This window comes from Symphodus melops (assembly GCF_947650265.1).
Source record: "Symphodus melops genome assembly, chromosome: 7".
In the NCBI taxonomy this organism is placed as follows: Eukaryota; Metazoa; Chordata; class Actinopteri; order Labriformes; family Labridae; genus Symphodus; species Symphodus melops.
Genome location: NC_136697.1, coordinates 23,075,631 through 23,197,526, shown reverse-complemented (window position 1 = coordinate 23,197,526; position 121,896 = coordinate 23,075,631). Strand labels below are relative to the sequence as shown.

The following is a 121,896-nucleotide window of genomic DNA, read 5'->3' as shown; positions in this document are numbered from 1 at the left end:
CATGGCTTAATTGTCTGACAGGTGGTGTGCTGCAGCTGTTTACAAGGAAGCTCAATGCACTCTACAAAGCTTTTCTCTGTTACCTCTTTGTCTGTTTCTAGACTGAAAGTTAGGAAGACTAACCATTATTCCTGTGTTTAAAAAAATGGCTCTTTAGAAACCAATGAGTGACTTCACTGAGACGAGGTGTTTAGTACAGTAATTGTTTCCCAATTTATTTCTTTTTGAGTTTTGTTTCTGTCTTCTATCACTGAATTTTGGAGAGAACGTCTGACAATTTTCCGTCTTAGTAAACAGCCTACTAACAAGCTCCTTTGCTTGTTTATTGTCGAGTGAGTTTATATTTTTATTTTATTAATTTATTGTTATTTTACACGGGTGGTAAATATACCAGAGTTAGCCAAAAGGCTCATTTACATCTGTTGTCCCTGGCCAGATTTTATGAAAGGCTCCCTGGAAAATCAAAACAAATACAAACGTTGCTAAAAGCGACAAATAGCAGTAATTAAGCGGACAGATACGTGGTCACAAGTGAAAATACATGCAGGCCAAAAAATAATTTATCAATTTAAATCTGAGTAATAGTGTTTTACTTAATTTGGATATACTGTACATTATATACAATCAATTATCTCTATCAGCATGTAAATTACGTCATATTTATCAGTATGATATAGAATAGAGTCACATGTATTGGTATGAAAGGAAATATATTATCCTCTTTAACAGCTTGATATTCTCCAAATGCATATTTCAAACCACTGGATGATGAACAACTGACCCAATTAGCCTCTCTCCCAGGAGCCCTTACGGTCAATCCATCTTTTCTGCAAATATGTCCCTACGATTGAAACTGTAATTAACCAAAAACAGGTCCATTTGTTAACTATGTGCATGCTTTCTTTAGTCTCTCTACTGTACAATTTCATCAATGCAGTCCTTGGCGACTTCTGTTGCACAGATATGCTTTTTACGACCCATTGCATAAAAAATAATGTTATCTGTCTTTTGCAACCGTAGATAATCTTTTACACATTCTACAGGTGCGTTATTTATGTTTTCCCAGTCAGAGGTGCTGATAACCCAGGGACCAGCACAAACCCCACATCTATCGCAGCATGTGCAAAAATTGAGGATAAGTCATTTTCTTCCAAGCTCCGGGAACTCTAAGACAGACTGTGAATGGTATCTTTTATTTATGGATGGCGTCGCTGTGATACATAAATAATTTCTTCAACAGGGTGTTGGGGGCTTGTGGTGCCAATCCCAGCCGGGGCTGATTTGCACTTTAGGTGTGGCACTGAAAGCCAGAAGTGCTGGATTTGGCATTGAGAAAAAAAGAGACAAGAGCTATGATCGTGTGTGACACTAAATTGGATTACCATCTGTAGCTGAAGAGCCGATTGCTGCCTTGGATTGTATCAAAATGAGATGACATCAGATTGGTTTGTGGACGTGACAAGAAAGCAGATTTTTTTATTTGTGTTTCTTTTGCAGAGGACCAGAACCAACCCTTATTTAAGTTTCATCGATTCAAAACATTAAGTCAATATTTTCTTCTCATAATTATGGTATTCCACAAAGACATCAAATCCAACCCACACATGCAGGTTAGCTTTTGATTTCAACAGTAATATTTTTAAAATCTTTCCGGCACTAATGGACAGGAGCAGAGTGGAATTATTGCTACCCGTTTAGTCACCTTCAAGAATTCTGAGCATGCAGTAGGGGGAAAGGTATTTCCATTATGCTCCAGTGGAGGTAGCTTAACTTCCTCTTTGTTCAGTCTATTGATTCCAGTGTACTCTTGCTCTGTGCACCAAGCCAGCAAACCACCCACCAGCTGTCCTTGCGATGTCAGGGATGTGAATAGGAGTTTGATCAGGCCACAGATGGCATGCTGTTCCCACCCCTCTGTAAGTGCCATTACTGATGTGTCGCCACATAATCGGAGTCGATAGAATATCTACTTGCTGGAGCTGAAAAATTGATCCGGATGGAGAGAGGGAAAGGTCCTATAGATGTTAGTTAGTCAGTGTGCCTGGCTGCATGTACAGTATGTATTGCACACATATGGGATGCACTTCTACATGGGTGTGATTTTCTTTCCTGACGTTTTGTCTCTTTTTACTGCCCCTGACACATTGGACGTAAAAGGAATAGTTAGTTAACACAAAGAATAATCATTGCCATTAATGTACTTCCATGTCTGGTTGAATTTTCATTGAACAAAAGGCCTTAATTAGCAATGAACGTAAGTCAAACATTAAAGGTCATTAAAAGTGATTACTTCTTCAATAAGGGGAATCCTATCCTGTATCACTCATTCCCCTGAGATGAGTTTCAAAGCTCTTTGAATATTTGCTTGCTGTACCTCAGAAGGGAAGGATTCAAAAACTGATTCAATCACACACAAGTCGCTGACTGAGGCTGAATATTTACAGCATTACTTTGCCATTTAAAAGGACAGGAATAAACAGAGCAGCATAAAGATCAGAGTATAGAGATGCCCAGAGAGTGTCAGTTTTATTGGCCATGAAGACAAAAGCCTGATGACTTACCTCTTGCTCTGCCTCCTTTTAAATGGCATATGTAATACATATAAGCTTGGGAAAGTATAAATTAAGTCTATTCTCTGTGTTAATACTTTATATCACTTTGTCCGAAAACGATCTAGGAATTAAAAAGGTATGTTTATTGCTCAGTTTATTGTTGCTTGTCTTGGAGTTCTTCGAGGCATCAGCATAAAATCCAGGCTGTCATGATTACTTCAAAACTCCTCAAAGCATTATGAAAAAGAACAAGAAGAAAAAAAGAATCAGCTCAACATTTGAACATCAGTTGTGCACTCGCTCTCCAGCTGTTATACTTGCATGCTGTGCAGTAATTAGTTTACATTTGGTGCTTACAGTTGTTTGTTTTTCAAGACTATATGTGCAACTTTTATGATGCCTCTGACAGATAAACTTTCCGAACAACCAAACAAGCTGACAAGCAAATAAATAAATAAAGCAACTTACATTGTGAGGCAGCAGGCGGCTGTTCGCTCTATGAGAATAGTGCTGCTTGCTCAAAGGAAGAGAAGGTCTTTGTGGAAAATGCAACTCTCCATATAGAGCCACACTCTGAGTTTCATTGCTTTTGTTAAAGTGACTGTTGAGGCGGCAGCTGAAGCGTGCTCATTTTCAGGTCAAGGACGACTTATTGTTACAAACACACTGATACTGGTGCAAAGTATACAGACTTGCAACCTCTCTACCATATATTCTGAGCTGTATATATCACTGTATACATTCTCAACAGACCTGACAATTATAAGAAATAAATGAAGCTGTTCTTTCTTTTTAACTTTTGATTTGAAAACAGCCAGAGAATGTCATTTACACAAAGCTCAGCATCTACAATAAAACTCATGACTGGAGATGAGGGCCTGCTGGAAGTCCTTTTTTCTATACAAATTCAATGTAGTTTAGCATTTTCAGGGGTACAAACAAGGTTTCCGAGGATACAATTTGCAGGTGTTGTTTATAACCAGACATGTTTCCTTTCCATTGTTTTTACATTTTCTTTGTAAAATGTACTTAAATGAAATTAAAATATAGGGATGGGAGACATTGTTTTGTTACCAGGCAACAGTAAGCCCCAGTGAGAATAATTTTAGAATAATTTCTAAATTAGGTTGTAAGCACTGTCAGAGCGAAAACAACATTCACATGTTGTTAGTGGACACAGGCCCTCAGAAGGTTTAGCTGAGAACTCTATACTGCTTTTTATCATGTATGCATATAGCTATGTCAAACAAATAGGCTAGTTCCAACCAAGTGACCTGATTGGATAAGATATACTCATTGAGTGCTGGTGTTTAGTGTAACATCATCTCATCCAGTTCTGAATAAAGATAATTAACATGACAACAAGATGGGCATTGTCTTGAGTCATCAACCTGCTACCTCAGAAATGCTGAGAAGAAGTCCAAGTGTTGTCAAAGAAATGTCACTCAAGTCGTTGACGCTGTGGCCTCATGCCTACAAGTGAAATGTCCATTGCGCTGATAGTTACTCCCTCTTGTGTGATATAGCTCACTTATACCATGGTCCAGATAAATACTCTTATGATTGGCTACAGTGTGACAATAACAATACCTTATACTTTTTTTTTTTTTTGGAAACTCTATTTATCCCCATTTGAGAGACGACGACTCTACCCACTGATCCACAGCCACCCTGTGGCCAAAAATAACCCAGACTCATCATTTGTTGTCATAAAAGGATGAAAGTAATTTTGGGACAATGGTGTGGCTGCTTAGCTAGCTAGCTAGTCTCTATGTTAATAATACACCCTGAACCTTGATACAGTTTTAATGTTTAATCTTGCTAACAGTGAGTCTTAATAACAAGCAAGTGTCAGATAACACATAGCATCATGCATTTGCATCTGACGCTTACTGTTTACACTGCTTCAACAGTATAGAGCATTTATTTTGAAGGCAGAGAACCGTTAGTGTGATGCTTTGCATTTACGAGCTTTTGACGGCAGTTAATTAAGAGCAAACAACATTTCAGTCAAGGATGTGGATATTATTGTTGCACTGCCATCTCAACTTTGCAAAACAAGTTGAAAAACCCTGTTGAGTGAGGAAAGTGAAAGAAAATCACTGTCAGTGCCTCATCAGACTTTCTTGTTCTTTGTTTACCATCCAGGTTTACACAAGCAACAGAAAGTCAATTATTATTCAATTATTCCGTTTACTGGCCTGTAAATCTCTTACCCAATCGTTTTGTAATTTATTTTTTGTTGTTTTGTAAACCCAGGTGTCTTGTAAGTTTTTTTGTTTGTTTTTTTTTCAGAAAAATTTAAGATTTTTAATGCAAAAAAAGCTGGTCTAATTTCTTTGCAATCTTTGGCAAAAACCCATGATATGAGCCGTTATAGGTGTCCCTAAACTTGTAATAATGGACACCTTTCAGGCATTATGCCTTACATATTCACTTTGTTCACTAGCAAACATGTAAAACGTTCTGTCCCTGAATTAAAAGCACCAATCAGTGGTAAGAGGAGATTTCAAAGCTTGTATTGCTGAACCGAATATTGGTATTGTATTGCTTAAAAGATTAGTGCTCCTGTCATGCTGCTGAGCCTCTTCTTTCCTCGATACCGAATACCTCTTGTCTTATGTTATGCAACTCTGTGTTGGTGCCACCAGTGCTGACAGTGGCAGAACACAAGGACTGCTTGTGTCTAAAAATGTCCTCCTAATACCCCCTCCTGAGTCTTAGAAGTGAAAGCAGGAAGGACAAGGCGTTGCTGTGACACGGTCTAGTTGGGAACATAAAGTGAACAAAAAGCTTTGGTCTGTTCTTTGTGCTTTAAGTTGTTGATACCTTAAAAAATAGCCTGTTACTGCTGCAGCTCAAAATGGAAGCAAATAGTCATTATCACAAGATGCTTGGTTGCTGCTATTTAAATAAATGTCAGCATTTTGCAAATGTATTGTGTATATTTTTTATTTTATCTGAGTTCAATAGCACACTAATTTTTTGTCTTTAAGAAAAGTAGAAGTTGCTTTAAATATTGCTATGCCCATTCTCCGCCGTTAACATGGCTTTGAAGAGGAAGTATGAGGCTCATTTTCCCTCTATGACTGACGTTGGCTGTGTGTCTTTAGTTTTGAGGCAGAACTATAGTCTCTCTTCCAGTTGTTCATCAGCTTCTTGTGTCATATTCTGCAAGTGCAAGAGACTTGGATTTAACCTTAAAACTTTGTGCTAATAGCAGCCTAAAGCCAGGAGCTAGTATCATAAAACACTGGTTTTATTGCACTAACATGTTATAAAGGTAATTGTCTATCCCACACACACACACACACACACACACACACACTGCGGCCTTTAAACTCCAAAGCTTTTTTGCTTTAAACTGTCAACACAAACGGTCCCAGATGTGCCATTTCAGATTCTGCAGCGCCAGTTCAGAGAGAAGAACCTTGAACAAAAGTATTAAATCACAAACAGCGGTACAGTTGCTGCAATGATGCTATTGTAGTTTTGGTTAAGAATTATTTTCAGGTTTAAATCATACTAACAAGCTTGGAAAAGCCATCAACCTTTCTCTTAGGTCTACATCCCTTCATTTATGTTTGCAGTCTCTGTAACCTTGTGTTCCGACTGGCACATATGTTTTCACAAAATAAAATCTCATTGGCAACTTGACCAGAAGTATTTGTTTATAGATAGCTGGTATACCTCTTTGGCTAACAATCTTTTGAAAGCTGTAACGAAAACGGTTGTGTTCCCTGTGGCTGGCTCGCTATACAAGCTAAAGTTAGCTAATGACTCGGTTGAAAACTAACTTTAGCTAATCGTTTTCTACTGACTTCTTTTGATTGGAGTTCCTTTAAAAAAATAAGGAAAGGAAAAGTATGATAAGTAGGCCCTATCTATTGCCCACAGAGGCTCTGTAATTTTAAGTAGGAAGACAAGCAAAAGCTACATGCGAGCTAAAAGTCAGTATTATTATACAAGCCCTCGCTGACAACATGAAAATCAAGAGCCTATTCTAGTACTTTGATAGGAATAAGAGAAGTTCATTATATCCGCAATAACTTACATGCTTTGACAATGAAACAAGCATTGAATGCATTATTATACAGTTTTGCCTTTACACTGATCACATTTTAGGAACCCCTTCAGTTATTGGGAAAACACTCTTTAAATGTACTATTGTAAACACTACTTTTTATATTGTCTTGTTAAAGTAACGTGTAACACACTATAAATCCCTTTCTAGACCTACTTCTAGGTTTGATAAATGTTGTGAGCTAGTTGGCCCCACCTGCTCACATTTTAAACTTATTGTAGCAAAAGCAGTAATTACAACATTCCCTGGACTTTCTGCCCTTTTGGTTTTATATTGAAAAGTCTCCACATAACTGCTATGAGTGTAGTCCAATGTGAATTATTTCAAGTAGCAAAGCCCAACGCTTGACAGACCAGCTGTGTTAGATACCCAGCCTATATGTAACTATGACAAGAGGCCCTAAAAAAGCACTATTGTTGTGATACGTTTGGCAAGTTGTCCATTTTATAGGATTGTTTCTGTTTTCATGTCATTTGAAACTAATGGACAAACAGAGTTGCTTCTTGTTTTTCAAAGCAGACCATGACTGGTTGTTAAAAAAAGGTGGTCCTCGAAATCAAAACATCCTTTCCTCCCCAAGTATATAACACCGTGAATTAAGCTATTTTAGATAGCTCATTTTAGTTTCCAAAAGTTGTTTCCCAGGCGTCAGTCTGTCAAAAAAGGCATTTGCTTCTCTTTTCATTAACAGTGTCATTTAATGAGAGGCACTTACAGTAGACTCTAACACAATTAGGTATTTCATGACAACCTTGGGAGGAATATTAATCTCTCAAATGAAATTGGTCTCAGTGCTCAATATGTCACCCAGTGGGATGCGACTTCATTTCTATTCATTGACCCTCCATGAATTACAGCTCATTTCCAGAACGCGTCGCTTCTCAGAGGCTTCCGCAGCAGGATGCAGGCTTTCAACCTTACCAGCTCGAAAAACCTTCCCCTCTTCCCATTAGATTCAAGGATTAGATCTGATTAAAGATTTGAGCCGGACAACCTCTGCAACAGCCATGCAATCTCCTTTTTTTAAACCAAGTCTTCTTGTTAAATTTACATAAAGCTGATGGGATTTCAGCTTGAGATTTGTCTGATTCTCTCACATTTCAGGAGGAGGAGGATGAGTTACAGCACACTGGAAAACACACCCTTTCTAGTCGTAGAATTGAGAAATCAGTAATTGACTGATATATTGTTCCATGCAAGTTTTGCTTCAGTGAATGGATCATCGATTAGCAAAGATTGCTTTGAAAAAAATCAATAAAATGACATTCACCTATTGTCATTGGCTTACGCCTATCTACAAACATCTGTACACATCTGGCCTCATATGTCTTGTTAATACTTGCTCATATCTCTAATGTTCAACAATAAGACAAAGACGTGTTTCTTTTTCCCTTTGGTGGAAGTGTATTGTGTAAGTGTGTATGTAAACAGTTTTGACAACAGCTCTCAAATGAAGAGAACCATGTGCCACACAAGCAAAGGAAATAATACAACCAAACTCCTTACGCACTCATATAGTCCACATCAAGGACAGATCTGCAGCAATAGAAAACAAGTAATACATCCTTTTGTTTTGCGTAGTCATGAAAATATCTGTTTTATACAAAAATTAAATACAGTTACAGTATGTTACAACTTTTTTTTGTTTTAATCCCATACAGGTGAGCTCAAGCATGACTACAAAGCCTCCGGAAAAAAGAAAACGAAAAAGATTGGTACTCATCTAGGGGCTCGTTAACATTACATGTGCAGCATTTGGCAGAAACAACAGACACCCTTCAGCAAAGTAAAAATCACCAGAGTCACCAAAGCACAGGGAGGAGCAGTGAGGACAGAGTGAGGGGGAGGAGAGAAGAAGAAGGGAACAAGGAAGGAAGGAAGCGGTGAGGCGAGATGTTCTAAAATGTCCCCGTCCACATTATTATTTTTTAATTACTTCAGATGATACTTAGAAATCATGTGTCTAGTTTTGTACAGTTTGCTCTCAGAAGGTGGGTAGCTCTACCCGAGTCTCCAGTCTGCCTTTTTAATGAAGCATCAGCCAATGACATAACCAAAAAGCCAGCGCTCCAACCGTGTCCTCTGTGACATTATAAGACTGCAGCGACTTCACCAACACTTTCATAAATCCATCTAGTATTCAGTAAAACAGATCCTGTTGCACTAGTTACACTTTCACCCACACCTGTGGCCTTGGATATACAAAAGAGTTGCTTATATTGTATGCCGAGCACATTGTCCACACGTCCTTTGTCCTTTACGTCCTTCACGTCCTTCAAGTTGAGAGTTCAGTCTCAACATATGTGGTCTTAGGGTTTTGGTTAAGGATGTGAGGCCACAGTGGTCTCTCAGCAAAGGGGTACAATCAATAGCAGGAGCACTACGAGGGGGGTATAAGCGATGGGTGGGTTATGGAAGGCGGCCCGTCCAGACAATTGGTCCTCGCACTCCCCAGGGCCCTGGCAGCGAGCTCTCTCGCACAGGACGCCCGTGAAGCCAGGGGGACAGTGGCAGCGCTGATGGTGGTGGCACGTGCCGCCGTTCTGACAGCGCAGCATGGCGTTGTCACACACGCGAGCTGCAGAGACAAAGCAAAAAAAAGGGCAGGGGAGACAGGAAGGGGTGATTAATAGATCACTCAGCGACGGAGCAGCAGAGAACGTCAACAGGCAGGTTCACAGGGCACAAGCTGCCTCTTCGTGTCCTGTCTGCAGCGCTCTGTGTCCTGAGCACAGCTGACACATTAGGAAGGGTGAAACCAAGGACTTTTGAGTAAAGTGGGCAGACAGAGAGTAGACACACAAAAAGCAGGACATTGTAGTGCATGAATACTAGAAAAGCCTATAAATGAAGGACTCTTTATGAAAACACAGACATAATACTGATATTTTTATGTGCACAAATGGGAATGTAGGGAAAATAATCCTGGCAAAACAAAAGAGCAAACAAACCATGGCAGCGATCAGGTGAAATCAGTGATTAGTGAATCAAAGGAGGCCAGAGTATTGTGAAACAGCCCCCCTGTGCTGGACCGGAGAATTAAATTTGGTTTCCCTCTGGCACAGTGACACTCAAAGAACAGAAATGGGAGAAGAGGGGATGGATGCCTGGCTCCAGCTATACTCCCTCTGCCTTTGATATGCAAATAAAGGACTTCCAGGTAATTCACCAATTGCTGTTATTTTCTTCCGAGGTTAACCTTACAACAAACCTTACAACTCTGTTAGAGGAAAAGGACATAATATCCACAAACAGATTGTTGTCGTGGCCTCCAAACACGTCTTTGTTTTGATATAGAATGATAAGAACGACATAAGCCGATATCCACATTTCCAGACAAAAACTCACGACTCAATTATCCCAGGAAGCCCCGCTGCTGGCAGAGGTGAAATCCTGGTAGAGGTAATATTTGCCAAGAGATTTCAGTGTAATTGGATATCACTCCCTGCATAAATAGTAATCTCATTTTTTTGGTTTTCAGTAATATGGCTTATGCATGAGAATAAACTTGACAAATAATATTTTTTCCTTGCAAAACTAATTAAAAAGGCATTGGTATTGCATTTTATTTGAAAACACTCCTTTCTACTTTAACACAACTGAAGTTATGTGCTTTAATGAAGTTTCTGTCGTACTGTAAAGAAGTCATGTAAAAACCTCTTTCAATTAATCCAATTTCCTTGCCTCATTTTGCCGTTTTTACGTTTAAAAAAAACAAAAAAAACTCTGAGATTTGATGTGACAGCTGGTTGCATCCAGCTACTTTTTACGTAGTTAAAGAAAGCAGTCAAACTCAATAGGTGATAGAGTTCTCTGTTTATGACTTTTGGACACTGGATGTAAAGTAATGAGTCGAGAGACTGACCTCTTCTCTTTGATTCAGGACCACAATCTAATGTGCAAAAATTGTTTGAGATAGATGTAAAATAAAATAGGCCACGCAAGTTATTATAATCAGTGCTGGAAATATGACTTTACATTGTTAGAATTTAAAAAAAATATATATAAAAAATCACAACAGAACCTGATCTGCATACCACATCGTGAATAAGCTGTTTGCTTACATTAATTCCCCCTAAAGGGCAAATCATTGCTGAGCAAAAGGAAGACTTATGGCGCAGATGCAGTTGAGCATGCTGAACACATGTGATAATATTTGTAATTGGAGGCTGTAAGTAGTGCAGCTGTTCAGGGAGTGTAGTAGAGGCTGACATAGCCAATTGCGGATATAATGAACTCCTCTTATTCCTTTAAAAACGTTGTTCTCCTTTCTCTGACTCGATCCTGTTCAGCAGCTCTTACGAAATAAAGTTAATTCTAGTTATTTCTGTATACTGTATCTTTTGAAAATGCCTGAAGTTCAAAGCAGGGGGTAGCAAGACATGTTTTAGTGGTTGTAGTCAATATTTTAACAATAAAAATGCTCTAGCTTGCTCCTTGTTTAGTAATGAAAAGTCTCTCTCAGCTCTTCAGACATTTATAACTCCTGAGAAAAACTTTTTTGGTTTGTGTAAATTTTGACTCCCGCTGTGTTACCTGTTATTTCTTTGCTATATTGAAGTTGTGTTTTTAGACAAACTAAAAAAAGCCCTCATGGTGTTCTTTCAACAACCAAATGTACTGTTACATCATTGTGAATCTTTGACATGGAAAATGAAAAAAAGATTCTGTTTCCGTAATGAGCTGTTCATCACAGCGTTTGTTCTAAATAAAGGCATCAGTATTAAATTCAGTGTATTTCACAACCAGTTGAAACTCCTCACAGGAGCCTCTTTTAGCTCACTGTTTCGGTTCTATTTCACACAATGATGCTGTCATTTAAATTTGTCCAATGAAACACAAGCTTAGGCCGAGCCCAAATATGTTCAGACCAAGCTCTGGCAGGATAAAGACCTCGAGACACTCCCCACATGTCAAACAATATGAACATCGTTGGAGCAACTTTGCATGCCTGAAAAAGGACTCCTGACTCCCAGACTGCTTCTGCTGTTCCCTGAGTGGATTGAGACATTAATGGCCTCCTGGCTACGCCCCAAACCTGTATGTCAAAGCAGCTTTCTCATTTTACTGCTAATGGAAAACACCTGCTTTATGTGTGTTGCTAAAAATGTCCATGGGATCAGCTGGGTCTCCATTGTATAGTCTGGACATTAACTTTGTTGCTTGTGGTCAAAGAATAATCTGCGTGTCCTCCAGCAGACCCTAAGGAACGCTGTCTTTCTAAAAGCATCTGTAGCCCAATTAGTTAGCTTATCCAGAGGATTAAGCCTGCGGTGTCTTTGTGCAGCCACAGGGCCTGGCTGTCCTGACAAAACACGTCGTGAAATAAGTCAATTATACCGTGTCTCTTGGAAATCTCTAAAAGGGACTTGGTATGTGAGAATAATATAGTATGTAAGTTGGCTTCAGTTCCTATCAATTATAGATAGCAGGAGATTGTCAGTACGATGCTTTCACACATAGAAATCCTCAATACAACTACTTTAAAGAGCGAGTTTATTACATCCCATTTAGAAAGAAATCTGAAAGTTTTAATTACATCATACAAAGTTGATATGGCAACAGTTTAAAGGATCACTTCAGTGATTAAGTATTGCACTTCTTTAAAATTGGTATGTGGATTTAAAAAGTTAAAGGGTTCTCCGGACGCAGGAAAAGTGTAAAATGTAAATGTCATCAAACTGCACCCACTCACTCGCAGTGATATTCCTTAATATTTTCTGCAGTATAAATAAATCTATATTTTCAACCCAGTCTCACAGTTTGCGTACAAATAACTCGACATTGAAATGTCGTTCAATGCATACGCCAAATTGCAATTTTGCGTGCATATTATACGCCAATCCCTCAGGAGGAGTCAAGGGTTGACCCATAGACGGCTATTCTAACCTCTCCCAATCCCTTTTCCTATAACCATAACCAGTCATTATGTGTTGCAAGGCGTATCATATGCATCAGATGAATAACGCGACATTTCAATGTGTTATTTGTACGCAGATTTACGAGACCGGGTTGGATATTTTTCAAGGGGCGGTTTGGTAAAATCAGGGTGAAAAACTTGGCCATTTAACATAAGCAGCTTACGCCCCCCTAAAAAACTGAAGAAATGATGCAAGTTGTCTTTTAATAATAGATGATAAAACACACTATAAAGTTTTTACATTTATTTTAATGTAGAGCTTCATGTTGTCATATTCGTAGTCTACAGTTTTGCCTAATATGACATCACTCACTTACTCCCTCTCTCTCTCTCCCTCGCTCGCTCGCTCGCAGACTTGTGCTGGCAGCTGGTGAGAACACAGCAATTCGAACTCTGGCAGTCGAGCACTCGTGTACCCTCTCTGGGACATATGTGCACCTCACACCTCTGTCAGATGTGTGACATTTTAGCTGTATAACTGTTGTGACACATCCATCATTGTGTCTCAGTGTTGCACGAAGCTGGAGAAAATTCAGCACAGCAACAGTGATGGATAGGAAAGAAAAAAAGCTGAAAATAATCTCAAACTGCTGCTTGTGTAAATAAAAAAATAATGCACATGCACTTTATTTAAATGTTGACTGTAATCTTCTCTTCAACTACCACACTGTACTTTATTACACAGTGTGCACGTTTTAGGATGGATAATGATACCCTTTATCATTTAGGAAATTTCTTTGTGTATTTTCACAGATTCTTTTTTTTTTTACATAATGTGGAAATACAGAAAAACAAAAGACCTGCTTACGTTTTTTGACCAAACGTCTGACATTTCATTAACATCTATATTTCTGTAATGGAAATCTGTAAGTTCTTTTGTGTGTGAGAATAACCCATTTTTTGCAGTGTAGAAAACACACGACTACGACACTAAAATGTTGGACAAACAAATCCCTACTTTGGTACGGATATATATATATATATATTTTTTTTTTAGAAGATTTGCTGGTGTGTTTATGTACTAAACCTACTCAGGCAGTTCTCTAATCTCTCATCTCAGAGAAAATTCAACTCTTGACGTCCTCAGACTCTCTTTGACAGACTGCTGTGAGATACACAAATCACTGCATGATGCAAGTTAAACAGTCAGAACTGAATGCAGATCATGTCACAACTTTTTGGGGGGGTTGAGGATTTGAAAAACAAACAAAAAAAAGATTTGTTCTTGTCTGCAGATCTCTACATGAATCAAACTCGTCATGTGGAGCCTTAAAGGGAAAGAGTCCCTGGAGAATAGTTGGCACCCCCGTTTAATTACATACAGAGAATTAAAAAAAATATATATAGTAATTTATTAAAGCGTTTTTAAAGACTTTTACACTTATAGATCCTCCTGTGCAATTAAATATAACTGGAGACAGTTTCCAGATACAGGATCTGCTAATTATAAGCACTGAGATAGAAGAGTGTTTCTTCAATTACACTGGATCAATATCTTTTCCATGATGTCAGGGTAAGCTGAAACCTGTTATCATATTAACATGGAGGCTTCATCATTAGTCATGACTCCAGGCTCACAAGTTCAATATAAACTGCCAGCTGAATACTTAGCACTTGGTTGTGGCAGGGCTATAAGTCTGCATGGAATTACGGAAGGGGCCTACTTTTGCTCAAAAACGTGTCCAACGAGGGAAAGTAAACGGCTGTCAAATTGGAGAATTAGAAAATCTGATTTAGTGTATCCGTCAACGTTTTTAGAAGACGTCCTCTGTTGCTGATAATTAGGAGGTTCGTTAACACGGCACACCTTCAGTACCATCAAATGATACAGTGGGTTGGATTGGCTTAGGCAGCTCTGATTGACTTATTCTCTTCCATTGCAGTAACTGGTTTCCTTTCACCTCTGACAGCAGCAAACACTGGAGTGTTTCCATACAGGAGGCGCATCTGGTTCTCAGCTTTGCAAGTCACGAAAAATAGAAGGAAAACAATCCCTTCCCTTAATCGTAGAAATCCCAAAAGTCCTTTTTAATTTTTTCCCCTCCTGTCTGTGAAAGCAGTGGTGCAGATGCAACTTAACACTCACTACACAGGATATCTGGGCCTGAGGATTAGCTGCAGATAGCTGGAGATCAATCTACATAAACCCCCCTGGAGCCTCTTCTCTCCTTCCCTCTCCTTCTCCTCCTTACTCCACCCCCACGCCTTCTGATCGCTGCAGAAAGGGTGCCTCTCCAGAGAGCATTCTGGGTGTTTAAAAAGCAGGATATGATCAAATGGGTTAGGAGGCTGTGGACTCTGTGATCCTGAGGCATGAGGTCCATTCCCTTCAGTTTTCCCACAACAAAAGGTCCGTCTTGTAAGGACCTGTGTTTGTTTGTGTGCATGCGGCATGAAAGCATCTGGGCTTTGGGAAAACAACCTTTTGCAGTCTTCTTTTAGCATATTCTACATTACACCCTCCTTTTCTTTTGCGTTTCCAATCAATAAGCAATCAATTCTCTCTATGTTTTGTTCAAGTCATGCTGAAGTTACAAAGCCTATAAGCCTACCTTGGTTACGATTTGCAACACCAAGAGATGAAGCATTTGCTCGATCTGTGTGGAAATGGGAAAGGTTATAAATTACACTGGGTTGTCAGATGATTCATGCTGTTATTTACTTAAAGAACAGGGCCAGCATGCATCAATTCTTACTTTTTACATCTCTTTTATATCTGGGCCTCAGAATTACAGGAAAATGTCTGCCACATGTCTGGAGCAGCAGATCGACTAATGTAAATGGTGTGCATGCAACTAAAATGGGTGAATCTTCCACAAGACAAAGGCAGAGACATGGACATATGGTAGCTGCTGTGTTATCCAGTATGAGGAGTCACCTTCAGGCATCAACATGCGTAGGGGTGCATGGGGGGGAACCAGGTATTCATAATAAGAAAAAAAAAAAAAAAAAAAAGCTTTTCTTATGTTTGGCTTTGGGCAGATATCCGTCTGTGGGCTTAGGGCTAATATTCCAGTGTGGAAGAGAGATTTCCTGCTGATATCACTGACTCAAACATGCAGGAGCTCTACGATATTTCATCAACTGCACTCAAACTTAAATTGTACCTGTGTTGCACCTCAACTGTGATTCTGTGGACAATTTTGCAAACCCCGTGTGCAAAATGTAAGTATGTTTGCCTTAAGGCAATGGATGAGTTGGGGATAAAGTAGCTTCCTGACTCCCTTTGTCTATGAGTTCATTTCCATTTATTCAGGAACAATGTGATCAGAGACCAAAAGGCCATCAAAAGGCTCTGCACACTTTGACGTTAAACATGAAAAAAGGTTACAATGCACAATGGATATTAAGTTGTCTGCTAATTTAATTCAATGCTATATGCGGAAAAAATATATATGAACAATGATTGTTAATTGGGATGCAATTGATGTTCAAAATTCTCATTAATTGTGTGCTGTCTTGTCCCTTTCAGCACACCGCATAGTTTAGATACCGCAGCAGCAGTGACGCCGCTGTGCCACTGAAAGGCTCATTCACTTAAAAAACAACAACCAGGCTAACATGAACCTTTCGTCACTCATTTACTAATTTAATGTCTAAACATTTGATCTACCAGAAGTTTCTTATTGTCCTCAGCTTAAGGCTTCACATAATGCAAAATAAAAGTACAACTCAATGCAAAATAATGGAACTTCAAACCTTTTATTTTATTGTGATTATTTGCGATTAACATTTAAGAACTAGAAATTGAATTACCTTTTTAACGGTCTGGTAAGAAAGTATTTTTTTCAATGTATGACAAAGCAAGTGTTTTTATTACAGTCACATAAATGTGCAATATATATATTTTTTCATAATCTGCAAAGTTAAACCTAGAATGAAAAGTAGTCTAATATCAAATTTCATTGTTTATATCAAAATAGTTTCTGGAATAATTGGAATAATAACGTTTTTTCTGTACGGATGAATGCATGGTAAGATGAATTTTTTTCTTTGTGAAAAAGATTCTGTTGAGTTGTAATGGTAATGCACGGTACAATGTGTCACACCAACATAATCAGTCAAACGAGTTAGTCATCACTGAGGGGGGGGAAACCATTAGTCAGCATGCAAAAAAAACAAACGTGTTCACTTACGCACTGGTCCGTGATTACTGGGAATACCTGCAAAAGAGCAAAGAAAAAAACATTTTAGAGAAGCATTAATCATGTCTTAAATGACACTCATTAAAATGCAAAAGCAAACTTGTTATACTTAAGTTGTTTCCCTGAAGCAATTTATGATGACCAACACTTGGTCTCCTCTGTGTGCTCTGATTAACAGCAGCTGTGGCTCTGCACTGAACCTGACCAACACCCGCCTTCTTCTGATGATAATAACAGGTCTGCCAGCGTTAAAATGTCAACACAATCAAAACTGCTCATTCATAACAGGCCTTCTTGCAGCATACTAACTTTTGTCTGAAATATTTTTTGGACAAACATTTAGTTTCCCTTTCAAACAACTAGATCAGAAATATCTGATTTAACTTTTTGTCTTAAAAGTTAAATTTTCTGTGAATAGTCTTTGAGTCGAAAGCTCTCTAATTTAAAGCTCCTGTGAGGAACTTTTGGTTTGATTAGAGTTTGGGCCCCCCAGTGGACCTCTCATCTTTATGCTGATCTTGTCCTGTACACATGCAAGTTGTGTTTTTAATGAAAAGATCTTATCCTGCTCTCTTTTAACAGCCTAAACTATCACTCACTGTAAATCTTTGCTTTGGAAAATGTAAAAGTTTGCCATTTCTTTGTGTGACACAGAAAAATATCCTCTATACAGAAATGCTCATACACAAAATGTCAATTTAGGTTTCAATAGCTCATATAGAGGCATTAGTATTCATTTCAGTCTGCTACACATCTAGAATGAACTCCTCACAGGAGCTGTAAACCAGTTTAATTGAATCTGTAAAAAGTTAGCAAGGTCATCATCAACGTGTCATGTGTTCAGAAGAATTTTCAGTCGATTTCTGAAAAGGTCAATTGAAAAAAACATGTTAATAAAATGAGTTTAAAATATTTATCTAAATAGAAACAATACGACTACCCAGTCAATATTCAGATTAAATGGCCTGCAATTCGGTGCTGACTTTTCCAACCCAGATGCCATTTTTGTCTCCCACATATTCAGTGTTGGTTTGTGTGTTCATCATCATCTTTGGGTTTATTAGTATAATCAGTGGCCATGTTCTATCCTATAATTAGTGCAATTTCTTATACAATTTCCAAGCTTTACTGCTTTGTCCTACTCTAATTATTTTTCAGCTGGGCTTCATATTGTTAGCACCCCATTCATCACTTCATTACCAGTTTGGGGCTGTCACAACAACTGTTGGCATTCACAACAGCATCGCAGTAGCCCAGGAAAAACACAGATTTTAAGCTCCAATTTGCAAGAAAGCAAGCAAGCCGCAATCCCTAACCAACAGTTGTTCTTTGTTCCAATTGGAGGGCAAACATTATTGGCCTTTGAAGCCAAAACCCATTCTACAGTCTGATCAAAGTCTGAGCCGCAGCCCTTCTTAACCTGTGAACCTGCTTTGGAACACCAGATGAGTTGACGCTCCCTCCAAAGTGGACTGTCAACCTAATTCTCCAAGTGATTCCTCTTCTGCTCTGCGGGCAACTCACAGCTTTTCTCCTGCTTCTTTGAGGGAAACCTCGGATTTGAATCGCGATCAGTCACTCCCTGCCGCTGACAGCTATGGCCCATAGCAACAGAGGGCTCCATTTTTGGCCTCTAATTTATTAGATGAAGGGTCACATATGTCCATATATCTGAATACAAGGGGATTTAAATATGTAATAGACTTTGCCCTGTTCGTACCTGTGAGATAAATGACTTCAATGATTAAAGAGGAAGTCTTGATGACAGATGAACGGTATTAAAGCATAATTACATCTTGCACGTTTAGCACATTTGTCTTTATATGAGGCCTGTATGTTTAATATCTTCAAACGAAACATGAGCTTCACATAATGAATACAGGCACGGGCTTTACTTATGAGAGAAATAGGAATAATTTAAGAGAAAAGGGCATTCATTGAACACCTGGGGGACCAATATTATTACGTCACTTCCATGTGCAACATTATTGCATTTTATTCCGCTGCCAAACAAGTGTGCAAATATTGCTTTTGATATGACTAGACCCCTGGTTTCATCAGTTGGGTGCAGATGCGGCCAAGTGTTGGATTTTTTAATAACAGCCTGTCAATCTGGCAGGGAGCAGCACATTGCAGGGAGTCTCATAACACAGAAGAGGTGCAGAGGTAAATCGAGCAATATCTCCACAGAGTTCACAAACTCTTCACAAAAACAAACTCCCACATGCAATCAAATGTGCTGCATGTGTACAGACAGTTGTTTGACGCATACATGTGAAAGAAAATGCGCAATCTTCCTGGACACATGCTCATACAAACGTGCAATCCCTTGATTCTTCATCAAACAAAATGCCCAAAGAACAGATAGCAGAGCAAATGTTCATATGTGCTCAGTAGATCAATAGCAATATCATATATGTACAAATGTAATTGCAGCATCTATGTCTGAGAATCTGAGTCCGACAATCAACCTTAGCATCTGAAAAACCTGCTGTCAATACCTGCAAACTGCTGCCATGTTGAGTTTCTGACTGTAAGGCTGAATCAGTGTGAGCGGAGGACCAGAGGGCTAGATCTTCCACCATCTGGCCCTCGCCTGGCCGTCCACCACCACATCCCTGAGTGGCTGTATTAGATTTATTGAGGCAATGAGCCCCCCGCCTCAGGCACAGGATTTGATAAATGTGACTCAACTCCCGTCCAAGATTATAATGGGGATAATTCAAAAGAGCACCTTCTGCCTTAGAGATACCATGTGAACAGTCAGGGAAATATCCAGCATTAGTTCAGCCTTGTTACGGAGTGGAGGAAGGAATACTAAATCCAATGTTAAATCATTGGACGGAGGGTTGTTTATGTTCACGTGATGTTGAATAAATGAAACATACCAAGATTTATCAATCCCCTAAGGAACCAGAAGGCAAGCCATAAATACATGCAGCAAGTGCTCATTTCAAATGAGTCATTTTGGACCATAATGCATTAGAACAGAGCCCATAGGATTATTCTAAAAATGTCTGCTTTCAGTGCATTCAGAAATGCTTTTCTTTTTATGTTATGTTAAAGCAACCAAAACAACCTTTTTGGGTTGCTGGTTATATTCAGTAACCAGTTAATATTTACACTATCAGGGTGTGGCCCAACTGGGGCTCTGACCTAAACAGGGGTGGTCTAACATGAGATGTGTGCACAAACTCACTCAAATAAATAAATATCCTCTATTCACCCTCTCTAACCTCACCAATCATATAACATTTTGAAACAAGAGATAATGGCAACGTAAGCTTTTTTTTTTTTTTTTACCACACATAAAGATGGGATGTTACAAAGCCACCATTTAAAGTAATTCAAAAAAGTGCATGGACAATGTGTAGCATAGATATAAAGGTAAAAATCAAGGGGCCACATCCATCCATGCATTTCTACATCTTCCTTTTCATGGCATGTCTTTCCCCCTGAGACCTCCACCCCTCCAGTCCGACAGGGATAGTCCACTGCTGTGAGGTGCACATGTGAACAGGCAAACCAGAAGGATTTCTGACCCTAAAATGTTCAGGAGTGAATGTGTGAAAAAGACTTTTGACAAAACTATCTTCACGAAAGGTCCATTTACAATACTTTCGGATGCTTTTAAGTTATATCTTATTGCCCTTTCATAATAAAAAGGTTATGTTAAAACCATCACTGTAATGTTATTAAATCAGCCACAGGTGATCGTAGGTTACTCGATCAGCAAGCACAAGTTGAACTTCAACTGAAACGTTTCCCTGCAGTATTCCGAAACTCGCATCGGATTTTGTTCTCAAGTGTCCTTTACTGTCTTATGAACAGATGGAGTTTGCTCAGTTGTCATGGAGATGGCTTAGTGGTCATCAGTTTGAACTTCATGTGGACCTTGGTCAAGTTGTAACAGGTGTTCCTATATATAAGTGTGAAAGTGTTGACCCTGTGTCTTTTCAAGAATGGGCCTGGCCTTGGATGTGAAGAGATCAAACTGATCAGCGAGGAGCCAGTGGACGCCCAGACAAACATCAAGGGGGCCTCTCACATCCAGCATCAAAGACAGGTGTTACAAAATGTTTCAACCTACTCCCTCGCTGTGTGTTCAGACAGAATGTGAAGCGAATTTTAGAGAGAGCACGATTAGATGAAAAGACGATGGAAACACACAAATTCACCCAGATTTTTGAGTGTGAGCCGCATGTTTTCACTGCTTTGACTACAAATGGGATTCAATAGTCATAATATAACGATATATGTTTTCTTAATTTTCCTCCCTAACTTTTGCCTTATTTCCTGAAACCCAGTCCAGGTGAGCAAGTATGTGAATGCAGCTTGTATTGTTCAGGAAAATTCACTGCAAGTGAGTGGGCCATTTTTCATGACTTTCATATCATGCCACGGATTCAAATCCCGGTGCACGTAAAAAAACCTACTCTATACTTATTCATTGATAGTTTGACATCGTTCACATGCTATAAAAACTGTCATCTTAGCATCAAACACTGTGGCTGTGACCAAAACCAGATACTAACATACTGCCTATTAGAGTATGCATACTCAGACAGTATACACTGCATACTGCCTACTAACCTGACCGTTGGCATGCCTTCATTATATCCTATTCAGGATATCTGGCCAACACACTGCGACTTCCACAGCATAATTTTTAGATCATGTCCTGCCCCTCAGAGACCCTCACCTCCAATCCCACTGGGGAAATCTCTGTCTTTGAAAGACATGTGTGAATGAGCAACTTTTGAAAATGTCAGGGGCAGGCTGTGCTGAAATCATTTAGATATTTATGAGAGTGCATATGTGAAAGAGGTATATGCCACTGACTGATATGAGGTGAAACTGGAAGTTAAATAACAGGAAGTGGCTCGGCTAAACACAATCACTGACACACTCTGGCAGAAATGATTCGGGCAAATGTTGCTAATAGCTTAAGCTAGCTTTTAGAACACACTAAGAGGTTTTGAGAGGAGATAAGTGACAAGAAAATCTTTGTTATGCTAGCGGCTTCTGGTGCTCTTCAGTTCAGGGATCCAACTTTGTAAAAGTCTGAGGCACCCGGAGGGTTAAGTATAAAAAGTGCTTATTGTTGGTCCCTTCTTGCACAGTAAGAGCTGACAAAGATATATTGACCCAAACTCTTAAATTAACAGCCACCATTTTCTCTCTGTCTGGCAGATTTAACATATTTCTTTCTCAAGGGCAAAGATTTGAATTAAAAAAAGTAAAGGGCATAATGTTTTATTTTTACAACCACCCTCAGATTTCAGTTTCTGCTATAGCCAGACCTGAGATGTTTTTTTTTTTTTTTTTTTTGCCACAGCTAGTACCAGCAGTATATCTCCAGTTAATTATCAGCAAGTCAAGTCTATATTACCGAATGTCTCAATACTTACATATATTTGCTGTTCCTTTCGGTATTGGAAGGTAGGAGCCCACACTCCAGGCTCTCCCATGGTAGTGCCTCTTGCAGCGGCTGCAGTCTGGCCCAGTGGTGTTGTGTTCACACTCACAGCCCAGCTTCCCCTTGTCAAACACACAGCTGTTGGCATGCAGGTTGCACTTGCACCTGAGTCAGAAAGATAACAAAAAAAAGACAGACGCATAAATAGGCATCATTCTGTACCCATGGAATCAATGCCCTCTGGAGGGGGGGGGAAACACAAAGTGTGCCCTTGCTGTGTGTGTTTGCGCTTCTCATATTTTTTGACAGGGGTAAATTGAAATCCTGTAGGGTTATCTGCCTTGGATCGTGCCTCCACAAAGCTTCATTATGCCCTCCTTTTTAAAAAAACAAGGCCTCATTTGTTACTGCCCCTGCGGAGAGAACAGCGAAGCAAATAAGGCTACTTTTGCCTCTCCGAGAGCTAAATGAAAGACACTCTGTGAGATTAACTAATTGAGCACAAAACAGAGATCTGATAGGAAGATGATAGCATAAAAAAGAAACGGCATAGCTGGAGAATTTCCTTTTTTCTCTCTCTTCAAAGTTACCATGCTATTTGGCTCGGGAGCCTTCAGGCAGGGAAGCCTGCAGGTTTATGGAGCCGGTTTATTAGACAGAAGTGTGGCAGAGCTGACAGATGCTCTTGACAGGAGAAGTGAAAAGGCCTGACGGCTTTCAACGCTCAACCAAATCCACCCCCCCGATTTGACCACATGGAGCAGGCATCCGTGTATTTCCAAGTGTGTGTGGGGGGTAAAAAGAAGCTGGGTGCTATTGGAGTCTTAATTGTGTGTGTGTGTGTAAAGATTTTTTTGAGGGCTTTTTATGCCTTTATATCCCAGATAGAACAATGAAAAGGCTCAGAAACTGGAGAGACAGAACTTAAACCTATGTACAAAGGATGCCACTGTGTGTGTTTTTTTACGACCTAAGTGAACAAAGTTATGTGCTCTGAATTTTCTTTTTAAAGTTTCACATTCTCCAAGTGAACAATTCTATCAGGGGCAGAATTGAATGTATTTGTTTTTATAGCGGAAAAATCCCTTTAGTGTGAGACATGACCCTTCCGCTTTTTTGCCAGGGGTCCGGCTCAGCCTGTCTGGATCTCATTCCCCAACAACAAACCCTTCATTGCATATTATCCCTTACATAAATAATGCGTATTCCAAATATAACCCTCCATATTCTATTTTATTCCCCAGGGGGCTAAAGGTTACAACTAGTAACCTGAAGGCCTTGGGAGGTTGCAGGCTGATATGGAAACAGACATTAGAGGGAGATGGGGGGGGGGGGAAAGCGTTGAGTTGATCTGACACACGATCCATCCACAGGGATTTGTGCGGATCATGGTTTCATCTTATGACTATGTTTGTTTTTACAGAGTCCTTCTGAGGCAGATTTCGCCCATTTGAGAACGAGCGACTGGGTATCTGTTCCCCTCGTTCAGCAGTGAACACGAGACAGAGAAATGACAGCAGCAGTCAGAAATACATCCATTCTAATTGACTTCCTGGCCTTACGGTGACATCCTCCATTAATGATAGATAACTGCGGGAAACAAGGGAAACTAAAGCCTGCTCCATGTAGCTGATAAGCAGCAGTGAGATGTCAGTGTGAGGTCTAAGTTAATGGGGATTTCTGGTAACAAGCACCCATGGGTAACACCCAGATATTAATATGTGCACATCTATGTTTACAGACTAACAATAACTCCTTCCATAACAACTTTATCTACACTAACATTTACTATATGTATGTATACCAACTCATATAATTACATACAGTATGTCTATGTTTATGTTTGTCCTGGCCTTCAATATGTCCACCGGCACAGTTTTGTAAAATATCATGTCAGTGTGGCAACATGGTTTATCATACATATTGTATGGTTTCCATCATACATTAGCATATAGAACACATGACTAATGTTGTAAAATGGTTTCTTTCCAACACAGCTTGTTTGTGCTTAAAAAAAGAGGATGTGGTGTAAAATAAGAACACCACTTAAGTGAAAAAAAAAGTAAATTACACAAGTGGCTTGATGTTCGCATGTCATGAAACACAGGGATAACTCTGAAGAAGTAAATCTTTAGTTTCAGTTCAAGTTTTGGACCCTTACTGTATGTTATTCTGTGTATCTGACTCGCCATTCCTCTTTCCTTAAAAACAACCAAATGACGGTACAGAGTTCTTTGGACTAAGTCACTTGGCCGCCTGTCTTTTCGCCTGTAGGATCGACAGACACTAAAGGTCATACCTCACTATAAATATGTTTCCTGATCACCCTATTGCACAATTTATTAAAATACAACATTTACAGCTAGTGTATGCAACACAGGATGGTTGAAAAATGTTCCCCCAATTAAAAAAATTGCAATTGAGGATTGTTGGAGTATAATTGTGATTTGGTAAAGTCAAGGTGAGTTATGTGAATAAAATACATGTGATAAGAAATTATCACTTGATAAATCATGCTGCCAGAAATAGAGTTCACACTAAGAACCCAGGAACAAAAGATGCATTTGATTTTTATGATTGAATTTATTATATTTTCAATGAGTCACATTACAAACAATTTAAATCTAATTTAAGCAGGTTAAAACTCAGGTTACCATTCAAACACAAAAACAAGACAATATGTAAAAATCTATTGAAGCAAAATTGATCTCTGAAGGTATAGGAACATTCAGAAAATATTTCTTATATTTATCTGAGGAGAATCACTGTATCTCCTCGGGCTAAGTGCTTTCTCACATTATAATAAGCCATTATAGATGTGACTGAATATCCACACACATGCATGGCATCAAACGTGACTGCCACTTTCCGCGCATTCCCCACAGTCCTTAACTTTTTAATCAATTAAAGTCCCTGCCTCCATAAAATTAATGATGGGGTGTCGCTCTTCTGCCATGCAGACAGCAGCGGATCCCTGAAGAAAAGAGTGATGAGATTTGACCTTCCACTTAATTAAAAACCAGCAAAATTCAGATCATCTGGCCAAGCCGGCGCAGGGAACACACTGATAGAGTACAGGACGTGGACTCAGGGGAGCTCTGGGATGTGATGCTTTTGCCACCGGCATTGTCATATTGAAATCAGAGAGTTTTTAAATCCCCGGTTTCAGTCACGAGGGGGAAGAGATCCCCTAAATGTCCAGCCTTCTGAACCAGCGTTGTTACAAAGACACATTTCAAGGAGTTTTAGTGACCTTTTCTCCAGCCCGCATTTGATGTTTATCCCTTATCCAAACAAGTGACCCTTCCTCTGGAGATCATTTAGTGTCTTTGTCCTTCCAATCAATTGCATTTATTTGGCTGGGGATAGAAGTGCTCTTAGAAAGGACAATCTCAACAGTTTTTATGGAGGGAGTGTGTCTGTCAAAGCCAAGACGTATGTGTGTTTTTGTGAGCACAAGAAAGCGTGAGTCAGAGTCATTATGAAAGGGTCACTTCATTGCAGTCTGGATGTGTTTAGCTGTGTTATCTTGTCCTTCTTTTATTTCAACACAATTGTGAAACAAAAAGCTATACTGCCTCTGATACTGTTTAAAAAAAAGGGGGATGCTCTGCTCTTTGTGCTGTGACCAAAATGCATATCAGCCATAGACCTGTATTGTTGTATTGTATTGTATTGTATTGTATTGTTGGTTGCAATATTGGAAATGCTATCTCAACCTAGTAGTTGATCAATCTAGTAACATGGAAAGGGGTAGAGCTCTGGTGGACTTTAAGTCTCTTGGCAAACAACCACATGTTAACATGTTAATTTCTGCTTTTGCAGCCAGCCTCATGTGGACACTGGAGGAACTGCAGTTTTTTTTTTTAACTTCCATGATGGCCTAATTTTTCAACACCTCAGGTTGCTGCTTGTTTTTATTGCAAACTTAGCTATGAACAGCCAAGTGTATACAGCATGATGTCAAGTTTCTCATACCAACAATGCTATAAGCACCTGTGATGGCTGTGTAGTCAATAACCACCCACATCCCAAAGTACTCCTGCAGCCAGCCCGAAACAGGCAAGTTTGAGGAGTTCTTTCACACAGTAGAATACTGTTTACATCCAGTTTGCAACCAAAAGTCAACTTTTAAATATTTTATCTCTTTCCTTAATCCAAACTGGTTGTTTTTTCTGCGTAAACTACAATAAGCAGCTATTTAACAATTTCCAAATTTTACATTGGAACTAAATTCCCTCTGCTAAACAAATCCATCAACTGTTGACACTTATCACCTGCAGCCACAAAATCTCTCTCCATCACACTGTATTCAACTCCCACTGAAGAAAATACACGACTGCGGACAACTCTTAGCACCAGCCGCTGTCAATAACCACCTTCTGTCCACAATCAACACCCGCAGCTGAAACTAAACGCCCACGGCAGTCAATAATCACCCACTGACGATGTCCATGGCAGGAAGTTGAATACCTGCAGTGTATTCTCCACTGGATCCAAATAAACAGACTGTTCAAAAATGCTGAAATATATTTCTGGAATAAGGTGATAAAATATATACTTATTGTCCCCTTGGGTGAATTTTCCTTGGACTCCATCCAGCTTCAATTTAAACAAAAAGAGTCCTTATTGCAGACGTCCGCGTTGCCAGAACCCAGATGTTTGTCCCAGAATAGTTAACCTACAGTTCAAGCCCACAGTGGTAGGTGGGAATATTTCTTTTGGCATAACTAGTAAACTGCCTTGGACTAATTTTATCAATGACATTTCTTCCAAATGCTGCAAAAACCACAAATTACATTTTCTTTACATTTTTTGGTCTTTCGTGGAGATCAAAATGTAAGAGAGGATACGTTAAAAACCTTGGCAAATAGAAACTACTAAAAATATCTTGAGGAGTCAATAAAATGTGAGATATTTTAGTGAACACACCTCGAGGTGTGATTCGAATAGACCTCAGCTTAAGAATATTTTGAGTTTTTTCATGGGCTTCGTGGTTAAATTAAATTACCTCTCCAGTTCCCCCATCTGGTTTATTCTGCACCTGGTGAATAGTGTGACACAGATTCAGGTCTTTATTTGGACTAGGTTGTGGCCTGTGAGTGTGCCTTTTAAATGTAACAAGTAACAGATCTGTACAGTGAAGTAAGGTAAGTCAGGGTCTAGGTTATGTTGACAGGCTGGAGCAGACAGCAGCAGTGCCCTGTGTCTTCTCCTCTGGCTGCTGCCTAACCTTGGTTTCTCCTGGTTGCTTGGAACTGTGTTGACAGGCTCACAATGTCTAACACGGCTTCTCTTTCCTGTGACAGCTTCTAGCATCTCTGATTCAAGACAAGAGAGAAGCACAGAACTCGTTAAAAAAGAACCTCAAAGCAGAAGAGCCTCAGCTGACAGGTTTAGGAAACTTTCATTTTTGAAGTTGAACCGCCGAGACTTCTAAGAAAAATCACATTCAAGCAGAATATGTCATAAAGTATACGTTTTGCTTAAGATGAATGACTATAAATTAATGTTTCTGCTGTTAACAACATTTTCTGTCATCCAACCTTTAATAGTTATCATTCTAAGTGGATCTTGGCTGGCATAACAAAAAATGTCTCTGTAAAGACTGCTTTTCCCTAAGTATAATTCCCGTATGTTGCAGTGTCAAGTATTTATTCACAGCAAATAAATTACAGAAAAATCATGGCAGCAATAGCCTATACATGTTTCAAACCATGAGAATGAATGACTGTGAAAGCCGTGAGAAGCTGATTTTTACTGAAAAAAGTAATGTTCTGTTAACTGAGGCACTCTAAAGAATGTTTTAAAGAAAACACAAGAACTATCAGATGCAATCCTTTCAACTCACTAAAAGTATTATATTCTGTGCATGTATTATGAGCCTGTCCTTGTTTTCCGACAGGAGGCATGCTAACAGCTGTTTATTTAGACTGTGGCATACTTTGCATCACAGTGACATAATAAGCTACTTTTAAAGCAGACACATTCTGCATGCTGACTTCTTAGCCTTTCTCTTGGTGTTAGTTTTCAATTTTAAATGTGACACAATTACTGCAGAAATTACCTTCCGCTTGATTGTTGACCAAAAAATGAAAGAAATGCTGACCATAAGCACCACTAACACTTTTAGCTAACACTAAGCTAACATTGATTGCTGCTGCTGTCTGAGGCCATTTCTTTGTTGTGGAAGGTAATAGGATATTTTACATGAAGTTGCACTACAAATGTTTCCTATGCTATACAGTAGAATACATTGTGTTTCTACTATGACAAATTGATATGCCTGCTTTGAAAAGGGGCTCCTAGCAGACCATTAAACAAACAGTGTTTGTTGGCCATTTAAAATACTTTAAACCTTAGCTGAGATCTAATCCATTAAAAAAAAAAAAAAAAACATCTGAAGGGGGTGCAGGTTCTTTTGTACATTTGTGGAAGATATTGACTTTGAAGAACAAAAAACATAAGCATTAAAGAGGTTTTAGCCAAAACTGAGCTATGTTTAAATGAAAAGCTTTAAGACAACCTTCCAACAGCATATCAGTGACTATTGTTTGCTCTCTTTTTTTGATGTGATTGACCTAATTTACCGTGAGCACAAATCCTGAGGCAGTGAAGATAAGGAAAATAAATACCACATTGTCTATCTTTGCGGAAAAAGTAGCAGCAGCAGCTTCTACAAAATGTTTTCTTCTTTGAGGCTTTTGTATAAAGCCTGAACGGCTAAAAAATGTTCGCAGTACTATACACTATTTCTCCCATTTCAGAGTTAACCCATGACTGGCACTCTGACTGATAAGACTGACCGAGCAAACCTGGCCTCCCTTAGCTCCATATCATACCTGTTCCCTCACACAAGTACCTCATGGTCAGAGCCTGTAATGTGCCTCCATGCTGTATAAATACATACTCAGCTCTCCTAAAACTTTCCTCAACAAGACTTTCGAAGCCTCACACATCCTGTCCAGTGGTCGCTCTGACAAGTCCGCGCAGATCAAGGCCGGGGAGAGAAACTTTGGCCTTGCAGAAAGTTTTAGATGAATGTCAATGTTTTTGCCTGCACAAACCAGGATCACCCATCCAACACTTTACAGGGAAGGAGATGCTGCTGGATGTGATTAACATGAAAGGAAGAGACATGTTTATACAAGTGTGGTACCAGGGGGGTCAAACATTTCAGAATTTCCTTTAAAAACATGAAAGTTACTCCTCTTTCCTTTTACCTTCACAATTACCGGGATCTCATATCTTACTGTTACATCACTAAAACAGAACGCCAGACACATTTTCTACACTTCATAGTTAAACGTTGTTGAAAAGACGAGACATGAGAAGAAAGGCAAAGTATCTGGTTTCTGCCACTGCAATGTCTTCTCTGGACTATGGTGATGTTTTTAGTCTTGCGCGACTCATCTCAAAGCTTACACTGCTGTTGTAGCGCTGTATCATGGAGGCACGGAGGTTCATCACAAAATTTAACTCATTACTTTTGCTGTTCATGTTGGAGAGTCTTCCTCGTCCTTATGCAGACTTGCTGTATGGCGTATTATCGAAAAGTCTATTTTCTGGTTGTTTCCTCATAGTTTCTAACCAACATCAGTCAGAAGAGTACAGGAACTTACAATCTTCATTCCGATGACCTTTTCTTTTGTTTTTAAGGTCAGAACTGAACTACGAGAGAAGGCGTTTAAGTTTCTTCTCCCTTCACATGAAATTAATTACACAAAGTCTTGAATCTTAATGAATAGGTCAAAGGAGAACCTTTGAAATATATATTTTTAATGACTTGGAGGCAAGCACGTCTGGCTAGTTGTCCTGCCAGATATAGTCATTGTGGTTCATTCTGATACTGTGCATCTTTTGATGTATTATCTTTATGTTTGTATGCATGACTGTGCTGCTGTCTAGGCTTGGCCAGTTGAATACAGATTTATTGATCAAACAATGGAGTCTGGGATACCTAATATCATTCCATGGAAACATTGGCGCACACTAAAATACATATATTACAGAAAACATTGAGAAAATCAGCCTTGAATTTCCAAAAGTAAAAGTGCGTCTGATGGTTTTAATGCCAATGCCTCCATTTTGACTGCTACTGGAATAATGCAACTAAAGGTCTCTGTAAAATAATGTCAACAAATTACTTTAAATGACCTATGTTGGTTTTCAGCGATTGTTTTGGTCCACAACAATTTTCATGGCGAGAGCTCTCAGAGAAAGGAGGCTGTCAATCCTTTCAGATTGACTGTTGTAATATTTGGGACTTTAAGTTTAAGTTGTATATTGAACCTTATTTTTAGCTGAAGTGATATCTTATTTCAAGTCAGTAATGTTGCCATGCTTGGTCATGTCCAAATAATGACTCTTCAGTGTTCCTGATTTGAGCACATTTCATTAAGAGTAATCCTAGCTGTGTTTTTCTTCATTTATTTTATTTGAACTACTTCTTGGAAAACAAGTTCAGTCTTCAGACATTATGAATATTCAAAGACAGATCACTGGTTTATATTGAATACATTTTTTAAAGAAACTAATGAGACACTAAAGTGTGGTTTAGAGAAATCTCCCTAAATATATGTGGAGATGTTTGTTTGATCATGTATTCAAAACGAACTGTAGTATTTATACAGTTTTATAACAAGCATGGCAAAGTTTCCTACTTCAACAACACATGAGTCAAATGAGTAGTAACATGCTACATCCAGCGAACAGAGTGAGGTTACAGTGTTACCTTACAAATATTTCTTTCCATATTTGGTCTAGCATTGAAGTTTTTCTTTAGGAGAGGAGGGAGAGTCACAGAGTCACCTCATTACACCAGGCTGTGTCACCGTGAAATTGAAGAGTCCGATTAGGCTTGTTTTCGTCGCTCTGTGCTGTGGCCAATTTTGTCATTCTTTGGGGTGGTAATGTAATACATCTCAAGCAAATTGTTTGCGTCCCCCCCTTCGAAATATAAAGCAGCCCCGCCAGGGCTCCCCAAATTGTTGCAGAAATATTAGGAACGGATCACAAGTTAATTCCCCATGCTTCAATTTTCTGCCGAGGCGAAATGAAATTTGAATTTGCGAGGCTTGGGCCACTGCCACTGAAAGCCTGTGATTTGTTTCAATGACAGGGCCTATTATTGAAGTTGAGCATTGATGTAGGCATACAGTATGGTAATGTCTACCCCCCCACCTCGTCCCACCTCGGCCCTCATGGTAGAGGGGCGTCTCATTCATGTGATGTAAGCTGCCGAGACAAGGAGGAAGCCATGAAGAAATCGGCAATGGGGAGACTCATTAATATGGAAATCATACTCTGTGTACAATTTTATGTGTGCTCGTGTGTCTCTTACGGCACGCACTCACCAAGTACAATGTGAAGGCTGAAAGTAGAAAAAACAATCTATTTTCAGAATAAAAGTGATGCAATGAGGGAAAAAAAAACAACCTCTGCTCACATAAGAACATCCTTATACACATGCACACCCAATCTGAAGCCTGACCTACTCAGCGCAATCTTTTGGTTATCCAGCTCCACTAACTGCACTAAGTCACACAAAATTGTTCGAATAAATGGTTTTATTTATATTTAGGTTATTCAGTGACGCTGAGAATCTCTTCATCGACCACAATTTATGTCTCTGCCAGACAACAAATGAGACCCAAAACCTTGATGAAATGTCCCAGCTTGTCTAGCTGCATCATATTTTAAATAAACAACTATATATAACTATAGCTACGTGACATATAAACTACCGTAAGTAAATAAAAAAAAACGTCAGATAGCAAGAGGTCACAAACATATACTTTGCAAACAGAAAATAAATGGTAAATAAGAGGATGGATAAAGATGATAAATTAACAGATTAGCAATTGAACAAAATGCGAGAGAGGAGTGGCATAAACAAAGGAATTTTATTGAAACAAAAGAATAAAGAAACAGAGAGGGAGGGATGCAAACTGCAACACAGGTACATCATGGAGTCCCAAGGTTCTCTCGTAGGACAGTCGCTGGGTCATTTGTAGTTATTATAAGGTCAAACAATGAAAGATACAGATTTAAATTTGACCCTGTTACAGCACAGACGTGAAACCGACACATCTCAACCAATCACACATTGCGCAGCCACATGGCTGCACATCAATGTATTACACACAAAAAAAAAAAAACTAACTTTATTATTCAAAATTGAAAAACAGCAATAACATGATCCAGGTGAAAACAGAACAAGGATACAGCTGCAGGAGCAAAGTGCAGGAAGGACTGCTGAGGAAAAAAGAAATACGAAAATGCGTTCTCAACCTTTCAACATAACAGGCAAAGAGGTGGAGCCTTAAGCCTCCTAGTTAACAGCTACATACGCAGCACCCGTGTGCAGTCACAACCCTTATTATGTGTAACTGTTATCCTTCATGAAATCAAAAACATCCCCCCCCCCCGTACGGTCTGTGTCGATAACGACATGAACCATTTAGAGCAAACCTTTGTTTTGCACCAGGCTGTAAATGTGTTTATTTGTTGGAGACCACCCTAAGTAGACACTCCACGAGTTGCTGTTTGTTGCACTTCCACACTGGCTTCATTTTTCAGCAGCAGAGTTTTGTGCTTGTTTGGAACACACCCGCCCTCCTGAGGTTACCCCTCTAACATTAAATCCTGCCTCGAAGCTCATAAAGCCACACCAACCCTGTCTGCTCCACTACCTCTGAAGCTTGATCATACAATAAGTGCAGAAAAAGAACATGTTGACGATTTTACTATTCAAGGCTGCTGGCCCACCAGAGGCAGTTTATGTTGATGTACTTTCCCTCCATATATTATTTACAAAGAAAGCGCTGGGCCTTAATGAGCTCTAATTAAACGCCTGAGACTGAGAGATGACTGGCAGGAAACATTGCAACATGTGACAGGCATCTGGTGGAAGATAAGTGAGCAGGCGTTTGGCAGAGAAGCGCGTGGTGGTAGAAGAGTAACACTGGGGGTTGTGTGAACCTGCTCCTGAACCTGACTTACAAACTCTGTCAATCAAGCTAGCCTACAGCTGTCATGGTTCACAGGCTACCGGTGCAGAGGATTGGAGGCTTGTGTGTTTAGAGTAAGTGAAGGACTGGTTTAGAGCCAGAGAGAGGATGTGTTTGGGCTGATAAGGTGTGTGCAGTTTATGTTGGATCATATGGTTATGTGGTTTGCACCATTGCAATGTTTTTGTTTTTTAAAGGGGCAACAAGGACGGTTGAAGTCCTGTACAAGAAAGAACATTACGTCCGCTGTCTGATAGGCTCACTTTTTCTTTGGCTTTCTATTCAGTCACATGCTCACCAGCTAATTCACAGACAGTCCAAAAGACATGTCAATCATTGAATCATTATATCACATCTGAACTCTTATTAGAAGGCTTTTGGGTCGAGTGAGAAAAGTTATTTCATGAACAATTTCTCTCATAAAACCAGCCAATGATCAAAATGGTTAATCACTAAACAACTAACTGTTCCTCCCCAAAGAAAAGTCCTACATCAACATGCTGATTTGCTAAAAGTTAATTGCTTAAGTTTTTTAGACAAATCTCTCCTGACTTTCGCTCTGTAGTTTCTGCTTTGCATACAGTGTAAGCTAATCACAAATCTCTTTAATGTACATATGAATGACAGCCTGCTGTTACCTCTGATGGTAAGATGCAAATATATTTGTATTTCCTAAAAGAAGCTGACGATGGTGAAATGTTATGCAGCTCTGCGCTGTCGCACAAATCTTGACTTCAGAGGATTTACTGTTACCAGTCTGTGCGTGATTCAAATGCAAACAGAAGAGCCACTCATGAACTTTGGCAACAAACATTCAGCTTTGACACAGTTCTCATCAGCCATGAAAAACAACCATCTGAGGCATCAGATGTCCAAAGAGTACAGAAACGGAATTTTCTTAACGATGACAGTTTCAAAAGTCATTTGCATGAAAATGCTAAAGGAGTGAAACATGGATCAACAACGGGTGAATTAAAATAAGGTACAAAGCCATTTCTGCTCTGAGCTACTTTTGATGTCAAGTCAACTCTGTAGTAGTTTAAAGAAAATCATCACGTTATGCGTCAGCTTTTCAAAAGGGCAACAACCTATACATTTTCTAAACTGGCACAAAATACTCCGGGTTGATTGCAATAACAGAGAAGAACAGAGGTGACTGTCGTAACTGAGGGCAATTGTGAATAATTACACAGTGTGAAGGGTGCACGACTTAAGAGTGGTTATATTGCACGTACAAAACAAGCTGATGGCAAACAGCTCGAATGCAGCACAGCCTTTGGAAAATGGTCATAAATTGTGTTTTCATTAAAAAAAAGTATATTTTGCAAGAATCTAAAATGATGAAATATTTGTGCAGCCACTGAACTCAACATCACCATGCCTCTCAACAACCAACTTTTCTCAAAAACTGCAGAGGAATAATTGATCTATGCACATGTTCTGTCTTACACAATTTTACAAGAAAAACACACACTCAAAGTCAGCACTGTTCAGTCAGAATAAAATTACATTTCTAGTCAGTAACATGAATTAAGGAGAAAAACTTCTCGGCACATTATGCAGGTTGTGTGTTGAAATATCCTCATTCTGCTTTTGCCTAAGTTTCTATATGCAACCATTGGAAAGCGCATACTGTAGATATCCTAGGGGTTTAGATCCTTTCTGTGTGGTTCAGAGAGGTGCGATGCTTGTCATGTGAATGCGCTGTGGAGGAGTTACAAATTTAGACTCTTTTTAAGTGCAAGATACAGTTGAGGAGCGTCTGGATTCCCACTGGGAGAGGGAGATACCGAGTTTGTCTATAGCTGGAGGGGAACATTGGGGAGCATATAATAACACTATAATGTTTCATCCCTTATCTCAAATTAGTTTTCCCTTCAACCCAAATTGTCTTTGAATAACTCTCATGTATACCTCAGAGGGAAGGTTCAGGATAAAATGTGTTCTCTTTTGTCTTGAAATTTGCTTTTGTTTAACATCTGTCAGCAGACAAAAGTCAGTGGGGAATAAAACATCTCTTTTTAATTTTTCTCAGCCTGCAGTCATGTAACCAGTACAACACAGATGTTTCACAGGGAATTGAATTGCACAAACACAAAAAAGAGCATATTGTGTTGCATGAAAACTGTTTGAATGTTCTCATTTAGCAATCAACAAGTCCCTGGGAAAAAAAAACTAAAAATCTGTCTTTGCAAGTGGCCATTTTGGCAAGCATTTTGCATCAACTGTGAAGACACATTTTGAGATTTATGCAACAGGAAATGTGAACAGATAGCACTCATTTTTAAGTAGAGAGTAGTTTAATAATGCAGTCTAGATATGCTTGGTTTTCTGAAAATCTAAAAAAACTGCCCCCAGTGGGCGATTCAAAGGCATAAGAAAATGTCACTGACATATTTGACTTGATGCTTCATCGTTTAACAACTCAAAGAAAAAAGATGACAGTGTTCTTAAGCACAAAACAACAAAGAGGCTATAAAATGATACCAAAATGATAAACAACATCCATAAAGTACAAACAGTTCCCACTAGCTCTAACCTGAATGTAAAAACTACCAACTACTTTGAAACACATTTTAGCTTGAAAGGTGCATGAATCAAAAGCATTGTGTTTCAGGTGGCACCTTTCCCACATACAAGACGTGGAAAAAACTGTCATCTTATTTTTTTAAATTGTTTCCATGCTGTCTCTTATCGACTTTCAGTGACTGTTATTCTCTGATCGAATTTCTAAACACATGATACTGTATAGCTCTCACGGTCCCCACACCCTCTCCAGCAGGCTACATGCCTCTCATTTCCTACATGTTCAATAAATGAGCAAGTTAGAAATAGCTTGTAAATTTGCAGTTGTACTGGATAACAATATTTTGCATTTACCTATGAGGTACTGTTTTAATATGTACATTTAAATAAATAATAATAATTTAAAGTTTTTTTTTAAATTTGACAATAGAAGCAGAACAATGAAAAAAAAAGAATATCTAAACATAGAACCAATTGATTAGTCTCCATTGCTTCATACATTACTTTATTATGGGGTGTTTGCACATCCAACTATCACACGAAGTATGACAGAAAAGTTTTGTTTATGTTCTCATAAATTGGTGAGACTTTGATAGATGTGAGTGTGATAGATTTTTTTTTTCAAGTGATGTATTACATTATGACAGGTTTTTAGAAAAACAGATCTGTTGGAATTTTTAACTGATAATCACATTTATGACAAAGTTTCTATCACCTAAATTCCAACATCTTATCTAATTTTCTGCTTGAAGGTTTGTAATCTCAATTATGTTTGGGTCTATTTGGGAATCAAATGAATAAACAGGACATTGACATTTGAAACGAGACGTGGCTCTGTTATGGTTATTATACTACATGTTTAAAAAGGAGGGGTGAAGAAATAGATTGAAGTTAGAAAAAAAAGAACAAAAAAAAATAGAAAAAATAGAGAATGACATGGAGGGATGAGAGAAATAGCACATTAGCACTTATGGATTAGCTGCCTGTGATTCCCAGGCCCCGCTGCAGCCCTGTAGATGTGCAGCTCTGACCGAGCAGTCGGCCGGCAGCGGTCATGTCTTAATTAACGAGCAGACATCTGATCAATATGTGAGGAACGATGGAGAGCAAGACGTGAAAGGTGGGACAGCTTGCATGGTTCAAGGTTTTTGTTTTCTGTTGATGTGGAATAACATTAGAAATCAATAGCACGGAGAGCCCGGCCACACACTCTGACGCTCCACTAGAGAGGGGTGAAAGAAAGAACACCCATACTACCCTCCTATTAAAGCTCCAACATATCTTTTCTACCAGCCAAGATCACTGTACAGGGCAATTTGTACCTTCTGTACTCTTTGTGCAATGGGAGTCTGCACCTTGAAAAGCCAGTTTTATGACTTCTGCTCTGAAACAATTCTTAGATTTTTAAAGAAAAAAGCTGCTCTGGTTCTTTTACACAGAGCTATTCGTGGAAAAACTCTGCAACCTTTAATGGTGTACCTGATTATTAACATGCTTGTGGATATGAAATGTGGGATTCCTGCCTGTTTCTCACAGTTACTTTCATAGTCGACACATGATAAGACTCATCTTCAGATGTTTCGTACACACACTTTATGACAACTCGAGAATAAACAAAGCTGATAATGATGTTTTTTTTATGTACTGGACACATCATTCCCAAGCAGATCCACTGTATCACCTGAAGTGCTTGTGATCAAAGTTTTTATATTTTATTTTTTTGTCCTTATGTTTCTTGTCCTGTGTTTCCTGTTTAGTTTTGGTTACTTACCCTGTGTCTGGTCCCTCCTGCCCTTACCCCTGTGTCTCCAGGCTCAGCTTTTTGATTTGATGCCTTTTGAGTATGTGGATTTTTTTTGTGTTCCCCATTAAAGTTGTTTTAGTTGTGCGTTTTGGGTTTAGTCTTGTGTTTCAGTGGGACAGTTGTGACATCAGAATCAGATTTGGTTTTTATCACCAAATACATTTACATATACAAGGAATTAATCTTGTTGTATTGGTGCACAAGAAAAAGCCAGGCTTAAATAACAAGTACTTAAATAAAATCAAATATAAGATGCAATTACCAAAATATTAAATAGATTAGCTACATAAGGTAAATCTACTTTTTTGTAAGCCCCCTGGTTCTTGAATATTGGTTCACCCTACGTAAACTACATCATGGATTTTCTATGCATTTTACCAGGCAAGATGACTGCAAGTAATTACAAAAATAAATGGGTTATAGTACTCCTGATGAAGTCCAAAAAGTAACTTCACATTATTCACATGATGTCATGATGGCAGAGCCATTCCCAGTTCATTGTGAGAATATAATTCTGTGATGAAGGTTCCATTCACTCAGAACTCTGACATTCATGACCATATCTGCAGGTTACCTTTGCAAATATTTGGCTGTGTATGAGTGAAAGTTCATCTGCATTTGTGGGGCATTCTGGGAATTCTCAGCCAGGATGGCCATTCTGTGATAAGGCTTTCACATTTGGTTGTAGCCAGGAGGCTGCTGGGAACTCTAATCAGTCTCTTCCCACCTGTCTCACCGACCCTCTTTCAAGTGAGTTACTGATCCACCTCTGGACAGAAATCGTATGTTTATTTTCTTTTCTTTCTCACCGCAAAACTTTTGGTGGAAAATTGAATTTGATGCCCAGGGGCAGGGTGGAAAATTGGGCAAAATAGCTTATTTCCCCCCCACCCAACCTTTTGCTTCTCTTTCTAATGAATGGCAAAATAAGATATTGGTGGGAGATGCTATTTTGTGCAGGGTACCAGGCTATGCAATTTAGAACCCATCAATTCATGTTTACCGTATGAGCATGAATACTGGACGAGTATTTCTGACTGCAGAACATGTATACATCTCTGAAAAGGCTGTGTTGGGAATATCAGGGCACCATTACGAAGCTTGTAGTAGCATGTGATCAAAGCCATCAAACACAGTGAAGTGTTGTCAGGTTGTTGGCTCGTTTTGACAGCTACGGCTCGATGACTGAGCTGTCATCTAGATGTATTGCCATGCAGCAGTCATGATGATTAAGAAATACTAAAGATATCATGAAATGTGTGTTATTTAAAGCAACACTGTTATATTCTTAAAAAAGGAAACCTCCAAGATCAAACCATAAATCTACTCATTATTGAACAGGGCAAGGCTAAATTTGGAACCACAGCCTGCTGCTGCATGTCTCCACATTTCACTGATGTGTCTCCAATGATTACCATTTAATCAGCTGCAAATGCTCTTAATTACAAGATTAGTCTCCTACCAATTAGCCAACTTGCTAATGGTTCTAATCTGCCATTGAAGTCAGCTGAATCCTAATTAGGGACTAACTGTTTCAATTCACACAGGGCCCATCTGATGGGTCATTACCAACCTAGTTATCCTCATATAAACCAACTGCAGCAAGCAGCACAGGTCCCATTTGGAGAGCAGCTGTAGAGGCTTTATGATCACCATGTGGGCCATTTCCATGCGTCATGAAACCACAATGTTTCCATTCCTAAAAATCGTACAGGCATTGTGATGACTCACTGAGGGAAATAAACGCTGCAGCATTGCAATCTGTGTTAATGGCATATGCTCAGAATGTCTTCAGGGTATTACTGGAAATGCAGATTTTGATTTTTGAAAATTTCAACATTGACCTTTAACCTTATTTGGCTCGGAAGAACGCTACATTGAGTTTTAGTTTAGCTCTATACAATGAGTATGTTTTATAACAATAATGGATCAAATGAGTCAGTGTTACATGAGAGGGGTTGCTTGAAACAATGGAACCAGAAATAACAATAACACAGCTTCGCTGTTCTGTACAGCTCTGTTTTTTTCAGTGAGTCTTTGGATTTATTCTTTCAGGCCTGTTAACAAAGGTTGTCTTCATATTTCTATTCAGGGATGAATTATGAAACTGTCTGTACACTCCCTGCTCAAGACTAAAGGCCATGACATGCAGTTGTTGGAAAAAAAGCTGGTTAACATCAGGCAGAAGGTCAGATAATCCTTTTAGGAGATTGTTGAGACCAAATTAGAGCAAGATTACAACGTGTACTTTAATTTATCAATTAGGTGAAACACTTTGATAATGTAATGTTTTGATGCATTTGGAATAACTGTGTGCATACAAGTCCCCCTCCCTCCCCATCCGAACTCAACATTTCAGTGAAAGACATAACTTGACTGTAAATCATCTTATTATGAGACATAAAACAGTCTTTGACTTCATTCTCACACGAGTCCTTCTCTACAGATAGACTATCACACCAGACTAAATCTAGAGCTCGTTGTAAAGTAACTGAACAAAATTCTGCAAACACAGATATTTGACTTGGGGCAAAATGTCACTTTCCGACTAACTGTATTTCATCAGACAAAAAAAAAAACAACTTCTCTCTGCTCTCTATCCATGCAAGATGTGACTACTCCTCTTGCACCCCCATTGTGTTGACGCTAAAAGATGACACTGTGTGTGTGTTGGGCGGATGTGAAAGAAATGCAACCAATATGATTAGCTACATGACACCCTTGCAATGCAAAGTGTTTTTCACACAAAATTGTGGATGATGATATTTAAAGGTGTACACAGTGAAAAGGTCATAATTCATATCAAAGATGAACATTGCCCAACCACACACAAGGTCTGTGAAAAGTTCATATCAAAAGTCATAGTAATGAAAGGTAATATCGAATGCAGTTACTAAGCTGTACTGACTAAAATGCTGTAAAAGAAAACATTTATCCAAATGATCTGCTACCTGACCCAATAATAGTGATCATATTTTATAGGATAATGAGACATCTGTGGAATCTTAATGTGTGCCGGCCATAAAAAATGAGAGACATGCATTAAAACTCTTCTCTTCGGCTCACGGGAGGCGAGCTCAGCCCTCTGTCCTTGTCAAGTTAGGGTTATAATAAGTAATTTAGGAGAGTAGAGTTCAGTATCTGCGCCAGCTGCCAGCTTTTTTTTTTTTTTCTGATTCCGACTTATTTTAGAGATGGAATTTTGGGCTGGTTTGAACTTATTCTAGGCCATGGAGCACTTTGCCCTTGTAAATGGATGTGGAATTATGAAGGACTTAGTTCTCATGGAGGACTAGCTTTGAAGATTTTCACTTTGCACTTAAAAAAATTCAACCACTTATAATCACCTACGTGATGTCCTTATCAAAATGCATTCATAGACTTTCATTCATGTTGTTCATTTATTGACTCTGTAGTTCACTGAGAAGTTTTGATCCAGTGTGTTCAGAAGTTTGAATTATTTATCAGGTTTTTAACAAATCCATCTGCAGGAATAATCTAAAGCAGCAGTCTTTTAGGCTATTGATACAGTGCCAAGGGAGCTGAGGGATGATGAAAGTGTGTCTGAGGAGAGCGTTGTTTTTATTTAAAAATGAACTGAAGAAAAACCAGAACGAAATCTAAATGCGTCTTACCTTCCCTGCACCTTGATGTCAGAGATGGCATAGAAGTATCTGGAAAGGTTATTCTCATCCACCATGGTGGCTCCGGTGGCTGGCTTGAGCAGCCTAATCCTCAGATCAGTGATGGTGAAGAAGTCCCTCAGGTTCTTGGTGGTATCCAGCTGGCCGTACAGCGAGGCCATGTTGTGTAGCCGAGGTCCAGCAAACAAGGCAAAGCGGTCCTTTATCTCAAAACGTACCGTCTTGTCGTTCTTCCATACGTAGCCTCTGGAGTAGTCCTCGGTGCAGATGATATCCAGCAGGGTGCGCTGGGTGAGGTCGTTCACTGTCTTGGGTTCCATGGTAAAGGCGTCCAGGCAGTCGGTGGCATAGAATTGGTACGGAGTCCAGGTCCGTCCGTAGTCCAGTGACTTTTCCAAAACCATCTGCTCAGGTCGACCAGACTCAAAGGTCAGTATGATGTCATCCGTCAGCTCGATGGTTTTGTTCCAGGACAGAGTGATGTTGACCTGGAGGGGCTTTGGGTATTTCTTCCAGGAGGTGGACTGCCAGAAAGTTGTGGGGTTTCGACCCTCAAAGTCAAACATCAGCTCTGGAGGATGAGCCAGCTCCTCGGTGGTGGCGTCACATTCGTTGTTGCACATGTAAGGATTCTCCTGTGAAGGGCACAGATAGATCAACATGTGTTAGTGTTCGCTGTATGAAGAGAATACAGTTGTTTATAAAACCTAGATATTGTATGTAAAACAAAAATGTATGACCAGTTAGAAAGCTGTTTTAGTTGAGTAAAATGTGGGGGAACAAGCCCTAGGTATTGAGGAAAGCAACATACTCCTCCTTTGGTTTGGGACACAGATATCCTCTTCCTACTAGCTGGGGAGAAGGTAACTCTACAGCAAGACTCATGAAAGTTTGATCAGAATTGATCAGCATGGTGGTAAAATAAATAAGAAATCAAGGCCCATGCTGAAAATACCTGAAATCTTCTGTTTAACTTCTTGCAGGTAGAGTTTTTGACAAAACTGACAAATGGTAAAGAAGAAAAGCAGCTAAGAACCTTAAACTCAAAAGGGTAAAGGCTTTACAATGTGCTGCATCAACTATTAAACCGACTGCTTAAAGAATAAATACGTGGATGTTCTTATTTAAACAACTTGAAACAAGTATTTCCCGGTGTGATGGTTTCATTCAAAAATGCTTATCTGTTTGATCTTATGGGTCTACATGCCGAATGGAAAAAGACAAGAAGATCCATGATTGTACAATTCATAGCGAGCCTCATGAGGATGACTGAAGTACTTAAGAAATGTGCTTATTTACTGCAAATTCATTGATAACTGCACAGTCATGTGCTGCTCCTTGTGTTGGGAATTTGAAACGAGTCTACGGGATGCTAGAGATTGTTTAAATACCTGTTCTAGTTACTATTGGAGAAGAATTCAGTCTTGGAACGCAGTGTTTTCAAGCACATAGCTTTTATAGTCCCACCCCTCACTATTACAAACCCAGAAGCATCCCCCAGGTCAGCTGTTGGTCCAGGTTGTTTATTTTCCAGTGGCTCGTTACCCTGCCATCCCATCAGGATTCCGGCAGCGTCCTCAATAGCATTTCTATCACACTCAGTCCAGCGTGTATTTTATAATCCGCACTAGGAATGCTGCCCCCAGAGCTTCTGGCGACAGTGACCCTCTCATTAAGTTGACACCGTGGATCCCAGATTCACGTTCAGCGGCCATTCCTGCCTACTCTGCCACCCAAATTGCCAGCGTAATTGATATTCCTGTGTGGTATCTCTTCAGCGATGGGAATAGAATCCCGATGAGTGTTTCTTATGAAACACGCAAAGGGACATGCATTTTTCATGGGCCAGCGTCTGCTCTGTACCACAGACATCCACTGGAGAAGTATGGCTGTTTGTGCGAGTGTGTTTGCGGGGAGAAAGAGGAGCTCTTGATGCGTTTGTGTTTGTTTGTGAGAGGGGATAGAGAGCTCTGAATGTGTTTGCTTGTGTGTGTGTACACGCGGTTATATCCTTGTGTGCGAGTGTGGAGGAACGGCAGAGAGAGAGAGAGAGAGAGAACGGAGAGAGAGAGAGAGAGAGAGAGAGAGCTGAAACAGAGCCAGAGAGCACAAGACACACTCCAATTGACATTCCTCTCACCTCTGCTCCAGGAACAATGAGGTTAAGTGTGGATGAGATTCAGATCAACTGTAAAGCGGTTCGATAATCAGCAATCATCCGACACTCTACACGCAAAATTATCTAAAGGTGAGAACAGTGCTATCTGCAACATTACTCGCTTATCTCTCCGTGCATTCAGCTCTGTCTGCCACTTTGTCGGGCGCAGATCGCTGGCAGGAATACTGATAAGCAGACGCCATTATATTTCATTTGAAAAGACCGATGGCTGCTTTTCTGTCTTTGAGTAAAGACCCCAAATTCCTCTGGCTTAAAGAAGAAAAAAAACACTGCTTCATGTTTATCTTCTCCCCAGAAAGCTGAATGCATGAACTCCCTGTTTTTGAGATACAGAACTTATTCATTTTATTCAACGCTGGACTCTGATATGCTATCAATGGCCCACTCCTCGGCTGGAAGTGATAACTCTGCGTCGAGATAGAGGCAGACTAAGGGATTGTGGGTCACTGGGCCTGCCTTGCTGTCTCAAAGGAGCATTGAGTGATCCAATTAGGAGAGTAATAAGGGTTATACTGCCGTAAGACACAGAGAGAAGGAGTGGGAGGGACAGAGAGTATAATAGTAAAGACCTTTTAGCAATGTGTTTTCTTATAAGAGCAAACCTGGCTGCTAAAAGTGTTCTCTCACACCCACACAGATCCAGATAGAAGCTTGAAAGGCCGCAGTGTAGCCAGAAAACAGAAAGGCAGGAGAGAGAGAGAGAGAGCTCTTAAAGAGAGAGGGTAATCGGGAGGATGTTGGCTGCCTGAGTTTGGCCACAGGGACAATAAATCGTACTTGTGTCAACTGCTTTCCAATGATGTGGCTCGTTATGTACGCTATTTTTCCCCTAACAGCCTTGGAGGTCCACTCAGACCTTGACCGTATTGGGGGGCGGGGGGGAGAGACAGAGTATGAGAGACAGATTGCCCTGTTGTCATTCAAGCACATGGGTTTTCACTGAAATTTCTTTCATTTATTGCAGCAATGATGTTCAGGGTGAGCAGCGGGGTGGCAGCCTCTGCATCTGCCCGAATGGGAGCGACATTCGCAGATGATATAAAGAACTCAGACCGCAGCGTCCGTGGCTAATGAGAAAAACAATTTCCCGGCTGAACAGTGAGAAGCAGCGTAAACAGAAGCTTTGAAGGGAGAGAAATTTGCTTTATCACGCCAGCAGAAGATGTGTTCAGAGACCAGTGGAAGGCAGTCGTAAATTGAATCTATAATCATTCTCTCTCTCTGCGCTCCTGCCCCGCCTAAAGGCCTTCAGGGAAGTGATTATTCTAACCAAGCAGCCGGTTCACATACAGAGGCTTGCTGTGGACAAACCTTTCATGAAAGCACCTTTTCATCATTAATAAAAGAATCTATCTTTTCAAATCTAACATGAAGTGACATGAGCCTTATTTACTTTTTTTTTTTACCCATGAATCCCCCGCACACTGGAACGCTTTCATAAAGTCCAGCGGAGGTGCAGTGATAGTGACACAGAGAAAGGTCAGGACCTTTCATTGGATTTCCTGTGGTGCTTATTTAACAACAAAAACAATGCATTATGAAGATCAATAGCTTCAGTGGTCATTTAAGACTCAGGGCAGCACTACTATGCCGGGGGGCAGCTATTGGAAAACAATAAGCCCTCTCAGCTTGATCCTTCTCCTGTGATCATGGCTGAGGGAGAGAGGAATAGTCAGCAGAGAGCTCAAGAGAAACAAGAGTTTTTACAAAAAATGAGATATCGACCAATGGAAAAATGCCCTTATAAAAGAAAAGCTGCCATGAAAGCACAAAGCTGAATGATTTATTCATGAAGTTACATTAATAATGGCATCAAAATATAAAAACATGATGGGAAGAGATGTTGTGAATGATAATTTGTACATAAAAAATATTAAATAAATATTTATTTGATGTAAGGTATTTTACTCTACACTTAATTATTATTGTCACTGTTTAATACTCTTATTTTAAAAAGAGTATCTACCTTATTCTATCAAATCTTCGATACAAAGTGCGTCATGTATTAAGCCTTGTCAGTTGTGTGATGAGACTTTGAATGAAAGCTCCTGTAAGAAATGTTCAGTTAACTCGGGTTTAGTGCTGATAAAGTCAGATCATAACCAAACAGCTGTTGTACTTTATTTCTGAGAATGATCTATCTCTCAAAATGTGTAATCATCACGAACATACTTCTGCAATACGACCAAATCCAATGGGAAAATCTCATCTGGTTTTTTTTCATAGCATTAAGACATCATCAATTATCAGGGTCATCTCAACCTGTTATTTAAAAACTACTTTTTTAAAGGTCTACGTTGCGAACTGGAAGCTTATAAATTTGATCATTCATTGTTTAAAACAGAATGTAACTGTTTCTACAAGACCAAACAGAAAACATGATTATACATTTTCTTCATACTAACGTTTACATTAGCCCATGTCACAGCAGTCAAACAGTCCCCCAAAATCCACACCTACATTTCTAACAGCTCTGCCAGGGTTTCTAATGGCTTGTCTCTTGTTGGTATTGCTGACATCTCTACTGCCACCACGGCAGTGGTGTAACCGAGCCCAGCTGCTTTCTATCAATGCTATATGATCCGACCGGGGGCAGCAGCTTAATGCAGGAGGCCCAGCCGGAGAAGCCAGTCTGTGGCTGGTCACAGCTAATGATGTCCTGATCTCTGCAGCCCATAAGGTCAATCCAATATCAGGGTGTCACACAGTAAGACAGCGAGAGAACAAGGGGAGGCAGGCAGACTTCAGCTTGGCATGTACATCCAAATGTCGTTCACTGCGATACGAAGCAATCAGGACATTCCCGCTGCGGACTATCATGAAGGCTCGGCAGATATTTAGATGTAATTTCATGGTCGTGTTCAATGGTTTATCGAGGTTTTCTATTACAGGAATCAACGAACTGTGACAGAACAAAGAACACACACAGAATACATTTGTTGCACATCAATAACATCTTTCAAACATTGACACAAAAGTGAACTTAGAGTGCAGTTTTTTTTTCTCTCCTAAATTGGTTGCACTGGATAAAGGTTGGAGGAACAGCACCAACATTCAAAAACTGGGGAATGCACATGAATGCACACACACGTGCACACACATCCTGATGGTGAGCTGATGGTGTGATGTTGGGCAGTTGCTTGAATGAGTGACATATGGCCAATGTGACTGATAAAGTGCAACCTGTTGATGTGGCTTTTGACACAGGATGTGGCTCTGCAGATAAATTCTCTGGCCCGTGACAGGTCCTAGTGAAGGATGGGTGCAGACAATCCAACCAATCAGTTTCCTTGACAGATTCCTGGACTTGAAGTTCAGATTACAGATTGAGCTCGCCACTGTTTCCTACTCAAGTCATTTCCCTTAAGGCGAGCTTGTTCTTTCAGTGTCATGACATTTAAGCTGGAAGTTTGAGATGTTCTCACTGGTTTATTTCTCTCTAATTCTCTCAAGGACGAGCAGTTACGCCTAGCAAATGCTCTCTAAATTAATTTGGCTTGACTTGGCTTTGACTGAGTCAAAACATTTTTTTTCTCCAGAAAAACAGGAGAAAAATTATGCTATCAGTTACCAAACCGTCCTGGGGGAAATTTATTTTGGGTTTGAAAAGAGACTCTGAGACTATAAAGAGATCATTCGGCACACAAATTACACGGCAGCTCAGTGAGAACGACACTGGGAGGGGATGATAATGGTGCTCACGTCCGTTTGAAAAAGTATCACTAATTAAATTGTGTGTCAATCAAATAATGACTAATTAAATCTTGATTCATTTGGCAAACATTTCTGTCCTGCAAATATACAGAACACATACACTGATGCTGTGTTCAGGTACACATATAATACACACTCTACACATTGATCAGAATATTGTTTGAGAAGGACGCATGGCAATGCACCTCCAGTAAAGATGAACTATTTTGATTTTAATGCTTTCTCTGGACACAGTGTTTAAGTTGACAAATGTTTTGAGGAAATGTGTTGATACTTGACTTCACACAAGAAAGATTCAGAAGACTCGGACGACCTAAGAACTTGTTTATACTGTATATGACTCCAGAGGAGAAATGCCATGAACAGCACACATGTCATACAGTCCCATAGGCGTGGTATTTATCCTCAAAGATGATGCTAAACTCAGGGGGCATGTTACCCGAGCTACTCTACGTAAAAGCCTGAGAGAAACAAGACCTTAAGTCTGCCAAATAGCCAGATATGAGAGGAGACAGACACAAGCTGCTCCTCCAAACTTTTCAATAACTGTAAATTGCATCAATAAAGGTAAAAGTTTCAAATTTCAAAGAGTGCTTTAAGAAAATAATGATGAGAACCCCTGCCTTAAGACACGGGTCATAGGTTATTTCTATCAGCATGAATTACAGAGTCAGTTTGTTCCTGCAATCAGTGTTTACAATGGAGAGTTTGGGTAACAACTTGGACGTTTATCTCTTTCAGAAAACTTCATTTGAAGCATTTGTTGATAACATATGAAAATGATTCAAATGTCAGCAATGTAATAAAAAAACTTTTAAAAATAACTGACTTTATTTTCTTAATGTAAACTGAATTTAACTTTAAACTCTAATCCCACTTCATGTCAAATTGAAATCCTTTTTTACGTGTCTGTTGAGTACTCTTTCAGCTGGGACATGCAGTTATATAAAATGAAAGTCAGTGACCTGTGCGTGCTTTTTTACTTTGTACTCAACCCTCAGCCTCTGCTGCTGTGAGAGGAGTCCCTCCCTCTGGAGCGGAGGTGTTGCTGGATTCATCATCCCATCATCCTGCTTGGCCTTACACCTCCCAACCTGCCGCATGACACCCGCAGACCTGTCGCCGGCCCAAACCCACTCTATCACACCTCAGAGTGCCCATCCTCATTCACGGGGTGTGCCAGAGGAGAGTTTTTTTTTTACCAATGACAGCTTGCTGATATCACTCGCCTGCGTGATTCAGTGTTCAGGGAGTTGATCCAGGTTACAAAAAGGATGATGATTTGAGCTGAAGCACCACTTGACAAAAGCAAAAGATAGCCATCAGAGACCACAATAAATTGTCAACTTTCAGTCAGAGCAGAAAAGGTGCACTCTCTTTTCCCCGCGCTCACACTGTATCTAGATATGACTGAAGATGATACGTTTGTTGTGAGACACAGAGGACGGGCCAGAAAAAGGGATGATATCAAGGTAGATCTAGGACGGCTTTTTAGAAGTGGGAACGCTCGAGTGTATAGCGAACACAGAGACTGGGTGTTGATCCTTTCAGAGCTCTGTATAAGCTCTGACGGAAGAGACAGCTGAGATGAGCCATGGTGAGATATTGGTAGAGTCAGAGCTTTGGCAGAAACTCAATAGAGCTTTAATGACCTGCAGTCAGGGCCAGCAGTGGCTCACAACAGAGCCAGGCTTTTCATTCTTCTGACCTTCAGAGAAATGAAGGACGGGAGGATTGCTCATCTGACCTGTGAGTGCTCCATCATATCATATCTAAGGTTGCAGGGTTACAGACAGGGAAGACTTGACAACTAATGATGAAAATGGAGTATCATGCATGTTCAAGAAAGGCTATCTAACAAGAAAGTCTGATAACTTAAGTGTCCAGGACTCCAAATATAAAATCACTTGGACAAAACAATGAACTGGTCAATTTTCAGTGTTAAAAGGTGAAGATATTTGTAGAGGAGGGTGTTAAAAAACATCCATGAATCACTGCTAGGTCCATACCAAAGGTTTTCCACAAATGCACCTGTCACAATCAACTCATTGAGTCTGATCAACAATCAGATATGTGGTTAGATAAGATGAGAAAATAAGTTACTTATTATTATCAGTTCATAAAGTGAAGGGTCTGAAAAAGACACATTTGAGACCAAAAGAAGGTTAGAGTTGATGCTGCAAAAGTTAATTCATGGAAACTTTTCAATGTTGAAGATCAAATGTTGATTCTTTATCTACATACACCTTAGTGCAGTAACGCTAAGGTACATGGATTTATTTCAGTTTTGTAAAAATATAGAATAGGATGTATTGTCCCCATGACGCCCTCTAACTGCAGTTTAAACACCATATTGTTTGGTAAATTGTACTGTCGTTATAATAGCCTTTATATAGGTCAGCATTAAACAAGAAAAGTATAGCTTTTAGTTTGTATATTGACTATACATTTGGTTTACAATGATTTAAAACTGCATGCTGAGTATTTCTTTTTAATGTTAGATCTGCTTTCACTGAAGAAGCAACCCCTCTGCTTTTTTAATCTCTTTATGAAATTGCACAAGGTAACAGTGAACCAAAAACAAACAATTTGTAAAATGCGTTTTATGTGACGCAAAAAGTAATAGAAGCAAATACACGTAGGTGCTTGGACTGATGGGAATAAAACTGCATGGAATAATCTGTTGAGCAAAAATAAAGAGGGTACATAATTTTTAGTTTTAAAAGGACTCGCAAATAAAAATCAGTATGCTAATTTAAGTGTCATGTTCGAGGCTGCACTCGGTAAACAAAATGAGAACATATGCATCAGGTGGTTGGATAAACAGCACATCAGAGGGTGCTGAGGCGATGGCTGTACTTGCTATCCTTACAATCTGATCAAAACGGAACACAAACTTTTCCCACTGCTTGTGTTTTTGTTTTGCCACATGCCAAGCCCTCCGCCCTTTGGAACGCAGCCCTCGCCAGAGCAGTCCCTTTGAGGCCCGCAGCTCAGCCAGTCTGGCTTTTTGAAGTACACTGCTTGGAAAATCAGCTGCGCCTCGATCCAGGGCCGCAACATTGATTGGGATTCACGGGGCGTATAGCAGGCGAGGGGAAACGCACTCCACATTAATTAACACCTGGTCTCATTATCTGTCCCATGTGGCAGAGTCCCACTGGGGTAAATTTAACACTGCCTTATTATCATGGGGGATGTTGGTGGTGGTGTGTTTGGCTGTGTGAAAGAAAATCTCTGTTTACATATGGAGTACTGAATCCTTTTTCTACATGTGCTACATATTTTTTATTTGTGTGTAAATGCTTCTGTAAGCACGCACACCCGTATATTATCCTGCATATTAGTGCATGCGTGTGTGGCTGCAAATATCGCTTGTGTGTGAGCTCACTTGTGTGTGGGATCAGACTCCCTCTGATGTCAGGATTCAATAAAAAGCTTTAACATTGCTATAATGAGAGGATGTTTAATTCTCTTCCTGGCTTTGCGGCACTCTGTATTCCAAAGCAGAGCTGGGTAAAACCTTGCCTGCCTGTGTGGTAAAAACAATGGAAATCTCTCTTGTCAAGAAAACTTTAAACAGAGGAGTTAAAAGTGGGCCGATATTTGAGCACAAAATAAACACATCAGATACATTTACAAGCCGAAAGAAAACACTTACAAAGCTGGGGTTGAAGATTTGCATCCTTGCTTCCTTTGCTTTCGCTAGGCTAAAATATAATGTCGAAAATTAGGATAAAGAGGACCTCACCAACATAAGACTAATACTGAGACATAAAGTGCATAATTTACTGGTATAAAAGAGAACACAGATCAGCTCTAAGAAACTGGACTAAGACGGTGTCTGAAATGTGACACTTGTGTTGATACACTTTTATGCTTTGCTTCTGAGAGTTAGATGGAAAGATCAATCTAAATCTCATGTCTGTGCTTCGTGTTCAGAAAGAGTCAGGAGGTAATTAGCTTTTCTCGTGGTGAGGAGAAGTAGAAGTCTGCTTGGCAAAGTTACAAAAATGTATTTGGACTTGAAGAGTGTTAGTTGTTAGTGTTAGTAGTCAGCAACAGCCATGAGTTTTGATTTAAGGGTCTAGTTTTCAAACTGTAGTTGAGCATGTATCAGGGATGGGAATCTGAGAATAATTATAACATTGCGTACTTCAAAGAGCCAGGCTAACTGTGTCCCTGTTTTCAGTAACTTTATGCTAAACTTAGATTTTCACTTCCAGCTCCAGCATCATGATTGACCCACATAATTAACAACTGTAACAGTCTTTAGTGAATTTCCCTCTGGGATAAATAAAGTATTTCTGATAATCCTTTAAATTAGATCACATTATTGACCATTAACTCGCTGCATATTAGCCTGCTAATTCGTAGCATATTGGCTGCCGATAAGTCATTTCTGCATATTGATACCAAGTTGGGAAATGGTTGAGAATAGATGATGAACCTAATGTGCTTTGCTAAGTATGAACTTTATACTGTAGAAGTAATCTAAATATATTAAGATCATAATTCTTTTCAGCACTTTGTATTACATTTTATATAAAAAAAGCTTATTAATTGATTGATGTACAGCAACTTCCTATTTTACTATCAATAAGCAGTAACTAAGAGAGTATTTAGGCCAAACTCTTAGGTATTGACCTATTAGCCATATATGCTACAGGCGGTCAAGACAGGCGGTCAGTAAACTACTAATTAGCCTGCTAATAAGTTATTAGTTAATGGTTAACAATGGGTCCCTAATTCAAATTGATTCCAGACAAATGATTGCACATAAATGACTCCAACAGAAATGATGATTCCATTGAAGTTCAGTGATTGGAGTAATCAAAGGCAAATCTCGATCCAGTGCTGCTGCTATAAGACAATATAGTTTGAAACAATTCAAAGAAAAAACTAAATGAAATCCATTTGTTACCCTAGAATGCCTCCACCCTAAGAACTAGCTGATAAATTATTCTAAAATCATTGCATTATTGATTTGGACTCCTGCTAGTTTCATATAAGGAGCTTTAAAACACGTGAAAATATGCCGCTGAGGATTTTTAAGTGCTCTCTCATTGAGAAGAAAATCAGAGGACACAGACTCGCTTCTCAGCCTTTTTTCAATGAGATGCGGGGGTCATCGCAGAGAAATTGATAGAAACTAGGATGAAATTGAGTGAGCGAGAGAAAGAACGGGAGACAGCGAGAGGGAAATTGCTGCATTGTTCAGTGTGTTAGCTCATTGTGTGTCAACTCATCCTCCATCTTTCCAATCTGCATAGTTATTAGAGGCTTTTATTAATTTGAAATGCCAAAGTGAGGAATAAAGCATTACTGAAATGTCACCCCTTTCACTGAGCATGATAAAATCGCACAAGCCACTTTTGGAAAAAAGAACATTCTTCCCTGCTTTACTTTCATCCCTACACCTCTCACCCTCTCCATCTTTCTCTCGCCCTCTTTCTTCAGCACAGTCTCTTTCACTCTTTCTCATGGATCGATACGGCCTGACAACATGATGGCTGGGTTTCCTAAGGGGAGGTGGGTCGCAACAGTTGCCCGTCATCTTGCCATTATTTCTCTCTTTCAAGTCGTTCCCCCCTGACACAGTTCATGATTTCTCAAAAAAAAAAAAAAAAAAAAGTATACAGAAACATTAAATGCTACCCTGCAACGCTTAACCTTTTCAAAAATCACAGTCATTGTTTTGACTTCTAGGGGGATGTGAGAGGTAACTTGTCATACTGTACATACAAAGACCTTAAGGCCAGAGATTAGCTCATTTACTTGTATATTTCATTCTAGAAAACATGTGAAGAAGATCCATATGATTTTTTTTAACCTTAGGACTTGAGATCAGCAGCATAGACATAGTTTAAAATGAACACTTTATCTGTGACATCACCCAATGGTTTCTGAAAAGACGTTTTTTTAAGCTCAACCATTGTGATGGCTTTAATTTACCTTTCAATCAGTAAAAAAAGGAAAAGGGTATAGTGTAGGCGAGCCTTAAGCCTCTTGAAAAAGAACAACAATGTGCCCCCTTGTCATTCAAAAGTGTGAAATTGTATGCAACCCTCTTAACCTTGATATAATCAAAATAGATGACCTACGAAAAATGACCACCGACAGTTTTTATAACAATTCATACATGATCTGTCTTGAAATCTGCCACTTCTGCCATTACAATTAACCTTTTAACATGTGTGTCAAAGAGACTTCTGGCTTCTGTGACCAGCCTCAAGTGGACACTTAAAGAACTGCAGTTTGTTGATCTTCTGCTTGATTGTCTTTAAAGAGTGACACAGGAAAAAAGACTACAGAGATGTACATTTGATTTAGATCTTTTAAATTGTGAGTGTATTATGTGCCTTTTTTAATAATAAAAAAAAAGCTTAAGTGCCAACATCAGCCTTTCTAGGAGAAAAACAAACAAACATGTTCCTGCTGTTTTTTGTTGTTTTTTTTAGTTCCAAGATAAATCAACATCTTTACTGGAATTACCATTTTAAATAATTTTATAAATTTAACACACAAATCACAACTGCGAGAAAGATATATAGTCTCAACACAGGCCCTTATATCACATAAGTATCACTGTAACGTTGTTTTTTTATGAACCAATAGTATTCAGCAACTATGTCCACTAAAGACAGTTTTCTGAACAGGCTACTTGTTACCAACTGTCTTTAATTGACTATAAGTATCTCATGTAAAGCTCCTGTGTCTGTTGATTTTCTGCAACACCTCTGGACAAGGCTGTGCCTGTTATCGCTTTGCTGATCTTGTCGTGTGTGTGTGTGTGTGTGTGTGTGTGTGTGTGTGTGTGTGTGTGTGTGTGTGTGTGTGTACTATTTTTGTTTAAAAAAAAAAAAAAAAATCGTACACAGCTCTTCACTTCAGAGTCAAATACTGTGTGTCACTCACATCATTCTGCTTAGTAATCAGCTAAAATCTCCTCTCGGGAGCTTTTTGAAAATAATTTTGAATTCATGTTAATTTGGTAGTCTAGCTTATATTACATTCAGAGTGTTGCTATGATTTGTTTTCATTAAGAACAGGTGAACATGTTATGACACAGCTGCACTTTCATAAATACAGATGTTCGAGGTTAAAGCTTCCTCTCCCATGAGAGCCCTCTCTGATTAGTTGACACCTCTCATTCTGAACAAAATGACAGGCGGTGTCTTTAGGGAGGGGAAGTCCTTCACAGATGTATGCACTTCCCTGCTAAGACAAAAAAGAAACCTTTGGCAGAAGGGTGAGCCAAGTTTTCTCGAGTGGTGATAGAAAGCAAGACTGCCAAATAGCTTCTGACTAATTCAATTGCTGTATCTTTTACAAGAAGACAATACAGATCGTCGAGCATAAAGAGGGAGCTGAATGGGTGTACAAGCACTGAAGGCTGCATGGGAGAGTGAAAAGAAGTCAATTTATCGGTCAGGGAATTTCCTTCATTTCTGAAATTATAGATGTTTACAGCCTCAGTCTTCTGTTTCTTTTTAAAAAGACAGAAGAGCGGAGCTGGACGAGGCAAAGCAGGAGGGACTAAAAGCTCTCTGAGGGGGAGAATTGATCTCAAACTAGCCAAAAGGTCACAAAAACAGCATCATCACTTGACAGTACTTTACTGGAAGCTGGTAATAACTGCTGCTATCTAAGAACTACTGTCTCTGTGGGATTGACGCACACCATACACGCTGAAATAACTAATTGTTTCCTGTACAGAGGTGTCAGACAAACATTGTGATTCACTGATGAAACATTCATCCATGTTATGCTGGCTACCTTTGCCAGGCAAGCGGCAAAAAATTGCGTTGGCATACGAGGCTGCAGCAAATGCATTGAATGAGGCCCGGACTATGGGAAGAAAGGAAGCTGAGTCATACTGTGTTGTGAGGTATAAGAGGATTTACTTTAAATCGTTCCAAAATACCATCTTATCTCCTGCAATTTTAGCCCTCAAGCAATACATGCTAATGAGATTCGTCTTTGTCCCCCTGTCTTTAAAATCCAAACCTAAAGGGAACAAAATAGATTAAGTATCTTATATGGATAGTCTATTCAAGTACAATGTGAGAAAAAGATGAGATGTAGGGATTCAGATCAACTGAAGTTTGGTCTGTATTCAAATGTAAACCCTAAAAAAGTTTGTTTTTTCAAATCGTTGTGTTTAGCACAGAAACTTTTTTCCTCCTATAGGCTGAAGCAAATTCATTAAAATGAGCCCACAACATGATATATGTAATCCACCATATTGCACAATTTAAAGTGTTTATATTTGACTGGTATTTTCATCTTCTTCATCATTGACATTCGATTTTGACTCTTCATGTATAGCTGACAAATATATCTTTTTTTAGTGCTCAAACCAATTCTTTGAAAATTATAAATTATACAATTTATTATACTACAAAAACACAATATGCCTAAAGGCCCTTATTATGAAAAAGTTCACAGTGACGTATGTGCAGTTTCAATCCATTTGTTTTTAACTCTTACACAGTTCATTCATTTGACATTTTTTATGAAACAAAGTTATTTTGCACAAATTCACAAGTTTATTTATTTTCATTAGCATCAGTTTGAAACAAAAGTCTGATCAGTCTACTTCTAGTCACGATTATTCTGAGGAACTCCTCATAGAGATGCTAACAAAGCTAAACAAATGTTTTTCAAGGATGCCTCGGTTAAAAGTGATTCAGGAACATTCTCAGAGCAACTCTGAGGGAGAAAGGGACATTGACTTTGATCTCAATGAGGAGGTGCGGTTCCATATCCTTATGACAAAAAAGCCGAAGGCCCCTTGTTCATCTCAGAAAAGCGCTGGATGTGCGCAGGAAAGCGCTTGTTTGAAGCGCTTTTGCACTGAGAAGGAAAGTGTTGACTGTCCGCCCTGTCTATGATAACAGTCTGTTAACTGAGGTCGCTGTATGATCGACCTGGCGCCATTACCTTTTACTGCATAATTGACATTTTAGATATTTAGATTTTTTAGTTTATTTCCCAAGCAGACACGGAGAAGGAGGATGCCGGTACGAGACAAAAACTGTAGGCGGTAAGTCTGTGACGCCGATGACGTCAAGAGCACATTTCTAAAAAGTTCAACGATTTTAAACTAAAGCGCTCAGAGGAGCCGAACAAAAAAGGTAAAGCGCTTGGAAAAAAATATGCTGGGTGATGTGCTTTTGTGAGGCTCACTCCTCGTTGAAAACAATTGAAGAAAAAAAAAAAAAAAGGTGGAGAGGGGGTCAAACAACTTTTGAATGTAAAAAAATGTAATATCAAACACATTTGACTGCTGAAGGATTAATCCTTTGACAGCCCTGTAGATATAAATGATCCTCATATAGAGCGTAGTGAGGCTTTGTGTAAATATGAACACTAATTAATATAATCAACATCTCAGATGAATCCATTCTGAGCACTATACTTAAAAACTTCACATGCTGACAGTTATATTCATTGGCTCGCTCACATTTATTTAACATGCTGATCATTTAAGTGATTAACCTAATTGATGTTAAAATGAGGCTGTGACAGCTCTGTGATTGTTTGTGTGATCACCCTGCTGATTGATGCTTCTGACCGGCCCAAGTCATCACTGCTGCAGAGGTGACTTTTTACAGTTGACACAAACCTTTGCGTTATGGTGGCTGTCATTTCCGATGATATGGCATTGGGTGGGAGATGTGAGCAGATTTTAGCTGTGATCTACCACAAACATGATCCCTGCACGACACAGTGGGTATAGTGTTAAATGATTTGACTGTCATTCAGTGTTTTTAGAACATTTCTCCTTTATCTTGGTTATTTTCTTCTCTCGTTGAGAAACTCTTAAGCTTCTTAAAAGTCCTCCACTCTACTCCTATAACTGTTTTTTCTACCCGAGGAGCGCTCTTAAGAGCCAAGATGCTTTGTGAATAACTTATTATTTTCTAACCAGATCTAGTCTTAACTTGAAAATTCTTAGAAAACATAATGACTCTAAGAAGTGTCTTTGCATGCGTTCTCTTGGAGCAACTCTTTGTACTTGGAAGCTGTATGAATCCAGCCCCTGTCCTTTTTTTCCTTTTTGCACCTTTACCTTACTAACCAGGAAGTAAAGCTGCAGAGTAGTGTTGAACAGTGAATTTCTCCTTAAGAAAGTTATCCATCTCCATCCTCTTCAAGAGTGACTGAACTACACACATTGACCCTTCATGACCCCAACAGCTATTTAGATGTTCATACATATTTTGTATACATATTTTCATACAAATAGTTGTGGTTTTTTTTGTTTGTTTTTTTTCAAACCATGCTGTCAACATGTTTATTTCTGCTGTGTGTCTTGGATGTTCAGGGTCTTCTGCAGCAAGCATCACGAGGACACTTGAAGGACTGCAGTTTATTTGTACTATTGGCTTCATTTAATTAAACCAGAGGTTGCGCCTTTAAATTAAAGTAAAACAATAAAAAGAATGTTCAGCATAATAAAAAAAGTTCAACACACATGACAACTAATACTTGTATAATACTAATGTTGTAAAACCAAAACATTGTGTTCTGTAGTGTTATTCTGTGAAATATAATAGATTGTATAATTACAATGAATACCTGGAACAGAATCATATTTCATCAATGTTTCTACATCCGTCTAACAATAACCTTACTTCAATTAATATTAAAAAAAATAATAATACGTGCTCTTTGCTGCATGACACTATAATCTGCTGCTGCTGGGGAAACTGATTAGTTACTACGTCCTCATGATAAAAAGGTTCTATTATTGTTTCCAAGTCTTTTTTTCCACCTCAATTAAATGAAATAAGCTCTCTCAGTGTTAAATGGAAATGTGTCACATTTGACACACAGTGGACTAACATTGTATTAAAGAACACTATTGACAGCCTGCATTAGTAAAAAATCTACAATATAAGAAATGTTATATCTGTAAATGAAATGATTACATCCTTGATCATCATGGTTCAAAGTAGAGAGCTTGAATTGATAAAGTGTCTTATTGATGATAGTTGTATTGGTTGGAGACAGTCTGACTATTTCAAGGTTAAGATCAAAAGGAAAACTTGATTTCTTATCATTTGTGCTCAGAATTATAAATTCCTACAGGCTTCTTTATTAATTTGTCTGCTTAGTAAGTTTCTCTCAACATTATGAATCTGTTTGTGGTCGCTCCATTTCAGTCAGCCAACATCCATACGTTAAGCTGTCCAGAAAGACTCTATCTGGCTGCACCACAAAGCCCATCACTTTCCTTTATATTCCCATGCATAATTCATTTGTCTTTGTATTTACACCCTTCCAAGAATTAACCTGTCACAGATCCCAGAGAATAATGCCGACATATCTCTATCTGTCAAGAGCTCACCTCATTCACAGCATCTAACCTGCGTTCAAACAAGGCATGGATATTATGCATCATCAGCTGACAGAAAACAAGGGACGGGGAAATTAAAAAGCCAGGAGACAAAAGAGGTGGCAGGCGAATGAAAGAATAAATGATGACTCCCCCCCCCTCCCCCCCCCCTCCCTCGCCTCCTGGAGTCAGGGGACATGTTGCATGTCATCTCGGTGTCTTGGTACGCAGTGGTGCGGTGATGATGTGCTGGGCAGGGCCAGTTCAGAACGAAGTCAAGGGCACAGGGTTGACAGGAAGCTAAACGCTCCAACTGTTCCTTGTCCCCAAACAAATATATGGATGAGTGAATCCCTACCACCCAAACCTCACAAAGAAGGTTACAAAGATCAAAGAGGGGCAGTGGCATTTTCTTGCATGGCCTCTGAACTCCTGTTATTTTAGTAACTGGATACACTTTTCACAATAATAAAGCTCAGGCTGGTCTCCAGCTCACACAGGCTTTATCCAAAATCCCTCTAAATGTATTTTCTAATCCATTCTATTTAGTATACATTATGCAACATAGTAGAAAAAGTAGTGTCATCAGTGTCATGTAATACAAGCCAAAAATAATCCCAAAATGCATTTTGGCCCATTTTATAGATTAAAGGATGCAAACACTGATTGTTTATTTGTCTAAAATATCAGTATATACGCTGCACACTGTAGAGCTAACTTCTATCATACGAAACAACAAGAAGTGAATACACAAATAGGGGACTAAATACGAACATGTGGAAATTTCCATATGAGTTTGTCGCTTCTAATAGTATTCATGCCTTTTGTTCATAGCAAATATATATATATATATATATATATATAATTGGATCCAACACAAACTGAAAGTTTGTGTTGATTATGGCGCCCCCTGTGGGCAAAGTGGTCTGTTTTATTTCTTTGCTGATTTTGTCCTGTACATGCATGAGTATTTATTTTGTTTGTTTGTTATCCTTCTTCAAAAGGTAAATAGGTTACTGTACAGTTACGGTGAAAAGTTAAAAACAGGCTGTTTTGACAGCATGCTTTGGTCAATAAAGTATAGTCTTCCTAAAAGCTAAAAAGGTAGAACATCTAAATCTATGTGACAACTCATTATATTTAGGTGAAATAGTGATTGTATGGAAGTGTCGTTTCTTTTGGCTGTGTTATGGCATTTGGTGGTGGGGGTGTCCATGTTTGTCGCACATGCTGTCATATTGTCATATTTAACACCGTAGAGAAGTTTGAGACTTAAATATTTTGTGTTGTTAAAACAACTTATAGTGCTTGGTTATTTGTGCATTCATTAATTTATTTGTCTACTTTTGTTAAAAGAAACATAATTAGTTGGTAAACTTTATAGAACCACTGTAGTCAGAAAACAATTATACATACACCCAGCAGACACAGACACATAAAGTTGATACTGTTCTTTTGTCCAACAACTTTTCTTCAGTGAATTAGGTCTGGCTCAGTTTACTAACTCAAAACAGCTGCCTGCTGCAACTATAAAAGAGGCTGTTGTTGAGGGTGAACCAAAAAAGTGACATTCAGGCCAAGAAGAAGAACAAAAATGATTCACCCAAGACTCCAAAAGACGACTACAAGGGACTGTTTTTTGTTGCTAATAATATGGACGTGGGCCCACCTTGAAATCTTACTGGCCACCCAGAAAATCCTAATCTATGATTCGCTATTTTCCTTTTCAGAGATGGAAATAATGTTACAATTGAGAAATGTGGACTGTGTTTTAAATAACTGCTTTTGAATAAGTAAAAAAAAAAAAAAAGTCTGGGCATGCCCCTGATATTCAAAAAGGAAACTTCCGGACACAAACTCTCTAACTATGCATGTTAATCCAGGCTGCAATTATCCTGTATTTCCTCCAAAAATTCAAATTCATAGGATCTAAACATATCTTGAAAGAGCTTAAAGTCTTTGCCATTCTGCAAAATCACTATTTCTGTCAATGACCGCCTGGCCGAAAGGTTACTTCCTTTTGGCAATTCTATAATCTATTTTTCTTTCTCAAGTCTTTTACATCAGTTCTTGTGGGCATAGAAGACACAGATTGAAAGTTCACAATGACTCCAGTCATTGCCAGCAAAGATAAGTCAGCTGCATTGACTGTCAATATCGTGGCAGTCTCCGAGCAGCTTAGTGGGAGCTCTTGTCTCGTCTCTCCTTCCTAAGCCTCCAAGGGGGCCGAGCGGTGAACTGGCAGCCACGACTCCTTTCATCCATTCTGAGAGCTGAATAAAGTTCAGAGGAATTACAAGAATCTACCCGGTTGGACCCAAAGTATCTGAAATCAGCAACATAACAGAACTGTATCAGTCTCACAAATGTTTGTGTATTTTTACATGACGTAGACCAATCCGTAGGGCTTAAAATACTGCAGAACAGTTAGATGCCAATATGCTAAATCAAAGCTAACATCCCTTCTTTTCGATTAGATGACGGATCAGTGTAGGTACTGTATGAGAACAGAGCGTCCCTCAAATTCTTTTTGCAAGATTTTCCCTGCCGCGGGTTGAAAAATCTCTGATCAGCAGGGTGCTAATCCAAACACTGCTCCACCACTGCAGTCACATGGCGGTCCGATCAACAAAACAGACTTTATTTATCCAGCAGCGTCTGATCATGACGTGGTGGCAGCCATCTGCCACCCTTTTTTATGTTTAGTGGAATAAACAAGCCCCCTGCCCATAACTCCGAATATCCAAATGATGACTTTCACTTTTCATCTGCAAAAAGACAATTCACCTCCTCTCTAAACACAACCAAATAAATTGGTATTTGTGTTTTCACAAAAAGACAAAGTGATTTGGAGTAAAGTGAGAGAGAAAAGTGCTGTGATTAAAAGCACTCGTGTCTGTTGATCATATAAAAAGTGATTATGAGGTTTAAGATGCAGATGTCTCTCAGCAGACGTTCTTTTGCATTAACAGCTTGAGCCCATGTGGTGTGATAGTCTAATAAATGTCTCGCCTTCAAGCTTTCACATGAAGCTAATTGTATAATTTGTACTAATCTATAGAATTGCAGACGATACATTTCTTATTTGTTCATTAGTCACAACAGTCATGACTAAGAAACGATTAGACTATCATACACATTTGAGTGAAATAAAACAATGAATCCAGCGTTCCTCTTGGATAACACTGTACGAGCTCGATCTTTTATCTTGCACATTCAGTAGATGGTTCAAAGAAAGAAGGAGCTGAAGCCAGGGCTGACTGATAGTGAGTGACAGTGCCACAGTGCACCACAGGAGAACAGCCTTAATACCAACACATTTTTTGAAGAACCCCTGAAGGTCTGCGGCTAAAAATAAAAACAGGGCTAACTCCCTGATGCAGCACACCTGTCCTCCACCCCACTCTTTTTATCCCTGGACTTTCCTGATCTCATGTCCCAAACATGGAAGAAAACACAGAATCAAAAACAAAAAGGCTATCTTGACTATTTTATCCAAAACATCAGACCTTAAATGTTACATTTGTGATAGAACAACTCTTGAATGATGAATGCCCTTTTCATGAACACAGACAAAAAGCTGTACCATGTTCTGCAAAATGTAGTTCGGATGAAAAAAACAACAACCACATCCTTGAGCGGCAGAGGTGAGAATCAGAAGCGGAAGTGAATGAGGAAAGGGAGGGAGGCACATCCCATTTTGGACTATCCACCGTAAGGCAAAGCAGCTCCTGGGGAAAGTGATTAGACAGGACTCACTACTGAAGGCAACATAGCGATTGGCCTAAAAGGGCTCATTTGCATGCTCCTCTCATCTCCCACAAAGTCTGAGGAAGCACCTGTGGATAAGGTCACCGGTGTCAGTCTGCCTGTGTGCCAGACGAGAGTGTAAACAGATCAAACGCACAACAGCTGTTTAGGCGAGTGCAGAGGGAGGCCGTGTTCCTGATCATCTGGACAATGATGACCTCAGATTCATGTCAGAGGTGATGGACATTTTGGCAGTGAGATGTAGGGATAGCTGACAAGTTACATAACAACGCCTTCATGGGAAAAAGGTGTCAATTGAATGTGCACATGGTGTGGGAGAATGATTTGCAGATACTTGATTCTATCCATGAACTAAACATGTTTTATTCTGTCACATTTTGGCAGTTTTATATTCTCTGTATTGTAGGCATTAAACTATTTCTCCTGAAACTTTGCAATCTGTTATACCTGTTAAACCAAGTGACCCTTTAGTCAAGTGTCCTTCCATGTTTCACTGCCAACAGATAAAGACTTGTCAGAGAGTCAGAATGTTTCTTTTTCATTTTTTAAAAACGGTATTTAATTCAACTGAATTCATTTGTTCAATACAACTTAGTGAATTTTTAGTGAACTTAGTGAATCTTGGAGTTCAGAAAATGTGGCTCACCCACTGAAAACTATTGTACAATAAAAAAAAAGAATAATTGATAATCAATCTGAAGCCATTTACTTGAAGCTGCAGCTGTGAACTTACTGCTAATGTCAGCTTGCAAACAAGTCCACATGGCTGAGCCAATAAGCTGACACCTCTCAGGTGATCTGTAATAGCAATCAATTTACTCAAAGAAATGTTCTTAACAACACAAACGCCAACCTTGGGGAGCTTTAAAATGGAAAAGTAAAAAGACACAAAAATCATTCAGATTTTTCCAATTCTTAATGAAAGTTCAGATTTTCCATTTTACAAATAGAGTTTGTGATTTGCTGTGTATTTCACGCGAACATTTGCAACGTTTAATAGGTATTCGTCCTATGAGTGGCACTAGAGTAAACAAGTACAGCCAGAAGGCTAAAGACCTGCATGAACTCCACATCTTTGTTTCTTAAATTTACCAAAAGTAATATGAAGGCAGCATTGCCATTGCGTTGGGTGAAGTCACGGAGACTACGTACTACGTCCATGTTACATACAGTCTATGATAGCAATCGATCCAACAGTTGTTGAGCTATTTCAGTCAGAACCAAAATCACTGACTGATCAAGTGGTGACTGGCTGACTGAGTGACACCATGATAGCAAAAATAATTCACTAAATATTCCCCTTTTTAAAACAGAATCAAACACAACTTCAAACTGAGATGCTGAATTTTCCCAGAGCATGTATTTGGATGTGTTGAGTCAAATTTACACGTAAGAGCTCATATGATCGAAATACCAAGATTACCACTTTATCCACCCAAGAACACGTACGTCGTTCGACAGGGTTCTGCTCCTGTAGGGGAGCCGTCAAAGCAGACCCAGATTTCACACATCCTTTCTTTTCTTTACAGATTTAAAAATCCAACAGACCTCCAGTAAATCCACGTCAGGTGTTTACTGAAGCTAGTCACACAGTTACCAGCTTTAAGACTTCGACATTGAGTGACCAGTCTTCATAACACCTGTCTCATCATTTATCAAGCTTTAGAATAACTGTATTGGAATATCTGAAATATATATCAACAATAACTACAAGGCACACGTTTATTGATGATAATGATCAATTAAATTACTATTCCAAAATAACTTAAAGGGAAACATGAACAACATATTTTTCCATTTTCAACTACTAAGAGTTACTGTTGTAAAATGGTGTTTGTTGTTTATGTTCTCAGTGTTGTGCATGTTGTGTAATCAGTGTAATCTAGCAGGTTGATAAAGGTTCCACAGCTCATTTTGATATAAAGCTCCCACGGAGCGCCACACGTGACAGGAGACCGGCTCCTTTTTCATCTTACAGCGGCATTAAATGTCTCAGTGCCATCTGCTGCTGCGAGAATTAAAAACTCTCCTTTTAAAGATGCCTGTTTTAATTGGTAAATATTTACTCGCAGGAGCTCTCGGCGGGCGCACACGACTTCTAATGAAGCACTTTAAAGCCTGTGGGCTCGTGCTGCTTGCTTTGAGTGGGATCCTGAACTAATTCAACTTGTGCTTGAACTGTTGATAATTATTGATAAGGTGAAACACAACGCTAAACACTGTGGTGAGACTGCAGAGAATAATAACTGTGCCAGCACAATAACCCTGATCCTTCCTCTGTGTCTGTGTTTGTGAGTGTGTGCAGTCCTGAGCTGGGTTTGACAGTGTACTGTAGTAGTATGATATGCTTGTTATGGGTAATCACATTGACTTTGCTGATATATTCAGTACATTTGAAAAAGAAAATGGGCTACTTTTGACTGAGCCCCAAAAGATGTATATTTGACAATATTTTAGGTTTGACAAAAAAAAAAAAAAAAAAAAACAGAACACATGAAAGATCAGCAATGCATTAGTAACATTTGACAACAACAGCACTCTTGGGAATGTTAACTATTTCTGCAGGAAACTGCATTACAAAATGAAGAACAAGGTATCTGCTTTTACTGGCTGAAGAATTGCATTTCTTGAGCTGCAAATATTTTACAAGCTCATACAGCCAAGACATTTGTCACTGAGTTAACATCGGAACAGTTGGAATAAAAACTTTTGTGATTTGGCTTGACCTGACAGATAATCAATGCATAGTTGTTTTTTTTTCTTCTGTCCATTCACTTTTCATAACCTGGTGGATGGATGTAGCGTACTAAACGTCTACTTCTTTATGCCTTAGCATGTCTGTGTGACTGTGTGTGCATTTCTAAAACACCCTGTAGGTCTATGTCCTTCTTTGTGCGGTACTTTTTATGGCATTAACTGGTGTGTGTGTGTGCTAGCACTTGTATACTAATGCACATGGCTGTCTGTGTGTTTGTGTGCATCAATCTCTGCTGCAGCATACCCGTTGCCTTGTATGCACTGCTCTCTATCCCTGACCCAGTACGCTGTGCCATCCTACAGCCTCATTTGTCTCCATCAGGGGACGGCCGAGGTTACAACTCACCAAAGCGCAGTATGTTTCTGGTGGATCTCCACACGTGATATTTGGGGGGTCGAGGGCCACTCGCAGGTACTTTGTCATGTCGGTGGCTTCTGGCTGACAGGCCATGTAGTCCCATGCCAGGCCCTCCTCTGTGTAGATCTGAGACTTGCACACGTCATAGTGTCCCCAGGCAGCTGGGTAATGCTGCATGGCATGTGCCACGCTGGTGCACACTGCTTGTAGAGTGAAGAATGCGAGCCAAAACATTGCTGGTTCTTTGTGGCTGCTGCAGAACATCTTGTTTTTTTCCTTTACAGCTTTTTCTTGGTCACAAATATGACAATATTGCTGGGAATTTTCTACACTAACTGCAGCTTTGCGAGGGGCAATTGATCATTTGGGAACTGTGGCAGCATGTTGCTACCTACTTTTGAGTGAGCAGCTTCAGGCAACCATTAGCCCCATTCACTTCTTTTCTTTTTTTTTTCCTCCAATTTTTGCCAAGTGATCTTCTTTACAAGTGTTGAGCGTTGATGAAAGGGTCAACAAGCGGTCAGATTTGATGTGCAGAGCAGGGTGACACTCCTCATAAGTCAGCGGCTGTCAGACGCCTGAGCTCACTCTCCTGTGGTTTTTGCCACAGGCAGCATCCTTGAGGAGAGAAGAAAAAAGACCTTAAATAAACCACAAAAACACATAAAAACAGCTGAAACACAGTATTAAATTTTTAACAATGCTTCAACATGGTTTAACGGCACTGGGATAAGTCGTGCTTCTCAGTGCACACACACAAACACAATGCAAGTCTCCACTGTTTATATCAAACCCTCAATAATAACCTTGCCAAAATCACTGTATATAGATCAAATGGGGCTTGTTCTCCAAAGCCTAATCTCCATTTGATTTTCATACAAAAAGGCCTATTTCCATGTGTCAAGTCATGACATTTAAGTTATTGCTTTTCACCCTACTCTTGCTCCCTGCTCGCCAAATCAGTAGTTGCCTTTGTCCCAAAGCCTTTAGAGGCATTTGGGAAATATTAAAGTAAAATTGGGAGACAGAAATGGTCTATTTGAGGGATTGTACGTTTTTCAGAGCTATCACAAGTCATCAGTCAGATGGCCTAACTCGTCAGGTAATGGTGCCTGGCAGCAGTCAGTGGAGACCGGCACAATCTCAATGTCTCAGGTAAAAAAAAAGGGGTGTGTTTATAGGAGAAATAAAATGGAGCAGCTATTTACAGCTGCCACAAACAGAGTAATGCCACTGTAAATAGGAGTTAAGTTACTGTTGAATGTCAATGTGAACTGATGGCCTAAGGTTTTGGCTTTGAGAACATGTGATAATTTTCCTATGGGGAGGTGTATATTACCTTTTTAACCGCTGACCTCTACAAGTGGGGAAAAATGTCCTCTATTAATGCAAATTCTAAGTTTGTAATGTGACATCATATTTAATCCAACACAGACTTAAATAATGCCTAATACAACCAGCTGGTATATGAGGGTGAACCTCTAACTTTCCGGTCAGCAGATTCATTCTCTTCCCTCGGGCTACATCCGACCCTCTGTGACCAACACTCACGACTGAAATACATATTTCTTTCAGGTAAGCAGGGGTTTGGCGCATGTGGAGAGTCTTTTGTGCTCAGAGGAAAGAACTACTTTTTCAATTTGTGTTTCAAAAGATTAGAGGGTTTTTGTTTTTTTTTTATCGAGAAATAATAGTCAAACCAAATTAACTAAGAAAAAAAAACAGTAATTAAGAAAGGACAAAGATTTAGATGAGATTAGGTAAGTGAGTCTCTGGAGCTCTCTCTCTTTCACACACAGGCAGATCTCTCTTCTCCCTCCCAAAATATGGAGGCATTAGGATTCAATATTTTAATTTAATTTACATGGGTTTGCCCACATTCAAACCAATTACTGCTTTCCACCCATCATAATGTCCTTTTTTAACAGTTGACTACAGGCTCGAATACATTCCAACCAGAATGAAAGATCTGAGACTGAGAAAAGATCTGCACTGCTTTTCAGCCTGGACAAACCCTTCAAAGTGAGCCCTGTCAGGAGGTACGGGTGGGGAGCTTCATTTGACAGACCTCTGCTGGGGAAAGGAGAGAAGCTATGGAAGAATGTTGGCTCTTTAAATGTGCTCGTGTCAATCATTAAGAGGTCAATTACAAAGTTGATAACTCAGCTGGAGCTCATGAGCGATGAATACGCCATACCATTCAGTGAGGATGCGTGTATCACATTTCATAAATATAAATGTCAGTCCCAGATCACAGATGTGTCATGGGAGGAACCACTCTCATCTCAGTCTCTCAAACACAGACACACACGCACACACCTGGATACGCCTCCGTTTCATAACACAGAGGTTGACTTTCATTATAAAGGCAGTGAAATTAGGTACCGGCGGCGGGGTGGTGGAGGTCTCTTATCTTATTTTTATTTTATAGGGAACATTCAAAGCTAATAAGCGACAGCAAATGGAGCTAACCAGGGGAATATTAGATTTAATTCATAGACACCTTAAGTAATGAAATCTACACAGATGAAAGAACGGTGTCAAGAAGCTCTGTGGACACATACCATTTAACATCAGAGCACTACTAAGGTGCAAGTAAAGGGGAAAAAAGCATGAAGTTTAGTTTTTTTTCATTATCTGCTTCATGCTCGAGGGATTACTTCTGCGTAAAATAAGTGTTCTGACACCATTAAGAAGCTAATTCATCTTTAACAAAGGTTTCTGTAGAAGATTAATCCATGAAAATACTGTATCTATAAATATAAACTATATCAATTCATACACTTTATCAGTGCTATACTACCTCACTCAAAAGCCTCAATATCGGCACATCTATTTTCACAACAATTACACAAAATAAGCCACAAATGCAATATGGTATAAGCAAAAAAAAAAAAAAAAAGCTGTCATCGCTATTTCCCCTGCTCCAACATCTACATCTACACACCTCCATTAGCGCTCAAAAATTCAGGAAGAAGCTTGGAAATGTCATAATTTCTCCAAGAAATATATGAGGTCAGATTCTATATTAAAAGTCATCAATATTTGAACAGCTCTCCGTATGCAGGAAGGGAGAGAGAGCTTAAAGCTGAGGGTGACCACCTCTCTCTCTCTCTCTCTCTCTCTCAGTCTCTCTCTCTCTCTCTCTCCATCTCTCTTTTCCTTCACTTGTTTTTGTAGCCTCTGAAACACCCCCTTGTGTCCGCTTGCATTGCATCCCCTGGGCAGCTCAAGCATGGCAGAGTGTTTTAAAAGTCAGCATGCAGCCGTGCCCCGTGGCTTATATTGGTTACGAACTCCCAGCTAGACTCTTAAAAACCCATGGCGGATGTTTTTTCCCTCCATTCATTTTATACTAATCCTGCTAAAGTGTGGCTTTGCTCTGTCTAAAATGTGGCTTTTTGTGATCCAAAACCTCTGGCTGAAATACATGGAGATGTTCAGGAGAGCTGTCCATGGTGCTGAAATACAGGATTCTCTCCCCCCACCACACACACACCACATATCCAAAGGGCCAGAACTGTAATTGCTGACATCTGTGGTTGCAAAATGACACTAATTACAGTAGGTTAAATAATTAAAATAGAAACCTAGACTGATGCTCCCTCTGTGGATCATTTTGCAACAATTGCTATGTTTTGCCCTTTCTTTCAGCACCTATTCTGGATTTGGATGAACACAAACACAATACTGACTCGTTATGTTTATTGATCTTGCAGACTTCCAACCAATTACTTCTGATCCATGGCCAGTTTAAACAGACTGATGCTTTGTAGCTGGCTGATGACTGCAACAATAAACAGGTTAATGCTTCCAACATTCCTCGAGCCAAAAACCAGCCCTTCCATATGAGTCACAGTGGAATCGACTGGCAAGCAGAAGCATGTCTGTTCTGGCACGCGTTCGTGTTCTTATTGTCTCTCTTGTCCTTCATCCGCTTGTCTATTTTTCCTCTCTGTCTGTCAATAGCAGCAATAGATCCATAAGCACATATAACATACAATCAAAGTCCAGGGGGGCTGCACTTTTGACCTCCTCAACTGGAGACACTTTTTATTTACAACAAGGACTGGCTCCTGCTAAGATCTCGGGTTTTTTTTCTCCCAGAGAGGATTTGGTTGATGTGAGGGTCTCTAAGTGAGGAGCCCACACAGATTCAGCCTTCACAACTGCCTCTCATGAAATCTGCCGCCATATATTATTGAAAGCCCCCCTCCTGAAGCACTAACATGCACAAATGCAGAGCATGTTGCAAACATTTTAAAATTCCAGGACATGTAACATTCATGCAATCAGAAACACAGGACTGATAGAACGGGAAAAAAGTCCAGGTTTTATATATATATATATATATATATATATAGTCGAATATAGTATTTCAATCAAGAGCTTTCAGTAAATGGAGATATTGACAGTCACTTCTCGGTCCGATTTTTGCGCAGAGGCGAGACACACCTAATTCTGACTTTACTGACCTGCTGCGCAACAGGTTAAACTCTCATTATTCCTTCTATGATAACAAGAAAACTTTCAAAATGACAGCCGCTTTTAAGTATAGATACACTGTGTAAATATCGATGTATACGCTATTACTTCCTGCATAATAAAAAAACACCTTCAAAGCGAGGTAAACTAAAAAAAAAATTAAAAAAAAGGGTTAAACTAAAACGCTTTGGATACAGCAGTTTTTATTCCATTGCTGTGAGGCAGCTCATTCCTTATTCATTTAACCCACTTCAAACCTGATTACAGCTAACTGTTCCGCCCATGACACAGCCCACTGTAATTACCCCATTATCGTCCATTTAGTCATGATTGTCATCATCACACAAGTGACGCTTGTAAAGAAGGAAATTGCACAAACACAAAAACACATTCAAAACACAATACTCACATTAAAATGCGCTCCTGGGACGACAAGCTCATTCAACAAGTTAGGTACAGAAGAGAGTAGATGCAGGAAGGTTTCCCCGCGCCTTTCACTCATTCGTCTTTATCTGATTTATTCTAATTTAGCTTCTGACGGAACAATAAAAGCGATACATGCGCAGAAATCGCGCGGCCACGCGGAGACAACCACGTTTTCCTTCTTTAAACTTTTCTATAAACTTTTTTTTTTTGTCTCACTACACTAGCATTAATTCCGTTCGAATAACGCTCCGAGACTCTTTCATATCCAATCCCTTTTCGTTCCGCACTCACAAACAGCGTCGAGTACCGACTGGTCTCCACGCGAGCTGCTGGGCTTTACGCAGCGCTGCTCCTGGCACTGCGTGCATTGGAATGGCGCACGACAAACACTTCAAGAACCCGTTAAGGGAATTCACAGTGTGGTTGCAAATTCGTAAGAGCCCATCAACGCGCATTTCAATACGTCCCACTGGAGAGTAACTCTTTGGAGAGAATGTTTTCTTCGCCCAGCCGAGTTGTGGACGGGAGAAGAGAGCGATAAGCAATCTTTCTGAAACGGAGCGACTAAGTCCAGTTTCAAACGAGCGTTCCGCCGGGTCCTAAAGATTTCTGACGCCAAAGTCTCAACTTCAACCGTTGTTCTCAAGCGGATGTTTATCTCATCGAACAGCCTTCGAATAGTAGACTGACTACCCTCATTTATTATCTTTAAATCTTAGATTTTTTTTTTTTGCCACTTGGGCTGAACATGTATTTGCAATGCAACAAAGCAAGTTTCTCGCAATGATGCTTTTGACGCTCCAGGAAATCTTTCTCTTTCACTCTCCTTTAAGGAACACATTCTGAACACTTAACACGTCATGGTTAGAGTCGTAATCGGAGACTTATTTGCAGTGGCGCTAAATTGGATTCTTCTATTTTAAGTAACTCGATAATTGCTCATAAATAAGCTGCATCGCTTTCAGCAGCAGCGTCCAACAGCTGCTATAGCCGAAATGCACTGATGTCATTTTGGAAAAACAAAAGAGCTGAAATACTGTGAAGGTGATTGCAATGGGTATTACATTTACCACCTCCAGCCCTGCAAAAGCAAGCCCATGAGCACACTCGATGATGTTCTTTATCATCCCATTACAGGAGGCATTAAAACGACAAGGGATGCATGTGGCGAGGAAATCCACAGAAACTTAACAGAGGCGAGTCTCCAGGGTAGATAAAACACAGTTCAGCACAATTAAAATGCAGCCGAAGTTGCAGGAATTTAACCGAACAAGAGGCAAAAAATGCGATCTGAATATTTTGGCTTGTTTTTTTTTAATCGCCCGCAGGTTATACACAAATAATTACTATGACAACACTGCCTCAGGTACTCCGGTCAAACAAACAAACAACAATAAAAAGAAGATCTTACCTTCTATGCAAGAATGCAGGGGATTAGTAATTCACTTGTCAAAAAAGGGAAAAGGAAAAAGAAACTCCCCTGGATGGAGTTGTTGCTGTAATTATTCGATGTGTTTTGCAGGCAGTGCTGGAAGAATAACTACAGTGAGGTGCGTCTCCCGGGTTCCCTTGGCGAGGAGTCATAGATGTCACCCTCTCCACCACAGGGTGCCAAGCTGCACGGCAAACAACCGCGGTGACAGGTCGCTTTGAACACGCATTTTAATTGTGCTGTAATGCCAACCGGTGGAGATTGCACGATAGGAACAACCGCGCCCACATGAAGGTCACAGCAGTAATTGAGTAGAACGTTTTCCATGTCTCACGAGTACTTGTTTTATTCAGTCACTTTTTTGGAGGGTGTAGCAAGACTGTGTTCACTCAAAGACAGAAAACAGTGTCACTATTTTCCTGTTACTCTTTGTGTTCCTATATTATATTCCTCTTTCTTTTTTTTTAACTTGTTTTTTCTGTCTGGTATACTAACTGCATTTTCAGCACAATGGACAGCTCCTGTCCCCTGTACTAGTGGGTTTTTAGATAGATAGATAGATAGATAGATAGATAGATAGATAGATAGATAGATAGATAGATAGATAGATAGATAGATAGATAGATAGATAGATAGATACTTTATTCATCCTCATGTGAAAATGTAGGTAAAGTGTAACAAAAGTCAAACATTGCACAAGAAAAATAGTCATTCCTTGACTTTGTAACACATTTCAAATGTTCAATTCATCACCAATGCAGTTTACGACAGTTTAAACTATCATGAAACTCCAGATCTGTTATGTTTGTCCATCTGAGAACCCTGATCAAACTTATATTTATTTATTTGGTTATCTTTTCCTCGCATTCTTATCTCCAGCATCTAATTATGCATTCATTTTAAGGTGCAGTTTGTATATATACAAAAAGATTGGAATCATCCATCTTGTTTTGAAGGGTCCCATTTGATCTCTCTTTCTTCTTCCTTCAATCTAACTCTTCCAGGAAAGCAGAATGTACTTGTCTAATTTCCCAACCTCCTTACTTTGAGTTTCAACACTCTGTTTTTGTTTTGTTTACAGACTGTTCGCTGTGCAGCTCAAGGTTTAATACCCCCAAAATAGAAGCGCAGCCGATATTGATTTCTTTCAAATTAATATGCAGCGAAACCTTTTGTAATACCCATTAAAAAAGTGGCAATGCCATTTCTGTTCTGATAAAGTCTGATTTGGGCGCTGGACCGGGGCTGAATGACAACAAGTCTCTGGTCCCTGCTGAGGTAAAGTGGCTCACATCGTATGAGAGGGTTCAGCCTTTGCTTGGAGCGTGTGCTGCTCTTGACATTTCCATGTAATCCTTCCTCCTAGAAACATGATCATTCGTCCTAAAACTCACATCCATGACTGTGCTGACTAGAAAGATAGATAGATGGATGGATAGATAGATAGTTTGATGTTGTATATTTGAAAACAGGACTTTTTTTCTCCCTTTTCAAGTTAAAGGTTAGCATTTCGGCTAACTGCTCCTCTATTTCTTACATAGTGTTTTACATTTTCCCCCAATCTTTCATATCAGGTTCACATGTTTCCTCAAAGGAAAATAGTTTAGTTATTGCAGGGTTTCATCCTATGTTTTGCTGGACTACAGTAGCGTCACTTCCATTAGTTTAACTTCCATTAGCTTTACTTCCTTGTTAACACAAATAATTTGTTTTCATCTACATAGACTAGGCAGATGTGTGTCCCAGTTCAGATAACACACAAGTGTGTGACCGTTTGCTTGGAACAGTGGCTTTTCACATGATGTTTCATAAACTATGAGATTATGTATGATGGAGAAACACTAACTACAACTATAGATCAGTATGTTGGTGGGGGAGGGGGCATAGATATTATGAATTACAGTACAGAAAACTTGCATGGTAAATTAATTTCTTTCCAACATGGCACTAAGAGAAACCGTTTGACTGTTTTTTTCCCCCCCCATAACTGCAGCTGTGCTTGCTGGTGGTTGGAGAGTAAATGGCTCAGAGACAATCTGGAGTAAGTCTGTGCTTTGTAAACAACACATCATATGGTCACATCAACTACACAAACCTCACAGGAGAAATTCACACAATCACAAACCCCAACTTGTGTGTGAAAAATGACCGTAGTGTCCTTCCTTGCTTTTTTCCTATTTAGATTCCAACAGTAGTAGGCTACCAAGCAATGCCACACTAAACTCATTACATGTCTGTGTCTACGAACTACAGTAGCACAGCATGGTGGGAATAAGATATTCTGCATGGGCCGGCTCTCACCGTCCACCCCCGGTCAGAGGTGTTGGGGTCAGCTGGATGAATCCACAAAGCTTGCTTCAAATCACATCAGAGAGGCAGAAATTCCCCCATTCCTCCATCGACACTACTTCTGTTGGCTTGCCACGGTATACGATGAACATCCAGAGGTGGAGTCTGCCCTCTCACCCTCCGCCTGTCCTCTCCCTCTGTGCCACCGAGAGCTCGGGCTGACAGAGATGGAGGGTTTGCTGTTTGATTCAGCTCCCGGGGGTCTATTGATAGTTTCAAAGTGGAGTCCACCTGCCACTGCTTTAATCATCCGTGACCCCGGCTGCATGTCGGAAGACTGCAGAAGGGAAGGCGGGGGACAGGATTAGGAGCTGTTTTTGTGTGTGAGCAGTCAAGAGAGAAGGAGAGACAGGAAAAGGAGACCTGAATAGATAAGATCAGGAGAAATAATGAGTCTATTGAGCCACTTTTCCTCCTAAAAGTGTTTTATGTGAGTTTTCTCCACGCATAATCCAGATTTGGAATATCGTGTTTTTTACTCCATGCAGCTTCAGACTTCTCTTTCTCTGTCTTTGAGAAGCATTTCTATCCCTTTAAACATTTTAACGGTGTATTTAATCAGATTTTTCTCCAGAGGTGGAGCAGACGGAATCAGCATACAGGCACAACTTATGGCTGCCAAATTAATTCAATTTATTCCAAAGCCTTTCTTAAGGCCAAGGCTGTAATTATGGCATGCAATTAGAGGGGGTATAAATATTAGATCACTTCCCAATTCCCTGTGAAAGTTAACCCAAAGTTGTTGTTTTTTCAGGTATTAGTAATTTACATATGGATCTCTGAGTGCTACTGGCTATAATTAAAGGAGTATTCAGAAATCACTGACAAACATCACTCATTCATGATACAGTTTATGTGAGACGGCTGTTACAGCTGATTACCCGTTGCCAGTTACTCTCACTGGATTCCTTCTGATAATTGGAGTGAAGTTTCACCTTTAAAGGGACACGTTGAGCATCAATGTAGTGGCATATGACAGTGTAGCTGTTCACCCTGTGAGACATACTTGTTAATTCGAGTGGGTTGTTCCTGCACGTTAAAGTCTAGTGTGTACACGGAATAAGTGACACTTTTCTGAAGAACCTGCCAAATCCACCGCTGTGAAGCTTAGACCAGGAAGTGATCAGGGTAAGGAAGGAGACGGGAGAGACAGGAAACACTCTTTGGAATCAGTTCAAGCACTGGGGTGTGTGTGTGTGTGTGTGTGTGTGTGTGTGTGTGTATGGACTTTGCAAAGGTAATGCTCATTTTAGACATGCAGATTAAAATTTCCTGATGAAGCTTACTTATTTCTAAAGAACCTCCATACTTCTATATGTTATCTCTTCTGATGCATGAATTACAGCCCTCATTAAATACAAAGCTGCAGTTACTTTCTGTTTTAAATGAAAAGTCTAAGTTCATGATCACACATTATTATTTCAACATGTTTAAATAATTCCCAGCTCCCCAAAATACGCCAGAGTTTCTGGTTAAAACTCTGATCCTGTATTATATCATGCCAATTAGCCCCTCTAATTCAGCCCTGCTCTGAACAGGCTGTTTCTGTGTCTGTAGCTTTAAATGTAAGTAAGCTGTGTTCAACCACGCCCCTCTCAAAGGGTTTGGGGGGCTTGCGCTTTCTTCATGTCCAATTGTTTAGGTTGAAAAGGCAGACAAAGAGGGCAGAAAACAAACTCTCGCTGTGTGAGCGTCACCCAACAAGTTGGTAACCTCTCTTAGTGATGTCACAAAGGGAAAATCTCCAAACAGCCTTGTTTGTGCACAGATTTCCTGCATAGTGGAGCAGGCAACGACGGAGAGGGGGTTTGAAGACATGCTACAAACACATATGAGTGTGAGAAAAACATGAAAAACAGTATTTAGCATAATATGTAACATTTACAGTAACTCTCATTTAGACAACCATGGTGATCCTTTCCAACATCATGAGCTTTTAATGCCAATAACTTAGCCTTCTTTAGCAGTTCCAAAGGTCTGAAGTCATTGATGGCAGATTTCACATGCTGAATATTTAATCAGTAATTAAGACTTTTGTACTGAGAATGGAAAAAAAGGTGTTTTTCTCACAGCTTGCTGAGAATCCAGCTAAACCTCTTTAAAACAGCATCATAATTATGGCTACAAAACCTCCTAAAGTATGTGTATGTTTGACACCACAAGGCTGAAATACCTAACCTTTTTATACGCTTAGTTCTTTGATTTGACAACATGAACTTGAAGTGACTTTAATACTCTATTATATTGTGCCAATCCCTGCACCTCATTGTGCACGAAGCAATGCCTCTTATCTGCATAATGTGTTCCTACACACATGCTTATAAAGTGCTTTTAGAAAAATAAAAAATCAAACACATCCTTCCCTGAGAATCTTCGTCATGGAAAACATGAAGAAGGGCTGTTTTGGCAGCGTTTATGCCAGACCCTGTGACAGCGATAGCAGACACTAAGATTAACGTCTCATATTGTTGCTTCGTTTTGGAGGTCATATTTAAGCATCAGTAATAATGTCAATCTGTTTTCTAACAGACTGAAAACTCCCTATAAGGGCTTGAACCACAGCTGCACATTTCCTGGAGGTCACAATTCTCTTTAAAGAAAATCTTTCTATGGACCACATTTGCTGCCATTATGAATTTTAAGTTGACTGTCAACATTTGGCTGCAGTGTAGTGGGAAATTCAGCATCATTTGCACTTTTTTGTGAAAACTCAAAACATTAGGAATATTAAAATGAAGTAAAAGAAAAATTCCATTTCAGTTTGATGTTTGGTGTAACACTTGCAGCTTTACTGAAGACTGTTGTTTCTTGTTGTATGAATATGTGTTGTGACTGCGGATCTGTTCATAGGCGACTGTTCTTTGATGTACCAATGAACTTGAGAAGCTTGAGTAGATCTCTTTGTCACGTTTCTGTTTTTGTCATGCCAGAAAGAACCACATTGGGCAGTGTTTGCATTGTATCCCAACCAGACTCAATGCACGTTGAGTTGGCTGCTGTGGGTCAGTGGTAGAGTTGGAGCTGGTAGGTCACGGGTTTCGATCATGCAGTCCAATGTCGATGTGTCCTTGAGCAAGACATTTAACCCCAGATTTCTCCCACTGCTGCGTCAGCTAGTTAATACTAATGGACACTTTACACAGCTGCCTCTGCCATCAAAGCATATGAATGTGGTGTGAATGGGTAGGTGCAACCTGCTATTTAAAAAGTGATTTGAGTAGTCAGAAGACTAGAAAAGTGCGATAAAAGCTCAAGTACATTTTCCATTTACTTAATATATACACAATGGTAAAGGGAATCCATTGACAGTTCCAAATCCAGTCTAAAAAAAAGTCGGTGTTAAGTGGAATATTAAGGAGGACAGTCATATCTGAAACCCACCCATTACACATACAGATGCATACACATTTTAACTCTCTAGAAAGGTAGACATATTCAGGGCTGCTCACTTTGCATGTTGCTCTCTGGAATCTGAACTCAGAAGTCTTGTTGAGTGGGTGGCACACTTCCATTCTTTGCCAGGTATTGGAGGCCGGCGGGCGGCACCTTAGCTGCACCAAAACCAGGGCATACAAGCAGCTGGAGGCCAGCTTCTCCTGCCTGCAGAGAAACAGGCAACATGCCAACCTCTCTGGGAGCTGCGCTACATTTCACAACATGATGGATGGCGTGACTCATTTTGAATCGTAACAATGAATCAGATCATCGACGGCCCATTCTTAATATTTGAGGAGCATCCCTTCAGGATCAAGGCAAAAGTCAGTCTAACAAGGTGATAATTGAGCAATAAGCCAATTCGCACATTTCGAAAATTTATTCAGCTTTCGTTCAAATGAGATGCCATTGGGTGTTTAGTTATGTTTGTACAGTATGTGCTGTAGGTGGCTTGCACAGGCAACAGGCTTATTTGAATTTCCAAGACAATATAACCCTGACTATAAATTTGCATTTCAATGATGTTTGAGATGCCACAAGCTTGATTAAACGGTTTCGAACCAGAGGTGGGGAAAGAACATCCTACCATGTATCAGACCATAGCCAGAGCCTATTTGTTTTTTTTTGTTTTTCATAATGCAGGGTTGTTTTCAATACCTTCAAGTTTTGATTCATGTCTACGAAAAGCCATGTGAGCCTTTCGACATTTATTAGCTACAGCGTACCAACAATTCTGCATCTTCTTTGAGGTTCTTTCGCTGTGTCTTGACAAGGTTTTGACTTTTTCTGTGGGGCAGAGGAGCTCTGAAATTTCCTCACACGATTTCTGGCGATTTAGCAAGTCGATAAACACATCCCACAGTTGTTGTTAGTGTAAATGTTTAATGCTTGAAATTACACATGTTTAATAGCTGATCATAACATGTTAATTGGCTTGATCTTTGCCAAGCTGACATTTGGTGAGGTTTAGAGCCTGCATCCTGTGCCATCAGACGCTGGAGCACATTTAAAGTTGATGAAATCCCTTCTCTTTGTAATGGAATCAGTCTAAGATAGAATTTCTTGGCTCTCCAGTCATGTCTCGAAGCTATTCAAGCTTCCCAAAAGACAGACGCGGATGGAAAATATCCCAGAATTAATTATCTATAAATTGGATTGAAATACAAAGAGCAGTAGTGCTGAATCTGTGTCGTTAAGGCACCGGGGACCCAGTCAACAGAGTGTACCAACCAACATTGGACGCGTTTTAACACACTTTAGCAAAGACAAACGCCGCCGCTGTCATTAATTACAATTCCAAGCAGCCATTCATTATATTCTCAATGCTAAACGCATCTCTTTATCTTACAGGCCATGCAAAGTGTCCTGCAAACATGGAACTAATAATTGATTGGATTTTTCTTGTGTTCTGCCTTATTAATCACCTGACTAACAATTAGGCCTGCACAGCCTGTACAGAGCAGGATACTCTCATACATCATGGTATTTGTTTCTGTCATGTTTAGAGCGGTTCATTATTCCTAACATGGACCATTGGCGGCCGACAAGGTAGTCATTGACCTCTACCTAATCGTCTTTTGATTGAGGGTAACTCATTTTGATGGGTAGACTTATTGCTAATGCTAAGGCACACTTAGAATATTGATCCCTTAGGTTAGCACACACTGTAAAAGTCTTGATTTGTGTGTCTAAATGCTTGACTAAGCATTCACTCACCCGAGTCTAATCTACTTTTCATTGAGGTTAACACATTGGGATGCTGTAAGCCACAGGGGCCCGTGCTGCTCATAAACTGAACTCTATTTCCAAAGGCTGCTGTTATATCAGAACGAAAGAGATCACGTCTTCAAAACAGCGGCAAGCTCTATGAATAACAAACCTCTCACTTCCTCCAGCCTCCTGAAATCTACAGCCTTTTTATTTTTAGAAATTACAATAGGAGAGAAATACATTCATTACCTTTTCAGATACGGTTCTCCTGTTTGGAAATAAAATAGAAATATCCACTCTCTATATATACGTGGAACAAAGAAACATACCTACTGCATGTTATGTAATAGTAAAGAATAACCCAGTAATGCTGCTGTAGCCTCAGGGAGAGAGCGATTTGGACAACCTTAGTTGTCAAGTTCGATCCAGTTGAGTTTGAGGGAAGCGCAGGTCCAGAGGTTGCTGCAGTTGACATGTTTTCACCACTTGAGATAAATATTGGGTACATAAAAAGACATTCAAGCCTCTTCAAATTCAATCTTTGAAGGACAGGTCGATATTTCCAAAATATAGCAAAGTCTAAAGATATTCATTGGTTATTGTTTTTTATTGCTCTCTGTATTCATACTGTCTTTATTGGCCGTGAAACTATTCCTTATTAACGTAGTCATTTCTATGAAACAGTTGGTCTGGGGTAGATGTCAGACAAAGTTATAAACAGCCTCCACGACAAAGATTCTAAAAGAGTGATAAAAAGTGACCCTCGACTGTAACTGGTAATTTCCACATCCTCTGTGCTCGACGCGGTCCGTCAGCGCCATGCACTAGCGTTGGGACCCAACCAATGCTTCTCTTTCCACAACAAGCGCCTCGGCCAGTCTTTGGAGCTAGCAAACATCACCACAACAGTCTGCTTCATTTCAAATTCCATTTGAGTCCATTTTTGCGGGGATCGCTGCAAGCACCGAAAAGATCGAACCAGACACGAAGTCAGACAAGGAAACTCACAGAGCATCAGGTAAATTTCAAAATAAAATACAATATACGGACTCCTGATCATATTTTCCATCACTTGATCAATATTATGTCGAAACAGACACAAAACGACTTAGAAAGACAAAGTAACATGTTGTTTGCACTTTTTTCTCTTAATTTCCTCGTGATTTAGAAGTTCTCTCGTGATGTGTGTACAGCTGCTCATGGCTGCGCTATACAAACTCTCTCAGCAGGGTAACATGTCGTCCAACAGAGCAAAGCTTTGACTCAGATGGTGCGCAGCTCGCACCCACTATGTGGAAATTGGCATTTAAAAATAAAACAGGATTTTTTTTTTTCACAAATTATACATTTACTGGACAAAATTAAGAAAGAATAAAAAGCTATTGCTTTGTCATGAGAGGGTGCCAAAATCAATATTTACCAAACAGTCCTCACAGGACCCTGAAGAGGGAAGTGGAGAACGACTGTATATAACATCCAAATACAAGACATGTGCTTTATTTGATGGTAATGCCTATTACCAATAAATAATGACCAATATTTTTTACTACAACATATGAAATGATATACGAGGATTACAAATATCAGTCAGGCTATCCGATTAGACATTTAGCTGTTCCTGTGTGTGCCGCATTCAAATGGATTAGTTTTTAGTCTCAGGATTGACATGACTCCGTGTGTGTATTTCATCAGAATCTCAGGTAATTAAAAATAGAAGGGAAGCCTATTTTTTCGATTGTGGGAATGTCTCAGTCACAGGTTTTTGGGAGTGATGCTTGAGCACACTTTTATGAGGACGATAGCTGTCATCTCTTTTTTCTGCCAATCTCCCCCCCCCCCCCCCCTCACACACACACACACACACACACACACACAAAAAACAAAAACATGATATTTTTAGAAATGGAGCTCCTACAGTTTACAAGTTTACAGTTCCAGCCATGGATTCCTTCCTTTTCTACTCCAACAAATATCCATGTATGGTGCCTTTATTTATTCCACCCACACCAGCAGAAACATGTGCACAGCAGCTCCAACACACAGAAATACACACACCTGAAAACGCCGTCCTCAAACCGTGGCATCTTCTTCAAACGTTTCCTGTTGTTTTCTCATTCGCCGTGCTCCTTGAAGTAACCTTACTCATTGTGAGAATCTGCAATGCAGGTTCTGCTTCATTTAGGTGTTTGTTGGGTGGGCAGGATGCAGGCTGCATTATTTATGATGAGGCAAACCGACAGCGAGTGATAGGCACCAAACAGACACGAGAACAGCCCCTCGTACCAGAGTGAAGCAATCAAACACAGTCCCCATGCATTTAGCGATGCCTCATGACACCTCTTTTCATTTTAAACTTAACACATTGCTTCTCCTCCTGCTGAGAGCCGAGGAGGGGACAAAAAGCGAGAAGCTGCAGAATCCGTGGTCCTGAGGGAAATTGCCAGCATTTCTCCTCTCAAAATGTTGGTGTAAAAAGCGCTGCCGCTGATTTATCAGAAAAGAAAACGAGTGCGTGGGAATCATGATGAACAATTCTGTCAATGAACAAGGACAGATCTATCTCTACTCCTCATCTGGAGGAAATGTTACCTGTGAAACAAAACGTCTGAAACAGACAGCCGTCTCTTGGATATAGACAGAGCTGATGTATTCATATTACAATGCAAATAGCGCCTATCCATGATCATCCACTGCTGAATCCTCTTTGTTTGTGGGGATTTAAATTAATCCCAGAATCCAAAGAGTGGCCGCCAGACAGAGACTTACTTGTGATGTTCATGTTATGGAAAATGAAGGAAATGAATAAGGCATGAAGGGTGAAGTGTTTGGGTGCAGTCCGGGCTTTGAGGAGAAGATAGCGTTGGGTTGAGAGATGTAGGAATGGGGGTGTGGGGTGATGTGGGAAGGAGGGCAGTGTGGAGGCCACAGGGTCTGCAGGCCAGGTCTGCTGAGAGATCCTCAGCTTTTCTTCAGTATGCTAGGCAGGTATTGGAATCCAGCGAAAGCTTTTAAATATTAAACGCCAACCACCTGCAGTTTTTCTCTGTCTTTCTGTTCAATAATAGAAAACAGCCGCTAAAGCTGTGATATTTCTGTGTGAGAGACTGATGGTTGCATAAGAGTGGATGGTTTTTAAAAATGTTTACGATGAAACCTAAACATAATCAGCAAGTTGGTCCATTCAGTTATCAGGTAGAAAATCTGTATTTCTTCAACAAAACACTGTACGACAATCATTTTTGGGACATTTACTGATTCACCAGATTTCCAACTGATTCACACATGGGCTGCAACATCACAATAATCCTAATAATCCAATACAATTGTAATGCATTTTATTTATAACGAGCTTTTAGGGCTCTTAAAGGCATGTCCTGAAGTTTTCCGAGAGGGTTTATATGTTAATGATTTAAGCGAACCGTGTCTTTTATACCCTTTTATTTGAATCAGGGAAGGTACGACAATAACATTATTCTCAAAAGAGAAAAAGCTTGATAGCTAACAAGCTATCTTCCAGCTGCTGTCCTTGGGCAGGTGAGGGTAAAAGTAAAATCGAGGTCAACCAGTCTTGCATTCATGAATAAATTCAGTAGATATCTTACATATTGGACCTTTAACCAACAGTTATCCTGATGAAGGTCTATCACTGAGACATTCCTACGTATGTTTGGATATTAGACAGTGTGTGGGAGTTTGTGTGAAGCTTTTGATGGATGTTTTACCATAGCATAATCATTTTTGTTTTCACGTCCAAAAATTGTCGTTAAGTTATGCTAAATTGGTTTCCTTTAACGACATAGCTCTCTACGAAATGGCTTGAAGATCGTTCTTGTTATCTTTGGTTTGCGAAAACGTATAAAGCAAAACATTGAAATCCCATAACTCTACCCTGTATTGCATAGTCTCTTCAACAGCCTCATTTGTGTAGATTTAACTTAATAAGATAACCACTGGCTTTGCAGTTTGACAAACAGATAGTTTGTTGATCTTCTCATTCCCAGAATTGACTTCAATCCCCAAAATGGATTTGGGTTTTTACTCTGGAGGCCCAGCGCTGGCCTCATTTCCTGATCAAAAGAGTTCTCTCTTCCTGTCTGGCACAAATCAGGGATTAAATGGCTATCTTTGATGACTCACTTAGCAAAATTACTACCCTGTCTCCAAAGATTACCCTCCTGCTGCTTTCTTTCCCCCCCCTTTTCTGAGGGTGAGCCAGTTGAAGGACTTAATTTGTAGATGTCAACCTAAAATCAGAGCATTTTGGGTCTACTTATGAGAAAGTCTGTCTTTTTACAACTCCGTTATTATGTTTTTCAATTAAATAGTATTATCGAGGGAGTATAAAGACAAAGTGCTAATAGTAAAAAAAAGTTATCAAATAATAAACGTTTAAATATTTGTGTGTTTATGTTGCTAATATTTGGCTCGAAATAGTTGTGAAAATAAATTAAATATGCAAAACAAAATGTCCCCATGATAGCGGTCTGTAATGAAAGCAGGATTTAACAGTTTAAATATTTAAGATTCACCCAGCCCAGAGGTCCAAAGGGAGAGTTAAGTTACCATGTTCCTGATTTAAGCACGCTTTGATGAGAGTGAGCTCGTTTTCTGCTGCAGTTTCGGATCTCTCTTTAAGTTTTGACTCGTTTCTGCCTTTAGAAAATGTTTACCAAATGCAAAACCCGAAATTAAAGAAACAGTTTGATATTTTTGCAAACTACACTTATCCAATTTAGTTCAACATAGTAGGAGGAGAACATCAACACCATTTTTTTTTTGTATATGTGTTTAGTTTGGGGCTGTGGGCAGACTGATAATAGCTTGCTTTTATCTGAAGGTTGTAAAAGTGCCCTAAAATTATCATTTTAAAATGACGTTTTATGTTCAAATCAAACAAACATGATATTTAGAGAGTCAAAGAGATTTAGAAGGCTTCAACTGAAGCCAGGGCAGCTGTTTGGAACCTGAATTATAAACTAAAACAATCACCCCTTAGCTCTGGAAATTAAGGCTATTCTTTGAAAGGAAACTGTTTGCATGTTATGTTTGGACATTAGATCAGTATTAATGGTAGATGTAGTCCATCAAAAAAATACATTCCTCAGTCTGTGCTACCTCGACTGAGATCTTTGAGGTCTCTATGAAGCCTTGCCAGTGGGCCTACATGTTCCAGTATGCACTGTGCATGACCAACCAGCACCAAACAGTTGATTTCTATGCTGAATGCACTCTGTTTGGATGTTAGTCTGTGTTGTACTTTCATGGCCAGGTTTCAAATCAGGTGAAAACTGAGACGAGAAATCACTGAAGTTATCCTTTGGTTCTTAAGGGTCCCACAAAATATGTCACTGTACACGTCAGATGAGGATGCTAATGCCAGAATTATAACAGATTTTGTAGCTTTGTAGAACTGCACCCGCGCACACAGAACATCAGCAACAACTGCAGGCGGATTTTACACTATTTATCCTACGTGGACAGAGAAAAGGTTGGAAATTGGCGGATAATCCCTTTAAATCTTACCCTGTGGCGTTAAATGTGGCTGCATGCAGTGAAAGAAGGCTTCCTATCTTTGCATGCTCTATTCAATTAAAGACAATATTGTAGGTATAAATATGACATTTAATGAAGAACTGAAATGAAATGTTTTGAGCGGAAAGTGTTTGTGTCTAAACAGATTTAAATACTCAGTATAAAGCAACTATGATAAGTGTATTCACCAGTGTTACCAAAATTGTGTCAAATCATATGCTCTTTGCTCAGCAATAAAATAATGTGGTTTAATGTTGCAGTTTGTTGATTTTGCTTTATGATCCATACACTTTTACTGAGCAGAATTGCAAATTAAATTATTTGCATTTAAGTCCTTTCCCTTTTTTTTTTTTCTATCTCTTTAAACAGTTCCTCATACATACTTCTCTTTGTCTTACTTTGGAGCTAATGGGAGTTCAATAATAGACCTTGGAGGTTTGATGCAGCTGAAACAGAGAATGTCATCTATATGAATGTCAAAGATGTAAGGAGGAATATCTATACCCCCGGCGAGGCCGCAGAGGATGAATACAGAGCGAGCCTCTTCTCTCAGCCTGTGCAGGGACGAGGGGGACACATATGGAAATGAGCTTCCTTCTGGCATTTTTTTCCTTTCTAATATTGTGCTTAGTATAGAATTAGTATCTGGCAACCAATGGGAATATTATGTTGGACAAAAAAATGAGTGCTTATAAGAGCATTAAAAGCAGACTTCCATTAAAGTTTTTATTTTTAAATCAAGCAATGCATTGTCCCGCTTAACCCCCCTAGGTCAAAGCTAGGTTCTTATGTCATCAAGTGTTTACTAGTTTTATGGTTGCTAGGATCTCACAGGATTTTCCACATGGGATTTTCTTTTTCTTTTTTTTTTAATGGAAAAACTAATTTGAAAAGCATTTGTGCTATGTCAGCAGTTGGAAGAATTGTAATTAATAACAAATACTGACCAAACATCATTTAACTTTATCTAAATTAAGCACAAACTTATTGTCTTATGGAAAGACATCTTTAAAGATCATAGACCCTGCTGAAAGCGTTGTTGGTTGTTCCACTTTGTTTTTTACATATTTTCGTAGTTTATTTTCAGTTCAGTGAATGTATGGATGGATGGTTGGGTGAATGGATGGATGGATGGATGATGGAAGGATTGAAGGATGGATGAATGGGCAGATAATAGATGGATGGATGGATAGATGAAGGATGGGTGGATGTTGTATAGATGGATGGTTGGTTGGTTAGGTGGTTGAGCAGATAATGGATGAATGGATTTTTGGCTGGATGATAGATTGATGGATGGATGGATTGATTGATGGGTGGATGAATTATGGTTGGGCAGAAAAAAAGACAGATAGATATGTTTATATTTTTCTTTTAGGAGATTTGTGTGGATGTTCCAGAGACAGATGTTTTTCCCCTCTGTGAGGCATCTTAATTTAATACATTTTGTCAATGCTAGAGTGAAATGTTGAATAATAGATGAAGTGAATGATGATGTCCAAGCCAACAGTGTCACTGCTTTAAGTAGTTTTAAATAGTGTTTCACCTTTTTGGATATGCTACAGAGAGAATCATGGATGGGGAAGTAAATAGTAGACCAAATAGATGGTTTGATATTTGGTATATAATCAGGCTTTTCTTTTTGGTCTGTCATGCAGCAAAAGACACAAAGAGACAACACATGAGAGAAAACATGAATTTAAAACTCCTGCTGTAGCTTGGACAGTTGGCTCTGAGAGTTTAAAGACTAAATCTGGATGAAAAGTACTGCCATTACCCTAGAAACCTTAATTGGAGTCTAGAGGGACAGTGTCTTTTTCACCCCTTACCATATTATGTGTAATGTTGTATATTTTGACAATCCATAATTTGACATTTATCAGGAATTTAATGACAAAAAAAACAAAAAACACAGATACACTATAGATATTCATTAACTTCCACTTCTTTCCCTTTATTCCTGTGTTGGTTTTTGTGAAAATTTGTTCACGTGTCTCTGCAGTATTTCTGTAATGATTGTAAGGAATAGTTTGATGTCAATCCATAAATATAAAGTGAGAAAAAAGACCTGTATATCCTCACGACAGCTAAACGAATACTTCTGAGGCACTGGAGGAAGAAACATCCACCTCCTTATGAAGAATGGACCTCAACTGTGGCTCAATTAGCTGCTTATGAGAGAGTAACATATTCTCTGTTGGACAAACTGGATCAGTATATGTTTACGTGGGGCCCTTTCATTGCTTGGCTATCAGTCCCTGTAACTTAAGAGGTCAGCTTGGTCATTTGATTTATTTTAGCATTGTTCGGATCTATTTGCTTTGGGGAAACAGTGTGTGCACTACTATCATTAATGTCATTGTGATTTATTTTGGTTTTGTTTTGTTTTTGGTTTATTTTCTTCCTGTTTGTTTAATGTGCTGCTTTATTTTCTGTCTTTGTTATTACCTGTTTGAAAATTAATAAAAATGTTGAATACAAAAAAAAGACCTGTATAAACAGATAAATATTGCCTGTAGAAAAAACATTATTGTAATGTGTGTATAATTCCTCCAGATCCCATGTGGTAAAGTCTATGGGTTATAATTCCATAACTACGCTAAGTACTTGCATTCATATTTCGTGTGACCAAATACATTCAGCTAATAAAGACAGACTATGTAATTATTTTAACTATTGCACATATTGAGTAATCATAGCTGTATATTCAACAGATAGAGTCTTTACCACCTTATAGCAGTGTGCACTGATCTTTTTTAACAACACAATAGAATGCTGGATGAAGCTTGGCTGGTTCACACGGCAGGATAATTAGGCCGATTTGGCCCCGATTCTCCCCTTCTGATAATCTCAAGGTCGCCCCGATCGTCATAAAATGATTTTAGAAGATAATCCTGCCGTGATCGGAAGGACGTTGGGACCGCTCCGATCTCAAATGGGGATATTCAACATGTTGGATTTGTTTGGCCTGATTTCTCATCATGTGTGGTGTTTCCCCCCCCCCGAGGAGAAAACCAGCCCGAGCCTGTTGACTGTGACGCGTAGCCAATCAGAAAGGGAGGTGACGTAGTGGTAACACACACCGGCTGCAAAACAACAACTCACCTCCATATCATCATGTAGCAAGTACAGTTCATGCTCCCGTAGTCTCTACTCCTTTGACCAACGCCTCTTTTTAAAACGTGTTTTGCCTCCTCTTCGTCCGCTTGTTGACTCTGGAATCACGTTTGATCTCGAGAGGTTTTGCGAGACTTCCCGTCTGATCGGGGGACGTTCGCGTGTGAAATCGGTTCGTGTGTGGTGTGTTGATGTTTCCGTGTGGCCACACGTCACGCACTGTACGACCAAAACTGTAAAATCTCTGATTATTTGTGTGTGTTTGGGAAATCGGCAGACAATTTTTAAATCCTGCCGTGTGAACCGGGCATTAATCAGCACATCGAAAGAAATGAATTTTCTTTGAAGTGTCCTGACAAACGTTTGTTAAATGCTGTTAAAATGTGTTCTCTTTCATTTAGTTCATTTAGTTACAGTATAACAACAAGAAGAAGGGGTGGAGAAAAAGCCATGAAGCAGTGCAAATGAACAAGAACATATTTTCAGTTGAAGGGACATTTCTGTGTATTTATTGATCAACTGTCAACAGCGATTCCACATGAAAACCTGAACGACAGACAGGTTCAGCTTACTCAAAGACACACTTTTTTTCTTGTCAACTATTTAGCATTCATCAGTTTTTTATTTTGTGTTTTTAACATTTCCGTTGGTTCCAACACTGATGGAACAAAACCCAGTGGCTAATATGGAGTCTGTTGGGGCCCTAGGCAAAAATGTATTAGAGGCCCCTCCAACCAGCATTCATCAACAAAATGTTTCCCGATGTCTACTTGTCTTCCTCTTACTCGCTTTCTTTTAATTTTCCTTAGGTGACTTTCATTGAGAAATTTTAGTTTTCAAATAACTAATGCATGCCATGCTGAGCATGGCAGCGAGAGTGAGTGCTGTCAGATAGGCGCCCGTTATAGAGGTATCCTTCAGTCTTACAGTTATTGCAAAATGTACACATTTTGAGCCTCGGCTGTGGTTTAAAGTTTCTCAGCTTTGGGGGGGACCCCATACTGGCCTGGCACCCCAAGCAGTTGCCGGCCATGCCTACTGACCAACAGTGCCTCGACTGACAATGATTCATCTTTAAAAACAACTCTTTTCCATCAGTTCATAATATCTCAGTAAAAGATCATTCAACATGTCCCCCAGTCAGCTGGGGTTCTTTTTCACTGCGTCATCTTATGTGTTTATCTACAAGTTAATCCCATTTTGAGGAGCAGTAGTGAACTTTGGCACAATATAATGGTCACCTATAAAGCCTTTTCTTGTGTTAGATGTGATACTGGTAACAAGGCTCAACAGGGCACTATTAGGGGTAAACTTCAAAAGTCACTGTCATGTCATTGTGTTGCCTGACAGCTGTGAACGCTAGAGACAAAGAGGTCAGAAAGGGGAATTTCATCCGCTCTCTGGCGAGGGGCCGAGCAGACTGAGACGTGTGCACCTCTGTCGAGATGAACCAGAGCTTGGCTGGCAGATCACTGATACCTGGGCTTTAAAAGAAATGAGAACGAGAGCAAGTCTAGGGCATCATAATCCCTTTGGAAAGGTTTTCCATCTGTCACAAACGGTGGTGACCGGGCTCGGGTAATTTCCCCACAGGATTTACAGAGAACATTAAAAAAAAAAAGAGCTGTGTAATATTCGCCCGCACCTCAGGGAGGCTGGCAGGTAGAGAGAAGCAGCAGAGCTGAGTGTGGAGGGATATGAGGATCCACCTTTTTCATTTCACATTTAAAGCCAGGTAGATGTTAGAATAACTTGATAGGCTTGCATATGAGGAAGGTTATGCATGTGAAGATCAGTTAGTGCATATTTTACATCTAGACATGTACATTGTCTTATGGCAGGGATCTGACCAAACCTCTTTGCATTTATTTAAACCAGCTGTTACCACATACAGAAATCACTCATTGTTGCTTTAAACAAGTGAATGACCACAGGATGTTTTAGAAAAAGATTGGCATGTTTGTGGTTTGATCCTTTATGATTTACAGTGGTTTGGCCACAAACTTAACAAAAAAAAAAAAAAAACAGTTTTTATTTTCAGAGATTCCTCAATCTGAAAAAAAAATGTTGACAGCAAAATAGAAAAGAAATGCTAAAAACCTACCTCGTGAAATAACAAAAATAATATTTTTAATACTCCGAGACTGCACATGTTTTTATTTTTATTTTCCTCACTTAATGTGACACCTAAGGCTTTTTTTTTAATTAAAGAGACAACTATTTGATCATATATCATACATTTTAGTCCACCTGTCTTGTAAACAAAACACAATTCATAATTATGCAATCATGCTTTTCAGCAAGATACAGGGCAACTGGATACTGTGTGGATGTGCCCTTAAAAAACAAACAGGCACTTCATAAATGGTAGGCCTTATTTTGATGGCATACCTAACAAAGCAAACACATTTGCATTATTATAACGTCATTTTGGCATCCTGTTGCAGTCCAGTGTTCAGACTTGTGCAAGTAACGTCGGGGAAATATTCGTTTTTCTTTCTATTGAACAAACTTGATATTGTTTTGTTTTCTTTATTTTGTATTCAGGTGTGCATATACCTTTTTTTTCTCGAAATTTCTTGTTTGGTCCAGAAACCAACTACATGTAATAAGTTTGCTATCTGCTTGTTTTGATACTCATTTTGCATGATCATAATTCATATTTACTAAGACGACACCCAAGGTCTCTGCCTGTGTCCTCAGCACCAGGAGGAGACCTCTGTGTCTCTGAGACTGTGCTTTGTGTTCCGAGGTGTTGTTGTACCTCATACACCTGCCTATTCTGCTTCCTACCACCTACTGTTTGGCAGCTGGGATGGCTGGTGGGTGGCATTGATGTAGGAGAGACCAGTGGACCAGGCAGAGACCTGTGGGTGTTAGAGACAGATGCCTCGGCATACTTAGCTTTACACTAAGTCAAAACTTGTGTGATATTCTGTTAGTTTGCACCGTCTGTGGAGAGGTAAAGCTATGTGGGAAGTTGCTCATTTCCCTGATGGTTGGTGAGTGTCAGGTACTGTACAGTGTCCTCTGCTCTGGGGAGAGAGTATGAAAGTCCGCTTCTTTGGTCTTTGAAATGTGTCAGACACCAGGGCTGTGTCTTCTGCACTTAATGCATGGCTCCTCTGGTCAACATCTTGTAAAGTGACAGCTCTTGAGCTATGGTCTGGAAGCAAAAAATTGTTGCCTTCTGACCCTCGGCCAAGAAGCTTTCTGGATCTGCTGCTTTGCTCCATGTACAGAAAAAACACAATCTTGTAAAGACCCCCAAAGCTATACTTACACAGGAGAATTTCTTTAGGAAAATTGTTTTAACTGTTATGACCTGTTTTTGGGCAACAGACAAAGACTGTCTCGGGACCTAATCATCTACAGGAAGAATGCCATATATTCAAAGATGTGAGCACCTACTGAAAAATGCAATGAAAAGTGAAAATGGTACAAAATGGAAAGTCTCATAAACAAAAATGTGACACTGTAGAGTCTCTTTTCAGATCAGATTCAGGCTGCTACGTAAACACCAGCTAGTCAGAGCTCTAGACTGATCAACATCATGTTTCTACATCTGAACACGAGATAAAGGCAACCTTTCTGTATTTACCTTGTTGTGTTTTTATTGTTTCTACTGTTTACCATCCATATTTTAAAGACATACTTTACATGTCAAATGGAGACTCGGCGTGACCAGGTGCGTGTCTTTCATCCCTTCTGATAAACTGTCAATGGCGTCTGCTATGTTTCTACACCATGAGTGTCAGCAAATGTTTAGGCCTCTGGGCTTTAACAGGGTTAAAGAGCTGTGCTTGAAAAGATTTATGATTTATTTTGAAATCAAAATTTACCATTCATAATTTCAAGGCCCTGACATAAAATATAAACCAATGTCCCACTGTTTTAATCAATCCATCACGTATTGCCATCTTACCTGTTCACGCTTTCTTCCCTCAGCTAAACAGGTAAATATGGCTCTGAATAATAATCAAAGCATCGGTGCATGGCCTTGAAATTATGCCTGTCTGATGCTCACCCCTGGGACACAGTTGAACAGTTCAGTGCTGTACCAGAGCGGAGCAGCATGAATGAATATGCACTTTGACTTGGTGAGTGGAAACCATAACCTCCTCAGCCGGCCCGCCTGACAGCCTCCTGCTGTTCGCCACTTGACTTGTGGCAGCTTACAAACTTTTTGTTTTTGTTATGTATGGTGGCTTATGTTTTGGTGGATCACAAGCTTGAAACACTCTGAAATGAGATAAGCCAACCTTAATTTAAAAATAATGTTCAAATCGTGATATTACATACTGTGAAGTATATCTTATGGTCCTTTAGTAGCCTGGAGCGCCTTTAAAATACAGCTGACAGGACGGTGGTGACTTACACAAGAAGTGACAGCTCAAGTGATTTATTCCACCAGGAAGAGGCAACCAACAGTATTTATTCCCCTGATGACAAACAACCAAGTTGTGTGTATTAGCCTGACATAAAATACAAGCAAAAGACTGCAGAGCTTAGTTATGTCACATATGGAGTTGGATTGATTCAGTGTTTTCAAATATTTGATTTTATACCCAACACTATGAATCATAAATGGCAAGCAGACTTGACATCTCCTGTGGGTAATACACTTCCTGTTGACAAGTACCTTATAAAACCCCCCTTCAAAAGAACAACAAGTATCCCATTAATGCCCCCCCGAGCAGTTCAGGGGTTAATGTTTTCTCAAGGACACCCTGAGAAATGGACTGCTGAAGCTCAAATAAAACCACCAGCCTTTTAATGGGAAACCGACAAACTGTCGCACTGAGCCAGAGGCTCGCCCAACATCACAAATATGATGATTATTTTGGAACAGATTGGCTTGATTTAACCCCTCAGTTTGCAGTGAAGATTGTAAGATGTTTGGATCTTTACAAGTCGCACTGTCTACAATGGAATATTTTAAAAGTTGGCTTATCAAACTTCACTATTAGAAATCACTTTTGATCCCAAAGTGATCTTTAGAAAGTAGAGATTGTAACACTGCAAAAAAAGTAAGGAGCAAATCATCAATCTGAGCCAAACGACAACCTGTGGTCTTTAAAAATAAAGCCAATGCCATTAGGTTGTCTAAAAGTTAGGATGACGTCACTCAGGCTTCAGCCATTAATATTTAAAGTCTATGATCTGAGCCAGCAAAATGGCCTCATCGATAACCACCACCTGAATCTTGGAAGATATGTACAATAGTTATGTATACCATCTAAGCTATTCCAGAGAAACTTAAAGGAAAACTTGACATGGGCTTGAGACAAATATTTAGTTCGACAGAGTTAGCGTCTTATAAGTCTGAATAAAGCTAACGTCACCTGTGGGGAAACTGTTGTAACACATACTGTGGATGTTTACTGTGATGTGGGAAACATATCTGAGTTACCTGAGTGGCTTGGGAAACAATCCCTCCTGGGTATCTATGCGATCTTAGATTGTTACCAAGCTTCCTCACTGAACTGCCTGCTGCCTTCTGTTGTACCTGAAACATAAGCAGACTCTGTGCTAGTCTTACACTCGGCAAAAGCTGCAAAAGAAATGTGCTTTTTATTTCCAAGAACCTGAAAATGTCATTGGGTGTTGTGAAGAATTGGACAAAAATTCTTCACAACAAAGTCAATATATTTAATTAAACAGAATTTTTTTTAATATAGTAACTCTTGACAGTAAGCATTACGAGTTAGATTTCATCAGTCCTTTGCCTTTGAATTTGGGTCATGATGTTTGTGAGAGGACACATCCAGAGACTGCCCCTCAAGAACAGAAAAGAGGAAATCAATGAAAAAGAAGAAAACACAGGATCAGCTGCGTTCACCGTTTAGATTAAAAAAAAAATAAAAATAAAATAAAAATACCAGTAATACAATGTATGCACAGTGAGTACAGGAATACATCAGTGAGCGCCCCTGTATGGGATATCAAACAAAGGAAACCAGGATAAGCATTTAAGTATGTATCCTTAATTAATACTGTGCATCACTTTCTTAAAGTGTGAAATGTTTTTTTTTCTTTCAAAGTGATATACACATGTATATTATGAAGTGGTGCTTTTGCTGTAGTCATAGCCCCACAGCAGCACTTTTATCACTCTTTCATAAATAAGACCCTTACAGTAAAGGGGGATTTGACTCACTGTAATGCACTGCACTGTATGGGCCTGTCACACTGAAGAGCGGCTCAGTGGAGCGAGAGGAGAGAGGACCAGAGGGGACGAGGAGAGGAGGACTAGGGCTAAGTGTTATGCGGAGACAGGCTGGTGACCTCGTGGGAAACGCACACACCATCTCGGTTCATGAATTGGTTCCAGATGGGAACGGGCAAGTGGGAAAAACGAAGGGAAATTGTATCGACAAGCCATACCTGAGCAGGTCCTGAGCGAGGCCATTAGCAATGTTGCCAAGTCACCAGGGAGCACTCCGTCAGTTCGAGATTTCACTTCACCTGAGTGTTGATGGGGGCTGTCTGTGAACACCCTGGATAGCGACACAATACAGAGGCAGAATCCCAATCAAGGTGCTGATGAGAAAAGGACACCGAAAACAAGTAATAAATACCTCTAATGTCGGCATTGGATTGGGATAATGGTCTTGTCCCTTTGCTCATCAGCCTCTTCTTTTAATGAGATTATTGCAAGGTCCTATTATCCAAATGACTTGTTCTGTCCTTTTTACTAAATCCCACACTGTGGGAGGCTGTTATCGCCAGAGGGCCTATCAGGAAAGCAGCGTGTTCTCAGTCACCTCATGGCTGCCATTAGGAAGGAGAGACTTTAACTAGAGTGAGGTTGTTATGTAGGATATGAATTCTTGATTTTGTTTCAGGCAAAATGAAACTAGACGTGAAAAGAAAAGTGAACAAAGACAACAGTGTAGGTCTATGAGCTTGAATCTGTGTTTTTTATGAAGATGAAACATTCACACAGAGTTCAATAGGGAATAATAGTACTCATGTATAATGGTGTTGTTATGGTGTACAGTGTTTACATCAAAGCACTGACATCCACCTTCATTGGCAACTTTTATTCGAGTCAGTGTTTACATGTTTGCACATCTTCAAAGTTTCCCACAGGTTGATTGATACAAAAAAAGTCTTATCACCACATCTCACTACGAACTTGCAGAAAGTTACATACTGCACTTTGTCTCTGCCTTATCCAAATCCACACGCCTTCCCTGGAGGGTCACGATTGGGAATGAAGACTGTTTTTGATTTTTCGCAGATTATCTCACAACTCCTTAAATTGTATGCATGTGAAATGTGATAAGTGATGAGAGCGCATACGCCGTGCTGCTGCTTCAATTGATGTTTCAACTGTTCCAAAACCTGAACTGTCTGACTAAATTCAAATATGTCACTTTGTTCTGTGTTCTCTGATCACAAAGTTTTGTGATGACCAGACACTGACACCATAGCTAAGGAGAATTTCTACCAATTACAAAGTATTTTTTGTGTGGATCAGTCAGCGAGGTACACCAACACACAGGTATTTTATGCTTCTGACAGAAGGATAGAGCAATATTCAGCACCTTATATAAGGATGAGGGTTACTAAGACATCAATGTACACACAATTCACTGTTTTTTGACATATATTAGTTGGTTTCTTTCCAGTATGTGTTACATTTTGCGCACCAGTCAAAAAGAGAACCACCCCCTGAAAAAGAAACGATAAATCTGACATTCTTGAGAGTTTAACAAGATGTTATAGACCATTGCCATGTTGTAAAGTGAGCATCCAACTGCGGTGCCCACTTTCTGACAGTGGTGACAGACTGTGATGTGGAGCCGAGCCTAGCAGTGCTGAGAGAGGCATCTATTCTGATCGGCTCCACTCAGAGCAGGATATTTGGAGTGAACACTGTCAAAACTCTCTGCAGCCCTCGTGTCAACGCGAGACGACTTGTGCCACAGCACATCTGTGATAGCCTCAATACCTCTGTCACCATCAAAGAAGATTCGGTGTGAGTGTACGCATATGTCCAAAATAAAAAATTTAAAAAAAGTTTGCAGACGACACTCTTCTGTACTGCAGAGTGGAAGCATCGGGATAGACAAGCCGCAATCAATATTTAATAAACCTCACCGTGCTAGAAGTCAACTGAATATGAGCAAGTTGGAAATACTTTTTAAATGGAACATATTTGTAGCATTTTGAATGGTTTAGGGGTTGTCACATTGACTGAGAGGCGTTCTTTGCAGGTAATAGAATTGTGTCATTAATAAAGAAAGGTAAAATATGAATTGCATTTACAGCACATTTGTCTGCGCCTCTCTAACTCACTATCCATCCACCTGCCAGCTTCCCTATGCATACGTCTCTCCCCTTGTACAGTATGTGTTTGAGTGTGTTCCTCCTCTTAGTTGTCTATCACCACCTACATACAGTACGTGTTGTGTGTTTGGGTGTATGCATGCGCTTGCTGTCTGACTTTCTAAGCCAGGGGAGTCGAGGGAGTTGTCAGAAGGTGGTTGCCCTGGTTTTCTCCGCAAGAAAGATGAGCATCTCCCTCACAGCCCCCAAGATAAATCCTGCTTGAGTGCAGTGCAAAAAAAAAAAAAAACACAACAGAAAAAAAAAGCTTCCAATTGAGTGAAATTCACCACCAAAGCTAAACCAAATACATCAGATCTGATAGAATTGAGACTAATCAACACCCCTGCTTTTCCTTTCCTATTATGTATCTTCCCAATAAATCAGGCTATGTGAATCTTCAGTCTTCATCCGATGGGGAGCAGCCATTGTGACAGAGAATTATAACTCTCCCACATACACATCTCTGCTTCTTGGAGGCAGTTTTGTTTATCTTGCTCCCACCTGATTTCTTACCGCCAGCTGATGGATTTTGCATATCCCTCGCAGAGCCTCCTTGGGCTTTGCTAAATGAATTAGGGAGGCCTGAGTAGCTACATTTTTAGCTTCATGCACTAGATGCACATTATCCTGAGCCGTTGAAAGCTTAAATACCTGCTGGGCCTCGCTACGACCGGTCCGGCTGCCATCAAGAGCCCACAGAGAGGTCGAAGAAGGAAGACAGAGAGAGCACGCTGGAGAGAGTGGCTGATGACAGCAAAATCGATTAATTGAATGAGTGGACAACTCTTGCGCGGATTGAGTTACACCGCTGTGATAAAACAAAGTGCACATTATGTTTTAAAATGAGTAAAAAAAAAACGAGTTAAGCACCGAGAGGCCCAGCATTGATAGTGAATGTGTTCACTACTTCTCATCTTTTATAGAAGCAGCAGCAGCTCGCCGAAGCTTCAACTGTAGCTCAGACAGACGCAGAGGCACCAGAAGACGCCTTAGCTTTTCCCTCCCAGGAGATCCACTTCCCGCATCAATATTTAACTTTGTTTATGTTTAGCTGCTTCGCTTTATTGACCATACTCAGGGAACTTTTATATGTTCTTTACTTATCTTTATTTTCATAATGCAGCACTCTGATTTCTGTGTTTTGTGTGTGTGCAGAACTCATAGGTTCACCTCAATTATAAACGCAGATAATTATGCCTGGTGCTGTCGTTTCCCCTTTCTTCATCAAATAAATGACACAAGCCAAAACTTACATATTAATACATACAGTGTTGCTGATGCGTTTCACATAGTCAAGGTCTGCTTTTATGTGCAGCAAAACGATATGTAAATACAAACAGAACTCCTTTACCTTGAATTCATGTAGCTGTCCTGACAGCATAATGTTCTAAGCATGCTTCGCAAGGCTGTAGCCATCCTCAGCACCGTCATTAAACTCTGCCAGGCTAAGTTGTCCCTTATAACAGCCAGTTTAATGCTCATGTAGCTGAACTCTAGTCACTGAGCTATGACAGCACCATAACTCTTACAAGAAGCTCGCTGGTCCTCTGCCAGCTTTATCTGCAATCGAGATAGGGCGAGATAACCAGATCACAGGTGCACTACATCCGTCTCTGCTAGTGTCAATGGGATTACCTGTCCTCTGCAGACCGAGCTGTACGGAGGGAGGGATGGAGCGCAGAAGCTGGGGAAATAGGTCAAGCACACTGATAAGGGCAGGTGTTCTATTGAAGTTGTCTCTCGAGTCTCCGGGGGACCAAGTACAGCTGAATAGTTTCATGCAATAAAAAGGAGAAAGCTCTGAATAAAGCCACTTGAACTGCTGCATTTGAACTGATTTTTTTTCAGTTACTCTAAAGTGGAACCACTTTTGTCTTTTTGTCTCAGCCCCGCAATTAGTTGTATTACAAAGAAGCACCCAGTAAAACCTTCACCTTTCCGTTTCCCTTTCAATACAGCATGGTTTTGTTTTTCTAAAGATACAATTTTTCCTTTAGAACATACTTTCGAGATAATGATGAATACACAAGTCCTAAAAGTCTCATCTGGATTCAGATAAGAGAACTGTGAAGACGTGGGGATAACCATCTATAACAATACCCTGCTGTTTTCAAAAACTGAGCAAGTGGTTCAGAGGCAGGAAAACAGAACATCAAGAAAACAGAGGGACTGTATAAAACATGGATGTTGTTCTTGTGACATCCTCCACTGGTGTCTGAAGAAGTGATATGAAGTCCAAAATGACGAGTAATATTCAATTCAATTTAAAAAAAATCTTTATTTGTCCCCGGTGGGTAATTCAAAGCCACACCGAGCAGTAAATGAATGACGGTGCAGCTATAGGCTACTAAATATTTAACCAAAGATAAAGCGTCAACAAAAGAATACAGTGTAAAGACAGAAGGAAAAATGTATTGGAAATGCTAGCTCAAAATTAGCTTCTCCAGCCTTTCGTTGATTTGTCTTAAGTTTCCTCCAGACACTAACTATAACAGCAACTATAAAAGCAAATTGGTATTGTTCTCATGTCTTTTCTTCTTATGTTATTGGACAACTGACACTGTGATGGTTAGAAATGACATAAGATATAGTTTAGTCTCCATCCTTAGTAAATTGAGAATTACTGATGTAAACTCTGGTAATCTGTTGCAATATTTACAGTCAGTTACAGAAAGTTTTGTTCAGTTATTCTAACAGCTATAGAGTAATGTTGATGTAATTATAACGTGACACCAGCAGGGCGAGCAACCGAGTAATGTACTTCCCTTCCTCACCAATCAATACACATGATGAGCTGAGGAACGTTATGTCCGTTATTCTTGACTCAAATATCCCCTTTTTCAGAGCTTTTACATTGCCGCCCGTTATGATCAAGTGTTTTTTTTCGTAAACTATTTAAAAACACCACCGCTAATCTAGCTACAGATGCGTAACTCCTGCACTTAAGCTAACAGAGAATTCATACTTTAGAAATGCTAATGCCCTAATTACCCTGTTAATTCTGATAACAGTGGATGTAACATTATGTGTTAGCATCAAGCTAACAAACCAAGATGTACATCTGGAGAATAATGCACAAGCCACCACTGATAAAAAGGATGAGTCGATGGGACAATCAAGTGCATGCATTGCTATTTTCTAAACCAGTGCAGTAACAAACTCTTATAATGACCGCTGTAGAGGATAATTTGATCATTATTGGCCAACTCTAATACTATCCCTGGATAATAATGTATTATTCATCAGTAGCCTATATTTGGGTTTCATAATGTAAAATCAATTCAAATAACTTGGCGCAGGTTGTTTGCCCTTTCGACTCTGGAAGGGAAATCCACCTGGAAAAAGAATACAATAATTTCTGGCTTGTAAATATTGATTATCGACGATTTGCTGATGTGAAAGTAATTTGTGTTTTTTTTATGATTACAGCAGAAAGTTTCAAATGACTCTAGAAACCAAAAGAATTGCTCCAGTTTTTTTGTTTTTCTTTTACTACCTTGTCCTTTTTTTTGAGCTTTGAGTAGAAGCTGAGTCATTCAAACAAATGAAACAGGAACTGAGGGAATGCTATCAGAATCTGTTAGCCATGAGGAAACAACAGACTGACAAAGAATTTAATTATGGAGTTTTATAATAGAAAGAAAGTAAAGGAGTTATTTCAGTTATTTGGAAACTTGACAACATTGCTAAAATAAATAAAAAAAATAAAATAAAATGTGCAGAAAACTTTGTAGAAAAAGTGTTTTTGATGAATTATCCTCCAAATGGAAAGATCTGGATTGGGGTTATCTGGGTGTTAAAACATGGCCGCTCACAGGGAAATGTTTTGGCTGTATTTGTGAAAGTAAGTAAGTAAAGTTTATTTATATGGTACCTTTTAAGAGCAGCAGGCGTCACAAAGTGCGTCACAATAAAAGATTAATATGAAGACATTAAATACAGTTAATTAGCCTACATCATAAATGACAGACAGATAAACAAAGGAAAGTCTTCAAATATGTCTATGGCTGCTTTTTAAAAGTGTCCAAACAGTTCATAGTTCTCAGATTCAGCGGGAGAAAGTTCTAAAATTTAATCAAAAACGGAAAGCTATTGTGAAAATATGACAATTTTTGAATTACACAGGATACAGGAAAGCGATCTGTCCCGAGAGCAACGGCTTTAGACTCCATGATGATCCTTGTATCTCCTCAACAATAGGAGTGATAGAAGGGATATTTTCTTCATTTTCATAAGACAAGTTCACAGGTAGCCAGAGGGATGATGTCATTGTGATGAAAGGCAAAAAAAAGGGTCACGGCTTTCATGTTGGCAATCCTTTCATTAAATAACAGATGAAAGAGCATCTAAAGAGAAAAGAGAGCTGGTCACGCTGGATATAAAACACTAAGCTAATGCTAAGAACAGGATTTCAAGGACAGGTGGCCTCGTATATGCGCTCTGACAATGAGTCTGTCGACCCCTCTGTCATCTTTGGGAGAAGCTTTGACCTTGGTGACGGATTTTGCATTTGGCATCCTTTTGACTTTCCTCCAATGCCAACATGAAAAAGAATTCAGATACTTTGAAGTGAGGTGTCAAAACACGAGTCCTCACTAGCTAGTGAATAAGTGATGACAGTTCCCCTCGTGGTCAAACTTTTATTCCTCAAGGTTTGTTTGGGGGAACTTCAGTAACATGTACTGTAAACTGTTCAGTCAAGATCACTGAAGAAATTATGTGACAGCATAGAATCTGAGCGATGATATACAGTCAATACCACATGCTCAGTTAATTAAACAACCATTATGTTGCAAAACTTTAAAACAAACTATCACTGAAGTACAATTTTGATGGACTTGTTTATTTCCATTTCCATTGGTTTGATATCTTCTCCTAAATTTGAAAGGAGAATTACATTTCCATTCAAATATTTAAATTAATTAAAAATGTATTAAACCCATGTCATATATTTTTTTGAGCTCTTACATTACCTCAAATATTTCCAAAAGTTATCAAAGCCAGAGAAATCCCTAACTTTATAGTTGTAACGGAACGCCATGATGAGTCGCCTTGACAGACTGAATGTTTAGCGTTGCAACACAGGAAACACAGTATGTTACGTGAAAGTCCGCTACATAAGGACTTGCTACTGAAAGTTGCCGTACAGTTTCTGTATGTGCTGCTTTGATTAAAATGTCATGTAAATGTTACTTGGATACATCGTCTGTAAACATTTTGTCTTCCTCAGGTCTGTTTCGCCTGTTCATCTTTACTACGTCAACGCAGAGTTCATTTTTACAGGGGGGTTGCAGAGAGAACTCCCACGATTCCCCAATAGTCTTGAAATCATTGTTTGTTATCGTAGTATTGATTTAGAGCCCTCAGGTGCTAGAATCTACATATTGCATCTTTAATGTTTCAAATGTCTGTAAGTTGAAGCCAACCAAGCCTTGTTTGTAAAAAACAAAACAAATCTTTTTATTCAATTTTAACCAACGAGAACTGTGTTTGTGTTAAAAGAGACTACAATTTATTATTTCAGGACTTACTGACTACTTGACTTGTTCGTTTTGTTCTCTTAGTAAAATATGAGAACTTCTTTCAGCATGCTTTGTTTTCTTCCAGAGGTGTGTTTTCTGTCGAAAAATGTATTCAGCTCTGCAGATCTACAACTGCAGGCGACAATTTTTTTAATCAATCCTCATAAATGAGGGACAGCTGCTGCACAGATTAATTATTCCACTCGCACAGCTACTCCAACAACACATCAGCGACAGGAAGATGCACACTCCATAAAACCGGTGGGATACGGCACGATTACCCTTAGTGTTCCCTCCACAGCTTTCTATACAAGCACTCATTCATAAATAGCACGAGGGAGGGGTCTCTTCCATCTGTTTCTGTTCGTATGAAAAAGTGTTACAACCCTCTACATGTAGCTCATTATATTGATTTCAAACAAGCCATCGTGATAGGGTATAGCAGTTTAGCTTGCCAACATCTAATTGTCTATTTCCCCAATGTCTCCAACAACCCCCCGTCTCCTCGTTCAAACACTCCCACCCCGCCCCCTCATTAGGTGAATCATTTCTTGAGATGCTCTAATGGCTCCCAGAAAATTGTTTATGGGCAATTTAATTTGTGTGTAAGGAATCCTAATAAACAATCTTGGCACACATGAGTAATTATACGTTTGGCTAAATAGATAATTGGACAGGCTTGCAGATAGATTAGTGCTTCAGTGGAATATAGCACTCATTTAGAAATACAGTAAGTTTTGAAGAAATGCAAGCCATTGGATTTACAGTAATTGCATTCCATACTCATACTATGAGAATAATTGAAATGTTGCTTGATTTGCAAGCTAAATTAAGAGGGGAAAACTGTTTTTTTGTTTTTTTAAACAAACCAAACACTGTTTTGTCATTGCTACTCAAATGATTAGTAATTTCATCATGTTGATCGAACAAAGAGCCAATATTAAACCACTTTGGGTGGGGTTTTTTTACCCTATTCTCTGAGCTGCAGCACATTTATGTCATCTTTCACTAAGGTCAAGTCTCACTGGACAAAGCCTCATATATTGTTTCAGTCCTCAGAGAAATACTAACCTCTGACACAAGAAGGAGATTTTTAAGATTGAGGTCAAACACAATGTAGCAGCACTACAGTCTCATCGAGGCTGTAATGTGTCGGAAATTGAATTACTCACTTCCTGCATTAGTTCATTGATTCACATATTCATTTTTAAAAACATTAACAAAGAGAAAAAAGGTTTGTACGCATGATTAAATTAGTAAAATGTGTCTAGTGTCTAGTTCTGTCACCATACATCTTCATGGCTCTTTTGTACAAGTTTTGGTTCAAACAATACCATGGATTGTTCCAGCACATCAGCAGTGGCTTCTGTGGGCTCGTCGTGGAAGTTTTCATCAGTGGAGCACCGAGCAGCCTCGGTCTGTGTCAAACCTGAATCTCTACGCGGCAGAGCTTGAATGATTTATGCATTTGTCATTTCTCATTTGTTGAAACAAGGTGTCAACGTTTTTGTTCTGTTGCGCCAGTCAAGCCTGCCGAGACAGAGAGGTAAGGATAGAGCAGGTGACCTTGAAGAGGAAAAAGCAAAGTCAACTGAGCAATTTGTCGAGGAGAATTTTGTCTTAAAGGTCCAACGTTAGAAGACAATCGCCTTGTGACTCATTTAGTAAATCCTTATCTAACAGCGCATGTTTGCAAAGAGAGCCTAAACACAGCTGCTGATTTAGGACAAATATCTTTATTGTTTCTCAGGATAATTTGTCGTTGCAAAACGGATGTCATCACTTTAATCCAGTTTGACTCAGAATGAATTAGTAATGAATTAATCTGCATTTCTTCCCTTGTAATTTCACGAAAATTGTAGCATTACCACTGCTTTTTTCTAATTTGGAATCATACCTGATTGATGGTAGTTTTGCACTTGGACATTGTTCTGCTGCTACTTTGTATGAATCTGACTGTACCTCCGTTCTTTAATTATGAGCAGATTAAGTTTAAGGAAAGAAACAAGAATAGTAATAAAGATAGAAACTTGGAAAACAACAAGGCTCAAGGTAAAAACAACTGAAAACAGGGTTTAAACTGGGGATTAGACAGCTTGTTTTTCATCCCCATTTCTTTTATAAATCCTTTTGGCAACACGTTGATAACAGAAACATGTAAATGAGTATTACATAAAATATAAATTACAGGTGGAGGCTAACAATTTCCGCCACTTTTTTTGAGGACTCCAAATATTACCATGGCCTTTTAACATTTTCCAAATATAATAGAACAACCTTGAAGTCAGACCAATGTGAAAAGAGAACATGATGCTTTTCAACTGTGTCTAACTCTAGTTAAAGGCAACGTTTTGAGCACACAGCATCCTGTGGCTGGAAACTATATCACAGAACTACTATTTAGTGCTTGTTGCAATGACAGCTTTAAGGACTCATTTTTCAAATAATTACATCACACTTGATACTTAAAAGTGACTGAACAGGCAGTGGCACGTTTTCTTGTAGTAGGTGTAATTTTCACCTGAATACATCATAAGATGTACAGTACAGTCGCAAAATACATGAAGAAAGCAAGCTATAGAAGCAAAACAGACAGTGATCAGGTATATCAGCTGTATTATTCCAACAATTAGACTAGTTGATATGCACATGGCGTTTCATTCACTGAGTGTATTTTGGACTATTCCCAATAAAAACTTTTCGAAATTATTTGACAGTGAGTAATGTAAGGCCACCCAACTTGAGTGACACCACTTGCATGCAAAAGCACGCAAGGAAGTACTGTATCACTCAGCTCAATCTTGCATATAGTCACGTACATCCACACAACTTTTTGGGGAAGCTTGGCCTCATCCTGTCAGTGCGCGAGCTGACAGACAGGCTTTTTCTATGTGTGTGTCAAAGGAAGTGGTCCGGTATAGACTTGAGGGATTCACTAACTGAACACTGAACAGGGGAAGAAAGAAGGTGAGGGAGGGAAGGAGAGGCAGTCAAACAGAGGGAGTGACAGACACAGAAAAAGGCAGACAGTGAGGGAGAGCAAGAGAGAAGCCAGTGTGTGTATGTGTGTGTGCTGTGGAGGGGGTTTAAAGTGCCTCCGGCTAAACCACGTGTGAAGATGGCAGGGCCTGAGAACTCCCTGCTGCCGGGGAAACAAGACAAAACAACAAGCCCAAATGTATAAACTTTAACACCCTGTCCTTCCTTGTAAATGCATGAGCAATACCCAAAGCCCACTTTGACATTTCACTAACTCAGTTTGGGACAGAGCACTTTGAAATTGTGCTTCCTATGCAGGTAGGCATGTTGAGCTGAGTTTCACTGGGTTAAACTGAAATATCTGGCAGCTTTGAGTTAAAACCAGAAACACAAGGTCAAAAGACTCTCAGAGGACTTGCACATTGTTTGTTACCATCATCCTACATTAATGTAAAAGGGTTTTTTAAGCCAGTGCACAGTTTGCCCCAAGCCAGAGGGTTATTTTTGTTCCTTCGCGTAATAAATTAGGTTTGTACAAGCCAACGTGAGGACACTTTCTCTTGTGATTTTTTTGCAAAAAAATATCTGTAAGGGGTCAAATGAAGCCCTCTCTTTATTCCCCTTTTGAAAACTACGTTATTAGCATGCTCTGCTATACCATACTAGCTCTAACATCTTGTAATGGACCAAATACTTCCAAAGACACTGAGGCTTGTTAGATAACAGGCTACATTTTCTTTCAGGACAGTACCCTGATAGCTACTCCTGGATGCTAGCAGGTTAAGGCTAATGCTAGCAGCTTTGCCGCTATTTCAGGTGAATAACGATCCTGAAGGTCTAATCCTAAAATCATTAACTCAACAAGTTTGAGCACACAATGTTCGATTACAATGACGCCAAACTGGGCTGTCTTTGAAGTAAACTACCACATCGTCACTTATTAGGACCAGCTACAGCAGTAAAAAAATCTTTATTTCTACGTCTTCAGTTAGTGAGTGTGCTTACCTTTGCTTGGGACATCAATCTTTTAGCATGGCGTCATGTATGTAGCCTTTAAAAGCATATTTAAGACCCCTACTGCAATATTCACATTCAAAACAGCTCAGCTGGAAATATTAAAAAGCCAGCCAGAGAAGGTTTCCAAGATTAGCTGAGATAGCTGCTATAGCTACAGCTGATTCAATCTGCCAGTGACAGTCAATTTTTAACAGCAAAATTAATGTTTGCTGCGCGCAAACATGCAGAAAGACTGTATTTGTTCACCTGAATAAAAGATATGGAAATATTATCTTCAGGAAAATTACAGTAAATTTTAGCTGTTAAACTTTTCCACCCTTTCTATTTCATCGGATATATGATGTGCAAGAACAGAGCACAAAAAAAGTAACTCTGGTAACTGGAAAAGTTAACAAACATAATGATTATCTTAACTGATTGTGATTTAAAGCCCCTTGAAGTAACTTTCATCCAGTTAATAAACAGCAGGATATTTATATTAAGACAACTTTATGGCTTACAAAAGCACACCAGACCATCAGTTATAAGATATAGACTTTTACTTTGAAATGTTCAACGTCTTGGATGTCTGCTAAGGCGTAGGTGTCCATTGAAACAATTAAAAGCACACTGGAAAGAAACAGAACATTTTAGCAGTGAGGGATGAATGTCACTGTTGAAAGAAATATTGAAAGAATGAAATTATTTGTTAGAAAAAAAACAACCAATGTGCGTACAGGACAAAAAGAGATAAGATCTAGGCCGTGTAGTATTTTGTCCATATGGGAGCACCACAATCTAAATGTCAAGATCTTCTCAAGAGAGTTAAATAAATATAATTGTTTAACTGTTTGAGAAAAAAGTCAGCCATATTATGTAGTATTGTAGTGGGATCACTCAAAATATAATATAGAGCAATGACAGAACATTTTCCAAATCTTAGACAGGACAGGGGGACTTTGAAAGTCAAAAGGCTGAGGGCAAAGGAAATGACTCGAGCACAATAGTAGTCCGCTCAATGTTCAATTATTGCTGATGAAAGGGACATTTTGTGGGGCCGACATCAGAGAGCGGGATTAGTGAAAGTGATTTCCTTGTCCTGGGTTGTTTGACAAAGTCTGCCGGTAATCCTCTTGAAAACTTTACTGTCGTGGCTTTTTTCCTAACGGTTGGCTTTCCTCTAAGCTGAAGATGGCCCACGGGGCAGAGACATGAAGACAGACATGCTAGAGGGTCTCAGTTACATTTTCACATTTTTTTTATTGTCATATGGAATTAATGGCTTGAGCTTAATCAATCTTTGTTTGTATTGCTCCAAGTGTGATCTTGAGACAAAAAGCAGGTAACAGACTTCACTCTTTATTTAATATGACAAAAGAGCAGGTAAACAGAGGATACTCATTGTCATGTTAGAAAAACCCAGCTTAATCCATCATGAGCGAAGCACTTTAACAACATTTTAGCAGGATTTACAATGGCAAAAAAAAAAAGAATCTATTTAATTGGCAGAAATCTTGGGCAAATTCGGGCTCGTAACGAACAGCCATCTACTGAAACTGCGCCTTGAAAATGCAACAGCACCTGGTTACCTTGTATGAGAAGGCCATGAAACAATGTTTATTATTCCAGTGTGCTCATAATGATTATTAGATAAATGCTTGATGATATTGTCAAAAGCAAGCTTTTATTTTTTACTGCTAAAGATAACTTCAGAGGAACTAAAGCTTAGAGTTTGTTTGTTTTTTCACAAAAATCCCAAAAATGAGATTAGCTGAAATTGGTTCTTGTCTTATTCAAGTCTAATTTTAATACGCATCTGAAAAAATGTGATTGTTTTCATCCTGCCCGTGTCTCATTCGGCTCCTTGATCCAGCCAAGTGGATCCAAAGACATGAGGATTTAATGAAACATTGCAACATTTGGCAAACAGTCATCATTTGAATAAGGCAGGATTATAAAGATGGAGCAGGCTGATAGCAGTGAGATTCTGACTGCCTCCGGCTATCACTGAGAAAAGATTTACCCCATAGTGTCCTGTCTGATAGTGAAGGAAAAAAAGAATACCGTCTGTTCATTTCACACTTGCATGTGTATAGACAGACAGACAGACAGACAGACAGACAGACAGACAGACAGACGGGGATCAACATTGTTTTATTAGCATTTGAGTCCGTTGAGAAAGGGATGGATGGATGGTTGAAAGCATGGATAGAATTTTCATTTTAAATAGTACAAAGGAATAAGGATTTTTTTTAAGGAGGGGTCCTAGCATAATGTGTCCAAACATAAAAACATTTGTTGACCCAAAGAAATAATGACCATGTTTCTGCACTTAGTAGTTTTTTGTTTTTTTTCCTGAATATTTTGCTTTTTAAAGTAATTACTTAAAACGTTGTAAAGTCTTATGGACAGAGAGCCATTGAACAGAATAACACTTTGAGTTGGACTTTGATTTATCACACAGAACAAGTCTGTCTATAAAAAAATCCATGGTGCTGCCTTTGTTGTTGCTTAATCATTAGCCTCTGCAATTGTAAGACAAAAAAAAAGTCCTGAACATGTTCTAAAAAGCAACAATGAAAGTTATGAATCCTTGACTCACTTCCCAACTACTCTAATCTGATCTAGTTTCATTTTCCTCAATATTCTGTCTTTGTATTTGTTTGACCACAGTAACAGATTGCTTTTAACATAGCAGAGACTGACTGACTGACACATAAGTACACTACTTAACACATTAGTTGGATTTTTATTTTTTTTAATTTTTTTTACAGAAAATGTTGTCACCTGCACTCTCTGCCAAAGCTTTCCTCATTGTGGCACAGGCTCAATCATTTGACTCCATCAGACAGAATGTAACTTAACCAACAGGTACTTTCATGAAAAATGTTCAGATCAAGGCTAAAATTCAAAGTGATGAGGATAAAAAATGAACTATGCACATGAGATCAAAACTAAATCTCCAAATAAACCAAATATTTTATCTATTTGTTTTCGAGTATGATGCCTCATCAATAGATGCAAACACACTTTTGAGAACAAAAAGCAAATGCCGAAAAAGAGACAACCAGCAACACAAGCTCAGTTTTCTGTCTGTGTCACAAGATTTCGAGCATTTGTCTCCTTTTTGAAGCAACAGCTGAAAGACAGGTCTGTGTTTTGCCCTCAGGGACTGAAGATTGGAGCTCAAAGATCCAAAATGCTTCTCTCTCAAACATTTATTTTCATTCTTTTTCTTTTCAGCAGACAGTTTTGGTTCGATTGTAAGTTGAATTTAGCCACAACAATGGCACTGGTCAATCTAACACTGACTGAAATACAAAAGAAATAAGAGATCTGCAGAGGAGGTCTCTTATTGAGTTATCACATTTCACACAAGCACATTGGAAACCTCTTTTCAGATCATGCAAATAATCTAACAATCCACTCTCTTGAATTATTATTATTTTTTTTTTCTGTTTTGAAAATCTAAACCGCACGCTGCACATTGCCCTTGTCCTCAAACAAAAAAATGTATCAGCATATTTTTTTATTAAAACTCCACAATGTGCAATCTACAAAGCATGCCAAGTACTTGGCATACAGTATGTGTCAAGTAATTTGAAATGAAGGTGGATTACTGCTTTAATCTCCAGACTGGATTAAAATGCCAGAGACACAGTCTGGGCAAATCCATAGCTCTCAATTCAGCAAGGAGTGCTGGCCTCTACGCATATGGATAATCTGTTTAGTATTCCCAGGCAGGTCCAGTGCATTTCCTTCAGATGCTCATCCCTTTTCTCTCCCACCATTGAATCATAATAGGATATTTAAATTTAAAGACTGATGTTACACATTAGGGGGGGTGAAGACACAGATCCTGCGGTGCCCATTCTTTGGCAGACTAATGGGGGAACACCCAGAAGCATTTTACAACACAGTGTTATCTGTTGACTGATGCTTGTTTTATGCATTGGGGGTTTTATTTTTATTTTTTTATTTTTTTATTTACAACAATCAGGGTTACATGTGCAAAAAAAACAACACAATAACCTAATAACCACATGTATCCCTTTGCTACTGTACTTTAGCAAACAAACTAAATATTTATATGGTTAAATGTTTTAAAGCCAAAAGCCTTGCAAAAAATATTTTTATTGCCACAGTCATTAACTCCATGAGGCAATTTTTAATCTGAGCTGAATTAATTCCTGTAAAGAAATCGAGAGAAGTTTGTTTCAACCTTTTCAAATATCTAAAAAATGCCTCTAGCAGAATTTCTATTTCAATGTTGAAGGCCACCTCTGTACAGCCTTAAAGAAGCAACTCAGAAATGATTAACTGTGTATCTTTTATGGTCTTTTTACACAGTCCATGACAGTGTTTTATTTACCACAGCCACCGTTTAAGGGCTAATAAGAAAGCATGTTATTATCTATCAAATGATTTACTGTAGCTTACATTACATTTGTAAACTAGTGTGGCTAATGTTCCTTTATCTTAATCTTCAGCTGACCAAGTCTGGCTGTTTAAAGATTTGGGTTTTTCCAGCATTTACATTTTGAGTTTGGATTAGTTTTTAGTCTTTGCCTCCTGCTGGGAACACAGGTGATTCATGCCCAGCACATCACCTGACACAGTCACCTGCCTATCCAGCTTGTTGTTGTCTGCAATTATTTTCAGTAGTCTTAAAAGAGAGCTCAGTTGCTGCCACTTCCTTGCTACTGACTGTCTACATTTTACAAAACCTTTTAACCTGAATCTGTTTTTTCTCCACACATCTGTTCTCAGAACATCTGTGAACTGTACATTAACTTTAAGTTTCTTTTTCTTTTTATTCAAGCTTTGTTTTTACCCAACGACCAAATGAAGTCTTGTTAAACACAGCTGTTGAGTGGCCGTATGATGAAGAAAGAGCTGCCACATGTTGTCAAGTAGAGTTGGTGGTGTTTATTCTCCAGCTGCTGATTAATGCTTTCTTACTTCATGTAAAGAAAGCATTAATCAATTACCTCTCTTGGAAACAGATCTTTAACATGGCAAATCAGGTAAGCCTGGATGTAAACTGATAACATAACAACCAAATGCATCCAATTTAGGTAAGTTAGTTCATGCTGTCTCTATCATGACTTCGATTAGCGGTATCCTTTAAAGAAACAGGCTATTGTTCCCTAAAATCCAGTTCATTTGATCAGTGGAAAGAAAACCATACCATAGTCGGGTACCATCCCTGAGGTCATTTGAAAAGGTCTCGTTTACGATTCATGTGTACTCCTGTACAATCCACTGTAGGTGTGAATGCAACCATGCTTATGGAAGGAGGTGTACCGCTATATGAGTTAATTCTAAACAGCTTCTGTTGCTACAAAAGACGTCACATTCACGCAGCACGGGCCCACGAGCTGCACAGTATAGATGTTCGAGTAGAAAGAGTGTCGTTATTGACATCTCAGAAATAACACAAATATCCGCAGTTAGCAGGATGGACTTAGCCTGCGAGTGATCGCCATGGTTGCTTTTTCCTCTTCTGTTTCTTGGCAGATTTAAAAACCAGCTATGTGCATACTGCCATCTGCTGTATAAGACTCACACCGACAGAATAATGTTACGGATGTGACTTCTGCTTCTTTCTGTAATGTCCGTTAGATGTGTTTCAGTTAGCCTTTATGTGCTTTATGTTTTCTGTAATTCAAAGAAATATCACCAACAAAACAAGAAAACATTGTAAAGGAGTCAGTGAAGCTCTACACCTGGAAGTTGTACCCTCTAACAGATAAGTTAGATTAATGTTGCCTCCACCACAAAGTGGATGCAAGTTCCGTTGCAAGTTTGCTTATTTTGATTGGTTGTGAGGCAGAAGTGTCGTTGGCAAGTCCAGCGCAATTCCAAAACTTAATGGGTTTTAACACAGTGTCAAAAAATAGCTGACACTTTTTTGCATCAGGATCTGAGCCCTGAAAGCACTGAACTGTATGGAGTTTGTATTGAAAACAAAAAGCAGTCTCTGTAGACACAGGCCCTTTTTACCTGACTTGAATTCTTACTGTAGGATAGTATCATAACATTGTAGGTAGACGGCAGTGAGTAAAGCCCAAGAGATGAGAAGTTGAATTAATAACCTCCAACTTGATTCGTATTTATTTTGTTGCACACATGCTGGGTAAACTAGGTTATATATTTTATTTATTTACTGAAGAGAGCTGTCAGTATGGAACCCACAGCTGCTTAGCATTTCCAGCAGGTATGGAAAAATGTAAAAAAAAAACTAACTGAAATTGGATTTCTCACTAGTATTATAGAATGAAATATAGTACATTAATCATAAAAATATATTAATTTTCTATATGTTGAGACAATCCTTGTTAATTATTTCAGAAAACTCCACTCAAATCCTTCTGTCGAGCTTCTTTCCCAAATGTTGAAACTCCATTACCGTAGACAAATATACGATTAAACATATGACGTTGTGAAGAAATGTACTTTCTGATTTGACGAGACCGCTTGGATAATTACCTGAGGGCCTGAGTGTGCAAACAAAAGCTTATGTTATTGTGTGATGACGCACAGTAAATCCAGCTCCATAGCCAGTTTATTATTCGAGACAGCAGAGAACTGGCACAGGGAGGGCATCACTTGTTTTTGGTTGTGCACACAGCTCTACAAGGCATGTATGTATTCTATATGGCAATGAAAATAATACACATAATCAGGATAAACATTATAGCTCCCTAACTTAGTAGTGCAGTGCAGAGGGCCCATATGAAATACAACACCATAAATATACTATTAGAATAGCAACTGAAAGCAAAGAGGGTACAAATTCTGTTTGAATTTAATTCACATGCTTCTATTCCTGAATGCTTATTTACATGCAGTGTTGATGAAGGTGTGATGGGAAGTTTCTTTGACACTATGAATGAACAGTGCAGAGATCTTAGCAGTAACAAATATGCACAGAGAATTCACTGTTGGCAATGCTGCAGCTCTGCTGTGTTACTTGTAGCGTTTATTCACACCTACCTTGTTTAGTTCGCTAGAAACAAACTTAAACTCTGGTGCGCACACCAAATAGCCGGACCGAGACCCAGCTGAAGAGGTGGTAACAGCGAACATAACAGCAGCTGCAGCAACGCTATCCTGGCGCTTCATTTCTTGTTATTTTCCCCCGCAGCAGTCTAATGCTCCTCCTTTCCCCTGCGCCACATACTGCGTTTATAACCTCAGCCATATTCATCATAACACCAGTTGATTGCACACACATAGGCCTATACATTTCTTTACACAATGGACTATTTTCGTACCTATAAACATATAATTAATTGTTGCTTAATATGTTCAATACCAGGACAACGAGTGCAGCACGCAAGTTCTCCATGATTGTTTACGTTCATTGTGCGATTACTGCGTTACTCAGCCCCAGACGTTTTTGTCCAACGATTGAACGATCTTTGATTACGAATTCAGGGCCTCTTGCAAAAAGTGCAATGTGAAAACAAACACCAAAAAAAGAAACATTGTATTTTTTATTTATTTATTTATTTTATATACTTTATTAATCCCGCGAGGGGAAATTCGGTTTTCACTTTGCATTAATGGAGAGGTCTCAGAGTGAGGGGGCTGCCCACAGAGAGCGCTCCAGAGCAGTTTTTTTGGGGGGGGGGTTCGGTGCCTTGCTCAGGGGCACCTCGGCAGTGCTCAGGAAGTGGACTGGCACCTCTCCAGCTACCAGACCAGTTTCCGGACTTGGTCCGTGCCGGTACTTGAACCGGCGACCCTCCGGTTCCCAACCCAAGTCCCTACAGACTGAGCTACTGCCCCCCGCCCCTGGTCCTGGTCCTGGTCCATTTGGTCCAGACCAAAGAAAGCAAACTAAAGAGCTTTCCTTGGGTGAATACACCCTTAAAGTAAAACAAAATGACATGATTATAACATGTATTTGATCTTTAGATAGTGGTTAGAGTAGATATGATCAGTGGAGCTAGAAAGGGAAATAAAAGAAAGCTAAATAAAATCCATCCATTGGTGTGTGTCTGCACACAAACTTCAGGCCACCGCTGAATGAGTCAGCCACAGTTGCCAGAGTCAAAAAAGAGTTTGTTTCAGCCCCTGCAAAGACACACAATGTGACAACTTCACAATCAGAGTGAAAATGGTTATTTGTAGGAGTGACAAACACCTCCTGTTGACTTATATATTGACACAATGAAACACGATAGCCGTATATCATTATCACTTTGAATGAACAGCTGAGGAAGAGAGGCACATATTAAATCACTATTTGCAATGTTCTCCTTAGGGTGATTTTTAAGCCCTTTATTTGACAGTCTCCAGGTCATGACCATATTTTTAACATTACGTCTTTATTGTATTATGTTCAATTTTGTTTACACACGTTGTTATATATTATGTTTACATGCTGTTCTTGCAAATTAGCAACAACCCCAACGCCCTCAAATATGTGTAAGTGTTACTTCATGAAGATTGTCACAAATTAAACCTAAAATTAACACAACACCTGCTATTCGACGGTGGGACTTTAACAGTTGAGTTACTATGAATTTAAAACATTTCAGCAGTATGAGTTTACGCATCTCCTCATCTCTTGCGCTCCAAATATGTCACGACCAAAACATCAGGGAGCCTCCGTCGCATCCATCTCCCACACAGGAGTCAAGCAAACTACAGGGAGGCTTTGTAAATTTGTCAGTGTGTGAGCGACAGACACACAATCCCTCACAGGAAGAATACATTATGATAAATGATTGTGTGAAAGATAAACCATCGTCTATGAGATGATCTCAAAGGTCTGTGTGGAAAAAAAAAGATGGCTTTGATAATAATAATAGTGCATTTTATTTGTAAAGCACTTTACATTCGAGAATCTTAAAGTGCTACAGAGTTTAAAATATCCAAAAGCAAAATTAGCAGAAGGATTTTCTAAAAAGATAGGCTGCCGATCAATGAATGAAAACACATGTGCCCTCGAGTTTACTCTGACTCGTGTGTGCATCTCAAATCAAAGACTCATTACAGAATAGACACTGGGGGCTGCAAAATATTTTAGGAGATTTCAGACACTTATGTACAAAACACAAAGATTGTGCAATATATCCTCAGACCAGAGCAGAAAGAATTGAATTATACACGCTTCTGTGAAAAGTACATTTTCTAAATGTCTCTGCGTAAGAAAGGTTGAATCATGTACTGTCCTATGAATGCAACCTTTTTTTCAATAGTTGATTTCAAGGAACCAAGATCACCATTTGTATTAAGAAACATAGCAATTAGGGCTCTAAATCTTTCTTTTTTTTAAATTGCTTTTTAACTTTAAGCTTTTATTTTGAATTGTTCTTCACACTAGGAAATTTAAAAGCAGACTGTCCTGAAAATGTCTATAAACTTTCAGGAGCGCATATCTAAAAAGGCCTGAGGATTCTGATTGCTTATCCATTTCATGGTATTTCTAACCCTCTTACATGTTTATGTTAATGTACTCTTACTTTGTAATTCTTTGTATAATCCTCTCTTTTGAACATGAGATCAGAGACATACTTCACAAAATCACGAGTGAAGAAGCAGCACACTGATCTGTTTTGCTATTGTTCTTGCAGATCCAACGCCTCACTGTAACCACACCAAGTATTTTGCTTCTACTAAAATCTTGTGACTGTTTCTGTTTGCACTATAGTCTTTGTTTTCAAACCTTAAAATTATAAAGATACGCTGAATAATACATGACTCAATCACTTCTACAATTTCTAGCATCCGTCATTGGTAAAGAAATCACATAATGTCAGACTGGATTGCGTTCAACATTTGGAATCATATGCACAGTTCTTCCTATCTCAATATTTATCCAGCTTTAAAAAGAAATATGGCCAACTCTTACTACACCATTGCAGCATCCGCACAACAGAAGGTGACTAAAAATGAGAATGGGTGCACTATTTGCTAGACTCTCAAAATCTTAATGATGATTGACAGCCATAAACACCTACATACATAAAGCCGAGTTCAAAGGGGTTCATTTGCATCCACAACAAGATGCTTTTTGACAATTTCCCAGCTGCTCACGGTGGGAAACTTTCGAGAGATAATGATCTTCCCTGACAGATTTGGTGCAATCAAACTTGTTTCTGCAGGTTCTTTGGATTGCACATACACTCCACCCTAACAAGGACATTTTCAAAAGCTGGGGAATATGAAGGAGAAAACTTGTGTGTCTAAGAGGAAGTTGTAAAAATGTATAAATATGTGGTGTTGCTGTGAATTTGTGGTATGACTGAGCAGCTTCAAAAAGACAAAGAGCTCTAAAAATTTTAGCAAGGCATGGGTTATACATTTAAGCAACAATAAAAAGGGTTAAGGATTAAATTGCGAGTTCTTTCCAGGTTTTAGAATACATTTGAAAGTTACATGTAGCTGTCGAAATGAGCCTGTGTGTTTGAAGTTGTCCCGAAAGAAAAGAGAAAACCTGGCAGCGAGAGAGATAGAAACATAGACAGATTGACAGATGGAATGAGAGACGCCGGTGATTCATAGCCTGTCAAAGAGCCGTGTGATGGTGAAGGGGAGAAGAAAAAAAAGAACCTCCACCTCACCCCAAGAACAGTGGCATTGTTGCTCTCTTGATCATTATTCCAAACGCATGAGGTCTGCATGTTGATGCAAGGTGGCGTTAATGTCTGAACTAGAGCACCTCACATCGCAATTTGTTGCCAAAAAAGGCCAGGAGCAGCAAATTACAGTGGATAGATTTGATTGTCGATTAAATGACAGTGGCGGAAAGGGAGCTATGTTTGCAGAGTGCATGTGGAAGCTACTGTGGTATCATATTGAACTAACAACAACATGACGATACACAGGGGCTGCTGATATTTTATTCAATGCTTGGTGCAAGTAAAAATACAGTAAGGAAAGAATTTGAAATGAATATTTCAATGTTGGTTGTCTTGACAAAAAGTAGATACTGAAATATATGGACTCAGACTGGTACTATCAACAAATCCACCAGAAACAAACATTGTATATTTGACTCGATACCGAAGCAGTCTGTCTATTTATGTTGTGATGCATGGCAGAAAAGTTAAGTTACAGTATATTGCTTGCTTAGCAACGCTGTGTTCTACATTTTTCAATACGATCTTTTCTTGTTGCATTGTCTGTGAAAATCCAACCCAACCTCACAAATCCCCGGTGAAGAAAATGAAATTGCAAAGTGCAGTTTCACTTATGATAGACTGGATGAACATGGACAAATAGTCTCAATGACCTCACCAATTGGTTTCTGATGTCGACTTTTGAAGCCCATCAATGGAGGTCACCATATTGAAAATCCTGTCTCAATCTAATTGTCAGTCAACCCAGTGACAAGCAAAGCTGAGGTTTGGTCTCCTGACAAACAGCTACATGCCCCTTATTATTAATACATGTATCTCTTTTCAATCATCAAATTAAAGCAGATGAGTTAGAATATTTCACCCACCGTACAGTGTGCACTGACAAAGATATACTGTTCAGAACAAAGTTGTTTTTTTTTACCAAGCTGTAGATGAAGCTGTGTTTCATCTTTACAAGATAGTTTCCAACTATTAAATTGTCACAAGAAGTAATCTTTTGATTTGTCTTTAAAGGAACTTTTTTTCAGTTAGCCCAGACAAGTTTAAAATGTATTATAACACCGGGTATATATTTTGACAAACCTTAAGAAAGTCAGGTCATGTGTGGAGAGATTGATGCTTTGGTTGTTTGTAGATTTTGTGTATTTGAGACAAAAAAAAGTTTAGTGATTGAAAAACATTGATTTTAAGGTCATATTTAATGTGATTTTAATATTCTCTTTTATAACATGTTAATGTTGTGATACAGTTGGTTTAGGAACAAAAATGTCTTGCTTAGATTTAGGAATGCATCAAAGTTTAGGCTTAAATAATGCAACTTAGTTGACTTTTGCCCTTTTTACACAGTTCACAAACAGCAGTGTCCTTGATCCCTAATCACTTACAACTTAAACATGTGCAATGTATAGATGTAACAAGGACTATGAAGTTAAAAAAACAGGGATGCTTTATTTGACAATTCTGATTTCAGAAACATTATGAAAAGGCAGTTTTCTTTTTTTTTGAGACACTGTTGGCTGAAACAGGAAGTGTAATAAGGAGTCTTGGAGCTTATTCACAGAAACAGCTGAATGCTTCGTCCAGAAATTCTGCTCTGAGAAAATAGAGTGAACGACAACAGTGCAGCTTTCTCCAGAGCTGTGTGTTGTTGTTTTTATAACCCAAAGTGTCTGATGCAATGAATAATAATGTATATCAGGCTCAGTTAAACAAAAGTTGTTGATCAGTAAGAGATTCTGCATCAATAAGAAAGAGATTCATTATAGACTGCCTTACCTTTGAAGATCCACAGACTACAGGAAGCCAATAAATACTGTCTAACAGATAATGACCCACTCAGCCACTGTTGATTGCTGTGATGTAAGCAGAAAAATACACAGCAATGCAGAAATGTCGTCCTCTAACTGATGGCACCGCAAAATGAAGCGTAATATTGCTGTGTAATTGCAGAATAAGTAGCTTCTCACTCCACTCCAACTGAGTCTTCAGATTGCAGTCCTCCTCCAAACACGACCACGCCAATCGACAGCACAATTGATTTCCTGATTAATGTCCTGGCCCACCTACTAACACTGAGGCCTAGAGACATAATTTCCTTTTGAACATGATCAATAGCTGCATCAACATAAATAAATGGTGGAAGAAAATAAATCTAGTTGGGAAGAAAAGAAATCTTGTTTGGTGTAGACACAAAAATTTAAGTAATGGCTTTTTACCTGGTTGCAGCCACCTAGAGACCTATTCAAGATCTCAAAATTGTTTTCTGAGGTTATATATTCTTGGAATTATTATTTTTTTTTTTTTAAAGTAACAGAAGGAAATATAGAAACAGGTTTGTATGTTGTGTTAAATGCTCTCTTATGTGTTTAATGCTGAATTAGCCGAACATAAATTACCATAATATAGAGCAAATAGCTTACTGCTCAAACTAAAAGACACAAGAGACAAGATGCACCCAGGTGTAAATGAGCAGGAAAAGGTTTAAAAAGAGTGTAACATTTGTTAGTAACTTCAGTGGAACAAGGAGGAAGTGAAGTTGCCTCCGTGCTGGACTGCTGACCTCTCTCCAGCTTGCCTTTACACGATGAGCAGACATAAAATATGTAGCAGGCTGTCGTCTAATTTTAGCTCTCATCTCCTCCATCATCACTTTCTAAGTTTTGTGCTTAAAAAAAGGTCTCTCTGCCTCATCATCATCACCAATGTCCTGAGTATGTTTCAGTGTAATTTCTACAGTATAACACGGCTGTACGCTTTGGTTTTGAAAAGGTTACATTCAAGCTCAGAAAACATCAGACAAGGAAAAAAAAAAACATGAAAATGACAAAAATAAGCCTGCAGTTGACTCGTCTTTAAAGATCAACTGAAATCACAAATGTCATGCCTTTTTCTGCAATCTAAAACATCTGCCCATGTAGTTTCATATACCCTGTTCATGTTTTTTGTTCCCACTATATATTGTGTGTCAATAGGTAGCAACTTATTTTTGTAACCTTGTGACAAAAGCATTGACTGCACTGTATACATTGATGGACAGTGCATCTTCCTTTCTTTTGCACAAATGTGAAGCCACAAAATCTCAAATGGTGCTGACACATTGCACTAGAGGCCTCATGTATAACCACATTGCACAGACCCTGTCATGGTTTTCACATGTTGCCATTTCTGTTGACCAGAACAAACATTTCATGTTGAAAGAGGCAACAATTCCTCAAATCAGCACAGTTCACATCAGGACTGCTTCTCCCGCATTAATAGAGAACTGTCAATCATAGCATTTCATATCCTTTTAGCATAAAATAACTAATTAAAATAAATATCTCAGATACATGACTGTGGGATTTAAATCAGTATAATATTAACTAACTTTAAATGCTTTAGGAAAAATGTAAGTAATGTGTATTATTATGTAATACATTATAATGTGTATAGATTTTTTTAAATTGACCAATGTCCCATCTGTTAATATGAAGGAGGCGGAGCTTAATACTTAAGCTGCAGCCAGTCAGAAGGGTGAGTGCCAACTAACTTGACTTTACTTTTCTTACACTCACAATGAAACAAACAACCAACTAAACATCATTAAACAGGCTACCCCCATAAAAATACAAAATAAATAAGTGCATTGAAATAACACAGTTCACAAAAATATAATGTACATAAAGGCACTGCCTTGGGAAGCTGCCTTTAATTCAGCTTAAACTTTCTGTTTCAGATGTTCCCCATATGGGCAGGAATAAAGCTTCTTACTTTAGCCAGCTAGCCTATGCTAATGAGAGTTTTGTTGAACATCTGTAGCTTATGACAAAGACACTTCCACTTTAATCTGAAAAACAAATGTGTTATATATATATATATATATATATATATATATATATATATATATGTAACATATTTATTTTTCATATTAAGTGCTCCTTTCAAAGAGTATTTAACAGCATTGATCTATTCTCTATTTAATTTGGACTGATATGAGTTTATCATCATTGAAACGTCTTCAAAGGTTGTTTTCTTCCTAATGCACAATGATTTTCTAATTTTCATTAAATGATTCCAACATAAAAACTTCCACAGTGGCTATCATTTATCCTCACAGTCCCTGGTGTCGTAACGTGAGCCTAAACAAAAACTGTGATTCATTTGTAGTGTGCTCAAGCCCAGTATTGGTTCAAGCCACTGATGACTTTGAGAGAATAATTAAAGTGTGGGATAAGTGTTGCTCGGGGATATTTTACATGCAGTAGCAGGGATGGGACGGTGGAAGCGGCCAGAGATATTGATTACTGCTGGGATTACAGCACCATGAGCATCGCTCTCAGTCCAACAATGTAATCATCAGCCTTCTACTTGTAATGCGCAGGTCGCCTCAGCCTCACCAGGGGCGGGGAGGAGAAACACAAGTGGACGCAGAACAGATGGATAATGTTTCATCTGCCATTGTCCTTCAACTCTCAATGAATTTAAGGTTGAAATTTGCAGACTGGGAATTTGCTTTCAGATAGGGTTCAACGAAGTTGTGTGACACCGTAATGACTGGGATACCTTGTATCTAGTGTGTGCGTTGTCAAAAATACTTTTATGAACGGATTCTTGTAACACCTGCTCTGTTAAATGAATTACATATATTTTTTTGCCAGAAAAATACGGGTGCATACTTTTCAAAGTTAAAGCCAGTTGTTTTTCCTTTGCTTGTGACTGTCTCCATGGTTGCTATAGCTCTGGATTGGATTCAGGGAATGCATTGATGTAAGTTGGCAGAGACTTAAAAAAAAAAAAAGACTTCTCTTTAAGAGTCTAATCTTCAATGTGCATGACAGTGCTGAGCCAGCAGTTTCTCCATACACTGTTAGACAAATATTTTTCACCGTTGTCTAACTCTTAAAAGTATCAACTTTCTAAATGAGAGCTGCATCACAATTATCCTATACATATTTATATCCATATACCTTTCTTTACAGATTTTAAGATGTCACAAACTATGAAGTGTAACCTCCTACCCCGACTGCTCCACATTCAGGATTGCATCATTGTTCATTATTATAATACATTTTATTTAAGCCACTTTATAGAGAGTCAGCTAAATTCTTCATCGCCCTGTATATTTTTCTGTCATACTTCATGCTCGAGTTTTTACCTGAAAGTTGACCTATCATACTAATCCCCATTTTTAAACTTGCATAAAGATGTCACAATGATGGACGCTCATACTAAACATGTTTCAGATCATGAGGTAAATGTAAATTGGAGTAATCCCAGGATAAGTCTGCAGAGTGCGCTGCAAGGCTTGTCTTGCAAAGAACGCAATATTTTCCTGATATGAAGGCTCCCAAAGAGCCAACCAATCAAAAGAAAGTGTGCACATTGGGAGGGAGGTCTTAAAGATACAGCAGGTGAAAAGTGTTATGAACTAAAAATCATGCAAAGCTACTCCAAAGGTTTTACAGACTGACAACAATGAAACTGACAATGAAAACGAGGATATGGTATCTTTAAGATTTGTAAACTATGACTTTCTGACTTGAAATTGCACCCTTTATATATCTTCCACATGAGCAATAGTTCATCTCATACTCTAATGGAATCATCTTTCAGACCATTTACACCTGGAATTACCATACCCTCTTTACTTGACTTGGGAAAACTACATGTCCCCAGGTGAAAATGTGTCTGACACCTGCAGGCTTACTTTGGGATTGGATCTCAGCCAGGTGGAGATCTGTTCTTTAAATTGAACCTTCTCAAGGTG

At 39.2% G+C, this 121,896-nt stretch overlaps 1 protein-coding gene across 4 annotated transcripts; it reads right to left on the bottom strand.

The window, feature by feature from the left end:
* Positions 1-7,254: 7,254 nt before the first annotated feature.
* On the bottom strand, positions 7,255-81,182 carry LOC306826571 (netrin-G1-like). 4 transcript variants are annotated; one of them, XM_079347966.1, is made up of 7 exons: positions 81,125-81,182; positions 65,221-65,850; positions 41,098-41,741; positions 22,113-22,285; positions 16,693-16,719; positions 15,109-15,153; positions 7,255-9,214 (listed from the first exon to the last, which is right to left on the bottom strand). In XM_079347966.1, exons 2-7 carry the CDS (start codon positions 65,494-65,496, stop codon positions 8,985-8,987), a joined length of 1,395 nt encoding a protein of 464 aa, XP_079204092.1. In that variant the 5' UTR covers positions 65,497-65,850; positions 81,125-81,182; the 3' UTR covers positions 7,255-8,984. The 4 variants fall into 4 exon arrangements, with proteins under 4 accessions (XP_079204092.1, XP_079204091.1, XP_079204090.1 ...); XM_079347965.1 differs by lacking the exon at positions 81,125-81,182 and adding an exon at positions 71,555-71,852; XM_079347964.1 differs by lacking the exon at positions 81,125-81,182 and adding an exon at positions 70,127-70,698.
* Positions 81,183-121,896: the final 40,714 nt, after the last annotated feature.

Bases quoted from the DNA above. Each gene is read 5' to 3' on its own strand.
- LOC306826571 (XM_079347966.1), bottom strand. From the start codon at position 65,496: ATGTTCTGCAGCAGCCACAAAGAACCAGCAATGTTTTGGCTCGCATTC. The intron at 15,154-16,692 runs GTAAGTGAACAC...ATTTCCACACAG, and splicing joins CAGTAATCACGGACCAGTGC to ATCGAGCAAATGCTTCATCT. The intron at 9,215-15,108 runs GTAGGCTTATAG...TTGTCTCTGCAG, and splicing joins TGTTGCAAATCGTAACCAAG to CTCGCGTGTGTGACAACGCC.